General features: G+C 35.9%; 1 protein-coding gene across 2 annotated transcripts; it reads right to left on the minus strand.

Annotated features, from left to right (window-relative positions):
• Positions 1-3,297: 3,297 nt before the first annotated feature.
• On the minus strand, positions 3,298-64,523 carry LOC121322646 (potassium voltage-gated channel subfamily H member 7-like). Of its 2 annotated transcripts, XM_041262830.1 has the most exons (16): positions 64,153-64,523; positions 62,850-63,080; positions 39,036-39,191; positions 32,828-33,262; positions 29,843-29,863; positions 28,252-28,466; positions 22,895-23,320; positions 18,456-18,855; positions 17,871-18,070; positions 14,634-14,886; positions 11,300-11,505; positions 10,123-10,210; positions 7,755-7,985; positions 6,753-6,918; positions 4,984-5,164; positions 3,298-4,230 (listed from the first exon to the last, which is right to left on the minus strand). In XM_041262830.1, the coding sequence occupies exons 1-16, from the start codon at positions 64,226-64,228 to the stop codon at positions 3,979-3,981; spliced, it is 3,537 nt and encodes a 1,178-aa protein (XP_041118764.1). In that variant the 5' UTR covers positions 64,229-64,523; the 3' UTR covers positions 3,298-3,978. The 2 variants fall into 2 exon arrangements, with proteins under 2 accessions (XP_041118764.1, XP_041118763.1); XM_041262829.1 differs by lacking the exons at positions 3,298-4,230; positions 4,984-5,164; positions 6,753-6,918; ... (3 more) ...; positions 14,634-14,886; positions 29,843-29,863 and having other exon boundaries at positions 17,819-18,070.
• Between the last annotated feature and the right edge of the window lie 65,060 nt (positions 64,524-129,583).

Below are 129,583 nucleotides of genomic sequence, written 5' to 3' on the forward strand. Positions count from 1 at the left end.
TTCACATGATTTCAGGATAAATTAATCAGTTCCTGTAGGTTCCCTCTGCTGGGTAGTGCATTTCAAAGCAAAGACTCAACCGTGAGCAGCAAGGCGCTTTCAAAAGAATTCCGGGACAAAGTTGTTGAAAGGCACAGATCGGGATGGGTATAAAAAATATTAAAAGCCTTGAATAGCCCTTACAGCATGGTCAAGACGATTATTAAGAATTGGAAGGTGTACGGTACCACTAAGACCCTGCCTTGATCAGGCCGTCCCTCCAAATTGGATGACCGAGCAAGAAGGAGATTGATCAGAGAGGCTACCAAGAGGCCAATGGCAACTTTGCAAGAGCTACAGGCTTTTATAGCCAAGACTGGTAAGTGTGCATGTGATAACAATATCCCAAGCACTCCACAAATCTGGCCGGTATGGTAGGGTGGCAAGAAGGAAGCCATTACTCAAGAAAGCTCACCTTGAATTCCGTTTGAAGTATGCAAAAAAACTCTGTAGCCATGTGGCAAAAAGTGTTGTGGTCTGACAAAACTAAAATGGAACTTTTTGGCCTAAATACAAAGCGTTATGTTTGGCGCAAACCCAACACTGCATCACCCAAGGAACACCATCCCTACTTGAAACATGGTGTTGGCTGCTTCATGTTATGGGGATGTTTCTCGTTGGCAGGAACTGGGGCACTTGTCAGGATAGAAGGGAAAATGAATGGAGCAAAGTACAGAGAAGTCCTTGAGGAAAACCTGCTGCCCTCTGCAAGGAAGCTGAAACTGGGACGGAAGTTCACCTTTCAGCATGACAACGACTCAAAGCACACAGCCAAAGCTACAGTGGAGTGGCTAAGGAACAAAAAGGTAAATGTCCTTGAGTGGCCCAATCAGAGCACCGATCTAAATCCAATTGAAAATTTGTGGCATGACTTGAAGATTGCTGTCCCTCAATGCTACCCAAGGAACTTGGCAGAGCTTGAACAGTTTTGTAAAGAAGAATGGTCAAATATTGCCAAATCTATGTGTGCAAAGTTGGTAGAGACCTATCCCAACAGACTCACAGCTGTATTTGCTGCCAAAGGTGCTTCCAGCAAGTAGTAGGGGGGTGGAGACATCCAATTATGATCTTTCAGTTTTGTATTTTTAATATATATTTGTTTTCTCAATAAATCTTTTTCCCCTTAACAATGTGGAGTATGGTGTGTAGATAAGTAGAAAAAAATCCTCATTTAAATGCATACAACTTTGAGACACTGACACAACAAAATGTGAAAAACGTTCAAGGGGGTGTAGACTTTCTGTAGGCACTGTATATGTTTTGAAATATATAATTCAGCTTCAAAGACAGCCATACATTTTGTTATATGACAATTATTTCTAAACCAATGGCTCAAATATAACATTAGAAAAATCAATTCTATTAAAATCAACAACCAAATACTTTACAATCTTAAAAAAAAAAAAAAAAATCAAATCTGTTATCCATTTTCTTTTTCCAAAGGTACTTTTATCACATTATATTTACACAATATTTGCAAAGAGTTTGTGAAAAATATCCAAGCTGAAATGTTGAATTGTTACACAAAAAAATGCTATGAATAAATAGAGCATATTCTTTCACACAGGAAGCCCTAAAAGAATGCATGCAGAGTGATGAATTCTACTGTAAAAGGGATTGCTAGATGTACAGAAGTTGTTTGATATTACAGTACCCTATACAACCTCATAAAAACAAATGTACCTGTTCTGCTGTACACCAAGTTGTGTTCCAAAGGGAAAACTAAGGAACGAAACAGTCTGAATTTCTTTGGAAATTGCAGTAAGATCTTTTTTTTTTTTTCCCCTAGATTTCTTAAACCTACACACTTTTTTTTTTTCTTACTGGTACAAATCACACCATTCAAGAGTTTAAACATGCTACTTTTGTTCTAATGTTTTTTTTTGTTTTCTTTAGTCCATTTTAGCTATACATTTTGCCTACTGGATAGTACTGCAAAAGAGATCGAAGGGTTAAGGCTGGGGCCAAATCAAAACTTTGACAACCCGTTAATTGCACTTAACAAAATTGTATTTAATAGTGTTTTCTTTTTTTGTGTGTGTCTTATTTCTTCTACTCATAAAAAGAAAAAATCTATTAACTTCAGTTTTGTTACATGCGGTTAGCTGGATGTCAACGTTTTGATTTGGTCCCTGTCTGTTAGAGTGATAGGATTTGTTTTTGTTTTTCTAAGCACTGGTTTTGAAGAGGAATATGATTGTTTAAAAAATGTGAACTGGAACAATTGGTCCTTATCACAGAGATAATGTTGAAATATGAAGATACTAAACAGACTCCTATCACTGTGCCACCTCTTAATGTAATCCCCCAACACATTTTTACTCAATGTAAGTTCAGAAATATTACAATGATATTCACCCAATTTTGTTAAGAAAAAAATGAGTATCCCCTGGGGCGCTGACATGTGCACATCTGATTTAGCAATACAAATGTCATAAGATGTGCATTTATCACTATTGAGAAATGTAATATATATTATCAACTGATGAAACATGGGAGACAAAAATTGGATATAACCTTGCGTCAAAAAAAAAAAAAAAAATTATTCTATTTCTTCCTTCCCAGTTAACAGACCCAGATTACTAATAAATAATTATACAGGTAGTGGACAAAAAAATGGAAACACCAATGTAAAGTCACTTAATAGGGTGTTGGGGCACCACGTGCAGCCAGTACGGCCTATATACTCCGTGGTATAGAGTCTACCAGCCTCTGGAATTCTGTCAAAAGGCGTCATTCCAGAATACCCCATAAACGCTCGACTGGCTTCAGATCTGGTGACTGAGAAGGTCATGACATATGGATAACATCAGTGTCATGCATGGATATCACGATCCTGGAGTATGCGCTTCCGCCCACTGTTGCTCTTTGCTGATGATGTCTTTCCCTCAGAGTTCCATGCCGGCATCACCTTAGACACCATTGCTCATGAAACATCAACAAGTTGAGCTGTCTTGGTCACTGAAGCGCCTGCCAAACGCGCCCCAACAATCACCCCTCTTTCAAAGTCACTGAGGTCTCCTCTTGTAGCCATACTAGCCATAACTATAGGCAACCAGGCCTGCCCAGCATTTTTATACATGACCCTAAGCATGCTGGGATGTTATTTGCTTAATTAAAGCATGAGCCTTATTTACCCAGATGTTTTCATTTTTTTGTCCACTACCTGTATGTGTGTGTGTGTGTGTGATATATATCATATATATATATATATATATATATATATATATATATATATATATATACCTTCAATTGGATGACCTTCAACGTTCTTGGAATCAATTGTTCTGTATATTGGTGCAACTTCATTCTAAGTAAAATTATTTTCACTTAAGTGGTTATAGATAAAATGTAACTTCATGGGAATGATGGCTTTTAAACCAAGTTTTAGGAAAGTTATTGCATCAGTGACTCACAAGCCTCATCAGTGGCTGTAAATTTCAAATATTTCAAAGGTTTTTTTTCCCTAATTTTTTATTTTTCAGCCATGTTAAAAACCATGAACGGGATTATAAAAGCACATGCAAAATACTTGGGGTATCTTTTATTTCGACATGTGCTTTTAACAAATTTTGTTTCAAGTAATTTATATTCTGTACAACTTTAAAAAGCAGTGCACTTTGCCTAGAAAACATGCAAACATCAAAACAGATTCTCCTTTAGACAAGTAATTGGATTCAAATCAGCATGCAACATAAAACAGTTCCCTGCATGCTCTTCTGTTTTGAAACAAGCATGTACAGTGCCTTGTTTAACTGGCAGTGTTCCATAAAAAATATAAAATGAACAATAACTTTATAGGTTATGGTTAGGAAAATCTACAGCATTCTTGCATATGACAGTATCCTTGTAGACCCCTGAGTCAAACATAAGAGGATTTTGATTTGTAAAGAATACGAACAGCCACAATAATGGCAGAGCAGGTCATTTGGGTTGACACTATTTCCCAGGAAGACCAGGATCTGAAACGTGCCTATGCAGGCCCAACATTCCAATGGTACTTGGAGAAGAATCTGGCAGGGAAGGATGTCTGCTTGGTAGAAGAACATATTTGGACTGCTGTTGATGAAATGGACCTGTTAGGTCACGTTCCTGTTCCAAAAAGGAAGCTAAATTATCTTCTGATGCTGTGTTCCGGTGTACCCTGCTGGATTTTACAGTGGGCTTTTCCAAGTCTAAAAATTCTGGACTCTGAAAAAACAAAGAAAGGAAACTAGGAAATCAAAATATGCTTTGTTTTATGCATAATTAATGTGTTCTTTTTTGGCTTAAAAAATTGAACTGATAATATATTCATGCATGACCACAGGGGACCCAGGGTGTTAATTAACAGATAACTACAGGGTGTATTGAGTGTACAAGGTTATAACAGTCTTCAAATTGAAGTTGAGGATGTAATACTAGCAAGGGAGACTGTTATATCCAAGTACACAGTCCTCTAGCTGATGTTATTGAATTGTTTGGTCATGTTCCTGTTGCAATAAGGAAGCTAAATTATCTTTTGAGAATATGACATCTGCTTTGGACCTTCCTCATTTTAAGTTCCTAAATTAAATGAGTCATTCAGCGTCAGGCTACTGTTGGTATGCTGTCAATGGGAAGTTGTTTATCCAACCTGCACAATATTGCTTTATCGCTGGATGACAGCATTTTGAATCCCTGCAAAAGTTTCCACTTGTCATATAATACAAGTTATACTGGTAAGCATCTAAGTGTTAACTTTCACAGCTTTATAAAATCATTGGAATCTTGAGTCAAAATCAAAACATAATGAGCATGCTACAGAGATACACATTCATAGTTTAGTTACTTAAATTAGTTAGTTAATCTTACATTCTGTTTGGCATATGAAGGTTTAGGCTTGGTAAATAAATGTGTACTTGTATGATTTTAGTTGGCTATGCTGAATATTTTTTCTGGGTTTGTTATATTACATTATGTTACCTGTGATGAAGTGCTGAAGCTCCTGTCTGTTTTTATTGCTGCAACAGGCTGAACTCGAATGGCTGGTCTCTGATACTCTGAACTGGCAGTGACCGTGCTGTAAGCAGGGGGCCCTAGTGTGGACTGCCGCTGCAGTATCTGAAGAATTGTTTGCATGTCATTCGTCATCTGTGATTCCAGCCTGGTAAAGTAAAAAAATAAATGAAAAAAAAAAGTTATGATCGATTCGCAAATTCACCAGAAAAGTGGTTATACTGTAGGTAACAAAACGGTATCTGCAACTATGTAGAAGAAAAAGTAAAGTAAGTAAAATGCGCAGGCATGATAAACCCTTCCTTGGGGAATTGCATCAACTGCTACAATGCCTTAATGATCCCAAACTAGCTGACTTCTACAGAGGCAAAGGGAGCTGGAGAAATATTGCGTACATTTTCCCAGCAAAGGTACATTACTTTATGTTGATTATTTAATGTTGTTCAAAGTATGCATTACATTAAGTTAGATATATTTCTGTTTGCAAACCATACGTTTAGTTCGTCTTGCAATTCACTGGTCATTTCACCTGAAGAGTGAATATGTGCCCATCAGAGGGGGCAAGGGAGGCAGTGCCCCCTCAAAATTTAAAAGTACAAAAATTAAATAAAATAATAACCTCCTCTCATTTCACTGATAGGGGACAGGACAGAACCCATAATGGCAGTAACACACAACACTGCTTGTGTTACACAAGCTGGAGACATTTCTTTACCATAAAGTAGTATAGTACGAGACTCAAATTACACACGCCGTTTTCATGATGAATCTCTGATTTAGTAAAAAAAACAACACCAGGTGGAGCTGTTGCTCTCATTATTTAACAGATTGTGGGGTCTGCTCATAAAGAACAGAACAGATGGCCTGTGTATCCCTCTGCCGAGGCTGTTTCTAAATCCCTAAATAACAAACATGTGTTCTTAAAATCTAATTATAGACCTGGATCTTACGTTAGGTAACACCAACAATTTAAAGAGCTAAGACAAATGTAGGACTAAAATAATGGCAATGGTTTTAGAACAACAATTGAACTGCATTTGCAATAACGTTGTTTGTTGTTAGTTTTACAACACCCTTGTTTTCTTCTTCTTCTTCTCAGAAAATGTCAGATCCAAATTTCTGTCTTATTCCTTTGTTTCTGAAGTACCTTTGCAGACTTAGAAAGTCTGAGGAAAAGATACCCTGAATGCACAACAGTGAAACCCTACCTGTAGATGTATCATATTGAAAAGCTTTAAAATGTGTATTTTATTTTTTGTTAGAAGATATTCAAGCAGGCTAGGGAACACTTTATTTAATTTGTGTAGGTGTGGGTATTGTTTTTGGAAATTACCCTTGATCTTAACCAGGTTGAATGAGAAACATTTCTTCATAGACTTATCTTGTATAGTACCAGACTTACTGTAAACATCTTTTTGAATACCATAATATTTGAACATTTTACCAATCTGCCATGCCAGATAATACAGTGTACATATTGTTTTTGTTTCTTGTATAATTAGTATTTTAGCTTTTTTTTGTTTAAAATCTGCTTTTCCACATTCCACATTCTGACATTGGTATTGTTCTCTTATCACTGATTTCATTTACTGTAACTTGTACATGGTCTTTGACAGTTAACCCAATATCCAAACTACAAAAGAATGATCAGACAAGCAAAAATAACATGCAGTCGAATCAGTACGGCCCCTTAATCTTGACAACGTAAAGCTTGTATTGTTAGAGTTTTCCTTTACCTATTTAGCTGTTCTCGAAGCAAGTCTAATCTGTGCTCCACTTCCCCATACATGATGTCACTTTCAGTTTCTGAGAGACCTCGTGCAACTTGAGATAATGCAGATTGTGCTGACTCATCGAGATATTCCTTTGTTTTTTTTCTCTCCCATTCTCCAGCTCTGAGATCTGTAACAAATGAGATTACACCAAATGGAACATGTAACCTGAGACTTTTCGTTTTGTACACCCAGAACCATTTGTATTGAGGGCATCATTATTAATCAACACAGTTACAAAAGACAAGATCAGAGCAAGATACATCATACACTGGCAAGCTGGTATAGCACAGTATATTGCCATTGTTTTTTTTGTTGTTTTTGTTTTTTTTTTTTAATTTCAGACTCCTGTAATAAGATTCACAATCTCAGCACTTATATAAAATGACAAATGACCAAAACGAGCAAGCCCAGTTTGTTACAGGAAAGGTTAAAGATCAATTGATTGATTTTAAGGTTATTGTGCAATTTAAATCAATTGCCAGGGAATTCCTGGTAATAGTAATCAAATAAAAACACTTGGTTACAATAATCGTCCACAAGCAGAGGGAGATACATGCAGTTTACCACTCTCTACCAGGAATGGTCAACTCCAGTAGTTACCTGCTTTGGAGGTTTAATTGGTACAATTAAATAAAAGAACTAGGGGTAGAATAAATCTAGAGCAAATGCAGCATGTGCGTTCGAAAAAAGCTATGGGAATCGTGCAGCTTTCCAGTTTGCAGCTTCTCTTACACAGCATCAAACCATTCCTGAAAATTAGGTCGTTGCAATGAGAGGGAAGATATAGTATAACGCAGGATATTTTACTTTTAAAATTTCAACACTCAAACGCCCCTGTGTTTTTTAACAAAGGCATGCTTTAAAAATGCATTAAACTGTATAATATATACCAACATTTGGGTATCATTGTTACTTGGCTACAGTTCTTCCAGCAACTCTATAAATGTAGGTACAGGATGTTACCTTTGTAAGAATGACTCAGTTTTTCAAGTCTGTTTTTGGTCTGGATTGCGGCTGGATTAACGAATGCAGGATATCCAATGATACCAGAACATAATGGCATTGTTTCTTCTTCCACAGTGGTAGAAAAAGATAATGAGCTGTCTTTCCTCTCTTCTAAATCTTTACTTGAACATTGGAAATATGTCGGGTTCTCTTTTGTTGTGTCACCATCCTTATCTTCACTGCTCACCACTGCAGAAAGGGAATAATTATCAGGGTGTAGGGAAAGTTCAGATTGAAGTTAAATCTCAGTACTTTATTTACTAATTTTATTGTAAAATAAACTCTGAGCAGGATGTGACTACCTACTAAAAAAAATTACACTGCAGTACATATTGTGCAAGACTACACAAGAATAATTTGGCGTTTCAGTCTAAATGTAATATCTTTCTGCGCTCCAAGCAAAAAAGCTAAATAAATTAGGTTTCTGATTATGTTTGGAAAACAATTTGCATTCAAAGAATGCCATAAGCAAGATTTTGATAAAGCAATGTCACATTAATATTACTAAAAGCTTTTGGTACAGTAATTAAAACACAAACTCTCCTTTACACTCTTATTTGTTTATCTTGCATGTGTGTGTGTGAGCCACATTTGCCAGACTGGATCATATACAAGTGAATGTTAATCTGGGGTGCATTTTGTTGTTTATGTCTGCTGTAGATAGGGAATATTATCTTACTGTTTAGAACTGCTCCTTACATCATTTGAGCTTTTGCGATTCTGGAGTTTCAGTTTAATTCACCCCCAAAGTTAAAAATTTTCCATCACTGAAATGCTGTTTCTTTAACAAAAGGTCTTTGCAAAACACAGAAATGTTATACATGTGTAATAGGGCAGAGGCTGGGTCAAACCGGCAACCAAGCTTAACTGGCTTAACCTCTATGCAGGCTCATCTGCATTCGTGGTTAGAGAGCTTTTCAAACCCATCTCTTCTCACAGAGTGGTTAGAATCCGGAACGTCAGACCATCACACAACACTACCTGTTATACCTGCACACGTATATGTGCTGACCAGTATAATAATCTCAAGGTAAAAACCATAATTTCCAAAAACGGGGTGTCTCTAATGTCATTTTATTTGAGAGAGTTTACAACACAAAAGAGGGCCTTATTCTCCTGTTTTAAAGAGTGCCAGAGTGTGTATGTGTGTGTGTGTGTGTGTGTGTGTGTGTGTGTGTGTGTGTGAGTGTGTGTGTGTATTTTGGCAGTACCAAATCTGCGATCAGCTTTAAATCACAAACACATGCTGACAGCAGCAGCCCACATGTGAGGTGCAGGTGGGGCCACTATGATTGGTCGGTGCTCTGCTTTCTACTGTTATCAGAACAAAAGGCTTAAGCAATAATGAAAGTTGAGAAGAGCAAGGAATACCCTTAGTTTAAATGGCTTGTAATATATCTGGAGCTAGGTAAGGCCACATGCTAAGCCAAATATAACCTCCCCCTGTTGCTATACGACTACAGTCCTTCGTTCCTTTTATTTATTTGTATTTATTTTAATAAAGTTAATGAACAGAGTCTTTGTGCTGACAATATAATTATCAGTAGCAGTCTATCCAATTGGTGTCTTTCCTTCTGTAGTACTTTAGCATATAGCTAGCTTTTAATCTCTGCTTCCTAACCAAGTATTTGGTGGTCAGGAATCCTTTACATGATCTGTCCAGGGTTCTGAATTGACTCAGTGGTAACTACAATATTTTTTCATATCTAGTATTGTACCATAGTAGAAATGAAAACACAGGGAATACATATGACTACAATACATTTATGTATATGCTAATGCTTGAAGAATGCACAAAAAAACCCAAAACAAAACATTAAAAACTCCTGCATTACTCTTTAATACTACTGCTTGTAGTATAACTAGCATGCTATCATTCCTTTTCCAAATACTGCACTGGATTTATTGCACTATCTAGAATATTCCTTCCAAAAAGAATCAATGTGTATAAAAGGGCAATTGTACAACAGTTCTTACTCTATATCAGAAAGGCACTCTGTATGTGCACTTATTATATTCTTTGTCAACCATAATAACCTGGCTTCTTTCTCTTCACTGTGCCTAAATGAGTCACCCCTTCCATTGAACAACAGCTAGAAAAACAGCACAGAACCTTCAAAAGCTGTCTTTGAAATGCTGTCTAAGGAATCTCTAAGGCTGCCAAAAGGTGCTAATTCTATTGCTACTTATCATCATCAAGCAGATTTAATTAAGTAAAAATATATATTAATACAAACATAAAATAAATCAATAAAATAGCAAATGCAAAATAGAAGTGTACCAATTTTATTAACTATTCAGTGAAAAAAACATACACATGACTTACCTCTCTCTGTTTTACGTTTAAAGGAAATTTTTCTTTTACGAACTGTACTGTCCTCCTCATCTGAATCATTACTTTGTGAATAGTCAGTCTGTATAAAATAAAAATTGTAAATTGCATGTTAATGACACTTTTATGTTCTGTGAAGATGATAGATATCTATATTGTAACAGCATAAGGTTCTACAAAAACATCTTCACTAACTGTTTCCCCTACCCGACATCACACGCCATATGCTGTAGTAATAAATGGGTTGAGACAGTTGCCCTTTCGTTTGAAGAAAGCTCACATGGATGTTTTAACTGTGTTTTGTTCTACTATTAAAGCCATAATAATGCTATATATCAGAACTGGATCCCTGGTAAACATTCTTACTTTAACACCATAATGTGAACGATGTATCTTAAAACACTTTAAACATGAAACGTAATTATTGATTTATTTTTTCTGATGTCCAGTGTTCCAATGGAACATTTTACAGAAATATAATTGGGTTTACAAAGCACTGTTCATTTTGCAGCCTTTTTTTTTTTTTTTTTTAGCTTTAATAAAGTAAATACTGCTATTTCTCTGCATTTATCTTTTTTTAGGTCATACAGACTGATAATTATGATAAACTGTCTGGCCCTGGGTATGCCGCTGATCTAAATACAATCTAAATGCAATAACTCCATTAACTGAAAACTAAAAACAGGTGGCAGAATTAACGCACATAATGACGTTAACGACCTTTGGTTACCATGTGGTTACCAGACATCAGCCTAAACGACTTATGAAACCACACAACCGTACACAGCATAACTATACTTTTACAATTTAAAAATATGACAATTCCAAATCTAACATGAAATACTGCCCTATTATTATGGCTTCCGGTAGTTTGTAGTTTTTTTGATTACATGACGTTAAACAAAAGATCTAAATTATGTTCATATTTTTTATTTTTATTATGTTGTAATCCTAAAATTGTAGGTGATGCAAAATGTTTTGCCATATCTATTGGTCTCCCCTGTCAAGCATTGAGCATGTCAACCCCTGCTAAGCTTTCAGGATCAGAATGATACCAGGGCAAAAAAACCCAAAAAACAGTACGTTATGATTACCCTGCTGCAGTGTTACAGGTATCAGTGTTTTACTGTAGGCATTCAATAGCTTAAACAAACTCACACTAAAGACATACCTTGGAATTATCATCTCTTAGGTTAAATGTTAGCTCCAAATTGGTCAAAAAGTAATCAGCAAACTCTGGATACATATCCAGGACCTCCAAGAGATCTTCTCTTTGAATTTTATGCAGATCACAATACGTTAAAGCTCTGACGTCTGCATTGGATTTTCCAGGTTTTGCATACAGATGGATCATTTCTCCAAATATGTCATTCTTCCCTAAGGACAAACACATTCATGGTTAATTACTAAGGACCTTTGGATTTTGGCTCAACGAAATGAACAGTAAGGTGGTAAATTGGATATAGGAAAATACATATGTATGCTATAAACAGGGGACACATGGTGCATCCATCTTTATTTTGATTGGTTTTTATACATGTTTTGTTTATTGCATAAGTTTATTTTCCTGAAATATTTTTTGACAGCAAAAAGGTCATTTTAAACTGATCAGGACAAAGTTATTGGTCAAGCACAAAAGAGCTGCTGTACTGGTGTACTGTTGCGGACTCACAGTGACCTGACAATATGGATGGCTGTCATGTGCTAATTACCTTCTATGAATATTCTTGTTTGACACAAAATGTAACCAAGCCTGCCAATTCCAGCATGGGCTGTTCAAATAACTTCAGCCATCACACCCTGCAATAGTGCAATATTAGCAGTCCCAGAGAGCTGAACCCCCAGGCTACCTCCTGCCATAGCTAATTCATATAAAGCAGTACACAAGTACACAGGGTTGCTGGCCTATGCCAGCTCACCTTACATAACCTATTTTATTTTTTACTTCTCTCACACTTAATAACAGCACAACAAAATAAAAAATAAAGCAATACAAGCCTTAATTCACATACATAAGTTTAATTAACATGCTGTTTTCTTAATTAACTTTGGGCTTATTACTTTAGGTTTTAATTAACTCTGTGTGATTTGTGGCAGCGATGGAAAGAAAAAGACTACAAATCAATTTTAATCACTTTATTTTTTGGCGCATTGTTATTTGTAACACTTTGTCTGACCTGGTGCCAGATAAACTCCCCCATGTCCTGGGTGGACATGGGAGAGAATTGGTCCATAGCCATTTTATGTGCAGTGTGATAATCAGCTTATTTTTTTTTTAGGAATGAATACATAAGGTTGAGAAGATTTGTTGAAGATTTACTGCAGTGTGGCCTTATTATGTCAAGAGTTTCTCTGAAGACCGTTTATACTGTGAAAAATGAACAGTTTAAGTAAGGCTTAGCCTTGAAAACCTGCTAGATGCTAGCAGCATTGAGAGACACCAGCACTGAAAAATAACCTAATTATACAAAGGAACTGTCAATAACTCAGGGATGGAAATGACCATTGACTTCAGATTTACTGTGTGTCACCAGGACCTTTAGGTTAAACAACAGAAAAAGCCAATCAATAAATCTTTTTCTCTCTCTCTCTCTCTCTCTCTCTCTAGTAGATAGTGTGATATGCAGACAGAACTAGCAGTGTTGCATTCTGCAGTTCATCATGGACTCTGGATATGTACTCATGAGACTTTTTTTTAATTTTTTGCGTCAATCTTCAATGTACTGCACCTACGATATGCACAGATGGATGTCTGTGGGCATCAACTAATTTAATCCTAGATGTTTAAGTATCGCAATTTATTATTAGCCTACAATAGCTCTGTTTTTTTTTATAAGCAGCTCAAAGCTGAAGCTTCTAAAATACAGTTTGTCACTGTATCGGCTAAGCTTACATCAAGGATTATAGTTTAATCATTTTAGACCCAATCTGTGTTAAACATAAGGTTAAAACTACTAGAGTACAAAAAATTCATTTATATATATATATATATATACACACATAGATAGATAGATAGATAGATAGCTAGATAGATAGATAGATGGAAGCAGTTCATATCTAAATAGCAATTTGAATATATTATTATTATTATTTAACTACTACACTTCTGAAATTCATTAATATGGTCTTGTAGCCATAAATCATTCCTCTTCAGTAATGTTAATAACAGTAATATTAAATGTGGATGGGGACCAGCTTCCATCTACTCTTTGAGTGTCAAGTTGAATCAAGATTTCAATAGTGCAGACTTTTTCTTTTAGTTAAGATGTCATGTTGGGTACCTGAGGGAATGTCAGACTTTGCAAATTAGCAGATATTACATTTGAAAAGGCAATTCTCAACAGGCTCAACTGGAGGCATTTCACCAGTCCCCGTTAATGATACAGAGCTCATTATAAGTGGTGTGCAATTTCTGGTTTATTTTACATGACAAGCTGTGAACCCCCCCTCTTTATATATATATATATATAGATATATTTATATATATAATATATATATTATATAATATATATATATATATAATATATATATAATATATTATTTGAAGTTCAAACAACTTATTCTCGGGTTCTCATGAAAGCCAGAATTGAAAAAGGAAATGAACTGAGAAGCACTTCGAGAATAGCTGGAGCAGCTCTAGGCTACATTTCTCACACTTGAACACTGAAATCAGTGTGTTTGAACTGAAAAGAACTATTTAATTGAGCATGCCTTTAACCTTTAAAGCATCTTTTATTGAGCCAATGCTTTTAAATTGTATTGTATGACCCGTTTATGTTATTTTAGTTATAGCTAGTGTTATTATATTTAATGCATGTTCCTGGCAAAGGTTGAATATCACACAATAAACAACCCTTTATTTACAACAAGCGACATAATTCAGATATAATTATGCATGAACTACAAATATAATTCATTGCAAAATTAGCATCCTTAGTTCAAGAATTACACTTTTTTTTGTTTGTTTGTTTTTTTATGAAACACCAAACCCGATTCAAATCTGTCCCGATTCAGTACCATCAGACAAACAGCTTTCAGCTCTAGTCGGTTTCTATCAGACAGTTGATAACCGCTGCTACATCGTGGCATCAACTATGAATCAAATTTAAAACCAATCTGCAAGTACCGTCTTTTTCATTTAGAGACTGACAGTTCAGTAACATAGCTCCATTCTGTACCCGACGAATCATTACAAGTTCAAGGTAAATTTACATTAAAGTGTTGTTTTAAAGACAATTAGTTTTCTAATAGCAATTGTGCCCTCTCGATGAAGGCTCTCCCGTGTGGTAGCTGACCTTGACTTTCATTAGCCCCCTCCCCTTTCAGCTCAGCATGCAAAACTCCCCACCATCACTTCACTGATGGACACTATCGCTTAATTGAACAGTCACATTAATATGAACTTGTAATGAAGGCTTGCCAGTCACTATTATAAATAAATAAATACAGTATTTCTCTATTAACTGAATATCAGCTTAACATTACGAGACACATTAAATACTAACCTAGTATTGCAACGACAATGTCATCCTTCAGGATTTCAATTGAGCCTCGAGACAGGAAGTAGAGTGCAGTCAGAACATCTCCACCATGGACCAGTGTGTCTCCAGGGGGTGAATGCGTCGTTTTAAACTTCATGGCCAAAGCTCTCAAACAGCCTTTGGTGGCACCTCTAAAAGCCTTGCAGCTCTGAAGCAAATTCTGATTCAGGTGAAGGCAAATATCAGCCTGCAGACACTCTGGAAATCCCTTTAAGACCTAACAAGAAAGTATTTTATAAATAGGGTTGTTTGTAATTTATATTTAATTCGTCTCAGAAAGAAAAAAAAAACAAAACACACACACACACACGTGTAAGGTAGACATATAGATAACATACGATAAATACTACCATACACTTTCAATCATTTGAATAATTGAATTATTATGTTTGCTGATAGAGTCTTAATGTATTTGTTTATTTATTACATTGTTTTTGTAATTGTTTGCCATTTATGCTGTACCTTCCTTGGTGTTCCTTACTAATTAACAACACACCAGAATAAACTGGGAATCATAAAATAAAACACTGCCTTGATATAAAATAAAATGCTAAGTACGTGCTATGATATAACAAGTAGTTAATTACTGCAGAAACCCCAGTTATGATGACAAACTCCATATGACACAATTAACAAAGACATTGAGTGTTTCATGGGGATGTTTATACACATTAGTAATTTATTTTAAAAGACAAAAATACATTTCTCTGTATCGTGCAAACTGAAATAGTAACTCACAACATTATTTTATGTATGTATGTATGTATGCATTTATGTATGTATTTATATATTTATTGATTTACTTTTTAAATCAAAACTCTTCCCTTACCAACCAAAGCCTAATAGATATTGGATAAGAAGCAGTATATTTCAGCAAGCCAAAGGGGTGTGCTTTTTGAGCATCATGGTTTAACTGAACTCGACATACACGTTCTTGATTAAAAGCAAAAATGACAAATTTCACTGATGCAGCCAAAGCACTTGAGGTTTCTAAAAACAAATCCATCTTACAGTTTATAGCAATTGAATAACATAACAAAAAGTGGGCACTAGCACCCACAAACTATTAGATAAACTATTCTCTAATCATGTATCCCTATCAGATTTACCAAGGCAGAGGCTGTATGCGAACCTATGACTACCCAAGTGAGTACCTTAACTACTATGCAAGAGAGTCAGGCTCTTCTGTTAGTTTTTTTTAAAACTCATCTCATCAATAGGGTGCAGAATCCATAACTGCAGTGCATCTCACAGCACTGCCCTTTACACAGGATCAGCACTCACAGTAATGCTTTGCTCTTCGCTTCATATACAGTACAGTGAATTTTGTGTTTGTAAATTGTGTTTGTTGAGAGAATGTCTGGAGTGATAAGTGAAGTGACTCACAAGGTGCTCAGTATCTGGAATGTAAAGTGAATTGTATAAACTTTTATTATGATTATAATTGTGATGATTATTCATAACTCATACACATTGCAGACACTTTCTATACCACCCCCCCACCCCCCAATATACAGCATACAAGGTGTGCATTGGTTTCAAGTATCACTTAAGTTATATTAATTTTTCAGTTAATTAAACCCTTTGCTAGATCAAGTACTTTATAAAACTTACCTTCTGGGGATCAGAGTAATCTTGAAGTGAACTATCACTCCTTTTTAAAATGGAAATGGTTTAGCTCATTTTAATGATACTGTAGGAAAGTGGTAAAGTAAGGAAAATACCAGCCATCTAGGCTTGTAGTTTTACTGTCATAAACTATGAAAACTATTTACATTTTCAAAGTGTTCTCTTCTACTTCATTATTTAAAGGGTGTTTATTTTTTCTCTATATAAGATAATGGTGATTTGACTAAGGTGGACTTTTATTGGTATACAATACATCACAGGTATGAACATAACTTATAATGTAAAGTATATGGTTAAAAATTAACAGAAGTCATTTTATGAATACATGTACATATAATGCAACACATAACATATTCATCTTTTTGATAAGAAAAGAAAAACCTGTTAATGTTTCAAAATATTCCTGTATATATTACTTTGTTTAATATAAAGTGATTTAAAAAGAATAATAATAATAAAAAAAAAACATTAACAGGTTGATTTCTTAAAAAAAAAAATAAAAAAAAAAATAAAAAATCATATACAGACGCAACATCTTTAAAATGAATCTCAATGTTTCCGTGAATTTGTGGAGCAGAAAGGTTTGGCAACATTTGGCAAGGGCAGTCAGTTATAAAGTGTCATAACTAAAAATCTATTTCTAGCTCTCGAAAAAGAGAATGTCACTAAGATTTTAGCATAAGTAATTATGTTTTAGATATGATATGAAAATAATGGTAGCATGTTTCAATAAACAGATTTCATGCGTAAGCATGCATTCAAAACTACATGCAACTTTTTTACATATGCACATGATTTGGATTCCACTGAGCTGTATTAATAAGTTTCAGGTGTGTGCACGAGTCAAGTTTAAGAATCACTGTAGAACAACAGCTTGTACACTATTAATGCTACTTTTTAAAGAATGCAAATATCATTTTTCAAGTCATATGCATATGAACCCATGTATTATGCGGTAACAAATAATATGCATTGTGGGATAAAATAGGCAACTACTCTACAGTGAAAAAAGTAGATTTCAAGCACTGTACTTTATAAGCTTTCTAGGTATACATACTGTCTATATACCCCACATATCTTTACACTGTAGTTAAAATACATGTACCATAGTTACAAGAGCCTACTAAATCCCACAAATGAAGAATTATTTTACAAATTTAGCATACAGATCTGTATACAAATACCTCCTGCTCTTACCAGAGGGTGTAGTTATCCCATTAAATAAGTTGTGAAGCAGGCATGAAAAAGACAAGTCTTCGATAAGCATAGTGAATATAGACATGTGGAATACAGATTTGAGCTAGGCATAAATCATTTCACAATTCAATGATTATTATCTTCATTGAATATGTTATTCACAAACATTCATTCCAGAAAGCAATCAATTACTGTTATCAGTGTTATACAGGAATTACAGTGCAAGTATTCTCAATTGATGACCTGATTTCATAAAAGAAATATAGTCTGATAATTACATTCAGCAACAGAGAACATAACACAAATACAGGTATGTTATTGGCATTAGCGGTACTGCATCTTTTTACTCAGATACTGGTAATCTATTATACATACCATGTTCATGTCAATGCCATTGGTGTAGGTCCAAGCATGCTGGAAGTATTCTTCAAGTCGCTGACGCAGAGGATTGGGAATCTGGTGGAACCTGATAAATTCTTTTACCCGAAGCATCTGCATGTGGTACCTTGCTGTTCCCGAATACAGCCGCTGGATAATTGCAGAGACATTCCCAAAGATACTGGCGTACATTAGTGCTGAGGAAAGTAAGTATTGCACCAGTTAAACACATGCCTCTTACAGATCCTCGTTTTATCACTTTCTACCATCTGTTTAAGTTTATGTATTTTATAATCCTTAACTATAAGTCCTTAACTATATACTTCAAATACATTATACTCTTAATAATAAATAAATACATATGAATAATTTTAGCAACAGTCAAGTACTGAAATAAAGAGTTACGTTTTAGATAAGGAGTGGTTCCTCAGTAGGCAGTTAATTAGCTTTAAAATGCATACATCATGCTGTATTAGTGTATGCATGTACAACATTCTGTATGTGTTCACTCTATACTGAATTTCTGTACTTGTAAAAACACAATACCAGTCCAAAGCAATTGTAAAATGAGTTTGGACTCACAGCCAATCAGCATGACACATATGGAGAAGATTTTTTCTGAGTTGGTATTTGGAGACACATTGCCGAATCCAACACTTGTCAGACTGCTGAAGGTAAAGTAAAGTGCCGTCACATATTTATCCTTAATAGAGGGTCCCGAACTGGCATCACTGTAATTGTATCGCTTCCCAATCTGCTGCCCCAGCGAATCTAGCCAGCCGATTTTATGGATCAGGTACGGCCTTTCCACATTCCCAATGGCATACCAAATGCAAGCAAGCCAGTGTGCAATCAAAGCAAAAATGCACATGAGCAGCATCAGTACAGCAGCCCCATATTCAGAGTACCGGTCCAGCTTACGAGCGACTCTCACCAATCGTAACAGTCTAGCTGTCTTCAAGAGTCCAATCAAAGTGGTTGTCTGAGGAGAAGAAATATAATAAGATCATTACTGTTTCTGTATAATCCACTGGGAAGTCCAGCAGAATCCTCATAATAACTAATAACTGATTATTATTTTTAGACTTCCAGACAGGAAATGTGAACATTTATTCGATAATGTTAGGTCTGTTTAAAAAAAGAAAAAAGTAAAATATGTGGAACAAAACCTAAGATACTATTAAATTAGACAGCAATGCAAAAAGCAATGGTTTAGACACTACAGGTTTTAATTTTAATATACAGTTAATAATGATTTTTTTTTTTTCCATTATAGAACAGCAATACTTCCAGATTTCAAGCGATCAATATTAACATCAACTGTCACACAGCAGACTAATGGTTTAGTTGGAACACTATGGGGAAAGTGTTTTGGTTGCTCTTAAAGGATAACTGGCAAACATTTGTATCTGTTTACTTTATCGATTAACCATTGCCAGATAGTAGGAGCTATGTATCTGCCCAGCATGCAGTATTGCATTCATATCCTTGCCCTTTCTGTACACAGCTGGCATCTGAGCAGGATGCATGAACACAAAGCCAGGAGTTTGACTCTGTTTCCCTTTGGCAAGAGTGGACTCTTTCACAGCCTGCAGCAAGTTGCTTGATAACCTTAGGTTACCTTCACCAGGCACAGAAATTAAAACCTTTAGAGTAGCATCAATAAGGTACCAACACAGTCTAAAGTGCAGGAAAGTGAGCATTTAACATCAATGGCTTAGTCCAATTAAAAGTCTTACAAAACAAAGACACTGCACTATTTACTGTTTGTTGTAACATACTTTATATTTGTTTTCATCATCTTCTTCCTCAAGCTATACAATACATGGATACAAAATAGAAACACCTGCCTTTGAACTGTTAATAAACTGCTTAGGTATCACAGGCAGTCAGTTCGGCAATGATTTTGACATGCGTAGTATTTGAGCTATTCTAATTTGTAACCATTTCTAAAAACAGATCCTGCAGGGATGTTGGGACTGGAAATCTTAATCAAAGTCTGTTTTCCCGAATGGGCTGTAGTCATCATTTTTGATGCAGTCATTTATGCAGTCTTAGTTATGGAAGCACATGACAGCTGAGTCTACCATCAGTCTTCCTCTATCTAAGTCTGTCAGAACTCATTCTTTCTATTATGGCTAATGTGTCTGAAAAACAGCATTTAATGCTTCCTATTCAGAATCACTCAAAACTATATATTATTCATTCAAAACTAATGTGAATTCTCGACTAAGCAAAAATGTCTTACAGTATTATAATGAGTCTCACACCATAAGAAACAAGACAGGCGGACAGATTATTCAGTACCACTGCAAATCAAATATTCATCATAAAATAAGACTGCAACATTAGCAATTCCTGTTGAGTATATTTTCCCATGACCATACTATGCATTTGCCATTCAGCATTTACAAGGCTATGCCACACTTCTCTGTGATGTACCTTGCATGACTTTTAGCAGGGTTAACTATGCTATTAATATGCTTTATTCCACTGCTGTGTGTTTCCTGTGGTATGCTGCAGCGAACTTCTATGGGAGTGGATTAAAATATTAGTGCTGCTTTACAACCAATGCTATGTGTCTTTTCTAATGCAAACTTCCAGACAATGGGCCCGATCTTCGATCTTCGCGCAATCCCCTCGCTAAATTTGTGCCTCGCAAATAAAAATTGTGCTTTGTGCTTTGATATTCCAAAACGGCACAAGCAGTTAGTTGCGAGACATTGGAATGTAGCAGTTTTTTGAGCAAGTCGCAAATCTTGTTTGTGCCTCGCAAAACCGTCTGCACATTCACTACCAATATAGCAACTGCACACAATAGCCAAGCGAGAATGCAGAATGATGGACAGTCACCATTAGTAATGGCATTACCCCAACAAGCTGCTATCACTGGTCTCGCCACAGTATGTACCGATATGACAGCAGACAAGACCACACAATATATCGTGCACACATACCTATGGACCATTCAAATACACAATTGGCTCCATAGCTAGGCGTCGAGTTTTCAAATTAATGTACTGATAACGCCACTGTTTTATTGAATATGGACAATATTGTATCACAAGGAAATACTATATAGGTTTCTTTAAAGGCCAGCTGATCCAACATAGCTGTATGTTTTTGAAGTAAAATTAAAAAAAAAGGCTTTGGATACGCCCCTAAAATGTTAATTGTAGCCTACTGTGATTTCTCAATAAATGAACAGACTCTGTACAATTAGCAACATTGACAATCAGCAGACTGGACAGCTGCATAAACGGCCAGAAATTACAATTAACAGAACTGTTTACCCCGCCTCAGCTAACTTATGAATGGACTGCTGCAGAGGAAATTTAAAAAAAAGGAAAATATTGCACAGCCGACAACCAGTTTGGGGTCATACATGTACTAATATATTTGTGCACAGCTTTTGCAAAGGCTTTGTTGGGCACAAAAGTCGTCATCTTATATATTATAGATTATAAAATGATGTGTGTCTAGAAATAAGGTGTTTAGAAGTAGTATCCTAATTAATAGTATCCTAATACTAAGTGGGTATTCGGTATCACGTTTTCAGAATACTGGTATCCAGAATACGGATGGATTCAGAATACGGATCCTGTTTACATGGCATGGAATAGCTATTCAAATTTCCTACTATTCTGAATAAAACTGGAACAGGTGCCCGGATAGCAATATGGGTGCAGTCAATTGCACCTACCACGTGCGGCAGGTGAACAACCTCATAAAAACCCTGCATTATCTCTTCACTGTTTGCTCTGGTACTGGGGGATTTAATATGTTCCTCAGCACGTCGCAGCAACGCAGTTATGAAGCAGTGGAGGTGGCGGGACACTGCTTCCCAGTAGCCAGGATACACATACAGACAGACACTACCAACTGCTCAGACAAGGCATGACTGCGCAGGTTTGTTCTGGCCAGGTCATCATGCAACATATGGCATAGATGAGTCGAGATGATACATGGACACGATTTGTCGTTACTGAGCTCCTCATATGTGTGCCAAGGCCAGTGCACCCTTTCAGCATATCAAGGCATACCCAGCTGTTGCTGGGTGTGCTTTGCATCATTCACATCCACATGTCGACCGACACGCTGCATGCTACCCTACATTTTTTTAGTAGTGTGCGCGGAGTTAACACAGTCCTTTTACAATATTTATTCTGCGCGTCACAAACCTGGTTTTGTGCTTGGCGCATACCTTCGAATATACCATGATCATGCATATTGTCGGCCACTCCCCCCATATTGTGCGATGCATGCATTTTATTTCTGCACAGCGCAGAATGGATTGTGACGTGCAAAAGGACGTTTCGAATATGGCAACTTGGCACAATTTCAGCACAACGGCCATTTACGACGCGCATACCCCTCTGCGCAGTGCGTAAACCTTTCCAAGATCGGGCCCAATATGTTTTACATTTTACAAAACAACATATGTTGATAAAGTCTATTAATGATATTGGTACCTTTATGATATTGGTACCATACATTCTGACAGGTGCTATATATTTTTGGAAGCTTAACTGAAAAATATCTGTTTGGTTTATAATTGATTTGATGCTGTGTGACATTATTATTTTCAACAACTACCTAACAATTAATTCATAGTTACATGTTCAAACCAACACACAAACCTATACCATTACTCAATTAAAATAATATCTAGGCTGAGTAAATAGCAACAAGGTATCAATCAAATTAGAATGTTAGTCAAAACCTTGTAATCCTGTCTAAGGCCTAATCACCAGGTACTGATATTCTTACTTGCAAAAAGGATATATATATTGACAAATACAATACAATACAAATTATACTTATAAAGTGCTCTTCATGCTAGGACACACACATTGGCTTCACGATAAAATCTAAGTTACCAAATGAGCTTGTGATTATAATCAGACCCAACCATGAAACAAAACAAATAACACCCAAACACTCAATTGTGAACCTATATTTCTTTTAAAAGAGAAATTGATTATTCAAATAACAAATTCACTGGACTCCTAATAGCTTACCTCGTCTGACCCAGATCCAAAAATGAGCAGGTCAAAGGGTACTGCAGCGACCATGTCAATTAGGAACCAGCCCTTGAAGTAGTGAATAGCTATTTTTGCTGGATCACTCACCACCTCTTCATTTAGGTTAACATACGTTGTTCGAAAGTTGATGAGAATATCAATGATAAACATAATATCCACCATCAAGTCTACAACATTCAAGGGGCTGCAGGAATAGCCACACTCTCGTCTCTTTTGCTCCTCCCTGTCATTTAAAAGAAAGGCTGCAGAGTATGGCGTAAATATGGCAGTGTATATTACTAACAGCAAAATCAGCCAGTCCCAAACTGCCTTAAAGGGACTATAGTGAAGTATAGTGAACTTGTTGATGCGTGGTGTCTGAAGTTTGTACTCTGGTAAAACATCAGCTCCCAAAGAAAGGACCTAAAACCAAAAACACAAAGAACTGTTACAAGAACGATCAACTGGATTTAATTTGATTCAAATTAAGTGGATGCATATTTATATATAAGCCCAAGGAAAATTATGAAATAAATTAGAACACGTTATTTTCAAATTGTGAAATAAAAACACAGTTTGTTCCCTTATGGAAAGAAAAACAAAAAAACATATATTTTTAATATATGGTAGAAAAGTATGATCCTTATATTTTTCATATATAGAAATTGGCCACTTTGTTATATATTAAAATATAATGGATAAATTTAAAATATATTTGAGTCTGTAATCCATATATTTATTTCATATGTTGAAAATATATGGTGCACCATATATTTTCATTATTCTGTAATTCATATAAAATAAATATATGGATTACTGACTAAAATATATTTTAAATATATCCCATATATTTTAAATATATAAAAAAGGGGACAATTTATATATATGAAAAGTATAAGGATCATACTTTTGTACCATATATTAAAAATATATGTTTGTTCGATAAGGGTTATACATCTCCTTACAAAACCTGTGAGACCTACGTAGAGCCTGGAAGAGCATGACAGGTACAGTTTATGAAATTACTTTGTTAGCTATGATTGTGATGAGTCATAAACAAATGAAAATACAGCTTCCTGTATATTTGTCACTTTGTGGATAATAATAATAATAATAATAATAATAATAATAATAATAATAATAATAATAATAATAATATCTTTATTTTTATATAGTGACTTTCACAGTGGACCACCATCACAAAGCGCTTTACAGACGTAGGCTGTGAACACTGCATTAAATGCAGAGTCACTTACAATAAGACAATGATTTAACATCTCATCCGACAAGTTGTTTATTTTGAATTAAATCAACATACCACTGTAAACTTCTATAAACCACGTACACATTATTACTAAGTATATGAATTAAAACGGTAGAGAAATATTTACCATTATTTATACACCTGCTATTTTTAGACCCCCTTGGATACATTATTTTAGTTAATCAATTATTAAATGGCAGGCTTTAAAGAAAAGATTTAGATATTTTATAAATCAGTTTTAAAATTCTGTTAAACATAAATCAATTGCAGTCCAACACATGCTCTTACTATCTGCAGAGATTCAGCTTTAGTAACTGCAGAGTCAAGACACCCAAACAACACTTGAAGTTTGATAATGTTTGATTGTGGCGAGGCGCCAGTGTCTCTCCATAACACAGCAATAATAGAATTGTTAACTTTTCACCTTCCTATCCATTCTTTTTAAAATTAGAAAAGCTACTGAACTCGACATTTATGTGGGGTAACCGTGTTTCCCTACAGCTTTACCTAAAACTGGAAACTGGAAAATATTGTATTCGTGTTTTTTTGCTGTCCGTTTTACATGCACATTTTTTGCATGCATTAACTTATGTCTTTTATGCAAAACAACTGTGGAATATGCAAATAGTATTTCTGATGGTTGCTATCTTTTGTTGCTGCATTGTAAACAGCTACAGTAGCACTTTGTACTGCAGTTTGCATTAGCAGTGTGGCACAAGAGAACACCGTACCTGAGCAAACACTAATGGCTCCAGTCTTTGATTAATTAACACTCCATGTTAATGTTACAAAAAAACTAAACAAGATAGTGCTTAAGAGGCATTGAATAGTCTAAAAATAGTAGTTCATAGAAGACTTGAGTAAACACTAAGCCCTTTTCACTTTCAGTTGAAGCCTGTTTATTTTATATCCTCAAATAACATAAAGGAACTCAGCACAATACTAGTCAAAAGTATTTTAGAGGACTTGCAATGTGTTGCTGACACTGCTTTGTATCTGTATATCATTACTAATTTCAAAGGATATATGTGTTACTTTGTGGGATATTGCTAAGACTGTGCATATTAATGTGGGCAGTGGGCAGATCATGATCACTTGTACATTTAGGAGGCTAGCATATTTTGGCAGCTACAGTGCTTGCAGATCAAAAGTAACATATGCATTAAAGTTCAACTCATGCATCTTGTAACCTTCATCTCACCAAGCCAGGCGTCTGTTTCTGAAGCAGCAAAATGTCTCTGTGGACAAAGCTTGTCAAACCAAACAACACCTGTCATCACAACAGATGTTTACAATTTTTCAGCCACCTCAAGCCTACTACAAAAACAACATGAGCTGACTTACAGTATGCAGTTCTCTCTATGTGAATAAATATTAAAAGCTAAATTTGAATGTGAATAAATATTAAAATTAAAATATTAATTTTTTTTTCTGGATTTCTGCAAAGGACTTCATACTCAGAGGAACTGTAGTTGAATCTGCATTTACTATTGTAATGGTTAAATTCCAAGGATTAGGAGTTACCCCTTTATTGCTAACACTTTCCACTAAGTGTGTCAGGCATACACACGGAATGGTGAATTGGATTATCACAGCTGCCTCGCAAGTCTTGTTTGAAAAATAGCTTGGAACAAGAGATTTTCAATGGTATGTTGGCAATGTAGTACAAGAAGCCCTACTTAAAAGGTCCTCAGATAAGGTTTATCTTGTCCTTTGATAAAAATTTGCTGCTTATCATGAGTATAGGATTATACTAAAAGAGATATAAGAAAATTACGTGAAAAGTCATTGTGCATTTCTACATGAATTCTTGTGTCGTATAGATTTATAAGAAAACTATAGAACCTGCCATTTATAAAGCACTAAGATGATTATCCCACTGGGGAGTCGTGTTCTTGTTCCAAGGTCCATAAATATAAGGTCAAAACTGAGGTGGTTATGACAAGAAGAAGGCTTTGACGGAGCTGTATTCAATATTTATTTGTTTTAAGTCTGAATGTTAAGTGTCATGATGAATACTGAAGGGTTATTATCGGTATTCACATTTTTCAGCGTGATGCATTTAAAGCCTAGTAAGTTCAACATTATCAGTGATGTGCTTCATTTTACTTTCATTATAAAGAAAGCTGATTTAGAACATTTTTGATAATTTCTTGGCTTCAGACATTTCTAAATATTGAATAGTTGTCAACACGCAACTAGAGTTAACAACAGGAGACATGTGTTCCCATGCAATTGCATCATTGGCTGATGGGCTAGCAATTTTATTTACAAATCGTATAATCTATTTTTAAGTAAATAATGCTATACAAACACAATATACCGATTTAACAATTGATACAGTACTGTGTTTAGCTCTTAATGTTCATTAAAATAATGCATTGTGAATACTGTTTCCTTCACTGCCATGCTTTTTTTTTTATGGCTAAAAACCTTAATTGGTTGTCATCTCTCACAGTTAACAAGCCACTTACTGTTCAGGTCTTGTAACAATAACCCTCTATAAGTGCAATGACACATAGGGTATAGTTTTCATTTAGCTATGATATGTTTCTTTTAAAGTATACTATAATACCACCTATATATGAGGCACTAGTCTCACTGAGATTTTTTTTTTTATCTCAATCCTTCAAGGAGTAAAAAACTAAATGGTCTTTCCCCCACATTTTGCTCAAATTGCAACAAATGCTTTAGTATTGGTAGAAAGTGTCTCTAAGCCGTGCAGAATAATTAAACACTAGCAGATATGTCACATTAAATAACATGTCTTATGTATTAGGTTTAATAATGAATAAATGTACTATTTGAATTGCACAACTGTATTTATCCCCCACATTGAGCTTTGACAGTTCATCTTTATTACCAGACAATGACCTTCTCCTTTGTGAAAAAAAGAAGATACAAAAAAAAAAAGGATTTCTTGCAAATGTTATTCAAATAAAAATCCAATAAAATACAGATAGGTGGCTTTGCTCTTTGCATCTGTGCTCATATTACCCCATTTGCATTTTGCATTAAGAATGCCAGAGTTCCTGCAATATGGCAAAAAAAAGAAATGTGGTTGCTTTAAATGTAAAGCCAATATAAACCAATTAAAAGCACTGGATTCATTAGTGGAGAGCGTTGATGCTTTAATGTTGGCTATTTATGTTTCTGACCTTTTGAAGAGCCAAAAATATTTCTTTGCGATGAAGTATGATGAAGCTAATGTTATTTGAACACAGTCATGTCAGAGATAGAGATGCATTACTATGCTTGAGGACATTGCAGTCCTGTGTTGTCACTACCTGGCTCAATCAAGAAATGACAAGGAACATTACATCTAGGTGCCCGTATGGGCAGAGGATGGACAAATGATGTCATGTTTGACGTCTCCATTGGAAATAATGAATGTTCCCAGAGACAAAGTATTCTAGCCGTGCTTGTGCCGAAATCTGGAAAAGTGTTCATCTTCCATTTCTCCTGGTTAATTAGCAAATTATTATCAATCCAAAGGTTATCCATTTTATAATTTGTGTACATAACTTTGAACAAAATAGGATACCAGTATATACACTAAAAGTTTACCCTAGTTGTACATGATTAGTTTAAATAAAATTAATGGATGACAGAAGGTACCAAAGGAATGAACACTTTTAATTAGCTTTCCATGTTAACGAAAGACCCTGTCTCCCAAAAATTAGCTAGATGGTAGAATTGTAAAAAAAATAAATAAATAATAAATAAATAAATGGGCCACAATGCAATCCTCACAAGACAACCTAGAGAAAGTCTATCACTTAGCATGCAAGGATTCGCAATATCTACATCATAAGATGACATTTTATAAATTTGCTGTGCCAGCAAATGCTCCGGTACAACAGCCTTCTTTCAAACTACTGTAACATGAATACAAATGTTTCTGTAGTTTCTGGTAGAAGAATACTTTTTTCATAAAGTTCTGCGAAAAAGGCTTCAGATTGAATCACAACTAAAAGTCTTACCGTACTTTCAAAATATTACTAGATGTCATTACACGACATCAGACACCATTATGATTCCTTTAGGGGACCACTGGAAACGTTTAACAAATGTCTTATACATGTCTTACCTGGGTAACTTTTTCTGTAACATTGTGTGTTCGTTCTTTAACCTTTGGTGCGATGATGGTTTGCTCAGAAGAAGGAGGAGGAGAAGTCTTCTTTTCATTTTTAATATCGGAAAAGTTCAACGTAATTTGAGGGATTTTGTTGATTGTGCTGTATTTATTGAGGTTTGAATCAGATGTGGAGCCCAGCAGACTTGATTTTATATGGTTGAATGGACCTGAAATGAAAAACACATACAAATTACAGAGACCCTAAATGAAAAGTTATTCTGCATTTGTTTTTTTCTTTTAAGTGAGGGTATGAAAAAATACCTCCCTTACTGTGAATATCAATTCCCTTGCTCTTTGAACAGTCCTTTCTTTTTGGGATTAGAAAGATGGAAATGAAATAACTTAACCAGGTGAAAAAAGGGACTGTATAGCAGTACCAAATATTTTGTTATCTACAGATTTAGTTAATTCTAGCTTCTTTTGTGATAAATAACCTTGTCGATTTCCATGTTTAGTCAGTGACTAGTTAGTTATGGCAAATGTTTAAATCAAAAGTGAAAAAAAAGAAAACACAGCTAGAAATAATATTTTATTTGAATTCAGTATTAATTAAGTCTTGTATATTGATACTCACCTATGATATGTTCTGCAAGGTATAATAATAGATTTAAAAAAATGTATTTAAAAAAACCATGTGGCAATAATCCCTAATCTGTGGTTTAACTAAAATATAAACACGTTATTCTGGCTCCGATTTTGCTTTACAAATAATAATGTTTTATAATGGACTTAATAAATAAATAAATACATAAATAAATAAAGAAATACACTTAAAAAATATGGTTCAAATCAATTGCATGCCAAGTTTGAAAACATGTAGAAAAAATTCAAACCATACCCCCTGCCATCCAGGAACGGGAAACTATTTTTTTTTTTCAGGAGACAGAAAGGGGAAAGCGTAAAGAGAAAGTGATCAAGAGTTTATATTTGAAGATACATAAAATATCAATCAGAAGCTTAGTCAGTAGGTGTAGGAATAGTTGATGATTTGAGATTTAGTAAGTTAGGTTAAATCTTTCCTCATGAAACAAAATCATTGTCAACATTCTTTTTTAGGATTAAATACTGTTTTTTTAAATAATTTTGTTATGAATTTTGTATGAATAGATTCTTTGGGGGCAGCTCTCCACTTTCTATTTGCTTTCTTGTCAGAAATCAAATCTCCCAAAAGCAGGCTGGTTTTATCATGCAGCTTGAATACGGTTCATATGGTTAGCACAGAACAATGACAGCTGCAAGCTTACAGTCATTCATTTGCCATCCCAATTTAACTTCAACTGGAAAGCTGTAGATGACTACAAAAGCTGTGTTTTTTGTGTTACTTAAATTGTTTTCACATATGTTTTAGACAAGTTCTCTGTTCATAATTTTAAATGGACAAACTTGTGAAAAACAGCCGTGGTAAATAATCTTTACTCCACAAACTACCCCTTTTGCTGTAATCTACATTTTCCTATGTTAGTATTTCCTGAGTAAAATTCATGCAACAAGCAATTTAGTATTTCAAATGGACACGTGGATGTTGTACCATGAATTGTGTTACCTTTGATAGTGCGACCATTGTCTGAAAGCAGCATAGAAATGTGGAAAAGAAAGAAAGAAAAAAAAGAACTACAACAGGCTTCACCACGAAAGCAAGAACATATTAAACAATAAATAAATAAATAAATAAAACGTTTCATAAGAAAATAAATATATAGTTTTTGCTGACCACCTGAGCACTCTTTCATTTCCCTTTGTAAAAGAAAATAGCAAAGAAATGACTTTGTTTTTCAAAATGTTTGTATGTTTTTAAAATTTCCCTCACTAGTTTAAAGCAAATTAAAGAATATTGATAATAACTCAACATTATACAGTGGCTTGCAAAAGTATTGACCCCCCTTGGCATTTTTCCTATTTTGTTGCCTTACAACCTGGAATTAAAATAGATTTTTTGGGGGTTTGTATCATTTGATTTACACAACATGCCTACCACTTTGAAGATGCAAAATATTTTTTATTTTGAAACAAACAAGAAATAAGACAAAAAAACTGAAAACTTGAGCGTGCATAAGTATTCACCCCCCACCAAAGTCAATAGTTTGCAGAGCCACCTTTTGCAGCAATTACAGCTGCAAGTCTCTTGGGGTATGTATCTATAAGCTTGGCACATCTAGCCACTGGGATTTTTGCCCATTCTTCAGGGCAAAACTGCTCCAGCTCCTTCAAGTTGGATGGGTTCCGCTGGTGGATAGCAATCTGTAAGTCATACCACAGATTCGCAATTGGATTGAGGTCTGGGCTTTGACTAGGCCATTCCAAGACATTTAAATGTTTCCCCTTAAACCACTCGAGTGTTGCTTTAGCAGTATTCTTAGGGTCATTGTCCTGCTGGAAGGTGAACCTCCGTCCCAGTCACAAATCTCTGGAAGATTGAAACAGGTTTCCTCAAGAATTTCCCTGTATTCAGCGCCATCCATCATTCATTCAATTCTGACCAGTTTCCCAGTCCCTGCCGATGAAAAACATCCCCACAGCATGATGCTGCCACCACCATGCTTCACTGTGGGGATGGTGTTCTCGGGGTGATGAGAGGTGTTGGGTTTGCGCCAGATATAGCGTTTTCCTTGATGGCCAAAAAGCTCAATTTTAGTCTCATCTGACCAGAGTACCTTCTTCCATATGTTTGGGGAGTCTCCCACATGCCTTTTGGCGAACACCAAATGTGTTTGCTTATTTTTTTCTTTAAGCAATGGCTTTTTTCTGGCCACTCTTCCGTAAAGCCCAACTCTGTGGAGTGTACGGCTTAAAGTGGTCCTATGGACAGATACTCCAGTCTCCGCTGTGGAGCTTTGCAGCTCCTTCAGGGTTATCTTTGGTCTCTTTGTTGCCTCTCTGATTAATGCCCTCCTTGCCTGGTCCGTGAGTTTTGGTGGGCGGCCCTCTCTTGCCAGGTTTGCTGTGGTGCCATACTCTTTCTATTTTTTAATAATGGCTTTAATGGTGCTCTGTGGGATGTTCAAAGTATTGGATATTTTTTTAAAACCCAACCCTGATCTCTACTTCTCCACAACTTTGTCCCTATCCTGTTTGGAGAGCTCCTTGGTCTTCATGGTGCCGCTTGCTTGGTGGTGCCCCTTGCTTAGTGGTGTTGCAGACTCTGGGGCCTTTCAGAACAGGTGTATATATACTGAGATCATGTGACACTTAGATTGCACACAGGTGGACTTTATTAAAATAATTATGTGACTTCTGAAGGTAATTGGTTGCACCAGATCTTATTTAGAGGCTTAATAGCAAAGGGGGTGAATACATATGCACGCACCACTTTTCCGTTATTTATTTTTTAGAATTTTTTGAAACAAGTTATTTTTTTCATTTCACTTCACCAATTTGGACTATTTTGTGTATGTCCATTACATGAAATCCAAATAAAAATCCATTTTAATTCCAGGTTGTAAGGCAACAAAATAGGAAAAATTCCAAGGGGGGTCAATACTTTCGCAACCCACTGTAGAAATATAACCCTGAGTCACTCAGAATGATTTCAATATAAGGTAATATAAGAAAATCAATCCATTTACATTCGAAGCTGTTATCTTATTCTATAATTGCAACACTGTATGTTTTGTTTTGTTTTATCCAATTGTAAAAAGTGAATGTTTTCCTTACTTTTCTAATGATACTGGTTTTAGCTCCTGGTAAACATGGAGTTATCATGTACTGAACACTATGGTCATTGACATTTTATTGATGTCATTAATGTACATACAGGACTTGCTAAGTAATTATTTTACTGGTTCTGAAGAATTGTAAAAATAAGTTCTTGTTCTCACTAGGCACTATAAACATTGCTGAAAGGGTTTGGTAGTCTGACCCATGAAACTTCAGTCTGTCATCTAGCATTTAAGACACTTTTTGCAAGACTTTCAAAGCTAGATGATATGTACTTGTTCTGATAACTTCAATTATGACTATGTGATCAAAGATGATTTGCTTTGAAGCAGCTGATGACGAAAAGAACAATTTTTCTTTTTTTTTTTTTTTTTTACAAAGAAGAGTAATACATTTACTATAAAACATGAATATAGATAATAAACAAACACACCCTGTTATACCAATGTGATTGTTGGTAGATTCTGACATTGTTATTTTTGGATTGCCAATTGCAATACAATGTGCTAACCAACAATCCATTATACAATAAATGTGTTACTCATTCTAAAATAAAAGTGAATTCTAACTCAGTAGAATATAATAATTGCAATAGTTGCATTAATTAACACTGCCTTTCCCACCTTTAAATATCCTCACCTATAACCCTATTACAGCAGTGCATATATACTGTGTGTGTGTGTGTGTGTGTGTGTGTGTGTGTGTGTGTGTGTATATATATATATATATATATATATATATATATATATATATATATATATATATATATATATATATATATATAATTACACATGGAAATTGAATGTGATTCCAGGTTGAAGATCACTTTAAAAAGATATACATTGGTTCATGGATTTGTCATTCATGGTAATACCTTCACTTGCATGTCGGTCCCTGAAAACATTCTTTGAGTTGGTGCAAAAACCCTCAACATCATGGACTGATGATGCTCGTCTCATGCTGCAAATACTCTCCTTTGACCTGGCATTGGTCAGACATCTGCTCGATTGCAGCATATCAGGGTAGAGCCTGTCCCACTGGTGTTTGGGTGAAGAGTGATCAAGAGGTCCTGATTCATTAATCATTGTTGGGCAGTGACTAGATCCAATCAGTGCTTTTGTGTCATCAGCATCTGAAGGGCTGCAACTCTCTTTTGCGGGTGATTTAAAGTGCTTCATGGCAACAGAGTCATCACTTTGTTTGGGAGAATGGACCAAAACAGCATCTGGGTCCTCCTGTGGAAGGGACTGCTTGCTTGTACCCAAGAGTCTCAAACCGGCCAGTCTTAATCTGAAGAATCTTCCCTTACCTGAAAACAAAGGAATACACATATTAAAAAAATAGAAGAAAAAAAACTCTTCCAGAAAGCTTCCTTTTGGTTTGCAAAACGTACATTTCATACACAGTAAACACAATCTTTAATCCAAAACAGTATTGTATTCTTTTGTGAAAATTTACATTCACTTTTGCACTTTGTGTTAAGGTTAGGGGTCTTCCATCTTCAATTGGAAAATACACCCTGTTACTGCAAATATTCTGTTTACTGTAATTGCCAAACACTTTGTGAACACTTTCTACATGTATTAATAAGGTATTACAGAACATATTTTCAAACTGTACTATCAAAAGGTAATATTGTTTTGTGGGATAACATTTGACCACATTTACTGTAAGTTTCTGGACCCTACAATCCTAAGGTAAAAAACAAAACAAAAAGGTTGTTATTTATTAAACCTGCCAAGCTAATTGTTAATTGTTAATTATCACCTGCACCTGGCCGTTATTGATAATTGGAGCCAGGTGAAGGGTTTAAAAGGTGTGCAGCCAGTTTGCTCTAGGCTGCTGAGTAGGACATGGGAAGGAGTACTCTGTGTCCCTGCAATCATGGTGTAAGTACTGTCCGGTGTGTAGTTTGTAAACTGTGTGTTTTGTTTTTACAGCAGGTAAACAGCTTATCTGCCCTGTCAGTCAGTCAGGGACCTGCTGTGTGTGTAGTCAGTGCTCATGAGAGCTAGGTTTTGTTTTTTTATTTTTGAATAAAAGTGTGCAGTAGCACTAAAATCAAAGTTTTATCTCTGGGTTATGTTTTTAAAGGGGAATAAACCCGAGTCTACTGCCAATCCTATCAATATATATACATTTTAGCGAAACATTTCAGCATATGACAGTGGCAAATGTGTCTATTAAAATGCTGTTGGCTTATAACACAGCTACTACTTTATATTTATACATTCTGGCTATTGAAACTGTATTACGTTTAAGTCCTTTATTAATAATGAAGAATGTAAATGAAACCACTGCAGGAAATATAAAACAGCCTTCATTCAACAGGATCCATACAAATCCTCTACTGAGGGGTTTCTTTCCCTTATCACATAAAACAAATGTCACAACAATCACTAGCCAACACATGTGCATCACCGTTAAACACAGATTAAATTCCACTGAAGCGTGTGTATACTTTAACTATCTACTGCTTTTAAAAATCAATCACCAACGAGTATCATGCATTACAAAGTGCCAAGGAAAAAGCAAGATGCAGCAAATGCTATTGTTAAATACAAGAGAAGCACAAAATCCTTGGAACTATTTTCCAATTTAGCTTCATCATTTTGAAATTGAATGCTATAAAACCTTTGATCATGCGCTCATCTGACAGGAGTGAGAATTTATACTGTACATGCTTTGTTGTTGCTCTAGTTATGAAGTAATCTAAATGAACTGCTGGGCTTGTGATAAGAGTAGAATTGTGTTAATCTTTTATTTCCATTGTATAATAACATGTACTTTAATAGTTTAAACAGCTACAAATGTAGCCTGCATATCACAACACACATTTCATGGGCTTTATAGCAAGTTTAGCTTTTTAATAGAGCAACTTTACCATACTGTATGTTGAATATAATTGGTCTCCTAAAGCTATATGCATTGGGTGCACAACTGTATTTAGAGGCTCTTCGTGCCTGTGACTATGAATTTCACAACTGAACAAAACAATCCTATTTAAGGTTGTTAGGCCAAATACATTTATTTCTTTTAGAAAGCAAGTCATAAAAAAAACAAAACAAAAAAAACTGTTTTAAGGGATATTTTAAGGCATGTTTTTTTAGCGAGCATTTATAAATATTAGGTTAAACTAGACCCTCTTTAAAACAGCTGAAAACTGTTATCAATTTTTTTCCCAAGGATAATGCAGTTTGTATTTTAAAATTGCAGCCTACACTTTGAGAAAGTGTGTTATCTGGGGTGTTACAACACATCTTCCAAACAGGGTGTGACACCCAGTTCGGCAGCAAACTAAATGAAACCTAATAATATATAATGACAGAATGTTCTTGCTCTGTTTTTAGAATTGTAAACATCATTCATTAAGGGAGCTTAATGGGAATTCATGTAACAAGCAGTCATTTCTTCTGCATACTGTTATGCGTCCATTTCAAACAATGAAATCAGAATGGATAGTATGGGATAATTTGAGTTCCAGAATTCACAAATAGAAATTGGATAAAAATGTAGTTGGGGCCAACAGCCCCCCCGTATATTCGTTAAATGCTAATATTTTAAGAAAAAAGTTAGATTTGAGCAAATCGGTATTTAAATTACGTACATTGAACTGTTCCTAATTGTTTTATTGTATGTATTATATACTGCTTTTTTTTTTGTCATTCTTTTTATAAAGTAAAAATTCTTTTAAGTCACAGTTTTGGCAGATGCACACAGATCCAATGGCACCAATGGCCTAATATGACTTGTATTACTGATTTTGATGTCCTGTAGTAGGTCAGATTGAAAAGTGTGTGCAATTTCTGTAGTTATGTACAGCTTTGGACAAAAGTTTTGCATCACCCTATAGAATTAACTAATTTTGCTTCATAAAGTCAAAAGAAACCTGTTAAATAATGTCACGTTAATATATTGAATATATACCATTTTCTAGTTTTCCATATACTTGGAATTAAAATTGAAAAATGTGACTCTGTACTACTACATATATTGTTAATTACATGATAATGTCTCAATCCTAAAAGTATAGGTGGTGCAAAATGTTTTACCATAGGTGTAGCTGACATTTTAAGCCAAGGAAAACACATCTTTATGATCAATTTAACAGAAAACTTCAGCATACAATATTTATTTTAATCTCTTATGTTGAAGTATAAAAAATCATCCCTGTCAAGGTCTGCTACAAGATCAGCAAAACTGTGTAATAATTCAATCATTTTTATTCTCTGTCAACCTCTCCTACCTCCAATGAACAAAGACATATTATTGAAGTAACCATTGATAGCCTTCCTAGCTAGAATGATATTGAATGATGCACACAATTGACTGCAGCTTTATTTTATGAAGGACAACATCTTTTACAAACTGGACCAGAATATATAAGAGGCCATTTGAAGGTAATTCTAGCCCGCCTGAAGCTACATGTTTACTTCGGAACTCTGCATAATATAACATTTATAACAAGATTTCAGGTTTGAATAATGCTGGAATTAAATTATTCTAGGTACTGATACACATGCTTGACTGCATAAACCCACAGTAATAAAATGCAGCAGCATATACTACAATCTTCTGTCCAGCTGCATCATTCCTGCTAATTCCTTATCAAGACCAGCTAGCATGAAATCAAGCTACAGAACATCATATCTGATTCAAGCCTAGCCAGTTCATAAACAGTAGGGCACAAAATTATAATCCCATTTCCACCTGCCAAATAGAAAGTTCAAAATGGAGACTAGCCAACCATCTTTGAGCAGATCATCTCACGTTTATATGAAGAGACATCGCTCAATAAAATTAAAGTCCTTCTGCCATTTCAGAGCAACTGCAATATCAAAAAAAAAAACAACAAAAAAAAAAAAATTGAATCTGTAAAGTAAAAATGACAGGCGTGACTGAGATGGATGTGGACAATTTCATTTGGCTGAAGTGTTTGGATTGTTGTGTAGTTTTGTGGAACAGCTGAGGTCTGCTCTATACTGAAACAGACTACTGTTATTCTAACTCTAATATAATTAGTATTCTTGTACTAATATAACAAACTGTACCGTCAATATGCTCAGACTGCTGTGTAGAGACGGGTTAACTATGGAACAGAAAACAGTAAAAAGAGACAAATTAATTATATTTGAATTTATTACACATTGGGGGGAAGAACCCCTGTGATACAATAGGTAGTTTTGTTCCAGGAAAATCGCGGTTTGTTGTAATGAATATAATCATGGGGACTGATCTCCAAGTCTGCTGTATGCCTATTTTTGTCTGTCGCTAGGATACCAGCTGATCAATTTGCATATAACAATAATTAGATTTTTCCCCTTTATGTCAAAAATTGTGACTGCTTTGATATCCAGCATAGCTTATTACTTCAGCTACTGTATAATGGATGGCTAAAAGCCTAAGACAGATAGATTGCAACCTCCTATACAATAATTTGCTTTTATAAAGCACTCTCCATCCCAGGGTACTTTACAGGAAAAAAAAAGCCATTCTGAAACACATCTGGTAGTCTTTTTAATTAAATTACTAACGTCACTTGATATTCCCTACGAGCAAAAATCTAAGTTGTACCTAAAAGCTTTTTTTAGGAAATGTCACATTGCTGTTACTAAATGGGTAATTCTTTTAAAAAGCTGATATCATGTGATTCATTTAAACACTCTTTCATAATTCTGCAGTCCTCCGCTGCTCCTCTCAGATTTGTGAACACCTCAGTTGTAGTGGCAAGCAATCAGTTTTGATTATACCACTTTGAAATGCAGTGACTAATACACAGGGAAGCGTCCTTCTGTCTGGCAGTGCAATTTTAGACTACACTACTGTATCAAACAAATGTCAATGCGAAGGCCCCTTAAAATTAAAACAGGAAACTGGGATGCCATTCTGCTAACATTTACTCCCTTAACAAATAGCTAAGAAAGTAAATAAACAATGCTGCAGTTCAACTATTGTAACATTAGTAGTGTTCTAAACCAGAAGAGCAACCTAAGCAATGAGATGCCTTTTTAAAAAATGTTTTTAAAGCGGCTCTGAGTATCCACAACTTACTATTATTGATAAAGCAATCACTCGGGGACGGGGAGAGGGGGCTATGTACTAAGAGCTGACAAGAGCAAGTAGATGCGTGTGCATATTTAATTTAAATCAAGTACTCCCCTCAAGTTGTGGGCTATGAATTAACTGCAGAGTGTTAAACTGCACCTGTGCATCTGAATGTGGGCGGGAGTATTTAAATGACGCGAGTGTGCCGCACATCAAAATAGTGTCGGCTCTTGATTTGGCTGAAGGGGGAATTGTGTGGCTGTTGTTTGGAATCCTGGCACCGTGTCCAATATCATTTTCACACACAAATGCCGCTACTGAGCTGTCTCAGTCATTTAAAACATTATTTAAAATATCCATTCACGCAGCACGAAATTGTGCAGTCTGTGCCAGTATAATACTGTCATAACGCTTTCACACAGTCAAAGGGATCATGACAGTCAAGAGTTCGTTCTCATGGCTACAGAGACTTCACTTTAACAAATACTGTAAGGAAAATATAAGGCATATTTTTTATGGTAGCCAGTCAAATACAATTTCCTTGAAATTCATGATACAGTGAATTTTCCGGGACTCTACTATCTCTGTCTGCAGAACACACTCACACAAGCACACCTCTTTATAGCCCCGTCACATAATTTACACCTAGTCCTAAGTGATGCAAAGTTAAGCATGTGCAAGTAATGGAGCAATTAAATGCTCACTTTAGTATACATTATGCATAGGCACATTTGGTCTGCATATGCAATCAGGAGCGTCTCAGAAGTTAATGATATGCTAATGACCTACCTGCATATTCTCTGGAGTATCTTGCTGTAAGCGTACAGTTGCCCTTACAAATTTGTGCATGTTTCATTTTTCAAGATACACTGGGCATTTCCCTTTCGTACAAATGTTGCAATTTCGCGCATGTGCAAAACCTGCAAGTTGCGCATACACAACACTTAGTACATACACCCCCAGATGTGTATTTACAAAATCCGCAGAGCAATGCAAGGGAATGAATGCTGATCCCATTTTGAGGAGATCATACTCACGGTGTTCAGATTTGGAAGGTGAAGCTTGGTTCAGTCTATCTGAGGAGTCGCTGGTTTCCTCATCCAGCACGTAATCGAAATTCAAAATGAACATCATCACCACCCCTTCCTGATTCTTCACTGGGATTATGTGAGTGTTGCACAAGAAAATGGATTCTAGAAGGAGAGAAATGCTGGGTTAATAAAAGGTCCTGCCTGGATTTGGGTAATTGTGTCCACATGTTTTGCTTTGGGCACATCGTGTTGGTATACTGTTCTAGCAATGAACAGAAGAGCTCATCCAGCATGGCATGACCCACAAGGTGAGAAAGTAAAGAAGAAAATCTCTATTTTGGTGACCTTCTAACCTATTTCATATGTGGATGACTGAATCCCATAAGAGTATTATCCAGGGATTTCCAACAAAAACATAAATAACTGACCCATAAGAGTGACCCATTGTTATATTTTATTAGATTAATCACATTGGCTTCTGTAGCAATATAACAGTTTGGGGATTAACCCTGGCATTAGTTTTTCACTTTGGTGACACTATCCTATTGAAACGCTTGCAACTTTTGAAAAGTACCAGATAAAATAAAATAAACTGTGATAAAGATACGGTATTTGACATTTTATTCATCTTTATCATTGAATAACGGCACACAGCTATCATCGTTTTTGTTATTTGGAACTTTTTAAAAGCCACAATGATAGTGCCATAAAATGGAAAGTTATGAACATTAATATATATTTTGACTTTCAAATATCTATTAATCGGAGGTTAATTTGTAAACAAAGGTACCGTATCTTACAATTAGGGGTAGCATTTTTGTTTTATAGACCTAATGTACTGACCTTGATTTACAGTAGCTCCTAAGCTTAATTTTCATCTGCTTGTGGATCGAGATTTTTTTTGCCTTATTATTGGTATCGGTAGCTGCATGCCAACCATTGCCTAACCATGTTTTAACATAATCTTAAAGTGTTTGAACAATACCAGTGGCGGACTGACTGATCTGATGAACAGGTGTGACAACACTTTTGTTTTTAAGTGCTAGTTTTGGTGTGTTTTGGTATTTGGGATGTAAAAAAATACCAATAGACATTCTAAAATATTGTTACAGTACTGTTTTGTCATTTCAGTTTGTCGCAAATAACGCTGAATCAGCTAGGCTGGTCAGTAAAACATTGAATCCTTTTGTATGGAGAATCTCAGTAGCTAAGGCTCATGGTTCATCAACTGATTCAGATTCAGTTGTATTGAGTTTGCCCACTAATGATGATAAACAAACTACAAGTTAGGTGCCTGCTGATATGAAAAACAGTAAGTTTTGGCCCGCTACTGTATTCTGGATGAATGGCATCCCTTCTAAAGTGTCTCCACGTGAGCAGAAAGAAGTGTATAGTAACAATGTGTACAGATCCAGAACTATTGTACATGGTACAGAAGTAACCCTGACATATAAATTAAAACCTAATCCTCTTGTTAATTGTGCATGTAATATGTGCCAAAGCAAGTCATCAGTGACTGGGCTCAGACTTTGTCCGGCATGCAGTCATTTGGCTAAACACTGTAGAATCTTGTTTTTGAATGCAATGATTCTGTAGGTGTTTCTTTCTCTCATTTAAATGTAAACCCAAAAAGATATTAAGAGGATTGAATGCATGAGTTGTGAAAGGGTCACTTAGTAAAATGGGCGCATCTGGGAAAATTAGAATGTGAGGAAGGTGTCCCTACTAAGTGTGTACAAGTGTCTTGTAGGTACGAAGTCAAGGTCATGGCGACTCACACCTGTGATGCGAGACGATGGATTCGAGAGCTTATTATCGTGTTCACTGAGCCTACCCGAGTGGAACCTGAGACCGAAGTGGAGTCTTGCTGGGAGTGAGCTGAAACCCCGGACATGGATTGGAGAATTTAAAATGAAATGTATTAATGCAATAATATGTGTTATAATCCTTTGTTTTGTTTGTATAATCTTTAATTTGGAAAATTGTGTAAGTGTGTAATCAAAAGTAACGCGTAATGCTGTTTTAATTCTTAATTGTGAAACTTATGTATTTTCTTTATATAAAATCATGCAGTAGAAGCTGGTATAGTTTGATACAAGTGGACAGTTTTTAGGCAGTTTCTTATCAAGATGGGCTTGATTCCCAGAACTGAATGCTAAGTTTCTGCAGCACCCTTTTTAGCCTAAGAAAATGTTGTTAAATGTTGAAATAAGGTTTAATATGCTTGCTTTTTACTATAAACTATTTGTGCATGTAAGACCATATGCTTAACACTGCCTGTTATAATAATATACATGAAATTATTTCTCGTCAAGATAGGTTCGCATTTAAAATAGTTAGTAATCGTGTTCTATAGGAAGTAAACTGTCTAGTTTGACTCTGAGTTAAAAGATGATGCAACATAAAGAGATGTTGTTTGAAATATAAAATAAGAAGCTTAAAAAGTAATTAAGAAAAAGAATAGAAGATGAGTTTTAAGAAAGTAAAAACTTTATAACTTGCTGTGAGCCTGTCTTGAAGTCGTGCCAGAAAGTGGAGGGATAGTTGGCATGAAGAGCGGAGTTCTCTTATCTAACAGCGTCAAGGTTAGAGTGTCTTCTCGACATAGAAAAATTGGAAAAAACTTTGATTATCGCTGGAAATTGGAAAGCTAAGCGCACAACTAGAAAACTGGTTTTAGCTGGTTTTTGTGCAGCTGAAAAAAATAGGTCGTCCGCAGTTCAGCTGAATTCGTGCTGTTAGGAAACTCATAGGACAGAGACATTACAATCTTACACTTAAATAAAAAACAAATAGATTACCCATGAAGAGAAACTCTATATTGCGAAAAACATAAGATGGAAGCACCCTATAATATCTGTTAAGCACACGTCTGTAAAGAGAGAAGGAAAACTAATTTGAAGAATAGAATGGCATGAGGGAATATATTATTAGACATTAATACATATAATCAATATAATCATAACTAAGTGTTGTATATATTTCAGACAACACTCATATATTCAAAATAATATTATTTTCTTTGTTTCACCTAGCTTTTTAGATAGAGGAGGGGTCGAGAAATGAGCAAGTGAGATCATGACTGGATGTGTAGACCAGGTGTTATATTTTTATTAATTGTTGGCACAAGGCTCTAAATTTTAGGCTTTTGTGTGCCAAAGAGATAAGAGTTAGACTTGATAAAGATTCTCCCTGTATTCCTATGGAGACGAATCTTATAAAAACTCACACTTTTCGCAAAATGGTACCACATTCAAGACCTTTGTTTGACAGGGTGAAGTGGTCCATCACTTGTAGATCTCCACCAGACTGATTCCTTTGTTCACGCTACTTTTCCTTATAATAGGAGGTAAGCATATTACTAACATTGTTATATCTTACATGTATTGGTTGCATTGCTATAAGGTTTTGAAACTATGTTTTGGTTTTAAGAGAGTGCTATATTGAATGAAATTGAAATATAGAAGTGGGTGCTTATAAACTGCTTGTGTTGGAATTTGGAGGTCTGATCAACCTACCTTTTTCCAAATATCAAAAACATTTTAATAAACCGAAGGAGCATTGCTCTGAGTCGTAAAACTTAAAATGAATGAGTCTTGAGTGTCTTTCTTTCCGATTAAATAAAGGTTATATGGACTTACTTACAGCTCGTCCAGTGCTCGAACATAAACCACTAGGAGTTTATAACATCTCTGTCCTCCTAACGTCTCCCCTGAGTTAAGAGTGTGTGCAGAGTAAATAAAAAATAAATAAGACCGAATAAAAAGAGTACGTGAAAACCTGGAAAACGCAGCAGACGTGATAAGTTGACGGATGTGGAAAGTGATTTTTATTGTACGTGTTATGTATATACATATTTCCCATATGGTTCATCATTTGCAAACTGTCAGTCAAAAAGGCACCAAATCTGGGATCAAGTGCAATCAGGCAAATATAATGATATTGTAGCTATCTCGGTTAACACATCACACAAGGCAAGGCAAGTCACACACAGGCAGAGGACGGGCGTGAACCCAGGACTTCTCGGACTAAAGCATAGTGCCAATATCACTGTACACTTTACAAGGAACGCATGTCAGGCTTCTGTCTGTGTGTGATTACCTTTGCTGCCTGCGTTAACCAATCAAAACCTCGATGATATTATATAGATATATAGATATATATATATATATATATATATATATATATTATATCTCAAACCAATTAACTGCACCACAAAGGGAAATGATCTTAACCCAAATCATTTCTTACAATTCTGAGAACTTACAGCGCTGAAAATAGATTTTATTTTCAAGAAGCAAATTGCGAACCTGATATTCGCTACATTGAATTCTCAGTTAGTCAGTGCGGTAGCTTAAACTTCTGCAGGTCAGAGCAAGTCGTCAAAGCAAAATAAATGCTCTAAAGTTGTGCAATACATCCCGGGATCTTCATCGATGAAATCGACTACTAGAAAAACAGATTTAACATGGATTACCAATTAAAGTAATAACCAATTTCAGTAGAAACTAAACAAAAAAGGAATAGAGACTTCATGACTATCCTCACTTAGATATGTTTAGAAGTCTTGTGTGACAGCAGAGCTATTTATAGAACATGGATAGACACAATCCCCAAAAGGCAACAAGGCTCCCTGCCTCTCTGAAATGTATTACTGTTGGACTTATCAATGTTATAAAAAAAGAGGAAGAGGCTATTTACTGCCACCCCAGTGGTAATAAATCTATTTAAAGTTCTGCACAGCAGTACTTCAATCCTGTTGTATTAGGTTTGGTAGGATACACTCTTAACCCTTTCATACATGGCAACCTCATATGAGGCCAGATAAAAACTCTTCTAGTCTTCATATAGGGACATATGGAAGACACAAATGCACGATGACCTCATATGCCCCCCCCCCCCCCCCCCCCCCCCCCCCCCCCCCCCCCCCCCCCCCCCATTTCCCCCCCCCCCCCCCCCCCCCCCCCCCCCATATAAAGCAGTGGTAAAAACTTGTAGAAAAAATATCAGTGAAAATATTTATTACGTGTCCCAAAATGTTTTTCAGCTATTTTCAATATTGCATGCATGAAATGGTTAAGTTTGACATGATGTGCCATCAATGTACAGTACCAAGCAGTATAAATAAGGTGTTTCCAAAAGAGCTATGCCCCTATATGGAAAACATAATGGCAAGTGCGTAACGATACCTGCAAATCAATGCATTTTGAGAAAGAACAATGTGGGGTGGGACAGATTAAAACTGAGGTTTTAGAGAATCTTATGATGTTTTGTTTTTTTTTAAAAAATTAGATAATGGCATTGAAATGAGCCTCACCCTGCACCTTATCTGCTATGTACTGTGCATTGCATGGCTGTTTAACATTCTTGTTAATGTGTTTTTAGCCACTTAGATATAATAGTTCTACATATTGCATTTACTCCAACACCTGTTAGATATAATATTGTATTCCTCTCAATGAACATCTGTCAAAGAGTTATCTAGGCTTTTTTTTTTTTTTTTAATAAAACACAACATTGAGTTGTCTACTTGCCATATTTGACACAACCACTTAGTACTGGGTATAAACTCAGCCATGTACCATTGTGACAAAGTGCCCGCCCCTGTATTTTGTGTTGTGTTGTGTTTTACTGTTGGTGTATAGTCATCGATACATGGGATATAAATGGGTCTGTAACACGAGTGTTTAAAATGTATATTTGTATTTAGGCACGAGGATTTCACAACACATCATGTGCAAGTAAAATGTAATATGTGAGCACAGGGAATTGCACTTATTAATTCACGTGCAGTTGTACCGCGACTCCAATTGAATGATTAATTAGCAGTCGAGTCGCGGTATAGCTGCATGAAAGCAGCATGTTTTTACTCACTCGGGGTTGTGTGTTTGAGTGGAGAATGGGAATGGAGACGGAGGTAAAGATAATAAGAATAGTTAACGCATCTGCTCACCGTGTTTGTCTGTATAGTCTGTTTTGTTTGTGGTTTTGTCTTTTTGTTTTGGCGACGAGTGCCGTGTCCTGTGTTTTTGTTTGTTGCAAGTTTATTTTCTGTCTGTCCATTCGCTCAGCTCCACCAAACTCCACCTCTCTGTCATTTTATTTCCTGCTTCTGGTCTGACATCACCCACTCCGGCCGTCTTTGTGACAACCATCTTAATTAGTTTGTGTATTCTCAGGCACCTAGGAATGAGCCGCAAAACTGCAGGAGCATGACAGCAGCAGCCAGATTTCATCAGAATAATTACTTCATTTTACATATGGTACAATGCAACCTACAGTATTCCTAAAAGGCATGGGTTTAAAAGGTTGGTTTAGGTTTACCAAAGCCTTCCAACTGTTCAAATAAAATTTTAGATTAAGCTAAAAATGCACAGTGATACACACTGCATGACGTTTCACTAATTCTTTTTATTTAAATTTCCTTAAATAAAGGATTGTGAACAGGCTGGCTGGTGGTGACGTCAGGCCAGGCAATGCAAGGACGCAGACTGGTGAATTAATGAAATGCGCTGTTGTGTCGGTTTATTGCAAAATAAAAGGTTTAAACAGAAAACAAAACTTTGCACACAAAACAAAGCAACAGCCAAAACCCCGAACAGACAAACAAAACACAAATACAACCAGTATCGTGCTAGTTTAAACTACACGCTCAGCAATCGTTTACTTTTAGCTTTTTAGTTTTTACTCCCTTCTCTCTCCCGTACCTCCTCGTTATACATCCAACCCCGTGTGTGTGAAACATTCATTCTTTTATACAGCTGTGCTGAGACTCGATTGCTACTCAATCATTCAATTGAATCTTGGCACCGATTGCACGTGGACTAATTGCACTTCCCATGCCTCCATACAAATACCCATTTTAATGTGCAAGTGAAGTGACTGTGCAATCTCTGCGCCTAAATACAAATCTACATTTGATATCCCCTGTGCTATGTAACCAACACTCTATGCACCATGTGGCAAAGTACCCGCCCCTGTGTATTTTGTGTTATATGTTGTGTGTTAATGTTGTTGTATAGTTAGTGGTACACAGGATATAAACGGGTCTGTGTAACATGAGTGTTTAAAATGTATACTTGTATTTAGGCACGAGGATTGCACAGCACTTCACGTGCAAGTAAAAAGTAATAATATGTGAGCACGGGGAATTGCACTTTATTAATTCCTGTGCAATTGTACCGCGACTCCAACTGAATGACTGATTAGCAATTGAGTCTCGATACAGCTGCATAAAAGCAGCATGTTTTCACTTACTCGGGGTTGTGTGTTCGGGAGTGGAGAACGGGGGAGAGAGGATAAACGTAAACTATATCAATTGCTATGAGTGCTGGAAGGACAAGCACTGTACTTGTTTTGTGTAGCGTTCATCCACCCTGTTTTGTTAGTGTCTACTCGTTTTGTTTGTCTATTTATTTTGGCCTCACGTGCCATGTGCTGTTTTTGAGACAACCTTTTTATTTACTGTCTGTTCACTTATTAAAAACGTTAAGCGCAAGGAAGTGCTCAGCTTCCCCAAAACTCCATCTCTTTGTTTATTTCCTGGTTCCTGTTTTTAGACTGACGTACCCCACTCCAGCCATCTTTGTGACAACCACTACAACAATACATACATGCAGAAAACATTAACATGCCACATAACATAAAACACAAACTACACACATGGGAGGGGCACCATGCCATAAGGTAATATGGCATTTAATAAATATTGCTTAAGAGCATTCATTGATCCCTTTTATGTTCAAAGTTTATGAAAAGTTTATTCTTTTAGGTGTAGATACAATATATTAGAGAAAGCAGGGCAGGTGAATTTGAAGGACTGTAGATCATTAGATTCAAACTGAGAAACAGCACACAATGTGTGTTTTTTTATTATTATTTTTTTTTATAACCAGCAAGCAGCAGTAATGTTTCCCTCTATCATTACCTTTGAGTTATCTGCATATTCTAAACTGATGTATGCAATACAAGCAAAGGGCCAAGATTTCTCCAACAAAGGAAATGAGGGATACAATTGTGCTAATTCAGTAAGCTGTAAAATAGATTTTACCAACAAAACCTTGATTTAGTTCAGTGTGACAGCTCTTCATCTACAATGACTCATTCTCAAACTGGGGGGATTCCTTTTTGTAAGGCATTCAAGCCTGCTTATTCAATGTATCTAGGTGATTGCATTACAGTGACCTCAGTTAAATTCACACAAGGCTCCTTGTGTGTTACACCTATTCATTACAAATAAATGACCATAAGCACTATTAGTTTTACAGGAATTACACTCATGAAGCGAGCTATGTTTCCTATGACATGCTGTTCTGCGATCAATAATTAAAGGAGCTTCTCAAATTTAACCAGGTCTCATCAGTTCTGGTTCTCTTTTGGCTTTAGTTCAATTATGCAATATTACATTTTAAACACCATTATTCTGAAAACATATTGAACAGTTTATAATCAGTGGATATGTTGTACGTTGTCTTGAGTTACAAGTTGAGTGCTACTCTGCAGTATTTGTCTCGTATACTGTACCTAAAATACATGGTGGTAATAAACAATGCCACCATTTTAACATTTCAGCTGCTTTCTAAATTTGTTTTTATTACTGAATAGCTGGTGCATATTTCCATGTAAGAGTTCAGATGACATGAGTTCCTTGGGTACTCCCTGAACTAAACCAAGGAATCCAGTGGCAGCAGGTAGTGGTGGTCTATATGATTTATTACCAAAAGGATTTTAAATTGTATGTTTCTGTTCAACAGTGGTCAGGGTCACTGTTGTACTTCACTGTTTGTTTTGCTACATGTAATTGAGTAAAACAACTATTTACAACTCATTGGTGTCCCTTCAGATCTCAACTAACATGTAGTAATACAATTCATAATAAAAATAGTCAAGTGTGTAGGATTTATAATGCTAGTTCACTGCAAAATGTGCTCATATGACAATGCCCCCGGAAAGTAAATACAATTCCAAGAAAAAAGTCCGGGTGTGTAGGAGTATAATGCTAGTTCACTGCAAATGTGCTCATATTACCCCCCCCCCCCCCAAAAAAAAAAAAAAAAAGAGGATATTCATTTTTCAAAGACATCTACGGCACCATGAAAATGACATTTGAAACCATAACACTTGTATTTTTCATATGACATGAATCTTTACTAAAAAGAAAAATCACAAGAGGAAATATGGCCTTGTCATTACAATCTTCTTACAACAATGTATTATTCAATCAAGTAACTTTTTTTCTGGTTTCATTTCAATGAGATCTTTTGTCATCTGCTAACATTTGGTTCTGTGTTCAATCTAAAGCTTTAGTAATAAGCCTGGAAATGTGTCACACTGAAAGAACCAGATTAAAAAAAAAAAAAGCAATTTTAGCAGGTAAGTTATATAATGTTTTTGTTAATCCACATTTAATAAATCTCCCACAGTAAAATCCCTGAGGTCCCTCACAAAAAGCATCTGTTTTGATAGGAACTAATCAGTAATACTTGCAGCAGTTTCATGATTTTGGTTTTGGATTTCACCACAGTTCATGGGTTATTCCCAGTAGGAGATGAAAATCTCCTGCAGTGGGGTGTAGAGGAGGATGTTCTTGCCTATGTCACACAATGTTTGTACACCACAATATATTTTAGCTGCTTATGTAACTACAACGAAATGTGTAAGGGCATCCACCCTAAACTACCTGTGTCTGCACATAGCTCATATACTGACCTATTTGTGCATGAGGTCTGAGTGATTTGGTTAAATGCTGATGGTTCTAAATGCTGTTGTTAAAATCCTTACAATAAGCCCACTTCCTGGCATCTTATAGACATATATACATCAAATAAACAGAAAAAGGACTCCCTTGTACTCTTAGGTGTTTGTTTTAAACCTCAGCACACAAAGGGTCTGATTTGAATTGCTGAATATTGTGTTAAGAGGCAGTATTTTGCAGATGTTTAACAATCTTGTGATTTTAGGTTCCAAGGATACTGCCAAGAAATCTGTCTTTGTGGCCTCTATTGGCAACTCATGTAGGGTCAAGGGATTTGTGATTCATCCATAGATAAGTACAGTGGCTCATTAAGGACATGAAAAAGAGAAGCCCTACTGCAGAAAGGCCTATTAAAGAAAACCGTAATGGAAGAGGAGGGCCTTGTTTTAACAGAAAGAAAACGTTCAGCAGTACAAACTAGAAAAGGCAAAAAAAAAAAAACATTTGTTTTTCTTAAATGACAACTCATTCATGAAAAATGTTGAAGTTAACAGAGCAAAACGGTCACTTCATTGTGAACAATGCAAGGCTGCAAAGCAGACACGGGGATTTGCATCTTTTAAATGCTGACTGGAATTGTTTTATTTTGATCTTAATCACAATGTCATTTAATAATTAAACATCCTTCTCCTCCGTGTCATCTAAAAAGTGTAAATACAGCCGTGAGACATTTGTTATATTGGCTCCCTTCTTGTATTATATAATTAGAATGGCAATTGAGATTCACACATCAGCTTTATCTCCCTGCCAACAGCATCAGACTTGATCGTTTAAACTAGAAGAAGCAGTCACACTACTTTACTTTGGTCTTTCATGTATGTCAAATTATCCTTTGGAGAATTAGTGTCAAAAGTGCTAACATTCACCTTTTTTTTTTATTTTTGTTATAGGCATCAGTCCATTTTTCAGAGACCACTGTATTTTAATTGTGGGTAAGTGTTTGCAAATTTCTCTACACACATTACAGCCTGGGCTGAGATTACCTAAGATAGTGACACAAGCCAGAAATAAAATGTTTTTGTGACATCACAAATTAATCTATTTATATAACTACATTTTTAGTATGATTTTATGAGAGTGAGTGTGGGTGTTGCAAAGCTATTTAATACTTTTTGTACAGTATAAAAAGCAGGCTTTTAATAGTGATGTCAAAAAACAGCTTCGTCAAGCTCAATTGTTTAATCCGCTGTCGCTGAAGGTGACAATTCCCTGTTAATGTAATAAAATGAGAAACAAATAATTTGTTTAAAATGGCATTTATGTTTGGTTCTTGTTTTGTAATAATAGTACATTTTCAACTCAACACAACATTTTGGCATAACAACATTGTAGTAAAAGAAAGGGCAAATTCTTGTACAATACAAGTAACAGTTGGTTTCAGTAGTAATCCTGATAACAAAGAAACTGTTGGCCTTGTGTACAGCTACGGCCAAAAGTTTTGCATCACCCTAAAAAAAAAAAAATAATAACATATTGAATTGCATACCGCTTTGTATTTTTCCGTATCAACAAAAAACTGACAAAAATTGATATTTCAAAATCTAGCATGAAATACTATACTACATTTATGGCTTCTGGTAGACTTTGGCGATTATCATTTTGCAGTTTAATTGATTACATGGTGTTAAATAAAATATCAGTTGTCTCAATCTTAATTCTAGGTGATGCAAAACTTTTGGTCACAGCTGTACATATACAGTAAATAGCTGGACATATCTGTATAGAGATCAGCTCATGTTTCAAGGTGATGGAAATTTCATTAGATTCTATTTCCATTGTTAATAATTAAAATAATGTAACTAAGCAAGTCATCCACAGATCCCTGTAATGCAAATGTTAAACAATTGTTGCAAAGGTGTTAAGGTCATGTGCTCACATTTAATGTCTTATATTATAACTTAGCTGCTGTGTGTAGGATGTCGCTTATTGTATTTAACTGGCAGTTTTGATGGTAGAACTGCAAGGTAAAACCATGAGGTTCAAACTGAGAACTGCTATTTAAACGCAGTGTATTTAACTGTATCAAATCTGTAAATGTACATGTAATTTAATATCTGTATACAGACCAATGAATAAACAAATGTAACTGGATTATTAAGTGCATAACATTCTGTAATCTACGAGCTGTTGGAGTTTCAGATGGATTGTTTCAGTATCAAAAGCAGTTTTCTAAAACTGCACAAGTTGACTGCTGAAGCCCTGTGGAATTAATTTAAGATTTCCAAAGGATATTTCCTAAACTGTAGAAGCTTAATTGATCATCTTAGTCCAGGTGATGCCACTAGTAACACCCTGGAGATCATCTTTACAGACACAAATGTCACACAGTAATCTGTGAGCAAAAATGTTGTACATGACCAAGAAAAAACAGCTTTCTTTCTAATACCCTACTACTGTATTGAATTTACACTGATTTTGAGTGCCACCAACATCACAACATGACTTTGGATTAATAAGACTTTTTAGACTATGTACTGTATATTCAACTGAAAAAAAGATAACATTATCCTCTTGTTTATAAATATTTTAACATAAACATTAATTTCTGGTACAAGCATTAATTTGCAGTAAAAAACAAAACATATGCTTGCCTCTGGAACGTCGTGTTTAAATTTAAAAATACAAAGAACTGCAGAAAAAATGTTATGATAATTACAACCAAACGAATCTTGTTTTTAAACATCACCATTTGTCAAAACTTGGAAACAGACTGGGGGAACAAGATGATGTAAAGGGAGTGAAAGCCAGCAATAAAGGCCAAGGTAATGTTCATATGTTCTCCCAGGGTTTTCTTACTAAAGGACAGGGCTCTCGACACTCCTGTGGGTGTAGTTGCGCAAATGGCTGCTGTGGCAAAGCACTGGTTAAAAGCAGGAAAAATTACAGAAAAAATAAGGTACCCATGCAGACTTCAAACATAGTCTTTATCCAACCAGCCACAGATCTTTGATCCAGCCATGCTCCATTCTATTTCACTGTATTGCCCAAAACTGAAGCCTTAATCCTAACCTAATAGACAGTACACTTATTACTGTGTAACTGAGAGAATTACCTCATGGATTACATCTTTAATTACTTGTAACTGATGCCTGTTTAATATAAGCTTGTTTATATGGCTGTTGTCCCATTTTTCAAGGCAATCGGATATGTCACACTGAGGGGTACTGACAGCACTGACAAGGTCACAAACCTGTGACTGTAACACCCACAGTCGTCTTTGAGGGAGATAATGTGGTCTCCCTCACTCTTTCTTTATCCTCTAGGCTGTGCTGCTTTCTCCTCTAATGCAGCTTTAATTTTTAATCGGTATTGGGTCCACTCTACATTTACATCTGACCTGAGATTGACTTGCACTGTGTTCATATATAACTAAACTACTGTAAATCTAGTCTAAATGCTCGGTCATGTTTTATAAGAATATTGGGATTTCTATTAAATCATATGCTGTATTTATTTATTTTTAGGTGATGGGACCTAGAATGCATCTGAGTACAGATTGTACCCAGCAGAAATGAATTCAGCTGTGTATTAGGATGTATCAAACAGCAGGGTAAAATTAGAACAGAAAGCTGCAACAGTCTCACAACTTAATACCTTTCATTTCTTCTCTCCTCTGCTGAAAGAGAAATTGAATGAAACCATTCTTTGAGGCCGAGTAGACTGCTGTTATACACAATAGCAGGCTATTACAGAGGGTCATATGATAAATCCTGCACAGCAAGCTTCCATTTTCTCAGTACACATTTACAATGTTACATTTACAGTATTTATGCTTTCTTGGTTTAACTTGAGTAGGCTGCACATTATCCCTCAATGTCATTACAATATAATTAAAATATTACAGTATACTATTACAATTTCTTGAGTCAATTGAATCACAAGGAAGCAGTTGCATCAAATGTTTGACCCTTCTGGGATTTAAAACTGAACATACAGTTGTGACAGACAAAGAATGAATACTAGTTATAAATCTCCCTCCCAACCTGTGAGCGCACTGTGTAAAGGGAACAGAGTACGGACTGGATGGTCAGAGAAATCATTCCAAGGGTTAAGTGGAAGTCGGCCATCTAGAAAGGAGGCGGAGCTGCGGTACACCAATTCATCGTCCCAGAAGGGAAGCGATGTAGCAACTGCGGATTGGAGGAGAAACGGTTGCACTCGCTAACCAAGGGGGCATGGCCAGGTGATCTGTTCCTTTTGTCATGGTTAAGAGAGAACCACTAAAGGATGAGCGTAAAATAACCGTGACTGTTTAGCGTTTTTGTTGAGTCTAATTGTACTGTTTGTTGTTTATTGTACCGCTAACACTGCACCATTGTACATGGATAAATTGTAATGATCCCACTTGCATGTTAGCACTCACTGTGGACTTGTGATTGTGTGTGTGTTTCAATGCTGTGTATATTTCAGGACTGTAACATGTAGTTTAAACAGTGCAATACACGTTGCTGTGTATTGCCTGGGATTATTGTTTACGGTCACAAATGACCTGGATTACAAACCCTCACCAAATAAAACACTGTTTGAACATTGCAATCACTTGTTGGTCATTACATGTGAACCGCATCACGTCTACACCTTCGCACTACAGCCACTTTGCTGCACGGGTATATAATGTTTAATAAAAAATGATTTTGCTGGGAGCAATTTGTGTAGGTTAAATTCCCCTTTTATTTGGCGAAGAAAAACAAATAAAGTGTCATTCCTGCAGGCCTTGACCTGCAATCACCCCCCAGAAAAGGAAAGCATGCTGTGAGCCAATGAATTAGACCGCAGTAGAATATGATTCTGTATTTGCTGCTGGGGTTCTGTTGCTATGGTGACATTATGCTATACTGTAGAAATCTGCACACCACAAGGCAGTATGAGTTGTGGACAAGGAAAGATCACTGCAAGGAACATACTGCTCTGAAAAGCATGTTAATAAAAAATCCCAGCACATCAATATTGTTTGTGACTTTTTTTTTTTTGCATGGAAAGATCCTGATTTAGTAAAACAGTAGCCACTCCTAAGTAGTTTGCATGCTAATTTGCACATAGTTATGCCTGCAGGGTACGTGAAATAATATTATCTATACAACAAATAAAAGTTTGGTCAATAATCACTATAAAGCATTGCAATATGGGTAAACTTTGTGTGCATCATTTTTATTTAAAAAAAATCTGGTTCAGGAACACTTCTGCTGTACGTCATTGTCATTTAATAATATTCATTCTACGTCTTGCATGCCATTGATCCATATATTCCGTTATTTCAAAGTAAGAAGATAACAGGTTTATTTCAAGAGAAATGTAAAAACAGCACGGGCATCCATGTATTATACAGTCCCACTGGTAAGCTTATCCATATTAAAATAGATGGAGTGCATAATTCAAAAGAGTTCATACACTTTGCATTATTCGATTATTGAGTTACACCATTGTTGCACATACCAATTACTAGGTTACAGAAGTCAAGAGCACTAACAAAAGAAAGATGCCTGCAAAAGACAGTGATATATATTTAGCTAGTGCAATAACAATGTACATTACATGACCCAAATCAACATTTTTCTATTTAGAAGAAATGCACCCACTTCTAACTGATTGATTATGTTAGATAACAGGCAATTGCAAGGAAAATGTTAAGGCTAAACATAGCAAACAATTTAAAAATGAGAGTCTGACATTTTGTCTGTTTTGATCCTACAATAATTAAAATAATAACTCAAGTCATCTGGGGTCTATTCAGGTAATCTAATACTGCAGACATAGCGTAAACTCAATGAATCGATTGACACATGCTCTAGGATGATTGGGTCTTATTTTAATGGTCTAATCAGTGACAGTATTTAGAATATTTAGGTCCTCTGCTGTTTAAGCTAATTAAAAAGACTTGTTTTTAAAATTGTGTCTAATGAAAAATGATTACATTCAAAACTTGTTTGTATATAACGTGTAATATGCATTCTCATATTGCATGTATTTTAGTTTCAGGAGGGTATAGTTTTACTAAATGATAAGGTACTTTTAAGTGTTTTTTTAACTGTATTCTTGAAATATTCCAGTGCTAAATCAGTCAAGACATTTAAAAATTATAACCACGTAAGACAGCCTATAAATGTGTTCCTTACAGGTCAAGAAACCAGACCATACAACTGGTCATACAATAATTTCCGTACGGTTTTAGTTTAGAACATGTATGCTATAAATCTCATTAATAATCTGATGGGGGTCACAATCGGGTCTGACAGTTTGAGAAGGTACTGCAAGCATGCTATTAACACATTGTCAAAATACCGTCATGTGGGCCAATTTCTGAAATTGCTTTAAAATAATATGGAATTAATATTTAAAGATTTAAAGATCTAAAAAGAAAATAGGGAAGGAATCATAAAACACGCATACACTCCTTTTAAGATCAATCACCCAGCCCTCACAGTAAACACCTACCTACAAACACTCCATACACAATTGGGAAGCTAGCTGTCTTTCAGATCCACAGAAACTTTGCATGAGAAACGCCATATTTCTTCCCTTTTATCCTGCTGCTTTAATTTCATTGCAGCCTTTTATCAACTCATTATTATAAATTATACTGAATCACATATAGGTTACAAACATGGTATCAGCTTTCTAAGAATTAAAATGGAGTTGGGGGTGATAGATGAGTATTGCAACTATCAGGAATTGCATTTGTATCAATTTTAGAGATACAGGCTATATTTCAGATACATTGCAATCTGTCCTCCAGTGGTTTACGTATTCTGTCTTTACAAACCTTAGCATACATTATACATTTAAAATCCTGACTGGTTGTGATGAATCTATGAATTAAATGTCTAGCCAAGGACACAAAACATTACAAATAATGTATTTCACTGGGAAATTTCCATGAATCATATGTCAACTCACTCTACAATAAGCTGTGAGAAGCTTTGAGTTCTCACAAAGCCAATAGCGCCTGCTAACCTAATTCAGCTAAGCGAGACTGTGATAGCCAGTGGAGCTCTAGATGAGGATAATATCAATCTAACACAGTACAGGGTGTTCTAAGGCAGTGTGAAAAGAGCTGTACCAGTATAGCATTAAAGAAGAATTCTGCATTTCAAAGACTACTATATGTGGGAAGCACGGCATTCTTTTACACTGCACCAAAGTGAACAGTGTTATGACATGCCGCTTAAAAACTAATAAAAAAAGATGCAGCAAATATCTTATTCCTAAGGATTTACAAAATGCCTACTGTTTAAAAAAAAAATAAATACACATACAGTAAATACATATTTCACACAAATGTATTGTTAAAACTCATAGCAGTGGAAAAAACCATACCAACACTATTCTCTTCAACTTTAATAGATCTCACTATGATAACGAGGTATAGGTCACAGTGGTGCTCACTTACAACAAATCAATAATAGACATGGATGAAAAGTGAAATTCTTATTCAGATTAATAAATCATGCATTGTATATGATACTGTAAACATGGGCAAATTATTAGTTTCACATTATGAGTTTCACTCAATCATGACAGATATTTACTGTTATGTTTGCATCATCCTCATGGTTATGCACTTATATGAGGTAGCGCTATGCCTTTTTACACTGTGCATTTTGAAGGACACTAGCACTGTTGAATGGTAGCCTATGTAAACACATGGTAAAGTTATGCTTATAAAATTATGCAATCATACAAATGTAGAGGTCTGAAGTAAATTCAAATGAATCCTACATAGCTACACATTAGGCTACTTCATTACCCCTTCTAGACGCAATAGTAAATATATACCTTAAATTTGTGGACAGACACATCAGAAATGTGTAATATGCATGTGAAATTCGGAGTGCCTAACGTAAAGAAGCTGTTGTTTAAAGCAAACTAGGATACTGGTGTACCCAATTCTGGAATATTACTTTACATCATTCTATTATACTAAAATGTGTAAAATCAAAGGTAGCTGAATTTGGATAACAAATTGAATTCTAAGATTTCAAAATGCGTAAGAGAGTAAGTGAGAAGATGTACACATTAATGGATTTTTGTGACTGTTATGGGGCTTAACTTAATGAACATTGAAAAAAGTTAAAGAATACCATCATTCTAGCTTACACACTCAGTGCTATCTGCTGCCACTGGTAACTTATTTAAGGCATGTATTTATATTCATCTTGTTTTCACCCCTTTGCATTAATCCATGTTAAGCTTAATGGCATTTTCCCGTTGAATATCATGTAACGTTTAATTAAAATCTTCTAAACAATCCTAGTCATTACTTACTGGATAGAGAAAATTTAAATATTAATATTAAAAGGTTTAAATTAAGGTCACAAATAAATAACTGCACGAACCTTTCATACCCGTTATATTTGGATTATGACTTACACTTTTTAGCTAAATTGCTCAGTTTGTTTAGTATATGACTAAGCAATTGAAACCCTCATATACCAAAGTTCAAACTGTGTGTAATGTAACTAAAATATAACGTAATCAAATTCAAATTAATAATTCAAGTGCAAGAACTTGGAACTGCTTAAATATGCTTTTTTTTTTTCTTTCTTAGTCCTAAATGTGAAAATTCTCAAAAAAAAAAAAAAAAATTGAATGTTTCAGTAACTTTGTAAATATTTCCCTACATTTTTATTTGTGCTGAGCATCTTTGAAACAATCAGTCTCTCTCTCTCTCTCTCTCTCTCTCTCTCTCTCTCTCTCTCTCTCTCTCTCTCTCTCTCTCTCCCCACTATTATGCAACTCTCTTTTAATTGTTCTGTCAGCGAAGGCTATTGTTTGAAGAGGCTTCTTTTTACAGGCATGCTGGTTATTTGATACTTGCTGTTAAACTTTCCCCATGTAACATCAGCAATGAACAAATATGCAATAGATGCCAATGTTGTAGTCTCATAAATGAACACATTTTTCTATGTTTGTTAATTTAAACCATACCAATAAATAGTCTTTCTTATTACAAAGGAGTTGTAATTGGATGCCTAATGGAGAACTAGACACCATGTTAAACTACTATTGTTGTTATAATACAACCCTTCATAAGGATAGGCATCTTGCAGGGTTTTTGTTATGAACTGAAGAATAAACACAACTTTAAAGCAAATATTTTTAGAATAAAGTCGGTGGCACTTTATCTGGATGCCTCGGGGAGATGGGGGGGATATCCTGTATAAGCATCTGTCCCAATTAAACGAGAGGCATTTGAGACGACCTTAGGTCACACTGCTTTGATTCTTAATGAAAAGAAAAATAATTAAATCGCATCACATTATGCTTACATGTTTAAATACATAATTTAAAATGAGTCAATGCTTTTTTATTTCCGAAACAAAATGAATCACACCTGCAATGTTGACACACCAACTTTCTTTGCAACAGCAGTCTAAGAAACCACAAGAGACTCCTCTTCTTTAAGAGTTTAATGTAGTTTATGCAAGTCACAGCGTAATCATGTACTCGCTGCACTGTGCTACGTGACCTGTCCTGTTCTGAAAAGTGATCTCCGTTCATCATTTAAAAATACTGTATCCCAATTAAACAAAGTGATATCCCAATTAAACGACATTGGGTTGAACCGCCCCCCAGAGTTGTATCCCATTTGAGCAGCAATCCCGATTATCAGTATCCCGTTTAGGTGGCGTCGACTGTACCCTGTACTTTACTTATCCTGTTGGATATGCATCTGAAAATGGTCAATTAATGTGCATTATGACTGTTGTCTCTAATCTAAGTTTCTGCTAAATGTGGCACACATCGAAACCTGAATATTGATTAATTAGATGCAGAATGTGGTGGCCATAAAAAGTAATCAAGGATATTACACACAAAACTAATCCAGCGCATCAAGGTGCTCCAACATCACTGTACAACTACCGCTACAACTGTGTCATGAGCTGGCATCTCAGCCCATTGAATTGAATGGAAAGGTAAGGGCTGGACATGAACCACAAACCATACGGTTCAAAGACAAATTACTTATTCAACTAAAGCGCAAACTCTGTAGTCTTGGGATAAATACGGGTCTTATGCTAATGTCAGTATTACTAACGGATCAGCCACTAGGAGAAGATTCATTACAGCCGCTACAACAAAATATTACATATACATTAACTTAAAACCATTTTCTTACTTATTAGTATTAGCAGCACTATCACTGGTCCTCCTTTTATTTTATTTCAGGTATTTTTGGTTTTTATAATTTAGTTCTTATATTTCAAATATGCATATTTTTCAGGTACACTGAAGATGGAAACAAAATGAAACTTTCTTCCTGTTATCCAATCACTTCCTCTGGGTTGATCACATGATCTGATTGCAGTTAAACTGTTAGTCAATCTGAACTACAGCAGAGTCAGTGATTTAGTACCATAAATCAGCAGACACTTTTACTTCTGTAAAGTTATCTTTAAACCACCTAGATATGTCAAATTAAATTCTAAAATACTTCCAAAAGGAACAGGAGGAATTGTTTTGTAATTGCTTGTACAAATAAATTAAGACTCCAATTGAATGATTGATACAGCTGCATAAAAGGAGCATGTTGTCACATATGCGGGGCTGGGTGTTCGGTGAGTGGAGAACGGGATAGGAGACCGAGGTAAAAGTAATCATAAGAATAATAATAGTAGTTAAAGTATCTGCTCACCGTGTTTGTCTGTCTAGTCTGTTTTGTTTGCCTTTTTTGTTTTGGCGACGTGTGCCGTGTCCTGTTTTTGTATTGTTACAAACCTTTTATTTTCTGCCTGTTCATTATTAAACTGTGCATCAGCGCCTTCACCATTTCAACAGCTGTGTGCGGAATCAGTTCCTGTTTCTGGTCTGTCGTCACCCACTTCGGCCGTTCCTGTGACACGTGGTGTCCTGCGTGGGATAACAGCGCCTCCAAGCGTCAGACCAGGAGAGGTGTTTTGTCAAAAAAAAAAAAAAGAAAACACAGCAACAACAACAAAAAATTAAAATAAAACATGGAAGGCTGGGATTGGAGAGATGGCTACCAGGACCTGGAGGAGTTCCTCGGTGGTCTAGAGGACCAAGACTGGTGCCTTGCCTGTGGGGAGTTTGGGCACCCGGTGGTGCGCTGCGTCTACCAAGAGGGAGAGAAGGAACTGGCGCAGGAGAGGAAGGTGAGGAGAAGGCAGAAAAGAGGAAAGGGGAAGAGGAAGGCAGAGCCTCCACCAACACAACCAGCAGGGGAAGAATGCCTGCTGGTGTTGCCTCCAGAGAGAGAGGAGCCATCTCCAGGGCCAGAGGGAGAGGAGCCGTTGCTGCTGCCTTCAGCGCCAGAGGAAGAGGTCCCACCGCTGTCTCCAGAGTTGCACCAGTCCCCTGCAAGTGAGGGAGAGCCGCACCAGTCCCCTGTAACAAGGGTAGACTACATGCCCCTCTCACCTCCGTCGCCAGGAGACTACACGCCACCTCCACTGCCAGGAGACTACATGCCTCCTCCACCTCCACCGGCAGGAGCAGAGCAGCAGGAGCTGCCTCTGCCTCCGCCACCTCCATCAGCAGGAGCAGAGCAGCAGGAGCTGCCTCTGCCTCCGCCACCAGCAGTGGGTGAATGCCTGCTGGGTTCCTGTCCACCAACAGAGGGTGAATGCCTGCTGGGTCCCTGTCCACCAGCAGAGAGTGAATGCCTTCTTGGTCCCTGTCCACCAGCAGAGGGTAAATGCCTGCTGGTATCACTTCCCCCACCAGCACAGGGTGAATGCCTGCTGGTATCACTTCCCCCACCATCACGAGGAGAGGAGCTGGATCCTCTGCCTCCACCTCCATCAGGGGGAGAGAAGCAGGAGCTGCCTCTCCCTGGACCAGGACTAGATGCTGGCGGTCCTCAGCAGCCCTTTTATAGGCTGCTGAGGGAAGCACTGGGAAGAACCACCCGGCCGCAGTGGCCGAGACAAGAGCCAACACCCGCACCCCAGCTTGTCCTGACTCCCTGCCTTGCTTTGCCCAAGGATACCTGCCTCGCTTCGCCCAAGGATGCCTGCCTCGCTTCGCCCAAGGATGCCTGCCTCGCTTCGCCCAAGGATGCCTGCCACTCTTCGCCCAAGGATGCCTCCGCATCGCCTGGGGTTGCCAGCCGCTCCGCATCGCCTGGGGTTGCCAGCCACTCCGCATCGCCTGGGGCTGCCTGTTGCTCCGCATCGCAGCAGGAGGTACTGTGGTCGGAACCCCACCAAGGGGAGCTGTCGGCTACGAAGAAGGGGGAGGATGTCTTGAGGCCACCAACCCCAGCAGCAGTTTCGCTGCCGGAGATCGTGGGGCACGTCAGGGGACCTGCTCCCACTGCAGCAGTTTCACTGCCAGAGATTGTGGGGGAGGTCAGGAGACCTGCTCCCACTGCAGCAGTTTCGCTGCCGGAGATCGTGGGGGAGGTCAGGAGACCTGCTCCCACTGTAGCAGTTTCGCTGCCAGAGATCGTAGGGGAGGTCAGGAGACCTGCTCCCACTGTAGCAGTTTCGCTGCCAGAGATCGTGGGGTGTGTTTAAATGTTGGTGTATAGACATTGATACACAGGATATAAACGGGTCTGTGTAACACAAGTGTTTAAAATGTATATGTGTATTTAGGCACGAGGATTGCACAGCACTTCACGTGCAAGTAAAAAGTAATAATATGTGAGCACAGGGAATTGCACTTTTTCACAATTCATGTGCAGTTGTACTGAGGCTCAAATTGAATGATTGATTACCAGTCGAGTCTCGGTACAGCTGCATAAAAGAAGCATGTTGTCACATATGCGGGGCTGGGTGTTCGGTGAGTGGAGAACGGGATAGTCCGTTTTGTTTGTCTTTTTTGTTTTGACAATGTGTGCCATGTCCTGTGTTTGTGTTTGTTTGTACAACCTTTTTATTTTCTGTTCTGTTTATTAAATGCTGAGCGAAACATTCGCTCAGCTCCACCAAACCACACCTCTCTGTTGTTCATTCCTTTTCCTGGTTCTGACGTCACCCACTTTGGTCGTCTCTGTGACAGTTAGTTATAGCTATTATGGCACAAATGTTTTAGACAGTGTTTAAAAATTCTAGGATTGCTATGAGTCATCTTTGATGCAGCACACAAAGACAGCTGGTGAGTTCTGAATGGTCGTTGGTGAGTAGCTTTGGCTCCAATCTGTTTGTTTGCCCAGGTCAATTAGACAGTTGGAACACCTTGCCTTACATACAGAGAACTACGTCATAACCATTTAATTCAATGTTGTTGCTGATTATTTGTTCTTCTGTTTATATAGTGCTGGAGTGCTGATGTTCCAATACTGAATTTAATTAGTTTACCTAGAATTGTATTTCCTAGGAGACTCATTGTTGCTTGTGCATTGTTTTTGCTTCCTAAGTATTGTGGCCTTTCTCCTGTACGGGCTCCACCTGCTCTACAGTATAAGCAAGCATACATAAAATGTTTTTTCTCAGTCTGTTTAAATCAATCTGATATATGCAAATTATTATAAATCATTACTTTCCTCTCATTCAACCAAAATGCCATACTCCTGAATATAAATAAGGCTGCACAATTATGCTTACTGGAATCCTTAGAGAGGTTCCTCAGAAGGGCTTTCCACTCCTATAAAACCACAGTAGGCATGTATTCACAGCTGCTGCTCTAAGAGGTATTCACAGACTAGTTGTGCATTTGAACTGGTATGAGTTAAGTGACCTGTTAACTCTTTAAAATAACGACTGCAAATTCAAAATAAATTCCAACTGAATCCTACAGGAATAACACCTGCATATCGTATGCCCTTCCTAAGTTCTAAAGTAATTCATTTTGAATTCATCCCTGTTTATCATGTGGATTTAACTACCTGTATTAATCCTATGTTTCTTTAAAACAAATTACATTGATCATATGTACCTCTATACCTGTAGTTTGTTACAAGGAAACATGGAATGAATACAGGTAATTAAATCCACATGCATTAACAGAGTTGACTTCAAAATGAATTACTTCAGAACTGAAGTGCATAACATATGCAGGTGTTATTCCTGAGGAATTCAGACAGAATTCCTTATGAATTTGCAGCCATTATTTTAAAGTGTTACCAAAAGTAGGGTTGTATAGATATTAAAAGAAAGTCTTACCATCTTTGCGGTGATATGTTATTTCCACTTTTCTTTCATCTGAGCCAAGCAGTGCCTGGGCAACTTGGGCAATGTCATGTCTTTTGGTATATGGACCATGAAGAAAGTCACAGGTACATGGCTTCTGCATGACATCAGGTCTTGAAAAACCAGTCATTTCACAAAATCCATCATTGCAGTAGATGATCGCACAGTTCTGCACTCTGGCATTGGCAATTATGAATTTTTTATCTGTAAGTAAAGATGACATTTTATTAAGATCATAATTATAATCTTATATAAACAAGCTACAGATGCAGACTACATCATTTAAACTGTAAACATACAAAAATAAATTAAAAAAAAAAATAGGTTTTTAATGCACAGTTCCAATTGTTTAAATAGATAAATGTTTAACATCAATTCAGTGTTTATAGTGTTTATTGATTTAAGGACTATATATGGCATGGATCATTAAATTGATATTATATTGGGTTACATTTGTTACAAATGACACTGCTAATTCATTTATACATTAAATAACACACACTATTATAGAATGCCAATACTGCTGAAAATATAGCATTGTATGAAAGTTAATTGAACAAATACACTCAAATGAAACAATTGTATTGCCAATAAACAGAGCTATGTACATGAACTTAGATGCTAATTGTATTACATTTCCACTAATTTCAAACTCTAAAACATAGTTCTTTACATTTCTAAGATGAGGCGAATTGAAATAAGTTTGTTCCATAACACAGAAATCAGCTGATTAGCATACAACACCAGCTATTTTAAATTGTATCTAAAACGTAAAGGTCACATGCAATCGATACAGCCTTTTTAGTTTTCTTAGACTGCACACTGTCTTCACAGTAGGTAACAACAATGCAATCAATATGTTCATTGATATTCACATTGTTATCTGAGTTCAGATGACCACCGATTATAAACAAGGCAAGATAACATTTATGACATATCTTATTTAGATGCGTTGCTGCATCTGTCAAGTTGCAAAAAACTAAACACTAAAAGTAATGTACAATGTATTCAAAAACTCGTCGTCTCTAACATTATTGTTTGGAAAGGTAGAGTATATTTCTGTTTTGAAATCACTCTCTCTCTTAAGCAACTAATATGTATGTACGTAGATTATTATCTGTATTGGTTAAATTTCATTTACCCATTGTACTATTTTAATTAGACTCCCAATGTTGATACTTATTAGTTGAGTCATCTGTGGGATATTAAAAACAGTGAACAGCTGATCAGTAATACAACTGAAATTTATTAAATAAATTTGATTTAAATTACTTACTTTGTCCTTCAAATTTTCGTATTATAATGCCAAGAAATGTGTTTTGTGGAGCAACATGACCTCTTCGAACCGGCATGATTGAGCAGATCTTCAAATCGCGTAACTTCTACTGTAAACGAGTTTTTTGATAGGTATCTTTTCTTAAGTTATAGTCGTAGCTTGGTGATGTCTGATTATGTTACAAATCATCCTCATTCTGGTGAAATGAGCACCTTTTTGTCTTTCTTATTTACAAAACCTTTCTGCTGAGTGCATATCCGCGTCCTTCAAGAACACCCAGTCGCCACGGAATAATATAAATAAAACATGGTAGCATCTGGCTTTCTTATGCGAAGCATTGCAAATTGAACTGAAAATGGATGCGATCTTGCTGTTCTCTAAAGCAATGTGATGATTGGGAATGGAAGACTGAAGCTGATCTGCAAGGGGGAGTGACGTTACACCTCAGGGTTTACTGCACAACGCGCATCATCGGGTACTCAAGCGTGTTAGCTAGACCTTGTGAAAAATGAAACAAGAAAGGTAATACTGCACAATATCCTTGGATAGCCCCGGTCCTGTGTCCCCGTGTTGAGTAGCGATTTAAATTATCTGTAGTAATTGCTAATGTTTTCAAGGATTTTGCATGGACGAACTTCCAAAATTCCATATCATTACCACAGGAGAGGAGATGCCACTATAGGATCAATTCTTCCGCGTTTTCAACTATTTTATTATTATTATTATTATTATTATTATTATTATTATTATTATTATTATTAGTAGTTAGTAGTAGTAGTAGTAGTAGTAGTAGTAGTAGTCCTATTTAAAAGTCTAAAAATTGACTCGACTACTCAAGCCGTCAAGTAATAGTAGTCGTAGTAATATTTGAAACAAAAAACAATACAAAGTCAAAATCAGCCTGGAAAATAAAAAAATAAAAACTTCCAGGCTGATTTTCATGCATGTATTCATGCAAACTGGTGCAGTGTATTCTTCCAGGTATTTAACACGGTGTACAATATTTAAACAGATTTTTTTTTGCCCTAAGATTTAATTTAGGTGCTGCTTAGAGACTTGTCCAGGGTACTGAAAACAAGCCACAATTAATTAACTATACGTTCTAGGGCAAGTGGCTAAAAACTTACTTTTTTTTTTTTTTTTTTTTTAAACAAAATGTTCGTTACTATTAATAACGTTTAGCCCACGTCATCGCCACTTAAAAAAAAAAAAAAGTTCTAAAGTAACACAGAGTTGAAAGAGAGCGGAATGCACATAATAGACAGCTCACATTTTGACCACATGCCACCTATCAATATTATAACCCATATCTGTCTCTGGGAGGAGTGAAGAGGTTCTGATACCCATCTGCTCCACACAAACGCAGACATGTTTTAGTGCAGATACAGTACACCGCATTTCAAACGACACATGTGACAGAAATGGGGCATGATTGCCAAAGCCGAGAAGGGCAAATATAGAACATGCTATTTGGATAAATACATTAAAAAAAACAAAAAAAACAAACAAACGTGAAATTGTATTTCTACAGTAGGCTACACATAGAATCGTACCACAGAGTATTACATTGCAACATTTCTACTGATACATGGTTATTGTGTCTCTAAAAATGTTTCAATAATCGTGTAAGGGAAATCATGATTAAAGTGACCTAATTTTGAGAATATTTGAAGATGTATGCCGTTTTGAGAGTTTTTCAGTTAATTTAAATTCTGAAAAATGAATATTATTCATACTGGTACAAACAGTCAATGGTGAAATAAACTAGCTATTTCATTCTGTGTTTTTAAAAGAATTCCAAATGAAAAACAAATATTTATTAACACCACTCGGTATCTTCTAAAACGATTTTTTATTGTGTATAATGAACTTTCCATGATGAACAAACTGTGTGATTACTGTTAGGAGTGTCATAAATATGTGTCTACACATAATTGTACTGTATCACCAAAAAACAGCTTTTAGAAAGAAAAAAAGTATTTGCTGATAACAAGGAGGCATTTGTAATGGGTCCATTCATCATGTGATGACAGGCTTATGAAGGCAGAAATCACTGGTTTATGACAGCTGTATAAATATCTGGGGCCAGGGCAGTTGGTCAAACCAGAGGTTTAAAAACACACACACACACACACACACACACACACACACACACACACACACACACACACACACACACACACACACACACACACACACACACACACACACACACACACAAAACAATGTTATGGTAGCATATATATTTTTAGTACAGTTGGATTTTCTTCCTGGGGTATCACATGGTTGATTTCCATGTTTTAAAGAACATTCATATACTTAAAAGGTATACACACAGGCCCTAGGAAACTCAATGTAGTTACTAGGTTGTATATGCTGTATACTGTAGGAAGCCATATAGTGACATCTTATGTGTAATACAAAAAGGCAGTATAAAAGCAATACTGAAAGCAGCACTTTCCCTCAATCATGTTCAGTTTTACATTAAGAATTAATTCCCTGGTGTCTGTTCACATTTATTCATAGTTCCTTGTACTATATCAGAAAGCAGACTTCTATGAAAGTCTGCTGTGTTTAAGGTGCTGCAATGTGCACAACTTTCACCTTCGTGAAACCTGCTTGCACCTATGCTACTATGAGACCAGGACAGCTCCTGTGGTTTACGTTATATTTTCATTCCTCTTTTTTCCTCATTGGGCTCTCTAGATCCCCTCCCCCACTTTGCATTGGAGCCTTCCATCATTTGCATAAGCAAACTAGGCTAGGTCCTTTGACTTCCGTGGAAGGACAAAGAACATCTTGTGTGTATTTGACCATTGTTGCTGATCAAGTACAACCGACAATTCTCAGTCTACCCTGATGAACAGGACATCTTTTAACTATCCCCTGCTTACTGTACTTTATTGACCCAGCTGTGGGCTGCACTTCTGGAACAATGGGCCACAATCCCAAAAACACCTTCAGGCATCTTATGGATTCTCCAGACTGTCATTGCGGAAAATTTTTTAAAGTGTAGGTAGGCCCTACTGATCATTTTTGGTAATGCAAACCCTGCAGCTGTTTACAGTTTAAGCACATAATTGCAGCTTGCTAAATCAATTGAAGATCACATTAAACATATGAGACCATCATAAATAAGTAATTTGTATCAGCTGGGTGTGTTGAATTATCATTAAAGTGTAATGGATAAGTAAACAATTCCACCATAGTGGGTTTCCATCCTGTTTTAAGTGTAAAGTGATATTGTAAACAAACTCACTTTTTTAACTGTTACATAATTAAATGTTGAAGACGGGATGAAACATGCAGCAATGCATTGTGACACAGCCAACCATTTTTTTTCTTTGCCTCATTTGGGAGACAATTATACAACCAGGTGATTGTTCAGTAATGCAAATTCGAAATGTAGCCTAATGCAACTAATTTTTTATTAGGGGGTGCTCAGAAAACACACTGATGTTCACTAAGATGCATTCAAGAAGATAAAAAAGGGTGCTCTTTCTCAATAAGGCATTTTCCAGATGGTTTTAGAGGTCTCACAATTGGTTCAAACTAGGGTTTCATTCAAGGGTTATTGGAATTTGCTCTCATAATACGTTATATATTCTCAGTACACAGGGAAAAAGTGGATAAGCAGTAGGACACTGATGCAAACAGTGGATGACATTATGATAGCTGTATTAGAAATAAATAGAGGAAAGTGACTGGAGAATAGAAAAAGACACCGAAAGAAAATGGAGGGAGTGGGAGGAGAACATCTCAGGCAATAAAGAGTCTCACAAGTTAGCATGCCTAAGATTATTCCATAGTTGCAGGTCTTTGCTATTAAATTTATTTTTTGTCTAGCAATGGGAATTGTCTTATATGCAAATTACATCTTTCCTGTGTTCAAATTGCTTACAATTTGTACACATTCTGAATTTACCAAACCAATAAATGCAGTTTAATGTATTACTGCTGGGGTGGCCAGAGTTATCCTTCCCACTCCTAGTCTATTTGTTCTAACCCTGTCCTAAATTGTTTACTTGAACTAAATAATTATCCACCCAGACCATGAAGTAGTTAATTCTATCATGCTACCTGTTAACCCTAAAGTGGAATGGCCCACCAGGACTGTGATTGGACACCACTGTGTTATTGCATGCTCATGCTAGCATTTTAATTGTGTAATTATAATTTTTTTTAAGTCAAGCTGTCATTATTTTCTGGTAAGCAAAAGATATATAATCCTATGTTTGGCTAGCTTGTACATTTCGTTTAGTTTGTTTCGGTAATAGCTTTCATCATTATTTAGCTGACTTCCATATACTTCTAAGACACTAATGTTTAACACTCCCCTGTCTAGAGATTTGGATATAAAAAGTACCCAACAAAAATGTACCCCTGGAGTGGTAACCATTGGCTGCACAATAAAAGAATAGATAAGTGGATTTTGACTAAATTTATTCAATTTGATCATTTTCAAAAGTATACATAAAATCGTTTCTTGTTTAACTTTACTCAAGGTAAGTGTTGATGCTTTGAAAATAAGCCCTGAAAGTCAACTGAGGTGTCATTGAATAAAGAAGATCAAAGATGTCTTAAAGCAGCACGTTAAGGAAAAACTAATTCTTTCTAATAATGTTTTGTTGGTTTAGATTCTTTTCCAAGTCTCAACCTGCCCCTGTTCTCACAGGCTTTCCCCAGGGTCACTGCAATGTGTCCTAGTGCACAATATACATATCAACAGTCTACTGTATAGTGGGTCTGCTATGCCTACAAGAAAGAAAAAAATGAAAAGGGAAAACCTTGCATCTTCGATTTTAGTTCAGTTGTATGTTTTGCAAGGTTATAGCTAAATACTTTGCATTTATGATTATTATTATCAAATACTCCTATAATAACCAACAGCAAACATGTGCTAAGAATATAGTATACTACTTTGAAATGATGGGATCAAAAACAGTTTTTTTAAACTCTTAACCAAAAATTAGAACACGAAGGCCTAATATAGAATGATTAAGTCAGAACCATTTATAAAACAGGACTTTAACCATATGCTAAATCTCTAGTGCATTCCGATGAGTAATGCAGGGTGAAGGACAAACGTTATTGACCCCAGTTATGTGACTCATAAAAGGCAACCCACTGCCCTGGGGGTAACATCATGCCTTTGGGTATGAAGTAGAAATTATCATCCACTCTGTTTGGTTGGTTGAATAACTATGGAACGTTTTATTCAATAACATTTCAACAAAATGTACTTCACGAGTCTTAAAAAGTCTTTAAAAGATTTGTGGGTTTTGTGTTATTCAGACAAAATGTACAAACAGTACCATTCAATCAGTTTAGCTACAAATTCCATTCAAATTATATATGTTGTTAATGTTTACATTCATTCAGAATGGATCTGGGTTATATTGCTTTGTCTAACTGGCTACCAGATTACTTCCAGGCCTGTGTAGTTGACTCCCACACCTATACTTTTGATAAAATATATTTTGCTTTTGAAATGAGGAACTAAAATCAAGGCTAAAAATTGTTTTTTTGAGTGTTGGGGACAGCTTAGTGAGGCCTATCACTTTTTTTTATGCATTCAAGCTGTTTTTTTTTAAATGGCAATTGGAAAGAATACCCTGTTAATAACTGTCTGCCATAACTATGAGTGAACCTTCTGTCTGCAGCAGACAAGTATGATTATAGGATTCTAACCAGATGGAGATCACATGTTACGAATTCAGCTTAAACAGCAAAAAAGTTTTTATAAAAAATAAAAAATATATATATATATATATATATATATATATATATATATATATATATATATATATATATATATATGTGTGTGTGTGTGTGTGTGTGTGTGTGTGTGTGTGTGTGTATCTTTTATATATTCTAATGTAGCCTATAAATAACAACAAAGCAGTAGTTAAACCCTAACAATCCTGCATGAAACTGGATTAGATCTGATGCAAGCAAACTGTGCCAGAGAGAAGGACTTACTTTTACGTTTACCAAAAGAAGTAGATCTTGATAAATACTGTATTTTGGTAATTATTTAATAAATACATTACATCTTAAATAATAAATGGCAATCAGTAAAATACTATTGGGGTATATTCAATTGATCTACAAGGTGGTTGATGATGTGTAGTAAATACCTGCAGTAGTTTTAATTAATTGAATAGACACCATTAAGTTAATGAAACTCTTATATCTTGAGGCACGTTCCTCCATTCTTTCATTACTGCTAACTGCCTGCCCCTGGCTAATTGATGGTAGATGTTTTAGCTCGATGGATCAAGACCTTCCTAGCAGATCCCACAGACTGGATGGGAGACAAGTGAGGGGAGCATGGAAGCAGGCCGTGGCAGGATATTAAAACCTCACATGTGCATGCTGCAGGATCATGCCTCAAAGAAACGGGACAAATATGAGTCAAAGAATGTTATGAGTGGTGTGCTTGGCTTGGACTGATTTATTTCCCGTCCCCCTCTTCAGTTTGTTCATAAATAGTGTAGTGCTTATCTGTCTTCTTACAGTACTGTTTTAAAACATTAAGTACAGTGTCTCAATGTTCATATCACATGTTATACATGTTAAGAACTTCAAAAACCATGCTGACTCAAATATCGTTTTATAATAGAGCCTTTTCATGACAATCCCCAGAATTCAGCTTGCTAGCAATGAGGTTCGTGAGATACAATACCTGTTAGTTTCATCATTTTAGATTCAGTTATGATTTTATTATTCATGAGGACAACTTTCAGGTGACTATCACTTATTCACAACTACAACAGCAGTCATGATGCTGACTCACCCCACTCTGCAGATTGTTGGGTTCAGCCTTTATATATTATAAGTGACATCCCTGCTTGAAATCATTCATAGTCAAAGATATACTGACTTGTTTTCTGTGGATTCGATTAAATATGATGAACAGACCCATTGTTTTCCCATGTGAATACCTTAAGCAACCTACTGAACATATACAATAAGTAGTAAATTAGCAAATCAGAAATAATGAGACTGTAGTTCTTGGTGTAATAATGTTTGATTTACTGTATTTGTGGGGACTTCTCATTGACTTTCACTATATATATATATATGATATAATGTATATATATATATAATATATATAATCCTTATATATATATACAATATTTACTATTTTGTAACTCCAGTTAGACAAAACTCCACACAGAGTGAAAGTCAACAACAAACTAAATATTATGGCACTTTCATAATTTTTTAAAGGTATATGTAGTTTTTAAAAACATGTTTTACAAAGTGGGGAGGTCCCCACAATGTCATTTTTTTCAGCAGTTACTATTTTTGTGGGGACATTTGCTCAAATTGTTTCCGCACATTAATAGTAATACCTGCCGCCCCCCCCCCCCCCCCCCCCCCCAACACACACCCCTCCACACTGTGCTACTCTATTTGTTTTATATACTGGATTTGTATATTTTGTTCATCATGCTAAAACAGTACGTTCTTATCTCACCTACATGACAATCACTACCCTGAATACATAGGAACATGCTCACATGAGCAATTATACAGCATGCCTTAAAAAAACAACATTTGCATATTGACCCTGAAAAAACCACAAACCAGACAGCCAAAGCCAGTAAGGAGATGCATTACATTGCCACCTGCTGGTCTATTACAATATGTTTAGGCTTACGTAATTTGCCACAAGTAAAAAAGAATGACAAACCATAATGTTAAATTATTTGAATTTTAGTAGGAATAAATTACATTTACATCTATATTTTATTAGTATCCTGGTTTAAAATATTTCATTTCAGACTAGACAGAAATAAACCCAGGGAATACAAATATTTCATTTGGCAAACAAAGATTTTCTTTGCAGGGGTAATGATGATGATTGGGAAGTGAACAAAGCCATCTTGTGCTCTTTACATTTTCCATTCATTTGCTACCAGATAAGCAGTTCAGTACAATTCTCTAGTGTTTCTATCTTTAGGGACTATTTCTGTCAGATGCTGGTGGGAATACATCGCAGTGCCTGCATATGTGAAGAGCGATAGTCTGGCTTGTCATGTGCAGATAGGCCATATTCTTGTGTAAACTGATGGCTTTGTCTTTTATCACTGTCACCGTCTGACTTAACAAGCTGTGACTCCGTGGCTCATCACAAAAGGAACTGACATCCTTAGATTTAGAGGCTCAAATGTATTTTTTCCCTTTTTGTATGTTGTGTGATATGAGGCAGAACAGTAAGCCCAGACAGACTGAATGACCATAGCAAGTTGACAGCAGACACTCTGAATGGCATGTTGCCAAACTTTGCACCACAGCCTAGAGTTGGGGGAAAAAAACATGTTGCAGCAGGTGAAAACCCCTGGGATGATCTGAATAGCATTGTTAAAACTTAATTTGAATTTATGAATTTTAGGTGAGCCCTAGACTTCAAATTCAGGCCAAAAAGCTAGAGTCTAAACCAGTTACTACATACCTCCTTCCACTATGTACCAAATGTAATACCACATCCTATTCCCACAACCAAAAGTACAAATAAAACAAACAAACAATTACGCAACTCATAGAAAGGAAGCATTACCCCAATTACTGTAGGACTTTTCCTAACTGGACTACCCCGGGTGATTGGATTGGTCCTGGTTAAAGCTGCTTATGGATTAACCATTGTTATTATGTTTCGTAATGTTATTTCTGTCTTTTATTATGATAAAAAAATGATAATTGTTCACAAAAAAAAGTTGTAAGTCAGATTTTTAAAATTATTATTATTCAGTGGCCAATACAAACTGATAAACAAAACTTTTTAAAAAAGTAAATGTAATAGGCTTAAATAGATAACAACTGCTTACAACCAAGAGTTACTGTATGGGCATGTATAATACTTAACTTTTTAATCTTATTTTGATTAACAGGCTTGTATGAATGGATGGAGAATAACTGTAGTATATCAAGAAATACAGGCCAGCTAAAACAAAAATAAAAAAAGTGATAATACCTTCTCTTACTCAAAAAAAAAAAAAGTTTTTAAACTAGTGAAGTGTAAGTGTAAAGTATAAAACCATTGACCTTTTTATATACAGTAAATACTTCATGTGTGCTAATGTAATGACTTGTAATGAAAGGTTAATATCTAAAATAATAATTTTGCATTTTTTTTAATATCATAAAATGTTTGCACCATTAGCTAAAGATGGCCTGTATGCACATTTGACACAAAAGCAGTACATCTGGAACGTTAATTGCTTTCTTGGAAGGTCTGATGCCCTTTACGGTAAATTGAGATATTCATTTATTTTAATAACTTATTAAATAACACCAAGTAAAGTAATGACTATAATGATTTTGTTTATACTGATGGTTTTATAAGAACACAAGATATTACATCTATTAGCACAGAGAACTTGTTTTTATGTTATGTTGATTATTACTGCAATTGTAACATATGCCACGCCATTAAAATTGTAAATTCTGCTTTCTTTCATTAGAATGAATACATTTTATAATGAAACTAATAGCCTGTCTTTAGGAAAGCAATATTTATTTATGTATTTATTTTTTTACAATGAAACATAGCTGCAATTAGTATGTGATATTACTGGGAGTTTGTAAGCTGCTCCCTCAGTACTATTGTCAAACCACACTGCTTGTGTGCAGCAGGCTGATTACCTCATTGCTGCTATTGCCAGTCCATGTGATTAGAGGTAACCATAGAAACCCATCCACCCTAACGTACACCCTGTTCTTTTTCTTTCAGTGAATGCTTCCTAGAATGTGATTCTATTCAGCTATTACCATACTCTAGCGCTCAGCTTTTTCAGGACTTCACATTGCCCAGTTAGTTGTGGTCTTAATCTAAAAGTGCTGTTGTTTAAACCTGTTTATTATACCCATGACAAAGACATCAGTGTACAGGTCTGATGCCTGTAGAGCTGATACAGTATTTTGCAAAGTAAAACTGTAGAATATAATATACAAACGTGGTTTCAGATTCATTGAGAAGCAAAATGTGTACATATGTTTACAGAAAAGATGTCTGTAAGTCAATCATATTGTAATTGACCTTCTATTTGGTGTATGATTTTGCAGAAATAATTCAATAAATTGCATGGTATTCTCCTAATTACTGTTGCATGAAAGAAAAAAACATACAATATTTATATTGTTTGTTACGATACCAGTACATTTTTATGTGATTTAGGCTACGCGGGCAATGAAATTTCAGACTGAAAGAACTCAAATGTAATTAGACTTGCTTTTAGTTACTAAAAAAGTATAATTGCTTCAGAGAAGACATTACCTAATTGGTATCTGTGTCAGAACATAACTTCACACTAATTAAATATACTCACTCATTACTGTCTTAATTGCTGTATAGTTATAATAAGGCAACCATATTTTCTCTGTAGTTAAAATTGTATTTTTAAAATGGAATATGTATTACTTATAACAACCTGGCAAAGCATTTTTGTACATTCCTATATGTTTTTGTTTGATCCCCCTGCTCTTAAACTGGTTGACCTTGAACTGCCAGTTAAATTAGTATTACTTCTTCTGAATATCACATTATTCCTGTTCACTAAGCTTTTATGCGAGGTCTCTAGCATGCATTATTTAGCCAAATTAATGTCACACAGGCTCATATTGATAGAGAGCCACTAAAATGTGTTTTCTTTGACAAAGATCACCATAGCAGAAACCTTAAAGAACCCAATTTTATTTTTTTTATAAATTTAAATTAGATACATTCGGTGGGATATAAATCCTTGCCAGTCACTCATTATCTTGCAAAGCAAAACCCTTTGATATCCAGAGAGGACATAATGTCGTGCTTTATACTCTGTAAATGTGAAGTATTGATAAGGGTTTATCTCAGCTGTTCCAGGCCCTTACGTGATGGGGCATGTGTTTGCTAATTGATTCTGTCAACACAGTTCTAGTGTGTGTTTTGTTGTATTGAACGAACAGAGTTTTCTTTAGACTGAAAGTTTCATTGCATGCATCTGCTGTTTTTCTTTTCTTTTAATTTTTTTGTCCAATGAAGCTAAATAGTTACGATAAATATGTATCTCTACTTTAATGGTAAAAAACATGAACCCTAATTGCAAGGATTAATCTCTAGCAGAACGGTAATTTTCTTGATTACTTAATTTATAAATGACATATGCTGTTTAAAGAAATGCTATTTATAGGTTTTTATTTCCTCTGGCAGCTGCTCTTAAAAGTCTTATATGAGAAAAAACGAAAACAAACACAATGTCAAGGCCAGCTTAGCTGACTTTATTTAAGGAACCTGAGCGAAATTTAGATTTAAGAAAAACAAAAGCAGAGCATGACAGCTCTGTAACAGAATGGTTCCTTAAGCTATTACAGCTTGGTAGTAAAGATTATTTTAATGGCATATTATCTGGAATAGCAGGGTTTTCACTTGACTGTGCACTCATAAACGTTACATAACGACTTCACAACACTTAACATATGAAGAGCGAAAACAAACAAACAAACAAGCAAACAAAGTCACTGGTTAATTTAATGAGAGGCACAATGTAATAGAAAAATTGCATTTGCTTTGCTATTTATCAAATACAAAACCTACTGCTTTATTGAATCAAGTGCTTTATGTGACAAAATGAATGTGTAGAAGAATGATAACATATTTTTGTTTTTTTATGGAATAATATAGTATGTGATTATGGAATAACATAGTATGTGATTCATAGGGGACACAGCGATTGGATTGTAGGATGCTGAGAGACCTATTGATGTTCAACACTAGACAATGAGCAGGCAATGAGAGGCACCATCATTATAGAGTGCTTATAAGATCGAAGAAAGCTTCACTGTCTAAGTCCACTGAGATGTAGGGAAATGTTGTCCATAGGTACATACAGATGACTCTGTGAGTCTTTATTTACAGTGATATATTTTTAGCAATGCAAACGGTATGAATTGAGGACTTTTGTAAATTACAATAAACACTCCCATGAGACAGGTATTATAACTACAGTTCAAGAGATTCACAAATTCTACTGAGTCCAATTAAAAAAAAAAACATTGGTCCCTTAGGAAGCAGAACAGATTGTTCCAACATAAACAAAATAAGCCCAATCAAAACATATGTAAGTGTGCAGAAAAATGTTCCATACCATGCCACAACTGTGTGCTTATCATACTGGTGACATTGATAAAGCTCTCAAGCTGGTGTTCTTTAACCACACTTCAAAACAAATGTCTTACTTTTCATTTGAAATCTTATCACTTGTTTTGTTTTATTTATGGCTATATAGAAAAGATATGTTACGTGAATGCCTCTCAGAAAATTGTCAGATACCAGGAACTTACAGGACCTGTTAAGTGTATTTGTATTTGAAAAATCTGCCTTGAAAAATCATAAAAACAGGCAAAAAGGAAGCAGAAATGTGGAACTAGAGGAACAACAGAACGCTGTCCTTTTGCATGTAATGCAAATACTGAAGTTGAGCTTCCATTTAAAGGGGTGTAAGTTAAGTTGGTTGTATCCCAGTAAAGCCAGGTGTTAACAAATACTTTTCTTGCCATATATTATAAAGTCAACCACAGGGGGTCAGATAAAACCACCTATAATCACAGAATGCTTTGTGATTCATTTTCCATAAACCCCCTCGGCAACTCACTAACCTGCTGTGGCTACACTTCACTGCACATTCATCTCATATGCATCAACCGAGGAACAGAAAGGGGGTGGGAGATCCGGAACCACAACATAAGCATGTGGATCCCACAAACCCTTTTTTTTGACGGAGAGCTCTCCGTAGTACATGCTGGTAGGATCTAATAAGTTAAGTTGACTGCCCTGGGAACTGTCCTCAACTAAGATGTGACATCTGCCATTGGATTTAGGCAATTGAGATAAATAAACAGACAATTTAACAAAGCTTCCTGTATTCTCATCAATCCTGCAACAAAATGTCATGTCATCCAAGCATCAGCAATGTTAAGATCCTGCACCACTCTTTCCTGTGTTTCAAATCTATTTATGTAGAAATCAAAGAGGCCCAGTGCTTGTTTCTTTAACCTACAGTACAGTAGCTGTATTCTTAAGAGGTTTTTTTTTGTTTGTTTGTTTTTTAATCCAGTAAGTACTACCATTATAAAATATGTATAATGGTTGAAGCTCATAAGAAACCTAATAATGGAAGGAAGAAAAGTGCCTGATGTTTCCACATGTATCACATTCAGAGATTCCCTTTCTTTACACGCACAGGGCACTGATTCAATGGGTTTTAGTTTCAATCACAGCCTAGCAAGAAGGTTCAAAAGTAATCAATTGTTATGAAACAGCCTGCCTGGCAGCCTCTGCCCCTGTTCTACGGCTTGTCTCCACGTATCACTTACCTGCTTTGAAAAGCAACATGATTCCCTGAACCCTAACTCGTGTTTTGAAGAACGCATGCCTTCATGAGTGCATGACAAACACACATTTCAGTTCTACAAAAATCAATGCAAGTGTATTTTTAAAAATGGCTTAACACAAACACAGAATTAATTTCGTCTGCAATTTACAATGGTTCGCAGCAAGGTGCTAAAAATAAAACCTAAAACTAGAAAAAAGTAGTACTACAATAAAAGGTAGATTGGAAAGGGGTTAAAAACATATAACACAATCTTACCCACATGGCACTCATGGTATTTGGTTTTCAGTTCTTATTTTGTTGCTGTTTTTCATCACATCTTCGACACTTATTTTTAAAAGGTTTAAGCACAGCTGCTAAAGACCATTCAGAACCTTTAGTTCAGTCTGTTTTCCCTGTTTAAACCACCAGATGGCGATTTAATTTACGCTGCTCCCTAAACAGGAAAACCATGCAAAGCTTAGATTTCATTTTCTGCTCTGTTCCTCACTCTGCTGCTGAAGCATTAGGGTTGTCAAACATTCCTGTAAAGCCTGTATTACATTAGAAACTATTACTTTAACTAATGTAACTAGACATTTACTCCCTAATGCCTATCTTCTCCTCCAACAACTGAAACTAATCTGAAACCTGCAGCAGTTATTCAATGGCATGGTAACATTCTAGTGCATCTCTAGTAAAACCAAGGTTGCCACACAGTGGTTAGATCAAGCAAAGCAGCTCTTGTCCGCCAGCAACATTTGTGTGAACAATAATGAAAGTACAAGATGCCAGGCTGTTTTATGTGATTTATTGAGTGTAGAAAGAGAAATTACACAATACTGTGGTAAACAAGTTTCAATTGTCCCAAAGATTTCCGTAGCCTTTGTCAAACACAGCACGCATTTTGGGTTTGACCACTTATCCACAGAATCTTTCAATAGCCACACAGGTGAGGTGGAAAACCTCTACTGTTCCTGTTGTAATAGCCTGAAACTGCCTTCAATTGACCTGAAGCAGCACATAACAGCTGTGTTTACCAGTGTCTTAAACCAGCCTCTGTTACATTCACTAAGTAGAGGTGCACATTTCACTTCATTCAGTTCCTATAGCAACAAGAGAGCAATGCAAAGATTATCATTCATACTAATTGCAGCATACGTACAGTCAAAAAGATAACCACCACTCTACCTAAAGTGTATACACCTCAGGTTGGAGACAGTCAGACATAAAATAATAAGCAAAGAAATAATTATGTAAATAAGCACATAAAACACACCAAACGGATACAGAAATTTCAATATGATAATCAGAATCTTTTCTAGAAAAGTCTAGAAACTGTTGGATTGTAGGTGAACATTCTTAGAGAGTATAAAAGGGTTAGACATAGGATGATTGCTCTCATTACCAATAAGTTAATATGTGAAAAGGTAAAGATCTATCTGAAGACCATAGGCAGAATATTATTTACATGTATTGTCATAAAGCTGGAGAAGGAAACAAGAAGATTTCAAAACTATTGTTTCTATTATCAAGAAGTACAAGACTCATGGTACTGTCACAATGCTCCCTCGGTCTTGAAGAAAGAAGGTTCTTTCACCAAGAACAAATAGGTAATGACAGCAATCATCCTATGCCTAACCCTTTTATACTCTATAAGAATGTTCACCTACAATCCAGAATTTTTTCTAGACTTTTCTAGAATTAGGTTCTGCATTATCATATTGAAATTTCTAGCACCTTGTATGTATGTAGAAAATACTATCATAGCATCAAAGGGTATGAATACTTTTGAATTATAATCTTTGTAATTTTGCAAAATAATTGCTGAAATAAATAACTGTAGACATCTATTTCTTGTAACTTTTTTCCCTCATCCACACAAGCAAAACTTTTGCTACAAAACACTTTTAGATAGATAGATAGATAGAGAGATAGACAGATAATTCGCCAGTTTGGGTTTTTGTTTTGATTAAACATTTATTTTTCTGCATTTCCCCTTTTTGTTTCATATGTTTTTTAAATTTCTGAACACCTTTTACAAACAATCGATGTAAACCTTTTTATCTAACAATTTACGACTACTAGCAAATTGACGAATGCACGAGTACCTTCTCCCTATTGCTCATAAATATATACGGTATGAAATTTCACGTGATAGAAACATTAATAAAACTGTAGCAGAGTTTCACGATTAGACCTTGGTTTTATTGTTTATTTTTATTTGCAGTAACTAGTAAAACTGAGAAAATAATCCTCTAGAGAGGGTTACACTTTGTGTTGAATAACATTTTAAATGTGGGTTACCATGAGGTTGAAAAAAGAAATACCACCACCACCAACATATATTCAGCCACCCCTCTTCAATCTGCTCGCTGCAGCTACATCTCTGTGTAGATTTGCTACCTCTTTGTACTTTAAGTTGTATTTTACTAGCACTACAATAGCTACCATAGTGCATATCATAGATGAATAATATATTCATGTGGTGAGGTTAATAAAGGTTGGACCTGTGCATTTGTACAAATGCAGTTGCATGGGTTTCCTTTATTTGTTTAAAAACTGGTTCTCTATTGAGCAGCCTCTTATGTTTTTGTGAGACAAGACGTCCTTTCAGCTTTCAATGTTATTTTGAATGTGTAAATATGTTGGCATGCTTGGTAAGTTCTGCTGGCATTAAGCCTTAATGTGCATCTATATCTCTAGTGGAGTAATTGGGTCATCAATGTACACTACTATAATCAAAATAGCAAATAAACATGACAATTAGGACATTGGTATTTTGCGTACAGTGTGCTACACTTTTAAAGTACTAAAATATGTTTCCAATTTGCTTTGCCCTTGAAGGTACAAGATATCACCCCTTGGTGTGGATCTAGTCCTAGACCGAAAGTGTAAATTATTTTTATGTATAATAGCATGACTATGCAGAAATCTACCAACAGATGCCACTGTTGCCCATCTAATGAGATTTATGCTAGCCTCTACATTGATTTAAACATTGGTTTAATAACTGAATGCTGCTCTATGGTGGTAATACTACTACTACTACTACTACTACTACTAATAATAATAATAATAATAATAATAATAATAATAATAATAATAATAATAATGTTGTACCCCCATTTTCCACCCAATTTCAATGTCGCCTCACCGCTGACTCCACTTATCGATCAGAAGGATTGAATCAACATGCAAACTTCGTTTCCTTTAAACCAATAGTTTTCACCTGCTTAAATTAGTCGACCAATGTTATCAAACTACTAAGTCCTGGAGGTAAGCGCTCAGCTTGGGAAATCCCCATCTGTCCTAACCAATAGTGGCGATTAGCAAAACTAAACCCAGTCCAGATTTTTTCTTCCCAACTCATGGTTAGTACAGGGCTTGGACCCCTAACTATATCAGCAACTAGAATTCGAACTATCGACTTCCTGATCATGTGACTCATCCTGCACTCACACAGTAATGCCTTTACCTGGTGAGTCGTGGGGACCATCAGCATTCCTCTGTTGTTTTCTTTTTAAATGAAAGTTACTTTCCATTTGTCTTAACTTTAATAAGAAAAATGCAATTCAAATGAGTTAATAGAGGCTAAAGCCGCAGCCTGCAGGTCAGATCAGGCTCTCAAATTACAGTCACAGGTTAAGAAAAAAAAAAAAAAAAAAAAAAAAACAGAAGCAAGTACGTCTCAGGCAGGACTCATTAATGTTGAGTTACCACCTGGAACTGTCATTGTTAAACGTTACCTGAATATATTAGGCCACCTGATCCCAATGCTGTGATTCTATGACATTAAGGGGAAGACAAAAAAAAAACTACTTTTAAAACATTTCAACCTTCATGTTTACTTCAGTTTTTATTTTCCGAGTATCCTGATATTGTTCTTTTGAATGTAGGCCAACTGGCTATTCCCAGGGTTACTGTGCTCTGCAACTGTTAAGGGACAAGCACTGTCAGCTGCTGCACCATACTGGTCATCTGGCCACAGCTTTGACCCCCTTAACATGATACACTGAAATCTAGCTGCCGCCCAGAGAGAAAAAAATATGTCCCTCAAGGTCAGACTCAGAACAGAAAGTTCTCCAATTCCCCTCTCCTGAAATATAAACAGCAGTGAAATACAGGTCTGCAAGGCCAGCTCCAGTATGTGCATTAGACATCGATAACCAGTCTTTTCACTTATTGACATTTCTGACTTAATGTGTTATTAAATCATTGTAATTCTTAGTATGTTTTCAACATACGTTGAGGAAAAAAAAAAAAGTAAAATAAGGCTTAGATTCCAATTCATATTAAGGGCCTGCCTAACAAGTTATGCTTAAATATCTACACTGGTTAGTCTAGTGGGCTTAACAGGCATGGAAAAGGGTTGAGAAAGACACCCGTAGTATCTGCTACATGACCCTGGCCTGACCTTTTATGAGTTAGGTCTAGAATGAACCAAAGTGAAGAAGAACTGACCTTGCATGACAAAGGGATAGATTACAATAAGCAGACAACATGGCGTTTCTACTCAAATGTAGCAGACGTTCCTTTTGATAGAGCCAGAGACAGGTGTGGTGGAGGATGGTGCACATTCCTTTCATACTTCTTTCAGGAGTCCATATGGAGTAGAATAAAACAAGCAAAACAGAAAAATCACTGCTCTTAAGCCCCTAGGTGGCACTGTACATTAAACAAAAGAAAGTTGCAAAAGTATTTTGAATTTTCTTGGCACAGTTAAGGCTTCAAAGTTTTAGGTCACAGGCTTTACAAGAATAAATGTGCATGTATTTTTTTTTCACATCATTAGACATAAATTGAATCAGAGAGTAAATGATAATACTAGAATATCTCATTTAAAACCTTTTGCGCAGGAATAGGCTAGAGTTGTTTCATGAGGAAAATGTCACAAAATCTAACATTCATAACTTGAATTATAAATCAGTGTGAAAACCCGACTATGTGCTATGTTAATGAATATTTAAAGAGGAGAGTTTATAGATCAGCACACTGACAACAGAAGAATACTAATTCTTCTCTCCGTTTGTGATAACAACAGGGTTAAACAGAACACTAACTGCATAATTCATTTTCCATTTCATGTTTGACTTCCATTGCCTTTTTTGGTGCAAGCAGGTTGTCTTATAGAATAAGTACTTTATCCAAAAAGGTTTAATTTGTACATTATTTTTTGGCAAAAACACCCTTTAGGGGGCCCCACGCTCTCGCTTCTTTTTTATTATTCCTTAGCAACCACAGATGATGATAGTTTCCTTTTGGGTCGGACCCATCCACACTCATGCACAGGAGAGAAGGTTCATGTCGCGTGGGAAAGTGGGAGCAAACATGTTGCAGTGCACTTTTACACAGTGATCAATTAAATCTGTGTTCAGCAAGTCAAAAAGTTATGTGGGAAATAGTAGACTTAATAGGTAACCATACATTGTAAAACAATGTTTCATGTTCACAAGCCTCTTTATTTACCGTGAAAGGTAAGCTTTGCTACATTTGATGATTGCGGGGAAAAACTAAACTCAGTGAGGGACTTTTGGTAGATTCATAATATCACAGACGTATGTTGTCAGTTGCAGTTAATGTAAAATGGCCATAAATCTTTATTTACCGCGACATCCATTACACAAGCTGATGTGTTAAGTGTTCGATGTTGTGGATAGATGTCGAATGTTTGGGCTACTCTAGATCTATATATATATATATCTATATATAGATATATATATATATATATATTATATATATATATATAGTTTCTAATACTATTCATGATTTAGTAAAGTTAATTTGATTTTATTTTTTTACCCAATTTTTTTAATGATGACCATTAAAATAACATCTACCCACACCTCAAATATCCTCCTTTTAAGTATATGTTTGTTTACAAATTATTCTAATAATAAATTAAAATAATATTACAGGCCGCTATGAGTCTTGCCATGGATGCGAGATGTGGCATAATTTCCTTTTTACAAAATATTACAAATAAGGGTATGATTATAGACACATTTTGTTCAAAATATTTACTGTAACACAAAACACTAAAAGTATGGGGGGGGGGGGGGGGGGGGGAGCGGGGGTTTGCTAATTTAGCACCATTAGGCTCTCTGGTGCTAAACTTTTGAAACAGTTTAGCACCAATTTTCGAAATGATTTGCACCCCTGACGTTGATGCTGCAGCTCATCATGTCCACACCTCGCAAGTAGGAGCCTATGAAAATGCTGCAGTGCTTGCATGAAAACAGATTAGCTGACAGCTCATTCCAGTGATGATTGCTTCTGTTTTCTAGGCTGAAATTGATCAAGATATATTTCCACTCAACAATGACTCAAAAGGTTTGGCCATACTGTCAAATGAGACTGAAGTTGCCAAGAATTTAGAAATTTAGAATACTCAGGTTTGATAAAGGACATTGCTGCTGCTAAAGCTAGAAAAATGCTTTTGTAATTTATGTTCTTAAATAATTTAGAACGTAAAATGAAAAAAAAAAGGATCTGATAATTTCCAGGGGTTAATTTGTAAAAATGGCATTGCACACAGAGTGTCAAGTGTCAAAGAGGGATTTTTTTTGTTATTATTATTATTTATTTATGTATTTATTTCTGCCTGGTTAGTCTCGTCGCCAACCTGTCAGAACCCACTTATAGTCTGGCATTACAGTATTTTTCAATAGGCCTACTGAGGCATGGTCATTTTAGAAAAAAAGGTAATATGTGATATGTTTGGAGTAGACTGGAACTCTGAGTGCTTTGAAGTTGTGAATTATATAAAATGATAAAGTCTAACAAGCAAACTGAAACAAGTATTCATTAAAATTTTAATATCATTAATATTATTTACTGTATCTTAATGTTAGTATGTGTGGGTTCATATGATTACATGATGTACCGATACACTAACTTTAAGATACTGTTGCTACTGTAGCATTAATTTGATGTTCTGGACCCCTTAAATTATCACTGCCTAGGGCCCCTGCTCAACCGAAGGCCAGCCCTGACCATAAGCAATTGATAATTAACATTTTTCCAAATGTCGGACACACAAACACGATTTGAGGACAACATTTTATGTTTATTAGCTGTAATATTTTTTAAAGTGGACTCTCGCTATTTTGATCCTCTGCAATCTGAACTGACCTGTAACGAACCATGCTATAATGCTATAATGAAAAATATGCTGACAGCAGCTGCAGAACCAAACTTCAGTTTCAGAACTCTATGATAAGTCCGTTAAACATCTACAGTTGTCTCTGTAGTTTTTACCCAAACTGCTGTTACCTATTTTTATAAAATATCAGAACTAAAAAAACAGCAAAGGCCGCAAAAGGCATTCTACACGATGTAAGAAAAATGATTTCATGTTTGGTTGAAAGCCATCTTTTAAAAAGACAAAAAGGCTGTGCAGTTGTTGTAATTATTTTTCTAATATTTATGATCAGTTATTGGTAATAACCCTCATGCACTTAAACAGATACAGCGCAACTAGGGTATGAATATAAAAGAACAATTCGTTATTTTAATATGTAGGATACATTCCAACAAAGGTGAAGGGTCGTTCCGTTTGGGAGAATGTGCACAGAGAAGCACTGAGCCAGTACTGGTAGTGTTATAATGTATATTACAAGGAAGATTTGTTAAAAACAACCCTTCATACTGCACTCTTCTTTTCAAGAAGGGGCAAATATATAGGAGAAAGTCTGTTAAAAAAATCATAAACAGGTGGAAAAATCAATATAATCTAAATTATTTAAAAATAAGTAACAACACTGCCTCCCACTGTTATGTACCATGCACTAAATCTGAAGCCAGAAAGGTGGACTGCGTGCAGCAATTGCTGGTTTGGACACTTTCTCTAACACTCATTAGTAGCTGGGAGCCTTGGCTCCCTGTTAGTAGAATGGCAGGGATCACAGCAGGGAAGTGATAGCTCGGGCTTCTCACATTCCTGCTGTACCTTAGCAAAGTCTTGTAGAGCCTTTTCCTGGCAGCTCATTAGTAGGTGCACTGATGCATAAGAGGCAGTCATTAGCAGAGGGGTTTTTTTTCAGAGCTGGTGTCTGATCAGATGACTAGTGGCATCACAGTTTTTAAAGAAAGAAAATCTCCACATTTCAGCTTGAATGTTGGAGCCACCGAGTTTCTAGGCTTTATTGCATTTTAAGAGTAAGCAATTTGAACATATCTAATAGCTATATATCCTTCTGAAACCACAGACTAAATATTGGTACTTGAGCTTTGGTTGCTTTCATTTTTCTTCATTATTTTTGATCAAGAATATGTGTCTTTCCACTGGGCAAGTGTGATCCCCGAGTACCTGTTAGTTAGTTTTCTCAGCTGCTGGGTAAATAAGATCTCTTGTGTCTCTTTGTTATCCAGCTGCTGGGTGAGTAGGATCCTGGCTATCTCAAGATGCTTATTTTCTGTCCAACAGGCTGATAAATATGTTATAGAGTTCTACAGCTGAACTTCCACAGCCTGTAAGGGAATGGAGACTCTTCCTGGACAAACAGAACTTGCAGGGACATAATGTATTTTTTCCATTATTTAAGGTAATTAACCACAAAAACATCCTCTCTGGTCTTGTTTAAGGATTTTAGACATGTGAAGAGCTAGTTAAAAGAAACCACACACCTCAGAAAATATCAATAGTATTCTCCATTACTGTCAGTTTTAAGGCTAAATGTTTTTTTAATTTATTTTTTAGCATAAATGCATGTAGTGGCCTGTAACAGGATGAGGTCTGTGCTGGCTGTCTGACGCATGATCCTGTAGGGGTGGGGGTCAGGAGTCATGCTAGATTCGCCTGTCAATCATGGCAGTGAAACAGAGAGGTTAGGTGAGGGTGTATTGTCTCTCCCTCTCTCTGAATGGTCAGGAGGCGGGCCTTATAAAAATAATGCTTTGTTATTCCTTCTTTTTTGCCCTTGTAGGAGAACCAGAGTAAACCAACCCGAGAAAGAACATCAGAGTCTGGAGTGAGAGACCGAAACGGCAAGCACAGCTCAGGAAAACAGCCGCTATAAAAAAATATTCATTTTTACATACCTGAGTGGGGCGCGTGTAGGTAGCTGGGAAGGTTGGCCAACCCTGAATATATAGAGAGGGAATAACAAAGCATAGCTGAAACCAGAGCCACATCGAATAACGATGGTTGATGGAAGCTGCAGGATGCAGGAACTTTCATTTGTAGTTTTATTAAAAGTGTTTTATTTTCCCTTTTTCCTTTGTGAATTCTGTTTTGACTATTATTTCTGCACCTGTAAGAGCACTGGAACTGAATAAGGAAGGAACATTTTACCATTGGTGGTAATAGACCAACCATAGTGGTCTATTGCTGTGCACCAAATCATTCTACCACAGTAGATCAATTACACTCAAATGTATACCCTGGTTCTACAGCTAAAGTTATAAAGCCTGGAAAATTTGAACAAACATTTGATAAAGGTTAAGAAAAAAACCAACCTCCTATCTAAGGTGAGAAGATCATTTGTAGGAATGTAGAAAAGAAATAGAGACTAAGGGCCGGATCAAATCAAACCCTGATCGCTCTTGTAAAAGAGCGTTTATGCGATAATATCTTTTTCCCGAAACCAAAACTAGCCATTTCCAATCCGCGAAAGGGGCGGAGAGAAGTTTCACAGGAGTAGGAGGGACTGCTGAAAGCAACATAAAACAGCTGCTGACCAATGCCCAGCCAGTATTTGTGACTTTTTCAGGGAGCGGAAACAAAGCAATAACATGTGAAAAGGCAGACGAAGACAACCAGGGCAGTTGTACTACTGTTTCATTTGAATATCAGTGAATGCTATTTTCATACAACTACTGCTACTAGTAATAATAATATAAATATTGTAGCGTGCATGGGGGAAGGCAACAACAGAGCTGGTAGGTGACTTAATCACACACAAAGACTGATATAGACTCCTTGCAAGGGAGCTGGCTCTTTTTACAGCAGTATTGATGGTATGCTTTAGTGTGAGAGGCCTCGGGTTCACGCCCGCCCTCCGCCTGTGTGTAGATTACCTCATTCTGTGTGATGCACCTGCCCTGCGTTAACCAAGATTGCTACAATACGTATAATAATAATAATAATAATAATAATAATAATAACACAATAAATATAATATAATAAATATAATAATAAAAATACTGACACGAGTTTGAGAGAAGTTCAATGTAATGGAGCACTGTACCTTTAAGAAATTAGAAGTAGGTGACGTCACAGATGACATACGTAGCTGTAATTGAGTAGATTTGGTCAGGTGATAGCAAAACACTTCCCCTTCTCAACCCACTTGTAGCCAACAAACGATAGCTGCTTTTTCAAGGGCGAAACAGGCTTGTTTTGGTTCCGCGACATTTTGCTTGGAATTTATCTTGTGTTTTGTTACCACGAATGCTTTTGCTAAGTGCTAACTTTGATGTGGTCCAGCCCTAAGTTTGAAAACAAGTCTTTATTTACCCAAGTTCCACATATGTTTGCTTCTGTAGATTAACGCATACACATAGCAAAAGGTGATGGCAAATGAGTACATTTAATGATCCTTTCCACTTGCAAACCTTGCAAGCCTTCTATTTTCACAGGTATTCTTTATATTTCAAGACAGAAGCATTTATAAATTTAATTGGGGTCAAATTAGGCCTGCGCTTTAGACAATAGCTAAAAGCGTTAAGTTAATGCGTTATGAAGCCAAGAAAGAAGGAAAGCTTTGCTTTTGTAAAAGTTTACTGAAACAAATCACATCAGCTTAATCGGGTCTGGCGCTGCCCATGTAGGGACCTTACATGCCAATTACTTCAAGTTCCAGCTCTGCTCTGGCTCCTGCTGGCTAATTCAGTGTTGATTGTTTTCTGCTACATGAATTCAAAACCTTGTTAAGGCTAAAAAAAAAAAATGGGCAACCATTGCAAGAATTCTCCACTTCCATTAAACTTATGATTACCAGCAATTAGTTAAGCTCCCTAGCAGTAAAATGACAATGTGAAGAGCGTGCTGGCATCTGCCCCAGCTGAAAGACTTTACAATGTTTGTTAACCTTTGGGGTCATTCCTGATTCACTTCTGCAGACAGAAAACAAGATTTATGTAACACAAATCAATACAGCTCTAAGATTTGTTTAACTATTGAGGATGCTAGATTTGGGCACCTCTCTTTATCAGTTTACCATGACAGTAATGCATCTGTATTCCTATTTTACCTAGGCAGTGATGAATCTGGTGGCAGGGAAAAACAAATATGCTTTCTTGTTGAGAGACATGTTGTCCATAATTTGCCCAGGCAGACATGCTAATATGCTTACATGTCTTTTACCTCATGGATGTTTTTTTTTTGTTTGTTTTTTTTTTAAAATCTTACAATGTCTGCCAATGTGAAAAAACTTGGCAATTTACATCCATCCAGCAAATATCAGGAAACTTGCTATGTTCCCTTTTTGTTTAAAATTGGTGCATTCTAACAAGCACAGATCCATTATTGTACTGGGTATAAAAGGCTTTTCAGTGAATGCCTTTGGTCTATTCAGCTTGGATAAAGATTCAGACTCAGCAAAACACTGGATTTAAAAGAATAATACAAATGTTGTGGAGTATGGATGGTTTCCAAAAAAAAAAAAAAAATGTGTACACATTTTTAACCAGCAAGTTTGTTTCAGAGCAGTCCATCCTTTTTCATATGTCGATCTACAGAGTGCAACAGATCCCAGTCATTGTCATCCCCAATCCAATACACACATGTTACCTTATCTTTTTGCTAAGCAATAAACAGATATAAAGAAATCTGCCTAGTAATTTTATTGATGATATAATTAATTTTAGTTATTTTCTATTCACACAATTGTCCAGCAACTGGTTCAGGGAGGTAGGAAGATTTGGCCTTGAATGTGACAGGTTCAATTAGACTGAGATCCAAGGATTGAGCTGGCCCAGAAAGATGACCAAAATCTGACTAATGTACAATACCAGCATTATAATCTTGAAAGGTGACATGTCAAAAATTATAAAGATTAAGTAAAAGAAATATGGAAAAGAAAAAAACAAAAAAACAAAAATAGTAACACATAAATCAATTTGTAATTTATCTGGCAAAGCAATGTGTGTATCACACCATCCCTTTTCAGTCACTGGTCAGTCAGGATGACTTACTCATGCCAGTTCCATGCCAGCTCTGCTTTGCACAATCTGTAGGCGTTTTTTAAAAATTGATATAAACACGGCTCTCTCTACACTACCTAGCAAAAAGAGAAAGCAATGGTGAAAAAGATTCACCAATGAGTGGACCAATAAATATCCAAAGCCAATGTATTTATTGTGCAATGAATGTGTGTCAGTAGTTAGGAAATATAATGGGAAAAGGCATTTTGAAACTAAGCTTTGGGAAAGACGTATCCAGGGGGCTCAGCAAATAGACTTTCAAAGGTAGAGGCGCTGAGCTCTTCCTACCAACATGTTTGTACAGCTCTTGAGCGATCTTGCACTCATTGGTTGTTTTTTGAGATTCATTAAAAAGTACACCATAGAAAGGAGATTAACAGTTTGGTCAGGAACATCAAATGTCATTATTTGGGAAATTAACCAAAACATACTCCCTTTCCATGGGGCTAATCTCTGTTTTTGACTTGTTCAAGTTTTCATTTTTGGTGTCAGAGATGGAACAGAAACAAAGACACAAGTTTATTTGTTTTAAGTGGCACACTCACATATTGTGTGATGAAAGTTTTTTTGTGTGCATATCTTTACCTTACTTACAACACACTGTCACCAGAACTCGCTCTCAGACTGTATATTATAGTATAAAGTTATACTACTGTCACATACATTTTACAATGTTTGTAATGATACTCCATTAAACGTTCACACTGTTCTATTATTAAATTGACATTGTTCAATATACAAACATTACGTTATATAACATTTATTATATTACTTAAAAATGTGCAGAGTAAAACACTTCTGGTCTGCCTACTCCTAACTTTTTTCCAATCTGGAGTCTTTAAAAATCTAATTGAAGTACAAGACACACAGACATGACTACAGTATAGTACTGTGTACTTAAGGCTGGGTTATAGTTTGAGATTCTCTTATTGATTAAAAAGAAATGCCAAGTGGCATTTGTTGAACACAAAACAAATCTGTTGCTTTCAAACTGTTTTCAATCAGCTTTTAACCAAGACTTCAAACCCAAAAGGGTAGAGGTCAGATAGCGTTAACCTGAGGTTAACTGATGTATAATTCATTGTTTATGTCATCAAACTGAATGGCTGATTAATGTTTTGCATGTAGCAAAGGAAGGTATGGTGTAGGATATACACTGCCATGCACTTGACATCTCATGCAGAAAATGCAGTTTTTGCAGTTTAAAAGAATGGGTCAGATCTATTACGATATTATTTTATATCACAAAATGCAGTGTTGACTTCCTTAATATGTTTTATATTATGCAAGTAAATAAATAAATAAAATATTATTTTTTCCTGTGGCATTTAAAATGCATACATATTTTCTAAATGTGCCATCATAATCTCTATGACAGAACACATTAATTATAGCAGTCAGTTTATCTTCCTTCTTCACAACATCTCTGATTAAAATTTCACACATTACAATGATGTGCTTCATTGCTACAAGCTGTGAAATTTACTCAGCAGTCAATGAGTTCTGATTTTATTCTTGGGAGATTTGCAGAGCATAAAAAAGTTGACTTATGATCTACGACAACAAAATCAAAGCATTAAGTGCTTGAGGAAAAGCTTTAATTACATGCAAATGGTAATATATCTTAGCAACATATTCATTAAAATATCGTGTGAATGAAGGAACAACAAAGCAATAACTTCTCTCCTGATACGCTAGTTCAAATTTCATATTTGTAAAGTTTAATTAAGCAATAGATTATGTTTTGAAGGGAGTGTTCAATTTAATGAATCCCTCGAGTGAACTGATAAACACTAAAATAGAATAAAAGCATTCATCTATTTAATGGATGTGAAAATTAGGGATGCAAATGGTCTTGGACCTTTTTTCAGTGCTCACAGGAATGTTTGCAAGATAAAGAAGACATTTATGCAACTGGCATTTATATGTATAGTTTGAGATATATACACTCTGTGTTATACATTATCTCTACCTCTTTAGGGCTTAGTTTAGGATTCATACAAAAACAAAATAAACCAGACCAATTATATGTGAAACACAATGTATTGTAATAGAAACAATAGACACAAGAACATTCACACTTCATTACAGTGCAAAGGAGAATCTGAAATATTGCTTCTTATTTTATTATGAAGGAAGTCCTTTGGCAAGGCTCAGTGTTGTTGTAAGATATAATTTCTCTAAAGCCTGCCTCCAGCTTTTTCCACTTTCCACTTTACCACTAGTTCCCTTTCAATTCGAAGACGACCACCAAAACATTACGTATGGAATATACCATGTTCAGTTTTTGCCTCTCAAGACAGTAAGGTAAGACCATCTGTGTCTGTATCTGAGAGTATTGTGAAACAGAGCTTTTTGAGTTAATTGCAGTTCCCTTGCCTTTCAGGCTGAAAGCTGGCTTTCTTTCTTTCTTTTTTCTTTCTTTCTTCAGCAACCTGCACGTGCTCGCGTTGCAGGCTGCTGCCTTCCTATCTGTGGTACATGAGTCGACTGCCTGTGCAGTATTGATTTAAAGGATTGAGTGTTGTTGTTTTTTCCAGTCTTCACATGTGTGGGAGCATGCCCTCTAGGCTAGACTTTGCCATCCCCCTGTTGCCGAGTGCCTAAGCTAGCTGCCATGTGGCAGTGTTATATATATATATATATATATATATATATATATATATATATATATATATATATATATATATACACACACAGCTCTGGAAAAAATTAAGAGACCACTGCAAAATTATCAGTTTCTCTGGTTTTACTATTTATAGGTATGTGTTTGGGTAAAATGAACATTTTTGTTTTATTCTATAAACTACTGACAACATTTCTCCCAAATTCCAAATAAAAATATTGTCATTTAGAGCATTTATTTGCAGAAAATGACAACTGGTCAAAATAACAAAAAAGATGCAGTGTTGTCAGACCTCGAATAATGCAAAGAAAATAAGTTCATATTCATTTTTAAACAACACAATACTAATGTTTTAACTTAGGAAGAGTTCAGAAATCAATATTTGGTGGAATAACCCTGATTTTCAAGCACAGCTTTCATGTGTCTTGGCATGTTCTCCACCAGTCTTTCACATTGATGTTGGGTGACTTTATGCCACTCCTGGCGCAAAAATTCAAGCAGCTCGGCTTTGTTTGATGGCTTGTGACCATCCATCTTCCTCTTGATCACATTCCAGAGGTTTTCAATGGGGTTCAGGTCTGGAGATTGGGCTGGCCATGACAGGATCTTGATCTGGTGGTCCTCCATCCACACCTTGATTGACCTGGCTGTGTGGCATGGAGCATTGTCCTGCTGGAAAAAACCAATCCTCAGAGTTGGGGAACATTGTCAGAGCAGAAGGAAGCAAGTTTTCTGCCAGGACAACCTTGTACTTGGCTTGATTCATGCGTCCTTCACAAAGACAAATCTGCCCGATTCCAGCCTTGCTGATATATATATATATATATATATATATATATATATATATATATATATATATATATATATATATATATAATTGTTGCTGTTTTGTTGACTGAATACCCTCACTGGCACATCTGCAGTGCACATGCGGTACACCCACTTACCTGTTTTGGGCAGCTGTTAGATAAAAAAAAAAAAAAAAAAAAAAAAAAAAAAACAACACAGCAGGCCTTGTCGTCCAAGGGCTGTATTTTAACTAGACCCACTTTAGAGTAGACTTAATGGCTGCCTCAAAAAAAAAAAAAAAAGAAAGGAAAAAAAAGAATAGAACAACAATAACAGGACTGTATTTCCAATCCTATTGTTTGTACTGTTTTTTGTCCTCTGTCCACAAATTCGCCCGCCACGGCTTCGGCCTGTGGGTCCCCTGGTATACATTACATGCTGACCAGGTGTGTGACTACACTCGGTTAGTGTAGGCACCGCTGCTCCAGCTGCCCCCTGGTGCTTCGGTACCTTCGGTGCACGCGGTGCCCGGTGTGCAGACATTACCCAGTGCACGCGGTGCACTCATTGAGCATGGTGCTCGGTGCGCATAGCCTTCCTGTGTATAGAGTGACAATAGGTGCACACCCACGCCCCGAGGTCATCAGGAATGAGGACTTCTGCAACATCTGCATGGCTTTGTTTTTTTAAGGTGGTTGTCTTCTCTTTCAGGGAACCAGGGTTACGGTAAGTAACCTAACGTTTTCTTTTACTGATTTATTAAAAAAAAAAAAAAAGACTTTTAGTGGGCTATGCATTTGCTATAATATATTTACTGTATTCTGTTGGCTTGTTAATGAGTTGCCAGCTTTATTGTTTTATCCAGCTACAGAATAAAGTCATGCAAAGATACTGTTACTGTAATAATGCACTGTAGTAATTAAGTGGAGACTACTTTAACATTAAAATAAATAATAATAATAATAATAATAATAATAATAATAATAATAATAATAATAATAATTAAACAATCAATATATATGAGCTATAGAGGCCTATCCATTAAAAAAATGTTTTTCTTATTTAAGTAAATATTCAGATTCTTTTAACTTTTTGATGAAATTGCATGAAGCATTTTACATTTTAAACATTTTAAAAGCATTGTGCCAATGTTCCAAAGAGGCCATTAAGATTGGCAATCATAGCCTACAGTATACAATTAACACATTCAGAATGGCTAGACATATTCATACTGTATGACTCATGTGCTTTAAATGTCTCTGTAATGACTGGGATACGAACTGAATCTGTTAGTGTGGCACAGGAATATACAAAGAGCAGGGGTCCATTTTTCTTCACTAATTGATACAAACAACACATCATAAAAAAAAGAAAAATAATCAAATACACTTTTATCATGTGTGTCTTTCACATAGGGACATATGAGACCATCAAAATAAATGTTATAGTGTAAGAGGTAGGATGTACTGAATTATTTTATTAGCTATAACAACTTCAATGGCATGTTTATAATTTATAACATTTGTCCCAGTAGTCATGCACAAGATCCTTAAACACAATGAAGTTTGTACCTCTATCCGTATTGTAAACAACTACCTACCAGTCAGATTACATCTCACGGTCACATGCACTCATCACTAAGACCACATGACTGTGATGAAGGTATTTTGTCTTAATCCAAATTGGACTGCACCAGGGGAGTTCTTAATTAAACAGCCGTTCAAACCAAGGACCTAAAGCTATCCATCTACTCTATTACAAAATCACAGTAGAGTGTTCTTATTCTTTTCTCAATACTACACATACCACTTTTCATAGGTTTTTAAAAAATGATTTACTGATTTAATCGTAGACATTGTCTGTCTTCGATCAAACATTGTACATCAAAACTCCCCTCAGCTTTGCAATGCTTGTTCATGCCCTTCTGACCCATTCACTCCCTAATGTGCTGGATGATATTCATACCAGGGCTCTAGACTGGCGAGTTCATTGACTTGCTGTGTTTGAAATACTTGCTTCCACTTCAGATATGTTCATGCACATCTTGCAGTGTGTCTGCTTTGGATCACTGTAATATTGGAATTCACATTTATTACCAATCAGCTTGGTTTCAGATGGCACTTCATGATCAGACTAAATTTGTTTCTGCCTTTCAGCTGTCAGAGTTCCATTGATTTGCACTCCAACCATTCTTAGACATGCAACCCCACACTCCTACAATTGCTGAGATTATTGCCCATCCCGTCTTCTTGGAAAGAGATGCTGCTCTGTGTTGCTGCTGTACAGTATCAATTATGACTTGTGTGGAGTTTGGAATTGCAGTCCTTTTTTGTGTCATATTTATGTTTGTTTGTGTCCACTACTTTAATCTCTTTATCTAGTTCACTCAGTATACAGTACTATTGGTTTTCTGACAGCAGATCTTCCATGGAGCCCATTGTATGCCAATTTGTATCATACTTGTCATCTGGAGATAACATTAATGGCTGTACTATGTAAAAGATTATTGCCATTTCTCAACTGGATTTTCTTAAGTCCTTCACTGATGATTACACTATAGCTGCTGGGCTTATAACAAAAGTTTTCTCTTTTTAAACAGTTTTATTTTAGATGTTTGCAATTTACATCCAAATTTATCCAAGTCTCTCCACATTTTCTTGCTGTACAGATAGTGTACATTTAATAAAAGTCAAAGACTTAGTCACAAGTAACTAACTTTAAAATAAAATCCCTCTTAAAAGCTTATAACGATAGACCAACCAATAAATAATCATAGCAGCTGATGATGCAAAAAGCCAACTAAATATCTGAAATGATATCACCAAGTGACAGTAAGCTTTTAAGGTGTATCTATGTTTCTGAATGTACTTTTATTTTTTAAACATAGGCTTTGCTTTCAAGGTATTCAAAATCGTACTCTACTAACGTGCTAGAGTTTCAACATTTATTTGACTTTACAAGTACTGTAGGAAACTGTATCATCTCTTTTCAATAGTCTCAAACTTAGATGCCACCTTTTAGCAGTGGAGTACAAACAGTAAAATAGTGTAGCCTACAGTACACTGCACAATTCTATTGAAGTTAGAGATTAAATGGCCATCTTAACATTAGTTCAAATTAATGGCATGGTAAACTGATGAATAGTAATGTGTCTCTTCTGTTAAATAGTGTTTGTGTATAGTAGGTACTGTAGGTAAGTAGGGAATGTGCAGTAAGGATATTAAAGAATATTAAAACCAATAATATACTACAATGTTTAGATTACGAGTAGAATTGGAATTGAGGTCCTAAGACATGACTGAACAATGGGCACATAAGCTCTAAACAGAGAACATATGAAAATGATCCACAATCCATTTACTCTGAAGAAAAAAATAGTCTACCTTGAAAATCTTTGCCTAAATATAAAGGAAGTATACAGACTTTTACTGGCCTCTTATCCAAGGCTTAATGTCATTATGTCTATAAAAATCTAAAATATGATATTTTATTTAGTTATACATTGAAACAGTCTGTCACTGATCATTTGTTGTTCTTTTCTTGCCAGTTAGAATTAATCCTTCTACTTTAGACTGACTGGGAAATTCACTAACAGTGCCTTAGATAAATGTACTGCTGGGAACTATTTATTAAACAGAACATCAAGATAATTTTTCATTTCAGTTCCATTTCATTTATAGATGGAAAAGTAGACCTGTAAATCATTGCTCATAAAGTCAATCTAGGTTATACATGGGGTGCTTTAGTTTACACTTTGAACCAACACCAATTTGTAGAGAAAGTCTTACCGTTTCATATTATCCTATTACTATTTGCCTATCACCAGGTCAAGTGCAAATGGGCCTTGCACAGGAAAGACCAATCATAGTGGAGGTTGTAATGGGGAGCAATATGACCAGAGGTGAAAAGGACCGCTAAGGCAAGAAGTAGAACAGACTGTACGTTGACATGAAGAACAGCAATTTATTAATGAGGTGCCACAATGGAGAAAATAAAACACAACTATTTACAGCAAAATAAATTTAAAAAACACGAACAGGAAACCAGTAATGTTCTACTGAGTAGTGGTGCAAAAGCTGACCACCCTTCTCTTAGCTCAGGGCTAAGGCTAAGACAGATAGACAGACAGACAGACTCTCAGACTCTCCTCTCACTCACTCTATCTCAGGAGGTATTTATAGCAACGTAGGTAATAAAAACAAAACACATTTTCCCTTTTTTTTTATTTTCCAAGGTCAAAACCTCTCTCTCTACAAGGTGTGCTTGCCCAGCCCTTTAATAACCTGGAACTCCAGGCCGCGCCCTACCCAAGATGGCCGCCCACAAGCACAAACCTCCTTTAAAACTTTAAAGGCAAATAAATATAATTTGTAGTTTTAGCTTTATCTTGTTAAACTTATAGATGTTCCTGTTTTTTTTTTTAAACAATAAGCTTTTTTTGTTTACAAGTAAAAAGATAATATGTTCTTTAAGTGCTAAGGCACTTTCAAAAGAACTCCGGGACAAAGTTGTTGAAAGGAAAAGATCAGGGGATGGGACAATTACTAAGAAATGGAAAGTGTATGGCACCACTGAGACCCTGCCTAGATCAGGCCATCCCTCCAAACTGGATGAACAAGCAAGAAGGAGACTGATCAGAAAGGCTACCCAGTCCAATGGCAACTTTGCAAGAGCTAAAGGCTTTTATGGCCAAGACTGGTCAAAGTGTGCATGTGACAACAATATCTCAAGCACTCCACAAATCTGGCCTGTATGGTAGGGTGCAAGAAGGAAGCCATTACTCAAGAAAGCCCACCTTAAATCCCATTTGAAGTATGCAATACAACACTCAGGAGATTCTGTAGCCATGTGGCAAAAAGTTTTGTGGTCTGACGAAACTAAAATGGAAATTTTTGGCCTAAATGCAAAGCGTTATTTTTGGCGCAAACCCAACACAGCCTGTCAACCAAAGAACACCATCCCTACTGTGAAGCATGGTGGTGGCAGCATCATGTTATGGGGATGTTTCTCATCGGTAGGGACTGGGGCACTTGTCAGCATAGAAAGGAAAATGAATGGAGCAAAGTACAAAGAAGTCCTTGAGGAAAACTTGCTGCTCTCTGCAAGAAAGTTGAAACTGGGGCGAAAGTTCACCTTTCAGCATGACAACGACCCAAAGCACACAGCCAAAGCTACACTGGAGTGGTTAAGGAACAAAAAGGTAAATGTCCTTGAGTGGTCCAGTCAGAGCCCCAACCTTAATCCAAACGAAAATTTGTGGCATGACTTTAAGATTGCTGCCATCTACACTCCCCAAGGAACTTGACAGAGCTTGTACAGTTTTGTAAAGAAGAATGGTCAAATCTAGGTGTGCAAAGTTGGTAGAGACTAATCTCAACAGACTCACAGCTGTAATTGCTGCCAAAAGTGCTTCCACCAAGTATTAACTTAGGGGGTGGGGACTTATCCAATTATGATCTTTCAGTTGTGTATTTTTAATATATATATTTTTTTCTCAATAAAAACTTTTCTTAACTGTGGAGTATAGTGTGTAGATAAGTGGAAAAAAATCCTCACTTAAATGCATGAAACTCTGAGGTACTGACACAACAAAATGTGAAAAAAGTTCAAGGGGGTGTAGACTTTCTATAGGCACTATATATATATATATATATATATATATATATATATATATATATATATATATATATATATATATATATATATATATTATAGATGTTCCTGTTTTTTTGTTTAAACAATATGCTTTTTTTGTATACATACATACACTACTGGTCAAAAGTTTTACAACACCCCCATTTTTCCAGTTTTTATTGAAATTTAAGCAGTTTAAGTCCAATGAATAACCTGAAATGGTACAAAGGTAAGCAGCAAACTGCCAGAGGTTAAAAAAAAGTTTAGGTTACCAAAAACTGAAAAATAATGTACATTTCAGAGTTATACAAAAAGGGAACAAGTAATGGGTTAACAACTTACAGCTGTTCTGCAGCAGTGGAAGTAAATTAAGCCTTGAAAGTTGATGCTAACAATTCCTGCAGGTGTCCCAACTTTTGTTGATTACTTACAAACCCTCTGTCTGTATAAAAGCAGTGTTGGAACAGACTGTGTTACTACACCCTCTTAAGCATTATTTGGACAGTATTGTACTGCAGGAACGCTTAACACTGGTCGAAGTAAGCAAGTCTCAGTTTCAACTGCGAAGAGAAGACTTCGAGCTCCACGTTTGACAGGTCGAGTGGCAGTAAGGCCTGGGGCTCTTTTGCTAGATCCAGAGTCGGCGACTTGCACAGAGTGAGTGGCACCCTGAACCAAAATGGCTACCACAGCATTTTTCAGAGCCATGCACTACCCTCTGGTATACGCCTAGTTGGTCAGGGGTTCATCCTACAGCAAGATAATGACCCAAAACATACCTCCAGGCTATGTCAGAACTACCTTAGAAGAAAAGAACAAGACAGTAGGCTTCAAATCATGGAATGGCCAGCACATTCTTCAGACTTAAACCCCTTCGAGCTGGTTTGGGATGAACTGGACAGAAGGGTGAAAGCAAAGCAACCTACAAGTGCAACACATTTGTGGGAACTTCTGCAACAGTGTTGGGAAGAACTTTCCGAACAATATTTGATTTTCATTGTAGAAAGAATGTCACAAGTGTGTTCGGCTGTTATATTTGCAAAAGGTGGCTACTTTGATGAGTCAAAAAGTTTGATTAAATTTTGTTAAACAAAATGATTCATGATTTATTTTTTTATCTCCAATTGTATATTTGTTCTATGCTTTAATGACAGAGTACATTGAGACATTAAATTGCGTAAATTTCAATAAAAACTGGAAAAATTGAGGTGTTCTAAAACTTTGTGTAAATATATGTGTGTGTGTGTGTGTGTGTGTGTGTATATATATATATATATATATATATATATATATATATATATATATATATATATACACACACACAGTGGCTTGCAAAAGTATTCAGACCCCTGACCAATTTTCTCATATTACCGAATTATAAATGGTACATTGAAATTTCGTTCTGTTTGATATTTTATTTTTAAACACTGAAACTCAGAATCAATTATTGTAAGGTGACATTGGTTTTATGTTGGGAAATATTTTTAAGAAAAATAAAAAAACTGAAATATCTTGCTTGCATAAGTATTCAACCCCTGTGCTGTGGAAGCTCCCAGTTTGCACCGATGAAAGAAATTGCCCTAACGAGGACACAATATTACCTTACCGTTGGCCTTCACCTGTGAACCATTAAAGTTGCTGTCACATTTTCTGGATAAAAACCCCATTGTTGAAGGATCATAAGGCTGTGAATCTGAAGGCAAATTAAGACCAAAGAGCATTCTACAGAAGTTAAAGATAAAGTAATACAAATGCATAGATTAGAGAAATGGTACAAAATAATATCCAAATGTTTGGATATCCCAGTGAGCACAGTTGGATCAATAATCAGGAAGTGGAAGCTGCATCACACCACCCAGGCACTGCCAAGAAAAGGCCGTCCCTCAAAACTCAGCGCTCAAACAAGAAGGAGACTTGTGAGAGAAGACACAGAGAGGCCAATAATCACTTTGAAGGAGCTACAGAGTTCAATCAGCAGGGACTGGGAATCTTGTTACAATTGAAGGAGGAAAGGATGGAGCAAAATACAGGAAAATACTGCAAGAGAATCTGCTTCAGTCTGCTAAAAAACTGAAGCTTGGGAGGAAATTCACCTTTCAGCAGGACAATGATCCCAAGCACAAGGCCAAAGCAACATTGGAGTGGCTCAAGAACAAAAAGGTGAATGTCCTACAGTGGCCCAGTCAAAGTTTTGATCTCAATCCCATTGAGAATCTGTGACACTATTTGAAAATTGCGGTCCACAAGCATCGTCCAACCAACCTGAACAACCTGGAGCAAATCTGCCAAGAAGAATGGGCCTAAATCACTCCGACACTGTGTGCAAAGCTAGTATATACTTACCCCAAAAGACTTAAAGCTGTTATTGCAGCAAAAGGTGGCTTTACCAAATATTAAGGTGTGGGGGTTGAATACTTATGCAAGCGAGATATTTCAGTTTTTTATTTTTCTTAAAAATATGTCCCAACATAAAACCAATGTAACCTTACAATAATTGATTTTGAGTTTAAGTGTTTTAAAATAAAATATCGAACAGAACGAAATTTCAATGTACCATTTGTAATTCAGTAATACGAGAGAATTGGTCAGGGGTCTAAATACTTTTGCAAGCCACTGTGTGTGTGTGTGTGTGTGTGTGTGTGTGTGTGTGTGTGTGTGTGTGTGTATATATATATATATATATATATATATATATATATATATATATATATATATATATATATATCCCTTTCATTCAGTTAATCCCTTTTATTCAGTGATGCTGCGTATACTACCCTGGCTTAGAAACCCTACCCATCCAGATGGCTGACAGCTGTCTCTTTGGCCATTTTCTTCGGGCCACAAACCTGATTTACACGAGTAGTTCTCCCAAACGTGCACGCGCATCGCCATTTCATGTGTAAATCTCCTATCTATTTACAGTCTATGAGGGTTTTCATAGGGGTATTTTATGGGTAATGAGCTCCTTCATCACAGAGTTCACGTCAGTGTTAATGAATGCAGAATCTTATATTGTGCAGAAGAAGTTATAATATGTGTAGTGCTGGTTTTATAAGGCACAAATTAACGTTTTTATTCAAAACGCATTTTGTAATGTGGATAATTGAATTATGCTTGGTATGGTGCAAAACTAACAGATTTTGAGCCTCAGTGGTTAAGGCCATCTTTCACCATTTCAGACGTGTGTGTAATTGGGATATGGGGTTTATGTATGTATGTATGTATGTATGTATTTATGTAAAGCCCAGGCACTCCTACCCGGGTCCTGATCAAGGTTCTGGCTACCCGGGTCAAAATCCTGTGTAGTGTGAAACCACGTACCTGGGTTGACTTGGGTTGCAGCAACACACTTCAGGATGTGGGTCAACATGCTTTGACCCGGGTTGAACGAAACAAAAGGCATGACTGACATTTGGAAGCTGGCGAAATAATAAACAGCCACGTCTCTGTGAAAGTTTCACTTCCGCAAGGAACATTTCTGTTTATTTAGTTTAGCCATATTTTTGTTGCTTGAGACACAGCACGAGCCAGATTGCAGCAGGGATGAAGAAACATTTGTTCTAAACAACATTTGAGCCGATAGTTCAATCCAGAGAAGCTTGGATGGAAGTGTCTGTAACAAGTTGTTTCCAGGGCATTGATACACGCATTGTGTACTTGTGTCTGTCACCCATGTCAACTCTACTTTATCAAAAGCAGTGTAAAATCGTGTAGCCGACCCACGACACCAGGGTTGGTAGGTTCCGACCTAGCTAGAGCATGTCAATGTGAAAGGGGTTGTATGTATGTATGTATGTATGTATGTATGTATGCATGATTCTATCTACCTATGTACTGTATTATGCTTAAAATAACTTGTATTTCCTTTAAACAGTACCAAATGCTAAAGATAATTAATGATTGTTCTGTCAGCAAATATAAGTGCAATACCGCAAGCGAGCAAACATGATACTGCACTAAAAAACAAATTCATTAAAAAAGGAAATATAATGATCTATCAAATAAATTAGATACACACCCAGATTTTTTTTTTATCCATTTAAGATTTTTTTTTAATTACTTTTTAAAATTACATGTAGGTCTCAGAGGTGGAGGTTGATTCAGTGTTCAACATTAACATACTGCACGGCTGTGAGTGCTTATGGGGATTTAAGGAAAAAATGCCGTAACCAGCCCCTGTAGAATTCTTCTGAAAATTTCTACAGGAACAGGCTCTCCAGTAAGAAAGCTGTGCTTAAGGGTGGGTGAACAGGTTCAGAATAAAAATCCTTCCTCATCACTAAACAGAGAATAGTGATGGGGGTAGTTTTATCAAGTACAGAAATAGTAATGTTTGATATCCCATTTTTGAATGCATAATTTATAACATACGCTGTCTGTGGTATCAGAAAATAGACAATTCAATGAAAACTCATCAGATGCTGACCGACTGTAGTCATTGTAGACCTCAGTCAGAACAAACAGCTTATGACAGTTGACTATTGAGCATTTGTGCAGGTGAATTCAAGGTATGTCAAGAAGAACTTTGATTAGTTGTTGATTTATAGAGAATAATCAGTACTAGTTAGCTATCTCTAAGAAGGAAAGAAGGTATTAAGCAGTCCTTTTTCGAGTTCTGTACCAGTTCTGTATCAGCTATTGCAGCCAAATTAAAATAATTATTTCAAATTGGGGCATGTGTCTTAATTAATACTGTTCACTATGCCATAGTTACATTTGTCTTACTCTTTTCTTTTATCAAAATAAATATATATATATATATATATATATATATATATATATATATATATATATATATATATATACACTGAACAAAAATATAAAAGCAACATGCAACAATTTCAAAGATTTTACTGAGTTACAATTCATATAAGGAAATCAGTCAATTGAAATAAATTCATTAGGCCCTAATCTATGGATTTCACATGACTGGAAATACAGATATGCATCTGTTGGTCACAGCTACCTTAAAAAAAAAGGTAGGGGCGTGGATCAGAAAACCAGTCAGTATCTGGTGTGACCACCATTTGCCTCATGCAGCGCAACGCATCTCCTTCGCATAGACTTGATCAGGTTGTTGATTGTGGCCTGTGGAATGTTGTCCCACTCCTCTTCAATGGCTGTGCGAAGTCGAGAACTGGAACACGCTGTCTTACATGTCGATCCAGAGCATCCCAAACACGCTCAATGGGTGACATGTCTGGTGAGTATGCAGGCCATGGAAGAACTGGGACATTTTCAGCTTCCAGGAATTGTGTACAGATTCTTGCGACATGGGGCCGTACATTATCATGCTGAAACATAAGGTGATCGTGGTGGATGAATGGCATGACAATGGGCCTCAGGATCTCGTCACGGTATCTCTGTGCATTCAAATTGCCATCGACAAAATGCAATTGTGGTCATTGTCCTTAGCTTATGCCTGCCCATATCACAACCCGACTGCCACCATGGAGCACTCTGTTCACAACGTTGACATCAGCAAACCGCTCGCCCACACGACGCCATACATGCTGTCTGCCATCTGCACTGTACAGTTGAAACTGGGATTCATCCCTGAAGAGCACACTTCTCCAGCGTGTCAGTGGCCACCGAAGGTGAGCATTTGCCCACTGAATTCGGTTACGACGCCGAACTGCAGTCAGGTCAAGACTCTGGTGAGGATGACGAGCACGCAGATGAGCTTCCCTGAGACAGTTTCTGACAGTTTGTGCAGAAATTCTTTGGTTGTGCAAACCTACAGTTTCATCAGCTGTCCAGATGGCTGGTCTCAGACGATCCCGCAGGTGAAGAAGCTGGATGTGGAGGTCTTGAGCTGGTGTTGTTACACGTGGTCTGCGGTTGTGAGGCCGGTTGGACGTACATCCAAATTCTCTAAAACGACATTGGAGGCGACTTATGGTAGAGAAATGAACATTCAATTCTCTGGCAACAGCTCTGGTGGACATTCCTGCAGTCAGCATGCCAATTGCACGCTCTATCAAAACTTGAGACATCTGTGGCATTGTGTTGTGTGACAAAACTGCACATTTTAGAGTGGCCTTTTATTGTCCCCAGCACAAGGTGCATCTGTGTAATGATCATGCTGTTTAATTAGCTTCTTGATATGCCATACCGGTCAGGTGGATTATCTTGGCAAAGGAGAAATGCTCACTAACAGGAATGTAAACAAATTTGTGCACAAAATTTGAGAGAAATAAGCTTTTTGTGCATATGGAAAATTTCTGGGATCTTTTATTTCAGCTTGTGAAACATGGGATCAACACTTTACATGCTGGATTTATATTTTTGTTCAGTGTAGTTAAAAAGACTGCAAAATTGAACCTGTAATAAATTAATATAATAGTATTACAAATTGAGTTAAATTATAATATGGTGTTTGTAAAACCCTTGACCGGGTTTCCATGCAGATATGAAAGTCGTCACTCTCTCTCCACAGTCATTACTTCTGTGATATAGCACACACATACCATGCACATTCCTATAGTGTTATAGGAAGTACGCGTCTAAAACACTGGACGACTTTAAGGGGTGATAAATCGTCTTCTCTGATACTGGTGTTTTAGCTCCATTCGTAGACTCTAAGGATCAGATCGTGCTGAAGCTATGGTTCTGTAGGAAAACGTGTATATTATATATGTGTGTGTGTATATATCCTTTGGATGAGACGTGTGAACATGCAATGGAAGGCTATTCTTTAGTTCGTTGTTCAAATATTTAGCACACGTTCTAATTTTACTTTAGTACTTGTTGTAATTCAAATTATTACACTGATTAATTTGGCCAATCAGATCATTATAAAATGAAATGAGAACCAATGCATTTAAATAAAATATTAAGGTAATAAATCCAATTAAAAGTCACCTTACATCTGCCATGGCCGTCAAATTCGTGGCAGTATATGGACTTGGCTTTGGGTCTTTTTTAGTCTTGGCTTTTCAGTCTAATGAAAGATTGATAGGCCCGGAACCTCTGAGATGAGCATCAACCGGCAGTTTCAGAAACTTAGAAATGTCTTTAATTCAGTGTTAAACCCACTGTAACTGATATGTAATTTTAAACAAGTGTTGAAATATCTGACATTGAATTTAATATAAGCTATGGTAATTCAACATTTAAGTGTAAAACTAAAATAAATACCATTAGAAAATAATAAAATAATAATAAAAAAGAATACATTGCAACTGTGTCACAGTTAACTTTGTCCGTCTCAAGAACTCGGAAGCACACAGCAAATCTATATTTGCATCGTAGAAGAAAATCTCTAGCTGCCACGGTTTGCAATTCTCTTTATACTTGTTTTTTTTAAAAAGTGTGTTATATGTATTTCATGGAACCAGCTAACAGATATTCTCAGCACTGTTCAGTCTTTTACCGATTTCTGCCATCTTCTCAAAACCTACTTATTCAACCTTTATTTGTAAATTCCTATTTATATACCTTTTTGCATTTTCCTTTATTTAGATTTATTTTGTATCTATTGAATATATGTGTTTGTTTTGCATTTTTATTGCCTGTTATATTGTATAATATTTTGTAATCTGTAATGTTGCCTGTAATATTTTGTTTAATTTCTGTAAATCACTTAGGATAAAAGCATCTGCTAAATAATTAAAAAATAATGTCTGAAATTCAGAAGATGGGCTATGCTTGTAATTATGCTGCGTGACTATAAAATGACCAGCCCCTAGTAGGTACTACTTTATAGCCAGTGTGTAGTTCATTTACATTTATTTAGAACATGAAGTACCGGAATTTTACGTATTATGATTGGTCCAAATCAATATATGAACTAAATATTTAAAACGCATACTAAATAATGCGATTTTAACGTGGATGGCCTTCCACACTCTGCAGCACCAGTTGCATAGTCTCCCCCCCTCGTTATTCTCTATCACTTTGGATAAAAGTGTCTGCTAAATAATAATAATAATAATAATAATAATAATAATAATAATAATAATAATAATAATATGTTTATAATGAATATAAATGCAGTCAAAAAGTTCAGCAAAAATTACAAGGATGGTACATAGCACTTTCTTATGTAGTGTGTTTTTATTGTAATTATTATTTGTGTAATGCTATGTCTGTTTCTTGTCCCCCATGCTTTTTTAATTAAAAACATGTTGTTAGCCAAAATGAGGCAGGCTCCACCTGCAACACATCCTAAAATGTTTGTGGAAACGCAGTTTAAAAAAGCTGTACCATATCAGTTGTTGCGCAAGGCCAAATTGGAAGTCAGACAAAAACATTTAAATACACCCTCCCATATTTTTATATTAATTAGGTTATTTGCATTTGGAACGATAATTTCTCTGGCTAAAAGATAACTACATGGGAACACACACAACCTGAGAGTACTACCAAAGCACAATGAGAACAAGTTTTTTTTTTTTTTTTCTGTGGAAGCTGCTGCCTTATTATTCAACAGATATTAAGTTTTTATGGAAAAGCTTTTGCAAAGGCACATCTTTTGTCCCTTTGTTTGATATTAACAAGCTAATATGCAAATACAACTTGAAGAATATATTAAGATATCTAATGTAACGGGACCTCAAGTGCAGATCAGGGGTCTTACTCTGTCTATTCAGTGAAACAATCATTGGAATCTAAAGACAATTTAATCTACCAGACAAAAGGAATGCTACACTCCCTACACAATTTTACAACAATCATAACCAAGGTTGTTAATTTTTAAAATGCAGTCATATATAAATGACATGATCAGCCAAGTGGAACTAAATTTAATTAAGACCCATATGAGGTTAATTTGGTCCACAATGACATTAAATAAGTAAATGGAAATAGTTTATTTTCTAAATAGCAATTCATTAAACTGCAGATATTAAAATAAGATACTATGAAATTACATGAAGCATATGCACATTAACAGTCATTAGTAATAGCTTTATACTTCTATCAGCAAGCTTTTATTAGAATGACAGAAGGTCTCTTTTTTTTAAAATGCTGAACATCATTAATCATCATTTCTATAACATTTTAACCAAATATGATATTTTATTTTCTATTCACTGCTTGTGTATACATTTCTAAGAAGAACAAAACAAGGACTGCAAGGAAATTATGTTTTTATATATTTCTGTGTTTGCAGTTCAGGAAACACGCATAAGACAGGGATAATATATGCCATGTATTCATCATAAATGGATTAAAACAACAACATTAAGTTTACCACTTTAAAACAACAACCTTATGACTCTGACATATGGTGTGCTCTTCAATTACAAAGGTGTGACTTGTGCCTTTAACCATGACACTTTAATTCTTCTTAACCCCACAGCATTGGATAATTAAAAGCCTGTACTTGTGACCTACTGTATCACTAATAAATTACAACCTAAGGCTAGCCACTTTCCCTGCATTCTTTTAATTAATCAGTTTTATAGGCTTATACAAAAACAAACTCCGCCTTTGACCTTGTTCATTCACTTTTCTTACTTATTGAACATGCACCATAAGAGTACTGCTCCTAAGTAATTCTACAATGGTCTCAAAATAAGGGGAACAGTTTTTATTTTTATGCATTGTTGATAGTATTCTTAAAACTTAACCAACCAAAGGTACTATACGTTTTCTTCAGTTTCAATATGAAAGCAGATGGAATTGAAAATCCTTCAAAGCTTCCCTAAATATGCCTAACAACTCCTAACAAATCTGCCTAACAACTCCTTTTCCAGGCACTGTTGTTTTTTCTGTTGGTAATTTTCAGAATACCACCCTCTGTGTTTTGACAATTAGATAAATTACACTGTTAGAATTCAGTGCTGTGTTCTTATCACTATAAAGCAAACTTTCCTCTCTCTATCTTCAATGCAGTTTTTTTTTTTTTTTTTTTTTATAATGCACTTTTAAGTGCCTTTGTATAGTATTAAGGTTTAAATGACCTGAGAATGCTTTGTATTCACATTGTATTGCATCAGAATTTAAAGGACTTACACTAAGGGACCAAGGGAAGAGACATTATCTTCAGGCATTGAAACCTGATTCATCTTAAACCGCGTGTTTGAAAATAAACCTCTTACAGAATAAAAAGGGATGCATTGTTTTACAGTTGCATGCTTTGGATAGAACACCATAAACGGATGTATTGTAAGCAAATGCTTTTGTATGGAATTTGAATACTTGGTAAAATCCTTGGTAAGAATGTAGTGCTAAGTAAACTCTGCAAAAGACTTTAGTCAAGCCAGAATTGAGTGACCATTGAGGAATCCCAGTGTATGTTTCATGTGTTAAATCACATGGACCAACAATCTATAAAGAACAGCTTTAGACAGAATTGCCATTAAAACAGATCTGCCCATACATGTACAGCTGTGGTTATTTTATTAGATAGCTCAACTGCGGTTATTGATTTCATATGGATACTTGTGCATGTGTTGAACATGAAAAACTATTAACGATAGATCCATTTTGTAATTATGATCTACCTTAAGACTGCCCCTTGCTAGTTTCCAGACTTTATTAGTCTGGGGAATGCCTTTAATATCACATTATTGTTCACTGGATAATTATCTTTTTTATGTAACACTCAACAGTGAGGAGGTTCAGAATTAACAGCGGTCGCAGCTCAAAGCTGCACTGCCTGTTGAGTTTCAATGGGTTTATAATGTCACTATTTTCACCAGCAGAAGTGCTATGGGGTAGAAGCGATTTAGATTTCTCTCTCTCTCTCTCTCTCTCTCTCTCTCTCTCTCTCTCTCTCTCTCTCTCTCTCTCTCTCTCTCTCTCTCTCTCCAAATAACAAGTGCTTGTCATTCCATATGGAAATAAATATGCAAGGGTCTAAAACAGGAACCCGGTGGCAGATGTATTGTGGAAGCCCTTGACTAATGCGCGCTCACACACATACAAACAGTGACTGTGATTCAGGTACAACACCTCGATATCCTCTTCCTGAATGCTCATGAATGTGCTAAGTTGGTTGGAGTTGAAGTACTCTCTGTTTAAGAGTTTAATTTAAGTTTGAGCAAAGGTGTCCATTGTAATAGCATGTGGTATTACTGTCCACTAAAGACACTAAACTCAAATGCTACTTTATTATAATGCTATATTACTTATAATAAGAATAGCATACATTGACCCTTAACATTTTCTTGTAGGAAAAAAAAAAATAAAAATTATATAAATTTTGTTTGACATCTTCTTACCCTTATTTCAGTTAACAAGGCAAACATTCAGAAGAACATTATTTAGTTCAGGTGCAAGTCTACCATGTAAGCTAATTACCAATCCTGGAGGAAACAGCTCTGTCTACAACAATGTAGACTCTAGAGGCTATTAGAACTTGTAGAGTGGGCTGTTTTAGCCATTCCCAAGGAAGTCTTCCACGTGACCCTAGGAATAGCAAGACACAAATTAGAAAGCCCAAATGTGCCCATGCTGCACACATTGTAATACCATTTTAACTGTTATGAGAGCTCATATATAATGCTTTTAGAATGCTAGTCATGCTAAGAATAGCAATGAAAAGGACAACTAGACAATAGCCTCAAACTGGACTGTGACAGACTAATTATTGTGCCTTCATTGTAAAATAACACAGGTCACCTGGAAAGTGTAATTAAAAATGCATTATAGATTCTTTTTATTGAGGCAATTAAATTAAAAAGCAAAAAAATAAATAAATAAGTAATTATATGCCGAGGTAATAATAATGTTGGTCAATAGCATTTATTTGAGCAGAAAGAATGTATTTGTGGTGCATTTTATAATGCTGCGCACATCGATATTAATGGTGTGCTGCTTGATAGATGTGTCACAGTAGAGCTTTAAATGAAAGCCAATTAAATTTATAATGTCAAATTTTAAACAGAAATTAGTTACAGTATTATACGTGAAAGCTAATTGCAAGCAAGTGCTAAAATGATTTACATCACAAGGCTATTTCAGCATATTAAGCATTCGGAGATACTAACAATTCATGCCTCCCTGTTTATAATTACATTAAACGGGGTGGCTTATCTGTGTTCAAAATGTAGTTTGGATTATGAGAGCCTAAACCAGATTGACTGGGCCTTACGTGACTATTTTTACATGATACTGAACACATTTTCCTGTTTGTTTTTACCAGGAATGTATATTCATGGGTTGAACTTGCTTTCTTAGTTTAAAAAAGGAAAATGTATCACTAAGCTATTGTGCTTTTGTTTTGTATTCTGAAGAGTATTGGGTAAAATCTATGAAGCATTCAAATCCACTTGACTCTAGGTGCACCAGATTGTTCATGCAAACACACACATGTACCTGACACCACAGCTGAATTGATCCACCAATTGTGTCACATATCTGAATTCTGATGATATGTTAATTCAGGAAGGGAAATATGTTGTCCTATTAAGCATATGTAGCAGTTGCATGTGCAAACATTATTGACATTCAGCTTGCATAATTTGAAACTGCTTTAATCATCTAATTGTCCAGCTGCATTGGAAATTTGCATTGTCTTTTAGGTCAAATTTAGGTGGTGTGTACAAAAATAAATAAATAATACATCTAAGGTGGTATTATGACCTCTCTCTCCAACAGCTGAATTCATACTTATTTTTGGTATATTGTTTGATTCATATTTGTTTAGTAAATGTTAATTTAACATTTTTGGCCAAGAGAGATTTTAGTATGGCTCACTTTTAGATTCTTCTCATATTATTTATTTATTCAATGACTTCATTAATTAATTTCTTCGTAAAAACACCTATAATGATGCGTGGTTACTGTGCCTAATGTTTCTTCTGTCAGCGAATTAACTGTATTTTTATGGCCCAATTTATAGGAAAATAAACTAAAATAAAATGGTGAGATGACAATAAAGATGCTATTGAGATCCTGATAACTTCTGTTACATTTTTTCATGTCCTAATCAAGCCACTGGAAATTCTAGCAACTTTTAGCTGAAAAAAGTATTTTAAGAAAATATAAATGAATGCAATTAGTGAATCTATTTTTCAATGCCTACATTAACATTTTTACAGAATGTCTTTTCATTGCAAAGTTAATTTAATTTAAACGCTGTACAGTATGTCTCTTAAAACTGAAAGAATCATGTTCTCTTATATTTATATTCTAGTTACATGCAGCAGCTTGCCTCTTGCTAGACTGTCTACAGCATCAAGTGAAAATCTTATCCACAGGTGTATGTAAGTAATTGCCTCACTGTTCCAGTACATATGCCATTTTTAAGGTTTATAAAAATGTCAGATATACACAGTATTATGAAAAATATAGCCATGCTGCTGAATGTTTTCTTTGCACATCTGTGTTGTCAAGTAGGCTTCAATAAAGCTTTCACTATTGTGGGATAGACAGCCACATATATCAAGGACCTTCTAGGTGGGAATGGCAGATTATATAATTATTATCCCCTGTTGGGGTTGCATATCCCTGCCGGGGAATATAGTAGAGGCAATCGTACACACTTTAGAGTTCTGCATCTATACCTTTTAAGCATACGATACTGAATGTATCATAATCTCGAGGTATACAGTATGGAAGCTGCCTGTCTGTCTGTCCAACTCTCTTTCTGTATTATATTTTTGGAGAGTTATATATATATATATATATATATATATATATATATATATATATATATATATATATATATATATATAAAAAATATAGAGATAGCACCACTCTGATTGTTATGAAACTTGCTAAAGACCTTCTTTAGCACAAAATATTAAGTGTACCATAATATTGATGTTCAGTATCTAGCCACAGAAATGCAATCGCTTTGTCAATCACTGGAGGTTAAGGGTGGGGGTTTGTCAATCTCTTTATCTAGGGAGATGGAGATGAGGTTCAAACTGTATGGAAGATCACTGTGGCAGAGTGGAAGCCCTACTGGTGTAAATAAGTGTAAGGTTAGCAGGGATGGGGTTAAATCTGTCCCTGCCAACAATCATAGGTCTGGCCATTCCCCAGTTAGATAATTGAGTGATAACCTGTATATAAGGAAGGAGAACTCCTTTGTGTGGGAGAGGGAGTTAGGTCAGTGTAAATGTGTTTTGTTGGTGAAAGTAGTGAAGGCAAATGTATAAGGCCTAAGTTTGATTGTTTTGTTTAACATTTTATTTTGGTCCTCATGTCAGTTTTTTGTATTCTTGTTGATTTGTCTATTTGTTTATTTGCACTTTAAACTTCAGCTTCTGCCTCTGAGTCTCTAATTCCTGCCGGCAACATTTTGAGCTGACAGTATCCCACTCTAACACCACATGTCACATATGGAGAGGGGGAGAATGTGGAGCACATAATGGCTTCTCTAAAGTAGCTCACCGTATTGACCTGATACTGCACACCAATACACCACCATTTTGCACCTGATACTGCACATCAATACACACCCATGCACAGGTCTGCCTGAACCACACACTTTTTGTGTTACTGTTCCTCTGCTCCTAATTGTTCAATTATCTTGTTGTCATTGAGCCTCTGAACAGAAGAGGGCAGTTTGAATATATAAATACAGAGGTGGTTACAATGCAACAAGACCTGCCAGTATACATTTGTAACATGACCATGATTTAATAATGTTACAGATTTGTACCAACTGTATATATACTTCTCCTTATAGAAGCTGCCATAACATGTAAATTACAATATGTGATGCTGTTGTGCAAGGAAAACAATGGCAGTTGTTAATGTTCAAAGAGAGTTCAGTCCATTATTAATTATTACACAGAGAAGGATGTAAAGGGGCTTTGAATGGGTTTATGTGATTACCACCTTTTTATTTCATAGGACAGTTTGTTTTCTCATTTTATTCCATTTATAGACTATTGATGGAACTATATAGTGAAAGATGAATCTGAAACGGTTTGTGCTTCTTCATCACTGTCAGTGGCTTAGTGCTGGTCTGCTATGTATCTTAAAGATGGGTACCAGCTGCTGGCCAGAATACTTTCTCACTGAATTTCTTTGACTTGAAATAAAATCCCCACAAACAATGCAGCACACTCAAAACTATTCTTAGATTAACACAAAATTAATTATATACTAAAGTATAGCAATGTCATTATTAATGTTACCACTGCTGGAGCATACTAGTACTGTACAGTAACAGCCTACATGAATAAATGTTGAACTTTAGGGAGGAAATAATAATATAACCACATTTCTTTTTGTTTTGTTTTGTGCATTTACTTGCATTGCTAACAAGGATCCCTCTCTTTATTTACACAAGGGCAAACTTATTTTGAAAGGAATGTCCTTATTATATTAACCTAATGGTCTTTAACATGACGCATTGCTTTTGCATTCGCCAAAAAGGCACCTTATTGTTAACAATACAATTAAAATCAACCTGTACGTTAGAGAATAAATGTTCCCTTCTCAAAACACATCAGCTTATTGTAACATCTAGAGGTTTATGTGTAAATATCCTATTTGTTAATGACCATTATTTTTGTCATTTGTCTAATAGCAGGGAAGTAATTATTCACATAAATTATAGTAGGCTGCACTTGAGGTCTTAAGTCAACCCTATTTTATATTACAAGCCAGTTCTTTGCTGAGCTTTTCTTAATAATGAACTAACTGCTTCATTTTAATTGCGTATTTTGATTATTAATATGGTTTTAAAAATACATGCACATCCATTCTCCTATCCAACACCAGTATGCAATTACTATAATTAAGAGATTGTGCTATCAACATTTGGCACGTATAGGCTTTCTTTAAACATTTTATTATATGCAGTGATTTACACAGATGACTCAACAGGCTGTACAGTCTAAAATAATGTGAGCCTCTAAACCCCATGGGACTTATGATAATAAGCATTAATTTGTGTATTTTTGTTTTGTTTTTTTTAGCTCCATGATAATAATTGTGTTTTCTCTTTCCACAATTGTGATATATTCACAGAAACATTTACAAAAGTTTTTCTCATTTATATTGCAATTGTTACTTGTTTTCCCTTTATTAAGATACCACTGGATATCTTCTTAAACTACAGTGTATTTCTTACTGCCTATCTTGTGTCTGTTGAAAAAGGACACCACAGAGTAGATGTTACATTTTAGAAGGATATCCTGTTGATTTGAAACTCCTTATAATGGGGTATGCCTTCCCTTGCATGGCACAAGACATTCATCTGCCAATACAGTTATAGAGCAGAAGCAGCATTCATGACCCCATCAGTCACTGCATGGACATTTGTACCATGTTAACTCTCCTACCTACTGTATGTATCTATTTTTTTAATCCATATTAACTTTATAAGCATAGGCAATCATACCAAATATTACATTGTTCATGTTACATATCTGGAAATGATGTATCATTCCCTCTTACATAAGGGATATCATCTTCAAGTGTTAAATAGTTAAAGATGTTAAAAAAAAAAAAAAAAAGAAAAAAAAAATTAAATCAACTGCAAACCAAATGAATTAAAATAAGTGATCCCTACTTAAGACTAAAGCTTGTATTTAAAATAACTATCCATATGTCATTGCACTAATGAAAACCACATGCCTGACTAGCAGGTTATTGAAAAATGACTGGCCTGTAATTTTAGTTCAACAATTACTTAATTTTAATTCTAAATTTCTTGTATTACAAAAAATAATAAAAATAACATTTGATAATAAATCTGCTTTCAGCAGATTTAATGGCATGCACAATAAGATTACTTGCCAGCTGCAAGAAATTTACATATAATTGGCCATAGTTAGAAATGTACCTTAAAATGAAGGAAGGCTCCCACAGGAGGTATAAAATTCCGTCTCCATGGCCCCCTACATGAAATGTGCGTGCTTTTCTATGCGGAGGCCTCTTATTCAATTTACCAAATCTCCACTGATGCACGTTTTGCTTTATGACGGTGGAGAATGCAACAAGAGATGTCTGCTATTAAGTTAAATTAAAGGAACATGGACTCATACAGTATGAAAATTAAAAAGTAATAAGAATGCTTGCGAGTCTCTGTAAAATAAACCTACCTGGAATACTAGATGATTAGTTAAAGTTAAATATGATGACCTGAAAAACTGGACCTTTTGTCAAATGTATTTGAAAAAGCATCAGCAAATGCGCTTTATTTAAGCAAGCTGAGCAGTGTAGTGAGCACATTCTACCGATGGAACTATGTAGTTATTCACTTTTACAAGTTTCATTTCTTAAGGGTTTTTCTAATTAACATTTAAGATCAACTGACACCCTTTTGTGCATATATATATATATATATATATATATATATATATATATATATATATATATATATATATATATATATATATATATATATATATATATATATATATATATATATATATATATATATAGAGAGAGAGAGAGAGAGAGAGAGAGAGAGAGAGAGAGAGAAAATAACTACATTTGGTTTGAACTCTTATATTAGAAATTTTATGAAAAATATTACTAAAAATGGCATACTTCCGTTCTAAAACAGCGTGTGTTAAAAGTCGGATCAAGTCCTAGTGCAGTTAGAATATTTCACTTTATAAAATTGATGGTGGATAATCTGAGTGAGTTGAAACTAAAAAGAGAATGTAATCAATGACACTGTGAAGAAAAACATGCAGAAAGAATCTAAAATTCAATTTTACTTTTAGACCTTTAAACAGGATCACTTCATTTAAGAAACCCTCATAAAAACCATATTTATGATTTACAAGGTAAAGAGATCAAATACCTACATATTTTTCAAATATAATGTGCACCCTTTTAAAATTATTGAAAAATGTCACCATATATTTCATCGCATTATATACAAATTGTACAAACTATGCTCAAGTGGTTATGTTATATACAGTATATTGTGGTGTTTTTATTAGGCAAATAGTGCATATAATAAACAGTTGCGCAGCATACAAAGATATATACACCTCAAGCTGTAAGCATTATCTAAACAGCATTAACTTACTGCACACCCTGGAAGAGGGTTACTGCACACCCTGGAAGAGGGTTACTGCACACCCTGGAAGAGGGTTACTGCACACCCTGGAAGAGGGTTATTGCACACCCTGGAAGAGGGTTACTGCACACCCTGGAAGTGTGCTGTTGCACACCCTGGAAGAGGGTTATTGCACACCCTGGAAGAGGGTTGTTGCACACCCTGGAAGAGGGTTACTGCACACCCTGGAAGAGGGTCGTTGCACACCCTGGAAGAGGGTTGTTGCACACCCTGGAAGAGGGTTACTGCACACCCTGGAAGAGGGTTACTGCACACCCTGGAAGAGGGCTGTTGCACACCCTGGAAGTGTGCTGTTGCACACCCTGGAAGAGGGTTATTGCACACCCTGGAAGAGGGTTATTGAACACCCTGGAACAGGGCTGTTGCACTTGTAAAATGGTTATTTTACAAAAAGAAAACAAAAAACAATGAGATTTAAAACTTTAAATTAAGTTTTATTGAATATACCCTTCTTTCTATACTTTATTTTTAGAAGTCACACATTTGCTTTTTAATGTATGTTTTTTAGAAATTCAAGGTTTTTTTTTTTTTTATACTAGTTTGAATGTATTATTTTTTCTGTATGTGTTATACACTTTGGTAAGTAAAGCTGACATTTGAAATCACGGTTTCCCTAGTACAATAATCACTCGATGGACTTTTATTTTTTATTCCTCTACAAGCACTGCCTCTGTTTCTTAAAAACATAAGAAGAACACAAGAAAGTTTACAAACGAGAGGAGGCCGTTCGGCCCATCTTGCTCGTTTGGTTGTTAGTAGCTTATTGATCCCAGAATCTCATCAAGCAGCTTCTTGAAGGATCCCAGAGTGTCAGCTTCAATAACATTACTGGGGAGTTGATTCCAGACCCTCACGATTCTCTGTGTAAAAAAGTGCCTCCTATTTTCTGTTCTGAATGCTCCTTTGTCTAATCTCCATTTGTGACCCCTGGTCCTTGTTTCTTTTTTCAGGTCGAAAAAGTCCCTGGTGTCGACATTGTCAATACCTTTTAGAATTCTGAATGCTTGAATTAGGTCACCGCGTAGTCTTCTTTGTTCAAGACTGAACCGATTCAATTATTTTAGCCTGTCTGCATATGACATGCCTTTTAAACCCGGAATAATTCTGGTCGCTCTTCTTTGCACTCTTTCTAGAGCAGCAATATCTTTTTTATAGCGAGGTGATCAGAACTGAACACAATATTCAAGATGAGGTCTTACTAATGCATTGTACAGTTTTAACATTACTTCCCTTGATTTAAATTCAATGCTTTCACAATGTATCCGAGCATCTTGTTGGCCTTTTTTATAGTTTCCCCACATTGTCTAGATGAAGACATTTCTGAGTCAACAAAAACTCCTAGGTCTTTTTCATAGATTCCTTCTCCAATTTCAGTATCTCCCATATGATATTTATAATGCACATTTTTATTTCCTGCGTGCAGTACCTTACACTTTTCTTTATTAAATGTCATTTGCCATGTGTCTGCCCAGTTCTGAATCTTGTCCAGATCATTTTGAATGACCTTTGCTGCTGCAACAGTGTTTGCCACTCCTCCTATTTTTGTGTCGTCTGCAAATTGAACAAGTTTGCTTACTATACCAGAATCTAAATCATTAATGTAGATTAGGAATAGCAGAGGATCTAATACTGATCCCAGTGGTACTCCACTGGTTACCACACTCGATTCTGAGGTTTCTCCTCTAATCAGTACTTTCTGTTTTCTACATGTTAACCACTCCCTAATCCATGTACATGTGTTTCCTTTAATCTCTACTGCGTTCAGTTTGAGAATGAATCTTTTGTGCGGGACTTTGTCAAAAGCTTTCTGGAAATCTAAATAAACCATGTCATATGCTTTGCAATTATCCATTAATAATGTTGCATCTTCAAAAAAATCAAGCAAGTTAGTTAGACACGATCTCCCTTTCCTAAAACCATGTTGACTGTCTCCCAGGACCCTGTTACCATATAGGTAATTTTCCATTTTGGATCTTATTATGGTTTCCATAAGTTTGCATATAATAGAAGTCAGGCTTACTGGTCTGTAGTTACCTGGTTCAGTTTTGTTTCCCTTTTTGTGGATCGGTTTTACGTTTGCAATTTTCCAGTCTGTCGGTACCACCCCTGTGTCAAGAGACTGCTGCATGATCTTGGTTAGCGGTTTGTAAATAACTTCTTTCATTTCTTTGAGTACTATTGGGAGGATCTCATCCAGCCCAGGGGATTTGTTTATTTTTAGAGCTCCTAGTCCTTTTAACTTCTGCCTCGGTTATGCTAAAGTTATTTAAAACTGGATAGGAACTGGATGACATGTGGGACATGTTGTCTGTATCCTCCTTTGTAAAAACTTGTGAAAAGTAATCATTTAATATATTTGCTGTTTTTTTTTCTTCATCTACGATTTTGCCATTTGTATCTCTTAAACATTTAACCTCCTCTTTGAATGTTCTCTTGCTGTTGTAATATTGGAAAAACATTTTGGAATTGGTTTTAGCCCCCTTAGTAATGTTCATTTCTATTTCTCTCTTGGCCTTTCTAACTTCCTTTTTATGTACTCTCTGTGTACTTTCTTTTTGGTCCCTTTTAAACAAATCTATTTTTCAAATCAACAATTCTATTTTTGTATCAACAATTTTATTTTTTATATCAACAATTCTATTTTTGATATAAAAAATGTGACAACATTACTGATATCAAAAATAAAATTGTTGATATCCAAAACAGATATCAGATATCGGAAATGGATGATCAAATGTTAAAAAGGTTTGCAATATGCCACGGCTGGACTATTTCCTCCAGCACTCACAGGAACCAATATTATAACATAAGCCAATGTGGCATAGTACGTGCATTGCTATGATTCTATATCTGCATAAGGTGCATAATTAACAGCTATTTCATTAAAACAATAACTGTAGATTTGAAAAGATTATACTGCCCCCCCCTCCTCGATATACTGTAATATATATAATATAAATGAACAACAACTAACTAAAGATTTTATATCTAATCTAATTAAAATTGCTAGCTGTACGTCAGACTGAAAAACGTTGGCTCACTGTAGGATTAGTCTAAAGAAATGTATTCAAACATTTTTGAGAATTAAAATAAATAAATAAATAATAACATTAAAAAATAAAATAAAATAGTATTTCACATGACTGCATTTTATGAGAAAAGCTTTGTAACAACAGTCCTGTCTTTTAGTTCTATCTCACATGGGGCATTTAAAATAATCAATTTCTATCAACAGCTCCTGATTTTAGTAAATATCCTCACAGACAGGTAAGACCTTTGTTTTGTTGGGTTTTAAAATACTCTATATAAGACAATGGAACAATGTTAATTAAGTTATGCTGTAGAGAAAGGATATTTTTTCAAATTGTGTAAAATGTTTCATTTTACATCCCAAACTACTGAAAATATTTTCGTTTTTGTTCTTTTACGTGGCAAAGAGATAAGGCAAAAGCCTCAGCAATTTGGATGAACTACTTAAACTTGTTGACTAGTTTGTAAATTTGACTTAAACCTCATTTTCAAACTGCGGTCACTTATTGGAAATCAGTCCCTAGTTGTTATTCTGGAGCAGACGTTCTATTAGATCTTCCCAATAAAAGGGTGAACTGTGTGCATGTGTCTGTGCACTACATTACTGTCAGGTAAATTTAAAAGGTACTTTTTAGTGAATCCATTATTTTTAGACAAGGTTTCTAAGTGCAGCATCTGAATTTATTTAAGGAGACAAACTGCTTGGTTAAAACAGACTGCTTAGAATCAGCACGTGGCAGCTTTTTAAGTAATTTAATTTAATGCAGTTGTTTGCAGGAAAATGGAAATTTTAGGTGGACAGCATTAGTAACATGTCTAAGACTCTGGTACTCTGAGTTACTAAATATGATTAAAATTAAATGTCTTGACCTTTATTAAATTAGTCGGTATAAACGTAATTGTGTTACAGTTGGTAGGCACAAAAAGCCATCTCATAACTGTATGATGCCTTCATACGTTATTTGCATCTTTAGCTAAGGGTATCTATTGACATGTATGTTAATTAGCCAAAGTTCACATTTGTTCAGACTGAGTGGAATATTAATAAGGGAAAATAACTTAAGATCACTACTAATAATAAAAGAGCCTGAACACCAGATAAAAAGCTTTCACGAGGTAAATACATTGGTAGAGTCTGCATGACCAGGGAAATATATGATAGTAGGAGGTAAGGACACTTTTTTTTTATTTACCCATGCGTTTTCAAACCAAGCGGACATCATCCAAATATCTAATGCAACATTCAGAAAATGGGCCTTTCTTTAAGAGGACTTTCATCCCTCAGCTAGCCATTTGGTGGATCCACAATGTCACAAAACTGGAGTTACAGGCATCTTACCACCTCAAGCCTCTACTATGATAAACAAAGGACATCCATCTCTGGCCTCTGTTTGGGATTACATTTTCTGGCCTTTACTGCAAAGTTATTTTATATAAAAGATGGCAAGCGTTTAATCTTTAACAGGCACTTATTTTTAAGTCTATTTTGATTGCTGTTAATTATGGTTAGCCCGGGTGGTGAACTCATTGATCTCACCCATAGGCCGATGAACAATTAGAATGCTGCGTTTTGAAGCAGTCACTGAATGCTATTTCTACTTCCACGTATGTTACATGCCCTATATCAAATTGGTCAATTTCCACTAAACTTCTCAGTGCTGTACACATTTGTATTTATGTTTGTATTATTCATTAAAAATAAAAACAGTTATTAAGAGTGACCACATGGGTGAGCATGGAGGTCCTCTTAAGCTGTTGTGAGTGAAAAGGTATTCAGTTTTATCTTAACAAGTTTCTATAAGGCTCATCAAGCAAATACACTACTGAACTTGACATATGAGTAAAAATATTAGAAAAGGTGAAAACTAATAAAAGATGGCAAGGAAGTTTAATCTCAAAATGGCTTAACTGTTAATTAGGTTGGTGGTGTGATGAATGATAACTTATCTTCTCCCTCTTTAACGCATATCTGATTGAGTTTACAGCAAAGTATGTAGTTGTCAGCCTGTCTGCTTAAATCTTTGCCATAATATTAATCCATTATAGCTATGGACATGACTTGAGCTGCATCTATGTGGTTTGATTCCCAGGCAGTTAATCTCAATGACTGCCTGCAGCTTTCATGAGCACATTCCCAACAAACCCTTCTATTAGTAATTTCTGAGACTCTCCCATGTATTGGATACATCAACATGTAAAAAAAGAAACACATAAATAGAGCCATTGCCTAAAATCAGTCGTTTGTTTTTAGTTTAAGAAATTAATTGATTGGCCATTAACCATTAATGGAATTCAGATTTTCTGTGCTGCTACCATTGTTACTAGAAAATACAGGGAGAAGACAGGCAGTCATGTTTTTGTAAGATCAATGATTGGGGATTAGATTTGATTATATATGGGACTTAATAAGAAAGTGATACAACACATTTTACAACTAGACTGGGAAATACAAATTCTAGGATAGTTCCCAGTTTTGTATTATTTGTTTATTTATTTATATTTACACTGTTGTGCAAATGTCTTTGGACACATTCAGGAGTTACGAGCATCAACAATTAACTCAAAGCCTCCACTTGAGTTTTCCACTATTATAACAATTTTGATGGTTATTAATACAGCTTAGTTTGGGTGAGAAGAAATCAAGCTTGTCATTTAGCAATCTTTAATTGACATTGATCAGAATCTTCAAAAACTTGTGATCACAACAACTCAAAGTAAACTATACATGAGCAGCTAATATGAAGTGTTGTAGTAGCTAAATCACATTTACCCAGTGGTTCTCAACAGCGGGGTGCATCCAACTTTTTTTTTTATTTAAAATGTATACGTGACATAACATTCTATAGGTGGTTCGGGTTGATTCTATGGTTTCCCCCCCTTCCAAAAAAAAAATGTACAAAATGTCCAAGACTTTTGCACAGCAGTGTTTATCTTTTAGAACATTAAGAAAGAAGGGCTCAGAAGTCAATAAATATTACAGTTACAGGTACTTATTAGAAGTAATCCAAAATGATAGCCTGTAACTTCGAAATTAATTACATACATTTAATTTAGGGTTTTCTTTGTTCTCTGAGTGACACTGTTGTTCACTCATCCTGCCTGAGATAATTTACACATTGCATACAGAGTCTGCAAGAAGCTAGCCAAGATGTAACCTGGCAAGGTAATGAAGCTTATTTATTTAAAATAGACAGCATGCAAATGTCTAATAAGGGTCAAATTGCACAAAGAGGAAGTTATACTTAATCCTAATAAATAAAAGATACAACCCCAAACTATATATTTCTATCTGAACGCATGCCATTAATGAGAAAAATCATCAAATTGATTAGAAGATGGTTACATTATGAGACAAGCATTGCTTTAACAGTCCTATGTAAATGAGTCCAATTTAGTATCTTGTATTCAGCTGGAAACCATTGCTAAACGATAAGGGTAGCCAGTCACAGATATTAAAATGAATTATATCTAATCTGAATTTTAGTCACGCTACATTAACTAATAGAAAGTTATTAACATTTCAAGAGAAAAAAAGCTTTTGCCTGCAAAATTAACAGTGGCTGAGATGTGACCTGTAAGCCATGCAGCCTGATCACTGTAATGACAGTGTAATGGCATATTTACATTAAAATCTCTGCAGCTAATATGTGATTCAGAATTGGACGTTATGTCAAGGATTATTTAGTGTGGCCTCCTGGCCTTTGCCTGAGTATTTTTCTATTTCAATATGAATCAGAAACTTCTCATTTCATGACTATTTCTGTGGACAGTTTCTATGGCTGTGTCTCTTCTTTACTACATTTAATTTCTCTTATCTTTTTTCCCTTTGTCTTTTATAGCAGTTATCATTTTATTTCAACAATGTCAAAATGCAGTTGTTTTAAATGTCAATTAGTTGACACTTAAAACAACAATTCTATCCTTCAGAAGGAATGGCTAATGTTATTTTTTTTTTTTTTCTTGGTTGATATTTTTACTTTGATAATTTTAAAAAAAAATTTCGTTTCAACTGGTCTCCCTACCATTTTTTTTTTAAATGTTATTTCTGTTTTTATTTCAGTTTTACATTGTGTGTCATCAGAATAAAGGGTTATTACGATGATGATGATGATGATGATGATGATGATGATGATGATGATGATAATGATGATGAGCTAGTGGTCCTGTATGTGTAATACTCTGGAGAGTGGCCAGGAAGAACACTTGCAGAGTTCCAGCTCCACTCATTGGATGTACAAGTATAAGTACGTTATGCCGCAATAGCGGCCCGACAGGGTGTATGTATCACAATATGTTGTGACACCCGTGGGCATTCTACCTCCCTCGGGGACCCGAGTGCCTCCAACCTCATGACTATATATATATATATATATATATATATATATATATATATATATATAGAATATATATATATTATATGACTATCCTAAATACAGACACCCTGCAGGGCCTTATTGCATTTATAATCCAGGTCAAGCAGTGGATTTGGAAAAAAAAAGCAGAAATCATTTTTTTGTTTTTTCTTCAATATCCTTACACCAATAAAGAGACCAAAAAAAGTAATCCTATTTATAACTTTGAATTACACACGAATAAAGCTGAGTAAATTAATTTTATAGAAATACATAAAAGTTAGTACATATTTAGTTTTTATGTGTGTTAAATTGAACATTGCCAATAAATGTCAATTGTTTAAAAACATGCTGAAAAGATTTTTTTTTTCTCTCTCAGTACAAGACGCTGTTGTTTTAGCAGAACTGAGGGCATAATGAATTCAATGCCATCTCGGATTTCATTCATTTTTTTCTGCGCAGGATAGGGATGGATACTGTGTAAAATTGTCTTTTTGTGTTTTTCTGTAGTGTTTACATATCACTAAAAGGGCAACTTGTTTTATTCAGTACTGAAAGACGTCAATTTCCCAATTGGTCATGGTTTGGGTAATTTTCTCCTTTTTGCTCTCTTCCAGTTCATTTAATTATTATTCATCTAAATATCTGCTTACTACTGTTGGGATTTTATTTGGTGGTTCAGTATCTTCAGAGACATCCATATTTTCAGGTAGCTGGTCACTCCGTTTTATAGTTGCTGTAACTTTGTAACTAAAAACAAGATGGCTGACGGTAATTTTGTGCAAAGCTACTTTCTCTGTCTCACAAGCTCAACATTTTGAAAAAAACTGAGGTATAAAAGCGACAGAACATTTTTTTCATTGTCAGATGTACCTACGTATTCGAAAATAACATTCTCAGACGCACAACGTTAATGAATGAAACAACAGGAGCCGACAGCACAGCAGAACAACGCAGTTAAACGAGGCAGTCTTCCCAGCGACAGCGAGTGGGAGAAGTACAGCGTGGAAAAGTACAGAGCAGTTTCGAAGCAGAAAGGAGAAATTGCATCTTGAATTGCTTTAATCAGAAAACATAGGACATTGGGGAAACACAGCCGCGTGTGTTTTTCTGATAACAAACAAGCTGAAACTCGGAGCAGCTGATTCAAATTCAGCGCCGTTTTGAGACACGGGCGAGGGGAGGAGCCGACAAACACAGCAGAACAACGCAGTTAAACGAGGCAGTCTTCCCAGCGACAGCGAGTGGGAGAAGTACAGCGTGGAAAAGTACAGAGCAGTTTCGAAGCAGTTTGAAAGCAGGTTGACGGCTGCAGAAGAAACTAAACTTCAAAAAAAAAAAACCTCAACATGGTCTTCAAGCCAGTAATCTGTGACACCTGCTTGATGTGGGAAATCCGAGAAAACCCAGCGGAGCTAAACCAAGTGTGCGTAAAGTGCCGCGCGATCCAGGATTTGCATAAACTAGTAAGTATGCTAGAAATGGAGCTGGAAGAAGTGAGACAGCAACAGGATCTTGAGGAACTGGCACACCCACAATTCATGGAAGTCTGCATCACCCCTAACAGACTGAAAGCCACCAGGGAGATAGAAGGTCAGAACAGCTGGGTTCAGGTAGGCAGAAGCAGGGAAAAAAAGAAACTTCGTCAAACACAACCACCAGAAATCAAAACAACCAACAGATTTGAGTCACTTCAGAATTTTGATGAGCAGAACCAACAACAAGAGAATGAAAGGAACAACATCCAGGACCCTATTGACAGTGGTGACCAGACAGCAAAAAGAAGGGAGGTCATGATTGTTGGGGACTCCATATTGAGAAACACAGCAAGTTCAATTCGCAGTTTGGACCCCCTTACTACAACAGTGTGCTGCCTTCCGGGAGCCTCGGTCAAGCACATCACTGAGAACGTGGACAGGCTCCTAGAACGAACAGGAGACGACCCGGTAGTAGTCGTCCACATCGGTACAAACAACATTGGAAGAGACAGACCAAAATCCCTGCAAAACAAATTCAGAGAGCTAGGAAGGAAATTAAAAGAGAAAACCAAAACTGTGGTATTTTCTGGTATACTACCCGCACCTTGCAAAGGACCATATGGACAGCTGGAAATAATAAATCAAAACCAATGGTTGAAGACGTGGTGCACACGGGAAGGCTTCACCTATCTTGATCATTGGACCACATTCTACAACGAGGACTATCTGTATAGACGGGATGGACTGCACTTAAATAACAAGGGAACCAGTCTACTTGGAGAAAAGATCCTCGAGCAGGTTCGGAAGCATTTAAACTAGAAAGGAAGGGGGGAGAAATCAACAAAAAAAAACAGAAGGGAGACCGCATCAAAACAAGAACAACAACTCAGGTAAGACAACCATTAAATGTATTTATCTAAATGCTAGAAGTATCAGAAACAAAATTCTAGAACTTGAAGCTACTGCACTAACAGGTAACTATGATGTGATAGGTGTTACAGAAACGTGGTTGTCTGAGAGTGATGGGGACGAATATAATATTTGTGGGTATACACTGTATAGGAAAGACAGGCAGGACAGAAGAGGAGGAGGGGTAGCGCTATACATAAGAAACAGTCTTGAAGCCCAGGTGTTAAACCTGGACAAAGAAAATAAAACCGAATCAATATGGGTCAGAATAACAGACAAAAATTCAAAAGGCATAATAATAGGAGCATGCTATAGACCGCCAGATTCAGACGGTGAGCACAATAATCTGTTATACAATGACATTAGAAATGTGTGTAGCAAAGGAGAAGCCATACTAATGGGGGATTTCAACTTCCCCCAAATAAAATGGGAAAACCCGGTGGGTAGCGCGAAGGATGAAATAGAAATGGTGGAAATGACAAATGACTGCTTCCTAACACAATTTGTGAAGGCACCCACTAGAGGGGAGGCATGCCTTGATTTAGTCTTTTCAAATAACGAAGATAGAATAACTAAAACAGAGGTCAGAGAACCACTGGCAAACTCAGACCACAACATGGTCTCATTTGAAGTGTTTTTTAAATCCCCAAAAGTAAAGACTAAAGCTAAGGTTTACAATTTTAGAAAAGCAAACTATGAAGGCATGAAACAGAGACTAACAGAAGTAGATTGGAGTAAAATAGAGAAAACACCCACAGAAGAAGGATGGTTGTTCTTCAAAAACGTAGTACTAGAGGCGCAAAACAATTATATCCCTAAAGTAGACAAATCTAAATGTAAAACTAAATTGCCAAAATGGTTTAATAGATCAATTAAAAAAAATATTCAGCAAAAAAAGGCACTTTACAGAGCATTAAAAAAGGACCAAAAAGAAAGTACGCAGAAAGAGTACACAGAACTGCAAATGCAAGTCAAAAAGGAAGTTAGAAAGGCCAAGAGAGAAATAGAAATGAACATTGCTAAGGGAGCTAAAACCAATTCCAAAATGTTTTTCCAATATTACAACAGCAAGAGAACATTCAAAGAGGAGATTAAATGTTTAAGAGATACAAATGGCAAAATCATAGAGGAAGAAAAAAAAATAGCAAATATGTTAAATGATTACTTTTCACAAGTTTTTACAAAGGAAGATACTGACAACATGCCCCACATGTCATCCAGTTCCTATCCAGTTTTAAATAACTTTAGCATAACTGAGGCAGAAGTGTTAAAGGGACTAGGAGCTCTTAAAATAAACAAATCCCCTGGGCCGGATGAGATCCTCCCAGTAGTACTCAAAGAAATGAAAGAAGTAATTTACAAACCGCTAACCAAGATCATGCAGCAGTCTCTTGACACAGGGGTTGTACCGACAGACTGGAAAATTGCAAACGTAATACCGATCCACAAAAAGGGAAACAAAACTGAACCAGGTAACTACAGACCAGTAAGCCTGACTTCTATTATATGCAAACTTATGGAAACTATAATAAGATCCAAAATGGAAAATTACCTATATGGTAACAGGGTACTGGGAGACAGTCAACATGGTTTTAGGAAAGGGAGATCGTGTCTAACTAACTTGCTTGATTTTTTTTGAGGATGCAACATCGATAATGGATAATTGCAAAGCATATGACATGGTTTATTTAGATTTCCAGAAAGCTTTTGACAAAGTCCCGCACAAAAGATTAATTCTCAAACTGAACGCAGTTGGGATTCAAGGAAACACATGTACATGGATTAGGGAGTGGTTAACATGTAGAAAACAGAAAGTACTGATTAGAGGAAAAACCTCAGAATGGAGTGTGGTAACCAGCGGTGTACCACAGGGATCAGTATTAGGTCCTCTGCTATTCCTAATCTACATTAATGATTTAGATTCTGGTATAGTAAGCAAACTTGTTAAATTTGCAGACGACACAAAAGTAGGAGGAGTGGCAAACACTGTTGCAGCAGCAAAGGTCATTCAAAATGATCTAGACAAGATTCAGAACTGGGCAGACACATGGCAAATGACATTTAATAGAGAAAAGTGTAAGGTACTGCACGCAGGAAATAAAAATGTACATTATAAATATCATATGGGAGATATTGAAATTGGAGAAGGAATCTATGAAAAAGACCTAGGAGTTTTTGTTGACTCAGAAATGTCTTCATCTAGGCAATGTGGGGAAGCTATAAAAAAGGCTAACAAGATACTCGGATACATTGTGAAAAGTGTTGAATTTAAATCAAGGGAAGTAATGTTAAAACTGTACAATGCACTTGTAAGACCTCATCTTGAATATTGTGTGCAGTTCTGGTCACCTCGCTATAAAAAAGATATTGCTGCTCTAGAAAGAGTGCAAAGAAGAGCGACCAGAATTATTCCGGGCTTAAAAGGCATGTCATATGCAGACAGGCTAAAAGAATTGAATCTGTTCAGTCTTGAACAAAGAAGACTACGTGGCGACCTAATTCAAGCATTCAGAATTCTAAAAGGTATTGACAGTGTCGACGCAAGGGACTTTTTCAGCCTGAAAAAAGAAACAAGGACCAGGGGTCACAAATGGAGTTTAGAAAAAGGGGCATTCAGAACAGAAAATAGGAGACACTTTTTTACACAGAGAATTGTGAGGGTCTGGAATCAACTCCCCAGTAATGTTGTTGAAGCTGACACCCTGGGATCCTTCAAGAAGCTGCTTGATGAGATTCTGGGATCAATAAGCTACTAACAACCAAACGAGCAAGATGGGCCGAATGGCCTCCTCTCGTTTGTAAACTTTCTTATGTTCTTATGTTCTTAAAATACATAAATTAGATATGTACAGTTTTTATATTAAAACAAACAATTCAGGGATTCTTTTACCTGGCGGATCTTTACTTTCATTGTCAACAGACGATGCTTCTACACAAATATAATGCCCACTATTTCTAAGGTCAACATTTAAACTAACTGCTGTGAAGCCTGCATTGTTTAAATAAAATGAACTGTAACCTGACTAAATGTTTCATATGTGTTTACTTCAATGTTCTAAATTACATTCTAAAGGTAATCTACAGAGGCAATACAGTGCCAAGAGAGTTTTATGGTTTGGCAAAAAAATAAATCAACTGCACTCTCACTGCCAGCCACATAT

This window comes from Polyodon spathula, chromosome 11, assembly GCF_017654505.1.
Source record: "Polyodon spathula isolate WHYD16114869_AA chromosome 11, ASM1765450v1, whole genome shotgun sequence".
In the NCBI taxonomy this organism is placed as follows: Eukaryota; Metazoa; Chordata; class Actinopteri; order Acipenseriformes; family Polyodontidae; genus Polyodon; species Polyodon spathula.

Excerpts from the sequence above, each read along its gene's own strand:
- LOC121322646 (XM_041262830.1), bottom strand. The coding sequence starts at position 64,228 with ATGCCGGTTCGAAGAGGTCATGTTGCTCCACAAAACACATTTCTTGGC. Across the intron at positions 7,986-10,122 it reads TAAACGTAAAACAGAGAGAG|TGGTGAGCAGTGAAGATAAG; the intron begins GTAAGTCATGTG and ends CCCTTTCTGCAG. Across the intron at positions 6,919-7,754 it reads ACTGAGTCATTCTTACAAAG|ATCTCAGAGCTGGAGAATGG; the intron begins GTAACATCCTGT and ends CATTTGTTACAG.